This window comes from Salvelinus fontinalis, chromosome 2 (assembly GCF_029448725.1).
Source record: "Salvelinus fontinalis isolate EN_2023a chromosome 2, ASM2944872v1, whole genome shotgun sequence".
Classification (NCBI taxonomy): Eukaryota; Metazoa; Chordata; class Actinopteri; order Salmoniformes; family Salmonidae; genus Salvelinus; species Salvelinus fontinalis.
Window position 1 is genome coordinate 45,923,638 of NC_074666.1, and position 119,194 is coordinate 46,042,831.

The following is a 119,194-nucleotide window of genomic DNA, read 5'->3' on the forward strand; positions in this document are numbered from 1 at the left end:
CAAAATTCCTCCAACCAAGGTTTTGGGAAAGTTACTGTAATTGGGTAACTCTACAGTTGTTTATACCTTAGGTTACTGATTACTGTGTCTTGTAATGTGCAGTGATCACTCAAGTGCCCTCCCTCAAATCTACCAAAGACACAGGATGGGAATATGTCTGTATGTCATATTGTATGTGGACAAGTATTATGTTAATAAGGAGGGTGGCAACAGCAGCCGGAACGTTGCTGGTTCTAGCCAAGGGCCGGTTTAAAAAAAAAGGGAATTGAACTGATAGCGGTAGGGGTGCTGACGTCCAGCCTGACCACGTTAAACAAACATAGGATATGTTGTGTAAATTTGTACCCCTCCATTTAGTATGATATGTTATGTTAAATTACAAATGCATTAATGGTCTGGTTTCTAAAAAGGGATGCTCCAGTGATTTTGTATAATTACAGCCAGTAGTTTTGAAAGTAGTGCTCACGAGTCAAAACGGGTCATAGAAAATTGTGCACAATTATGTACCACGTTATCCATTTCGTATGTTACCTCCTGCACATTTTTTTTGCAATTTTTATGATATGTTACTAATTCCAATTCATACAAGAATTGATAAGTGCTTAAAATCCCGGACTGCATCTTTACTTAATACAGAAACAAAAGTATGATATTGTACGATGGATCGGCTAACAAGTATTTGTATAATATTTTACCACCACTATTCCATTCATAACGTAAGGTAACATATTATACTAAATGAAGGGATACAAATGTACATCCCAAATCCTACGAATTGCCTTGAGGCCAGGTTGTGGTATCTGATCCCAGGTACAAACCAATGCCATTGTGCCCTTGAGCAAGGCACTTATACCTAAATTGCTGTCCAACCAGCGGTGCTGCACCGTGGCTGACCCTATGCCAGGCTCTAGTCAAAAGTAGTGAACTATAGGGAATATGGTACCATTTGGGAAGTAAACCATGTCAAAATGCAGCATGGTCTATCAGCACATGGTCTGTCAGAATATACTAACCCATACGTTTGGTGATATTGGTGCTAGAGCAACCAATAGGAAGATTGGGATCCTTTCCTATTCAGGTATGGGCCTTGTTCAAATACTCATAACATGCATCCTTCCTTCCTCCCTTTCTCCCTTGAGCTTATGTGAATTGGTGGAATTAATGTAGTGGAAATCTTGATGTTAGATTGGTGATAAGCCACTTATGTCAGATCAGTGATTACTTCAAGGAAGGGCGAAAGATGGAAGGAATGATGTATTCCAACAGGGCCTTCCTCTAACCAGCAGGTGCCCAAGCCTGTAGTTCTTCACAGCTACCAGCAGATGGTAGCAGTGTGTTGCTTTTACTTTCTACTGCCAGAGAACCAAGTACCCTCTGACTGGCTGTCCCATCATATCTGGGCCTGTATTCACAAAGCTTCTTAGAGTATGAGTGCTGATCTAGGATACATTTCCCCTTTTAGATCCAAATTAATAAGATTGTATGGGCATGGTGGACCTTCATATTGTGATGTCAGATCTATAGCATGTGGTGTAAATGGCTCTATCTGTTGTGTGACCTGTCATCTGTGTCATGTTGTCTGAAAATGTTGATTGTAGATAGAGAGAACTGAACTACTTGGCTACTCTTGACTGACTCTGAGATAGGCCTAACTTGTACTAATTTAATGAGACATTTACAATGTTTATTCTTTAAAAAATCCATCTATGTGGGCCTCCCGAGAGGTGTAGCAGTCTGAGGCACTGCATTGCAGTGCTAAGGCGCCACTACTCAGCCGGCTTTGTAGCCCCATAGGGCGGCGCACAATTGGCCCAGCACCATCTGGGATTAGGGGAGGGATGACCAGGAGGCTTTCCTTGGATCATCACCCTCTAGCAACTCCTTGTGGCGGGCCGGGCACCTTGAAGCTGACTTCGGGCATAAGTCGAACAATGTTTCCTCCGACACATTGGTGCGGCTGGCTTCCGGGTTAAGCGAGCAGTGTGTTAAGAAGCAGTACGGATTGGCGGGTCATGATTTGGAGGATGCATGTCTCGATCTTCACCTCTCCCGAGCCCGTTGGGCAGTTGCAGCGATGAGACAAGATCGTAACTACCAATTGGTATCATGAAATTGGGGAGAAAAATGGGGTAAAATCCATTTACATGTAACAGTGTTGCTTCTGTCCTGGGCTTGAACCAGGGACCCTCTGAACACATGGACATCTGCCTCCCATGAAGCATTATTACCTATGGCTCCACAAAAGCAAAGGCACTTGCAGAGCAAGGGAAACAACTACTTCAAGGTGTCAGAGTGAGTGACGTCACCAATTGAAACGCTGCTAGCTCGCACCGGTAACTAGCTAGCCATTTCACACCAGTTACATTTAGGCTATCGTAATTGATCAGCAGGAAATCCTGTGGATTTGTGGCTTTAAGTGACAAGAAAAGAGAAACATAATTCTGTTCATTTGGAGGGTCATAAAAAGGATTTTAAAAATAGATTTGAGGTGTATCACACTGCAAACAACTTTGGAAATAATTGATTTAGCATCCTAGCCTTCAATGCTGTACTCTGCCTCTTCTAGCCTCTGGGTAGCGACAATGAGCTGTGTTTGTAATATCAATACAAGCCAGACTGGTGTAAGCATTCAGCAATGCATGCAGTCCCTCGCTGGATTAACAAATATTCTCATCAATACATTTTAGCATTCTTAGTTAAGAGGGACATGGAGGAAGACAGAGAGGAAAAAAGGAACGAGGGAAAGAGGGGAAAAAAACACAGAAAGGGGAATACCTTCCAGTTTCGGAGACAAAAGAAGAAGATGAGTAGGCACCCGTCTCAAGGTCTTGTGGTATCATTGTAAACTGTGGAAGAGCTTTGAGGTTGTGTGGAATCAGAGTATGCGTACCCAAATGGCTGTTCCGGTGCCATTTGGGACGAGGTCCCAGAGGGACGAGGCGTCAGGGCCGTGTGGGGACTGGGGCGGATGTCATGTTAACAAGGTCAAACCACAACTCCCTAATGATGAAAGATGGAAGGGGGTTCACACAGAGGTGACAGGCATCACAGAGAAATCATGTTTGTCTTTTGTCCCAAGGCATGATTGTCCATATCTCTCCAGGGATTGCATGATGTCCCTTCCACATGTTTGGGACTCATTTAGCAACGAATGTTATTCCCTAAAAACACCCTTCCACAGTTAATTATCCAAATGTTCATGTTGTACGATGTACCCTCTTCTGCCTGTTAGCAACCTGGACACCTGTGCTGCTGTATTTGTTTGTTTACAGCAGTAGGCCTACTGTGAGTCCAAGACAATTTCCCCCTCAGGGACAATAAAAATGTTTTACTCTTCTACGCTGTCCTTTCCTATACTATCCTAAACCCTATCATATCCTTTCTTTTCTTATCCCATCCTATCCTTTCCTATACTATCCTAAACCCTATCATATCCTTTCTTTTCTTATCCCATCCTATCCTTTCCTATACTATCCTAAACCCTATCATATCCTTTCTTTTCTTATCCCATCCTATCCTTTCCTATACTATCCTAAACCCTATCATATCCTTTCTTTTCTTATCCCATCCTATCCTTTCCTATACTATACTAAACCCTATCATATCCTTTCTTTTCTTATCCCATCCTATCCTTTCCTATACTATCCTAAACCCTATCATATCCTTTCTTTTCTTATCCCATCCTATCCTTTCCTATACTATCCTAAACCCTATCATATCCTTTCTTTTCTTATCCCATCCTATCCTTTCATATCCTATTCTACACCCTATACTTTCCTTGCTTATCCTATCCATTCGTGTCCTATCCTATCCTATGATTAGGGACTGTCTTGATGTACTGAATGTTCAACAATAATCATGTTGACTCACAATAGTGGGCTTTATCGATAAACCACAACAATACATGTAGCCTACATTTTGACAACAACAATAAAATCTGATAATGAGTCCCGACGGTATTCAATAAGCACCAAACTGAAGACAGCAAACTGAAACAAGGAGGGGACTATATCTGACTGTCAATTACAGATTAAAAGGGAATACCCAGCCATGATCTGTCCAACGATGCCTCTCTACCAGACAAACTCAATGCGTGCTTCGACAAAAATAACAATGAGCCGTGCATGAGGGCCCTTGGCGACCCAGGGGACTCCGAGGCCGACCCGAGTAAAGATTTTAATCAGGTCAATACTCTCAAGGCCGCGGGACCGGACGTTATTCCAGGGCGCATTCTCAAAGCCTCCCCTCCGGTACTCCCTGTTCACCCATGACTGCGTGGCAGCGCATGACTCCAACACCATCATCAAGTTTGCTGACGACATGGAGGTGATAGGCCTGATCGCCAGTAACCATGAGACAGCGAACAGGGAGGAAGTCAGTGACCTGGCAGTATGGTGTCAGGAAAACAACCTCTCCCTCAGCGTCAGTAAGACCAAGGAGCTGATCGTCGGGCTGCAGTGGAGTGGGTCGAGCTGTCAAGTTCCTTGTGACCAAATCACTAAGGACTTAAAATGGTCCACACACACAGTTCTACAGCTGCACCATTGAGAGCATCTTTACTGGCCGCATCACTGCTTTGTATGGCTACAGAGGGTGGTGTGGACAGCCCAGTACATCACTGGGCCCAGCTCCCTGCCATCCAGGACCTCTATATCAGGCAGTGTGAAAGAAAGGCCCAGAAAATTGTTTGACTCCAGCCACCCACACCATTGACTGTACTCTGCTTCCGTACAGAAAGCAACAAGTATGACACCAGCAGGCTCCTGAACAGCTTCTATCCCCAAGCCATACGACTGATAAATAGCTACTAAAATGGCTACACAGACTATCTGCATTGACCCTTCTATTGTATTTTTTACTTTTGCACTGACTCTATGCACACTCACAGGACTACACTCTCACACTGACACTCCAACACACACACACACACACACACTTAATTTGCTCACACACATATAACACGCACACACATTCATACTGACTCTACACACAAGAACACACACTCACATTCAATCGTCATATACATTGCTGCTACTCTGTTTATCATATATCTCCCGACGCCTAGTTACTTTACCCCTATACTGTACATATCTACCGCTCCAGCACCCCTGCACATTGTAAATATGGTATTGGCACTGACCCTGGAACTGACCCTGCATATAGCTTACATTTCTTGTGTTCTTCTTCTTTCTGTTTCTCATGTGTCTTTGTTCTACTTCACTTTTTTTTACAGTACTACTGATATTGATTTCTGCATTGTTGGGAAATAGCTTGCAAGAAAGACGTGTACATGTGACAATAAAACATGAAACTAAGAAACAATCAATTTTGTTTTCCGTTGTAAAATATTTTGTTACGGTGTGCCCTAATGAATACAACCAAGTAGTAGTTCCACGTTGGCTGACTTCAGTGAGGATGCCAAAGAGTTCCATAGGTCAGCATGTCTCCACAGGAGGGGGAAGTGGCAAGCTGAGTGCATGGTGCTCTCAGCTCGGGGATCTCCGATAAGGATCACACTGGGGGTCTAATGCTGTGTGTTTACCCTTGATTCTACCTCAGGTTTGGGCTTCCTGCAACGCCTCGAGAGAGCAGGGAGCACAACCTTGCTTACGTAAATAAGGCAGGGGGAGAAAAGCACAGAGAGCCAAAGGTGAGACCCTGTTGCCATATTTCAAGACAGCCACCATTGTTTGTGTTCCAGACTTCTTTCTTGTCATGTAAAGTAGTTTCCGTTCCTGGGATCGGATCGCGCCAATAAATGTGTTGTTCCGCAGAAACAGACACATTTTTTGGAGGGAGGTGAACGATAAAAAACAAAACACCGTGGGGGAGGCCCCTTAGAGAACAACTGTCTTTATTGTACTCTTTGTCTAGCTATTAGCTCCATTTGTTCACAACTCTGACACTTCGCCTAAAGCACCTTTAAAGGAAAGGTCACATTTAGGAGGGGTGAAAAGAGGACTTCTTTCACAATACAGAATTATTTGTACAGTAAATGTACAGACCTGATCTACAAAAAGGATCTTCAGAGACTGTACTTTCTCAAAAAGCTGGGATCTTTTAATGTTGACTGTAGCACAATGACTCTGTTTTACAATTTTTTCATTGAGAGTATTTCAAGTTTTTGTATTGTTTGTTGGTTTGGCAATGCCACTGTCAGACAGAGAAATATGCAAGCAAAGTACTTGGAGTCAAACAGACAGGCCTAGATGAGATCTTTAAGGTCAGGGCCCTCTTCAAGGCTCACAAAATCATTTTAGACCCAAGCCACCCCCTGTACCTGGACTTTAAACTACTCCCCTCTGGGTGCATTTATAGGGCACCACCTCGGCAGGAAAAACAGAACTAGACAATCATTTGTGCCAGGTCTAATATCCCTCCTAAATAGCTCAGGCTAATGTTCCTATCAACCCAGTAAGGCCAGTAGTCTAGTCTCTTTTTATTGCTATGTAACTGTTATGAAAGTTGTATTGTCAATTTGTTTTGTATTTAAAATGTGACTTAAAACGTGTACATGACACTGTAACAAAAGTTCCCCATGGAGACAATAAAGTCAGTAAAGTATAGCTACCTCAATCACTATTTCAAATAATTTCAGTGACTTCACAGCAATTGCTAGTTAGCTAACGAAATGTAGCTAGCAGGCTCAGCTAAATAAAAATTCCCCTAGAAACAGCCACGTCTCAAAGTCATGTCCACCTCCAAATTGATCCCGCTCCAGAGTATAGGCCTCGGTGTAACTCTCATTCCTTCAACGATAAACGCGGATCCGACCATCACCCCTGGTGAGACAAAACCACGACTCGTCAGTGAAGAGCACTTTTTGCCAGTCCTGTCTGGTCCAGTGATGGTGGGTTTGTGTGCATAGGCGACGTTGTTGCCGGTGATGTCTGGTGAGGACCTGCCTTACAACAGGCCTACAAGCCCTCTGTCCAGCCTACAAGCCCTCTGTCCAACCTCTCTCAGCCTATTGTGGACACTCTGAGCACTGATGGAGGGATTGTGCATTCCTAGTGTAACTCAGGCAGTTGTTGTTGCCATCCTGTACCTGTCCCGCAGGTGTGATGTTCGGATGTACTGATCCTGTGCAGGTGTTGTTACACGTGGTCTGCCACTGCGAGGACGATCAGCTGTCTGTCCTGTCTCCCAGTAGCGCTGTCTTAGGCGTCTCATAGTACGGACATTGCAATTTATTGCCCTGACCACATCTGCAGTCCTCATGCCTCCTTGCAGCATGCCTAAGGCATGTTCACGCAGATGAGCAGGCATCTTTCTTTTGGTGTTTTTCAGAGTTAGTAGAAAGGCCTCGTTAGTGTCCTAAGTTTTCATAACTGTGACCTTAATTGCCTACCGTGTTTAAGCTGTTAGTGTCTTAACGACCGTTCCACAGGTGCATGTTCATGAATTGTTTATGGTTCGTTGAACAAGCATGGGAAACAGTGTTTAAACCATTTACAATGAAGATCTGTGAAGTTTTGGGATTTTTAAGAATTATCTTTGAAAGACAGGGTCTTGAAAAAGGGACGTTTCTTTTTTTGCTGAGTTTATTACTCAAATGTAAACTCAAATGTAAACAGTTTCCCAACAGTTGCCCCTTGCACTAGCGTAACTCAGTTTCTCTGGACCCCCCTCCCCCCACCATCAAAACACTAGCTTACTAGGGATTGTTTAATTATGCAGTGTTGCCCACTATCTATAGTTATACAGCCTACCGTATTTAATTACTATTTAGCTGCTATTTATAAACTTTTATGAAAAATTGCACATCAAGTTTCCTAACAATGAAGACAAAAGTAGTCGGATTGAAGATAAATTCAGCGACTACTTATTGTTGAACTCAGTGGGTTTTGTCTGGCTAACAGCCTACACAAATGGGCTGTAATATGCTGTACAAGGTAAATCAAATCAAATTCAATCCAACTTGAGAGACTCCCCTGGTCTCCTGAAGTCCTCCTTGCTGCTACTCTCTCTGTGTCTGTGTCTCTGTTTATCTTTCTTCAAAAAAAGTATCTCTGTCTATTATTGTCTCTTTTTCTTTCTTCTACACAACAGCCTGCAAGTCCAACTGTTTTCTATACTGAGTATTGCCAACCCAGACAGTTTTTCCTGAGACATTGTGTATTATATGTCCATTGCGCTGCACACAATTTTTAAACTTAGTCTTCATAGATGCATGCCAAGATATACCATAGATAAGGGACTGTTGATATTGCAACCATACAACTCAAATGCCAGTTCACCAGTATGAACGATGTTGCAAACTGCTTTTTTTTTTTTTGTTCAAGCCTTTAAGAACTGTTGTAAATATAATAATCTGTTTGCATCTGCCAATTTATTGGCTGTCCAGTATCCAGACGACCTGTCCCCAGAGCTTCCAATACAGTTAATCTCTTTCTGTAATGTGTTGAGGAGAGCGAATAAGGAGAATGAGAGGCTCAGTTAATTATTGATTAACATGCACCTGTTAAAGAACACCCTCTGTTCTGTTAGACAAGTACCTCTTTATCCACATTATAGCAGGGGGTGTAAAGCCATGACACATACGTTTTTCAAGCAGCAGACTATGATCGATAATGTCAAAAGCTGCACTGAAGTCTAACAAGACAGCCCCACAATCATTTTTTTCATCAATTTCTCTCAGCCAATCATCAGTCATTTGTTTAAGTGCTGTGCTTGTTGAGTGTCCTTCCCTATAAGCCTGCTGAAAGTCTGTTGTCAATTTGTTTATCGTGAAATAGCATTGTATCTGGTTAAACACCAATTTTTCCAGAAGTTTACTAAAGGTTGGTAACAGGCTAATTGGTCAGCTATTTGAGCCAGTAAAGGGGACTTTACTAGTCTTAGGTAGCGGAAGGATTTTAGCTTCCCTCCAGGCCTGAGGGCACACCCTTACTAGTAGGCTAAAATTGAAGGAGTGGCTAATAGGAGTGGCAGTATAATCTGCTATTGTCCTCAGTCATTTTCCATCCAGATTGTCAGACCCCGGTGGCTTGTCATTGTTGATAGACAACAACAAAAAATGCACCTCTTCCACACGGACTTTACGGAATTCAAAAGTACAATTCTTGTCTTTCATAATTTGGTCCAATATACTTGGATGTGTAGTGTCAGCATTTGTTGCTGGAATGTCATCCCTAAGTTTGCTTATAATGCCAATGAAAAGTAATTAAAGTAGTTGGCAATATCAGTGGGCTTTGTGATGAATGAGCCATCTGATTCAATGAATGATGGAGCCGAGTTGTTTTTTAAATTTAATTTAAGGTGCCCCAAAGCTTTTTACTATCATTCTTTATATAATTTATCTTTTTCATAGTATAGTTTATTTTAATTTAGTTTTGTCACATGATTTCTTAATTTGCAGTACGTTTGCCAATCAGCTGCCAGTATAACGATGTGCGCTGGGAGTCGGGAAGCAAGTTCAGGGAGTGCATCATTTAATAAACAAATGAACAAAATAAGAAACACGAACAACACACAGACAGGAAAATGAAACAGAAACAATGTTTCCTGAGGAAGGAACCAAAGGGAGTGACATATAAGCGCAGGTAATCAAGGAGTTGATGAGTCCAGTTGAGTCTGATGATGCACAGGTGTGTGTTACGATGGTGACCGGTGTGCGCCATAGCGAGCAGCCTGGTGACCTAGAGGCCATAGAGGGAGCACACGTGACAGTACCCCCTCCCCAATACTCGGCTCCTGCCGCAGGACACCGACCAAAATGATGATCCCAGGGATCAGGAGTGGACCGGTCACCTCTACTGAGGTGCGGGAAACCTGTCAGTCCTGCTGAGACGCGGGAGCATGACCACCTAGAGCGCTGGAGAGAGAGCATACGTGACAGTACCCCCTCCGCGGCGCGTTCGGCTCCAGCCGCAGGACACCAACCAAAGGGACGATCCCGGGGATCCGGAGCGGACAAGTCACCTCCGCTGAGGTGCTGAAACCTGATGAGCCCGCTGGGGCGTGGGAGCCCGCTGAGGCGTGGCAGCCCGTCGAGGCCGCAGAGGCGTGGCAGCCCGTCAAGGCCGCAGAGGCAGGGGAACCCCACAACCTGCCTGAGGCCTCCCAGGTAGCTCCGGTTCAGACACCCGGGCCCGACATCACCTACAACACAATAAAAAATATAAAAAATAAACAGCCCCTGATGCTTTCCTTTGGTGAGGCGTCATTCTATAACAATGTGCGCTGGGAGTCGGGATGCAAGTTTAGGGAGTGCATAATTTAATAACAAATAACAAAATAATAATAAAACAAGAAATACGAACAACGCACAGAAAGGAAACTGAAACAGAAACAATGACGCCTGGGGAAGGAACCAAAGGGAGTGACATACAAAGGGCAGGTAATCAAGGAGGTGATGAGTCCAGGTGAGTCTGGACGTGCAGGTACGCGTAACGATGGTGACAGGTGTGCGCCATAACGAACAGCCTGGTAACATAGAGGCCAGAAATGGAGCACACGTGACAGCCAGACTTATTTCCCATACCTTTTGCCTTGTGATGTCCTGTACCCGTGCTCCTGGGTAGCACAGGGTTTTTGCCTTGGAAACCGAGATGTTTCTCACCATAGAGCTGCCTATGATGACAGCTGGTGATGTTGAATGGGCCCGTCTCTCAGGCAGCCACACAGTCTGAGCTCTGAGGACCTGAACCCGAGGTAGAAGCCACCAGAGAGGGACACAGAACTGAGGACGAAGACACTGGTACTTCCGGGTCTGATCTTGAATGGGAAGCCCCCAAGGAAGAAGGCACCGGAACCTCTGGATACAGAGTGGCAAAGCTGTTTCTGGTATGTGCGGGCGCGGTTCCCAAGGCAAAAACCCTGTGCTATCCAGGAGCATGGGTACAGGACATCACAAGGCTGCTTCCGACTGTTCTATGACAGATGCCTGGAGCTGACACTGCGGTAGTCCATGTGGTGTCAAACGACTTCAGGATGGCTAGCTTGGAATATTTGAAAATGGATTTTAAAGAACTGATTTTAGCATTAATAGGCAAAAAAAAAACAGCCAATCATTTCAGGTCCAGTACCATCGTTGGGCCACGGGTGCGAAGGATTCAGCAGACGCTGGCATTACACATCTGGATAAAAGACTACTGCAGCTCTGCTAGAGTCACTTTAATAGATAACTTTGACACCTTATAGGAAACAGAAGATACTCTACAGCAGTGGTTCCCAAACTTTTTATAGTCCCGTACCCTTTCAAACATTTAACCTCCAGCTAGCTGCGTACCCCCTCTAGCACCAGGGCCAGCGCCCCCTCAAATGTTGTTTTTTTGCCATCATTGTAAGCATGCCACACACACACTATACATTTATTAAACATAAGAATGAGTGTGAGTTTTTGTAACAACCCGGCTCATGGGAAGTGACAAAGAGCTCTTATAGGACCAGGGAACAAATAATAATTATCAATAATTTTGCTCATTATTTAACCATCTTACATATAAAACCTTATTTGAAAATGGTGAATAACTCACCACAGGTTAATGAGAAGGGTGTGCTTGAAAGGATGCACATAAATCTGAAATGTTGTATTGTAGAGAGTCTCAGTCTTAAATAATTTCCCACACACAGTCTGTGCCTGTATTTAGTTTCCATGCTAGTGAGTACCGAGAATCCACTCTCATATAGGTACGTGGTTGCAAAGGGCATCAGTATCTTATCAGCACGATTTGCCAAGGCAGGATACTCTGAACGCAGCCCAATCCAGAAATCTGACAGTGGCTTCTGATTAAATAAAAATGTGAATTTCCTTTTCACTTGTTGCAATTTCGATGAGGCTCTCTTGTTCAGATATCGGTAAGTGGACTGGAGGCAGGGCATGAAAGGGGTAAGGAATACAGTTGCTTGTGTCATCCGTTTCGGTAAAGTACCTGCGTAATTGCGCACCCAACTCACTCAGGTGCTTCGCTTTATCACATTTGACATTGTCCGTAAGCTTGAGTTTATTTGCACACAAACAAATCATACAATGATGGAAAGACCTGTGTGTTGTCCTTGTTAATTAATACAGACAAAGAAGAGAGCCAACTTCTTAATCATAGCCTCAATTTTGTCCCGCACATTGAATATAGTTACGGAGAGTCCCTGTAATCCTAGATTCAGATCATTGAGGTGAAAAAACATCCCCCAGATAGGCCAGTCGTGTGAGAAACTCGTCATCATGCAAGCGGTCAGACAAGTGAAAAAGATGGTCAGTAAAGAAAACTTTAAGCTCGTCTCTTAATTAAAAAATACTTGTTGTCATGACTTCTACCGAAGATAGCCCCTCTCCCGATTCGGGCGGCGCTCGGAGTTGCCGGTTTACTAGCCGCCACCGATCCCTTTTTCCTTTTCTGTTTTTTTTTGTCTGTGTTCATTTTCACACCTGGTTTCAATTGCGTTTATTTCTGTGTGTATATAGGGTACTTGTTTCCTGCCTTATTTCGTGCGGGATTAAGCTTGTGGGGGTTTTGCGCTCATTGATCGTTGATATTTCTTGTTCTCGTATTTACGCACGTGTAGTTTATTTTTCGGAACTGAGTTTGTTCCTCCATGCGTTTGGCACGAGTTTCGGTTTTGTTTTCACTGATCTGCTCTATGAACTGTGAGACCTTATATAGAGGGATCTGTGCCATTTTTGTATTGGTGGACTATATATATATTAAACACTCTTCTCAGTATCCCTGCTCTCCTGCGCCTGACTCCTACACCTCTCACCAAGACGCACCTTATCACACTTGTCAATACCTTGCCCCTTGATAACCAGTGCACTTCTGTATGTTGTAAAAGCGTTACATGGTCGCTGCCCATATCATTGCATACACGAGAGTTCAGGGGCCTTGCTTTAACAAAGTTAACAATTTTCACTGTAGCGTCCAAAACGTATTTCAAGCTGTCAGGCATTCCCTTGGCAGCAAGAGCCTCTCTGTGGATGCTGCAGTGTACCCAACTGGCATCTGGAGCAACTGCTTGCATGCACGTTACCATTCCACTATGTTCCCTGTCATGGCTTTTGTGCCATCAGTACAGATACCAACATGGGCAGCAGCTACATTTGGCTACATATGGACCGTTAGTGGAATTCCCGCGAGAGAGTAAAGGTTCATATGATTGGATTTTAATTATTTGACTAGGCTACCTGTATTTGAAACTGTTGATATTTCACTGAACACTAGATGGTTTAAGCGAGGCTGTTCAGGCGAGAAAAAAACCTCATCCAAATGTATAGCTCCGTTGGAAAATATAAATGGACTGTTTGAAAATTTGAAAAAAAAAAAAGATAAAAAATGTGATTCATATTTTAAAAATATGTGAATCACATTTTTATTTGGTGTACCCTGGACAGCATTGTGCATACCCCTGGTTGGGAATACCTGTTTTAGGGTATCTGTACTTTACTATTTATATTTTTGACCATTTTTACTTTTACTTCACTGCATTCCTAATCTGGCGGACTCACTAAACACAAATGCTTTGTTTGTAAATTATGTTTGAGTGTACCCCTGACTATCCTTAAATAAAAAACAAGAAAATTATGCTATCTGGTTTGCTTAATATAAAGAATTTGAAATTACAATATTAAAAACTTACAATATTCAAACTTTGACTTTTGATACTTAAGTATATTTTAGCAGTTACATTTAAAACCAAATACTTTTCGACTTTTACTTAAGTAGTGTTTTATTGGGTGACTTTCACATTCACTTGAATAATTTTCTTTTAAAGATGACAATTGGGCACTTTTTCCACCACTGCAGCATTCAACCTGCATAGTGCATTTAATATATTTTTTTTATTACCGAAATTGAAAATCGTGATTCTTTTTTATAATCAAACCCGAAACTGAACCAAACTCAAGAAGAACTAATCGCTCAGAACTAGTTGCCGTACCATCACATAAAATAAAATGTTAAAACCGATCTCTATATATTTATAAAAGAGAGTCATCAAGGTCCTGTCTACATGGAACTTTGCCAGTTTCCTGAGACAAAACTGCGCTTTGTCATATATTATCTCAGAATGTACTGTACTCTGAACATGTGGGAAACATAGTAGAAGAACCTGGATAATTTGAAATGTAAGAATATACACCAACGGAAAACACATTCATGAGTTTTATAGCGAGTGTGCACTCAGCACTCAGGGCGCAGACTATATATACACTAAACAAAAATATAAACGCAACATGCAACAATTTCTACGATTTTACTAAATTAGAGTACATATAAGAAAATCCATCAATTGAAATAAAGTCATTAGCCCCTAATCTATGGGAATGCAGATATGCATCTGTTGGTAGGGGTGTGTATTAGAAAAACAGTCAGTATCTGGTGTAATCACCATTTGCCTCATGCAGCGCGACACATATCCTGTGGAATGTTGTCCCACACTTCTTCAATGGCTATGCGAAGTTGCGGGATATAGGCGGGAACTGCAACACGCTGTCGTACACGTCGATCCAGAGCATCCCAAACAAACTCAATGGGTGACATGTCTGGTGAGTATGCAGGCCACGGAAGACCTGGGACATTTTCAGCTTCAAGGAATTGTGTACAGATCCTTGCAACATGCTGAAACATGAGGTGATGGCGGTGGATGAATGGCATGACAATGGGCCTCAGGATCTCGTCACGGTATCGCTGTGCATTCAAATTGCCATCGATAAAATGCAATTGTGTTCACTGTCCGTGCCAGCCCATGCAATAAAACCACCACCGGCTTCTGACAGTTTGTCTGCAAAAATGATTTGGTTGTACAAACTCAGTGTCATCAGCTGGGTGGCTGGTCTCAGACAATCCTGCAGGTGAAGAAGCCGGATGTGGAAGTCCTGGGTTGGTGTGGTTACACGTGGTCTGCGGTTGTGAGGCCGGTTGGACGTACTGCCAAATGTTCGAAAACGACGTTGGAGGTCGGCTTATGGTAAATAAATGTACATTCAATTCTCTAGGAACAGCTCTGGTGGACATTCCTGCAGTCAGCATGTCAATTGCTTGCTCCCTCAAACCTTGAGACATCTGTGGCATTGTGGTGTGTGACAAAACTGCACATTTTAGAATGGCCTTTTATTTTCCCCAGTACAAGGTGCACCTGTGTAATGATCAAGCCGTTTAATCAGCTTCTTGATAAGCCACACCTGTTAGGTGGATTATTTTGGAAAAGGAGAAATGCTCACTAACAGGGATGTAACCAAATTTAAATAAGTTTTTTGTGCGTATGGAAAATGTCTTGAATCTATTATTTCAGCTTATGAAACATGGGACCAACACTTTACATAATGTGTTTTTATTTTTGTTCATCATGTGAAGTTCATCATGATTTATTTTATCTGTAGCCTAATAAACCGCATGCTTTCCTGATGAGTTGAAGGGGGAGGACCTCACAACATGTCATCGTGGGACTCCAAATTTACCTAGATATGATTCTTATAATATCAATATTTGTGCATAAAAGCATTTCCATCAGCATTTCTCGCATAATGTGAATTTTCTCACAATTGATGAGTTTCAACCAAACTGACTTGTTGCAGATAAAAATCAGTGCATGATGATGTAGTGCACACACCATTTTTTTTGCTTAAGTTTTCATGTACCAAGTAGAAATCTAAAGTTCAATGTGTTTCCATCACATTTTCAACTCTACCGATAGTTTTGTCACAAAAACTGTTGCATTAAATAGCAAATGTGCCTACTATGGTCTTGGCAGATGTGCTCTAGCCAACAGTTTGCAGATTCAGTGCGGGTAGGCTGTGTGGATAAGCTAGTCTACGTGATGAGCTTTGAGCATCGGCATTCCAGCATCGATCATCATGTCACCAGAATTAGACCCTCAATATTTATTGGAAAGGAGCATCAAGATCACTGCACTTTCCCCACCCTGTGAAGTTTATTGTAAGTTATTTCATCTGTAGCCAAAAAACTGCCATGGTTTCCGTAGTCGTAGTGGGACTCCAAGTTAACTTCGATATGGTGGTTGTTATATCAATATTTCTGCATAAAGGCGTTTCCACCACCATTTCTCGCATAATACTGTACATTTTACCGACACAAAAACATCCTACCATGTCGAACGAACTAATTATCTGTCGGCATTTATAAAACTGTACCAAAACTTTCTGTTTCAATCACAACTGACCTGATTTTTTTTATTAGGTATGACTCACATAAAAACTGTGAATGGAAATGTGGTTAGTGTAATTTAATATTTATGTTGAACATACAAAATTACCATAATTGACATCAGTCCTCATTTAAGTATGCTTACATATAAAAGCCATTGAAGCAGACCTAAAGCCATTTTTTGTAATATCATTGAAATGAGTAAAATTGCTATGCAAATGTCCCTTCTAATATGGCATTGCTGGTATGACTCTGTTTTGACTTCACAACCGCCTGGAAGAGCTCTGTTATTTCCATAATAAACATCAAGTAACATTTTTCAAGAAGAGACAGTTAAAGGGTAAAGCTAAAAGTAAAGTGAATTTCTTGGCCAAATTATCCCAAAAGCTATATCATTTGATTGTGTAGCTTAATTAAGTTACTTTAAGATGATTTGTGCAGGTAATTTAAAACCTGCTAATTTTGACTTTGTAGTGACGTGCATTGGTGTTTGAACAGAAACGCTGAAGTTAGCATTTGGTGACAGCAGCCAGGTAAACTGAACCAAAGCATGGATTGCTGTCTCTCCTTGTCCAAAGACTGCTTACAGGGTAAGGACACATATGTCACTGTGTAATCTGGGTGAACTATCCCTTTAAGTTTGTCCAATTGAGATACAATATTTTTCTCAAAAGAGACATGGAAAAGGGATGACCTTTATAGTGTTAAGGTTTGGACAGTCTGATGACCTAAAGAAATAGTTTAACTTTCTTACTCATCATTATTCATGATACATAAAGTGCATTCATTTCTAAACGGTATAACAGATATGAATGAAAATACCCTCAAATTAAAGGTGGCATTCTGTACTGTCACCTCATATAAAACATTTGACCTCAAATCCAAAATATTGGTGTATAGAGCCAAATTAAACGTTTTAGCTTCATTGTCCAAATAAGTACATAGAGTGTATCTCTCCTACCTCTCCTGTCACTGCCATGTCTGTTCAATAAAATATATATTCAGAGTTAAACACAACAACAAAAAATATACACAGTGATGGACCCCAACAGAGTATTTTGGGCATATAAATAATATGATTGTGCAATAGATTGTATTTCTATACATTCGAGCTCCTGTTTGCATTATGAAAACGAGGTGAGGTGATCTGTCCTGTGTGTGATGAGTGTAGACAGTGCTCCTGTATCACAACCAGGTCTCTAAGGACAGGGGATGTGGTCGCGTAAATAAAGACCGCTGCATACGCACGCAGGATGAATAAAGCATCCCTCTGTGTTTTTCTCACTATTATTCAAATGTCAAAACAGTTTACTCAAAGGAAAACAAATATCCCAGCCACTTTGGATGTTTACAGTGTCAGTGACATCATGCAACTCAGGCCCAACAAAATATTTATAGGGACATACTTTGGCCAATTCGGTTTTGTGTTTCGTGGCATTGTATTCTTATTTTTGAAATATGGGCGATCTCTCTCACTTTGTCAGAATTATGAATTGCCATCAAGCCAGAATTAATCTTGTGTAGAAAAAAATGTTAACACAATTAACAAAGTAAAGCAATGAATAACTTATTATTAAACCCTGAGCTTATTTTTGATACGGTTGTTTATAGTTCTCCTTATCCTTCTGTACGTTCTCATATTGAGTTTGATCCGTTTTCACAATGAATATGTATTTTTGTGCATGACATGACACACATTTTAAAAACACAAGCATGGAACGTTAAATTTGACTTTGTGGCTTACATGATTTCGTCTTAGAGAGAACACTTGTCTAAGACATCTAAGTCAGATTAGATTTTATCAAGGTTATTTTACGATGCCCTCTGAAGAAAAGTGGACATCTGCTTCTCATATTCTGGTCAAGGGTAATAATTTAAAGTGGACATGGATACTGACACAAACAGGGTGGGTGGTCCACCAGCCAAGAATCCAGGGAAAAATACTGAGGCTGCAGCATCCCAAATGGCACCCTATTCCACTTATAGTGCACTACTTTTGACTAGGGAGCCCTATAGGGCCTGGTCAAAAGTGGTGCACTGTATAGGGAATAGGGAGCCATTTGGGATGCACATTGAGTTTTATTCTCAGTTCACAGGTTACGGAACCATATGTCTCCTACAGGGCTAAATAAAGAGTAACCTGATGGATACACTGTGATAACATAAATCAGGATATCCCATCGGGTTTGACGAAGTGCCCTATTGTTTTGATTCAAGTGGGTAGTCATCCTGACAGACGCAGAGCAGACGTATACAGTAGTGGAAGAGGACATGGGGTTCTATTGAGTCTTCCTCTGTCGGCCTGTGGCGTGTTACGGCGGGCTGCATTGTGATGTGTTGTTTATAGGAACGTTGTTAAGCAATCTATAGGCAGTTGATGCCACAACCCTGCCCTGCTGGGTCGTCACCCACTAGGAGAGAAAGAGTGCCCACTGGGCACACACTGGTTGAATCAACGTTGTTTCAACGTAATGTGACGTGGAATCAACGTGACAAATACATTGGATTTGAAAACATAATCAACCAGTACTGTTTTCATCTCGTTTCAATCAGCGTTGTAAACAATGTTGTGAACAGGATGAAAAGTATTTTTTTACGTTTCTATGTGGAATTGTTGATGCAATTTCAACTTATACATAGTTCTGATGATTATGTTGAAATTAGATTGATGTAACAACCAGTTAGTCAGGTTAAGTCAATGTATTTACGGGGATGTTTTACCCTAATTTCAATGTTGACAATGCTGGTTGAAAATAGTACTGGTTGATTACTTTTTCAAATCCAATGTATTTTCCAAGTTGATTCCACATCACAATACTTTGACAAATAATGTTGAAACAATGTTGATTCAACCAGTGTGTGCCCACGTGGGTGGACACAACTCAACCTTTAGGCACACTCAGACCAGAAGCTTGTATTTATAATCAAAGGGAATAGAGGGTTGCTGTGCTCCAGACTGGGCCGACCCCTTCTCTCCCTCCCTCCTCAACACAGCCAGGCAAATCGAGAGCAAACAACAACAAAAAATGTAGGAACCAAACCATGAAAATTTGTATTCATTGAGCGGAAAAAGAGAGGGGGAGGCAGTTGAGGCTTTGTTCCCAAAACAAACAGTGGATTGTTGGTGATTAAGTCAGATGTGTTTTCCAGTGCTGGCCCGTATTAATTAGGAGGAAGCTGGGTGGTTCTTCCCAGGGACTTCATTGTGATGTTCTGTTGCTGTTGCGCCATTAAAGGACCTGATCAGTGGGAACCTCCATGTACATGAGCTCATTTGGTTCCTGCCCCTACCTGCCTACCTCTGCCAAAAAGGTTGGTCCTTGCCTGGAATACTCACCGGTGGCATCTGTGTCCGTAGTGTTCTAGGTATATGAAAGGATGTCTGATGATGCCATTAGATATCCATATAAATTAGAGTCAGCCAAGCTCAACATTCAAAGCAATGCCAAACTTAAATTGACTTACTTCCTGTCCTTTACAAGACTTGCCTAAATGGACAATACATTGTACTTTTCTAGGTCAAATAGCCTAGTCTCACAGTGTTCTGTACACTTTGGATGTTTCAACAGGGTTAGCATTGGAGCTAACATGGCTACAGCTAAAGGGTTAGCTCCAATCAACCGGTGGTGTAAAGTACTTGAGTAAAAATACTTGAAAGTACTACTTAAGGTTTTTTTGTTGGTATCTGTACTTTACTTTACTATTTATATTTTTGACAACTTTTACTTTCACTCCGCTACATTCCTATAGAAATAATGTACTTTTTACTCCTTATATTTTCACTGACACCAAAAAGTAGTCATTACATTTGGAATGCTTAGCAGGGCAGGAGATTTGTCTAATTCACGCACTTATCAAGAGAACTTCCCTAGTCATCCCTACTGCCTCTGATCTGGCAGACTCACTAAACACACATGCATTTTTTGTAAATTATGTCTGAGCACAACTGTGTCCCTGGCTATCCGTAAATGTAAAGAAACAAGAACATCTGGTTTGCTTAATATAAGGAATGAAAAATTATTCATACTTTTACTTTTGATACTTAAGAAAATTTACAACCAAATACTTTTACTCAAGTAGTATTTTACTGGGTGACTTTCAGTTTTACTTGAGTCATTTTCTTTTGAGGTATCTTTACACTTACTCAAGTATGAAAATTGTGTACTTTTTCCACCACTGCAATCAACAGGGACTGGCTTTGATCAATGCTTAAAATTGTTTAATTGTGAGCGAAAGTCGCACCTATTATTTATCTTAGGTCAATATAATAAGACATTTCTTGTTCTAAACGTACCCTCGCAGTGATGCTGCAAGTGCAAGCGAAGTATTAGTAACTTGTTTTGATTATTTTCCGCGTCCTGTCTGTTTCAAAAGTTTAGGTTACTTTGCACACTTTTTTGTGCGTTTGTGCGTTTACAAGAGGAAATGTCAACCATAGTGTTTACTTAGCATAATGACAGGAGGCAAGACGCAATAACCATTGGCAGGAAGAAACTGTGAAAGTTTGGCAAAAATCATATCGTAGTGCATTTTAAGTTTTTCAACCAAGTATTTCTCCCAAATTGTTTAGGCCTGTATTGCAGATATATTCCACGTTATGGCCGACTCATCTCAGAATCGGCTTCCTATCGCATCACTGGCCTGGGGAGACGACAACATGTGGCAAACCTGATACACTAACATAGAGAGTACCTCGAAACTGTTAAAGGGGGAGAGAGAGAGGAAAAGAGAAGAGGGAGGATTAGGAAAGGATTGATGACAACCCCAGTCAGAGGAAGAGCGAGGAGAGACATGGCACACATGACAGACAAAGTGAGCTGACAGGGGAGATAAGAATGCTATGGACGGAAACGTTCATGTCTGGTATTCTCACCGTGGGGAATGAAGTCTGTAGACTAACCTTCCCTCTTTGTTTCAGATGACAGCGCAGCCTGGCACCAGGGACAGTTGACCATGCTGTCAACTTTGGTTGTCTGACAACTGAGTACTTCCTAACTCTATTGTTTACCCATAGGGTTGCAAAATTCCAGTAACTTTCCCAGAATTCCAACCTTTTTCAGAATGACATGTTGGAGGATTCCTGCTTATTCCCTCTTGATTCCAGGAAACTTCCAGACAGGACTTTGGGGAAGTTAACAGAATTTTGCAAACCTACCTTGGTAGTTCAGTGGCCTTGTGGTTAGTATACGCCCTGAGATTGGAAGGTTGGGAATCCAATCACCGTCATACCAATGATGCATCCCCGCTTGGCAGAGGAGAAACAGTGCCTTTCAAAAGTATTCATCCCCCTTGGCATTTTTCCTATTTTGTTGCATTACAACCTGTAATTTAAATAGATTTGTATTTTTATTTGATGTAATGGACATACACAAAATAGTGAACTGAAAAAAATTACTAGTTTCAAAAAATTAAAAAAACTAAGAAAAAAGATAAGTGATGCGTACATATGTATTCATCCCCTTTGCTATGAAGCCCCTAAATAAAATATGGTGCAGCCAATTACCTTCAGAAGTCACATAATTAGTTAAATAAAGTCCACCTGTGTGCAATCTAAGTGTCAAATGATCTGTCACATGATCTCAGTATATATACAACTGTTCTGAAAGGCCCCAGAGTTTGCAACACCACTAAGCAAGGGGCACCATCAAGCAAACGACACAATGAAGACCAAGGAGCTCTCCAAACAGGTCAGGGACAAAGTGGTGGAGAAGTACAGATCAGAGTTGGGTTATAAAAAAATATTAGAAACATTGAAAATCCCACGGAGCAACATTAAATCCATTATTAAAAATGGAAAGAATATGGCACCACAACAAACCTGCCAAGAGAGGGCCGCCCACCACAACTCACGGACCAGGCAAGGAGGGCATTAATCAGAGAGGCAACAAAGACACCAAAGATAAGGAGGAGGGAGCAGTGAAGCTCCACAGCAGAGATTGGAGTACCTGTCCATAGGACCACTTTAAGCCGCACACACCACAGAGCTGGGCTTTAGAGAAGAGTGGCCAGAAAAAAGCCATTGCTTAAAGAAAAAAATAAGCAATTACGTTTGGTGTTCGACCAAAAGTCATGTGGGAGACTCCCCAAACATATTGGAAGAAGGTACTCTGGTCAGATGAGACTAAAATTTAGCTTTTTGGCCATCAAGGAAAACGGTATGTCTGGCGCAAACCCAACACCTCTCATCACCCCGAGATTACTATCCCCACAGTGAAGCATGGTGGTGGCATTATCATGCTGTGGGGATGTTTTTCATCGACATGGACTGGGAGACTGGTGAGAATTGAAGGAATGATGGATGGCTCTAAATACAGGAAAATTCTTGAGGGAAACCTCTTTGTCTTCCAGATATTTGAGACTAGGACGGAGGTTCCCTTTCCAGCAGAACAATGACCCTAAGAATACTGCTAAATCAACACTTGAGTGGTTTAAGGGGAAACATTTAAATGTCTTGGAATGGCCTAGTCAAAACCCAGACCTCAATCTAATTGAGAATCTGTGGTATGACTTAAAGATTGCTATACACCAGCAGACCCCATCCAACTCGAAGGAGCTGGAGCGGTTTTGCCTTGAAGAATGGGCAAAAATCCCAGTGGCTAGATGTGCCAAGCTTATAGAAATATACCCCATGAGATTTGCAGCTGCAAAAGTTGGCTCTACAAAGTATTGACTTTGAGGGGGGTGAATAGTTATGCACGCTCAAGTTTTCTGTTATTTTGTCTTATTTCTTGTTTGTTTCACAGTAATAAAGTATTTGTATCTTCAAAGTGGTAGGCATGTTGTGTAAATCAAATGATACAAACCACCAAAAAATCTACTTAAATCCATCTATTTCAATTTTATTCTAAAATATATTTCTTTCTTCATCAATAGTGACAAAGCAAAAACAGGTTTAGACATTTTTGCTAATTAATTAAACTGAAAAAAATGAAAAATCACATTTAGATAAGTATTCAGACCCTTTACTCAGTACTTTGTTGAAGCACTTTTGCCAGCGATTACAGCATCAAGTCTTCTTGAGTATGACTCTGCGAGCTTGGCACAGCTGTTTTTGGGAGTTTCTCCCATTCTTCTCTGCAGATCCTCTCAAGCTCTGTCAGGATGGATGGGGAGCATTGCTGCACAGCTATTTTCAGGTCTTTCCAGAGATGTTTGATCAGGTTCAAGTCCGGTCTTTGGCTGGGCCACTCAGGAACATTCAAAGAGTTGTCCCGAAGCCAATCCTGCGTTGTCTTGATTGTGTGCTTAGTGTCGTTGTCCAGTTGGAAGGTGAACCTTCAACCCAGTCTGAGGTCCTGAGCTCTCTGGAACAGGTTTTCATCAAGGATCTCTCTGTACTTTGCTCCGTTCATCTTTCCCTCGATCCTGACTAGTCTCCCAGTCCCTGCTGCTGAAAAACATCCCCACAGCATGATGCGGACAACAACATGCTTCACTGTAGGGATGGTGCCAGGTTTCATCCAGCCGTGATGCTTGGCATTCAGGCCAACGAGTTCAATCTTGGTTTCATCAGACCAGAGAAACTTGTTTCTCATGATCTGAGAGTCTTTAGGTGCCTTTAGTCAAACTCCAACTAGGCTGTCAAGTGCCTTTTACTGAGGAGTGGCTTCCGTCTGGCCACTCTACCATAAAGGCATGATTGGTGGAGTGCTGCAGAGATGGCTGTCCTTCTGGAAGGTTCTCCCATCTACACAAAGGAACTATAGAGCTCTGTCAGAGTGATCATCGAGTTCTTGGCCAAGGCCCTTCTCCCCCAGTTTGATCGGGCGGCCAGCCATAGGAAGAGCCTTTGAGCGGGTTGAGAGTTTCAAGTTACTTGGTGTCCACATAACCAATGAATGATCATGGTCCAAACACACCAAGACATTTGTGAAGATGGCACGACAACACCTTTCCCCCTCAAGAGACTGAATGGATTTGGCATGGGTCCCCAGATCCTGAAAAAGTTCAACAACTGCACCATCGAGAGCATCCTGACTGGCTGCATCACCGCCTGGTATGGTAACTGCTTGGAACCTGACGTAAGGCGCTACAGAGGGTAGTGCGTACGGCCCAGTACATCACCGGGGCCAAGATTCCTGTCATCCAGGACCTATATACTAGGCGGTGTTAGAGGAAGGCCCCAAAAACTGTCAAAGACTCCAGTCACCCAAGTCATAGACTGTTCTCTCTGCTACCGCACGGCAAGCAGTACTGGAGTACCAAGTTTCAAACCAAAAGGCTTCTTAACAGCTTCTATCCCAAGTCATAAGACTGCTGAACAATTAATCCCCCTGTATATAGCCTCGTTATTGTTATGTCATTTAAAAAAAAAACTTTAGTTAATTTAGTAAATATTTTCTTAACTCTATTTCTTGAACTGCGTTGTTGGTAAAGAGCTTTAAGTAAGCATTTCACGGTAAGATCTACACCTGTTGTATTCGGCACATGTGACAAATAACATTTAATTTGATTTGATTTGGTGGTTCCAAACTTCTTCCATTTAAGAATGATGGAGGCCAATGTGTTCTTGGTGACCTTCCATGATGCAGACATTTTTTGGTACCCTTCCCCAGATCTATGGCTCGGCACAATCCTGTCTTGGAGCTCTACGGACAGTTCCTCAGACCTCATGGCTTGGTTTTTGCTCTGACATGCACTGTCAACTGCGGGACCTTATATAGACAGGTGTGTGCCTTTCCAAATCATGTCCAATAAACTGAATTTACCACAGGTGGACTCCAATTAAGTTGTAGAAACATCTCAAGGATGTTCAATGGGAGCAGGATGCAACTCAATGTCAAGTCTCACAGCAAAGGGTCTGAATATTATGTAAATAAGGTATTTCTGTTTTTTATTTTTAATACGTTTGAAAAAATGTCTCAACCTGTTTTAGCTTTGTCATTATGGGGTATTGTGTTTAGATTGCTGAATTTTTTTTTGTATTTTTTGTATCCATTTTAGAATAAGGCTGAAATGTAACAAAATGTGGAAAATGTCATGGGTCTGAATCATTTCCAAAGGTGCTGTATATAGAAAAGTATGAGGACACCTCTTCAAATCAGTGGATTTGGCTATTTCAGCCACACCCGTTGCTGACAGGTGTATAAATATGAGTACGCAGCCATGCAATCTCCATATTGAGACATTGTCAGTAGAAACGCCTTACTGAAGAGCTCCGTGACTTTCAACGTGGCACCGTCATAGGATGCCACCTTTCTAACAGGTCAGTTCGTCAAATTTCTGCCCTGCTAGAGCTGCCCCAGTCAACTGTAAGTGCTGTTGTTGTGAAGTTGAAACGTATAGGAGCGACAACGTCTCAGCCGCGAAGTGGTAGGCCACACAAGCTTACAGAACACGACCGCCGAGTGCTGAAGCGCATAGGGTGTAGAAATCGTCTGTCTTCGGTTGCAGCACTCACTACCAAGTTCCAAACTGCCTCTGGAAGCAACGTCAGCACAATAACTGTTCGTCGGGAGTTTCATGAAATGGCTTTCCATGGCCAAGCAGCCGCACACAGGTCTACGATCACCATGAGCAATGCCAAGCGTTGGCTAGAGTGGTGAAAAGCTCACCGCCATTGGACTCTGAAGCAGTGGAAACGCATTCTCTTGAGTGATGAATCACGCTTCACCATCTGGCAGTCTGACAGACGAATCTGTGTTTGGTGAATGCCAGGAGAATGCTACCTGCCCCAATGCACAGTGCCAACGGTAAAGTTTGTTGAAGAAGGATAAATGTTCTGAGGCTGTTTTTCATGGTTCGGACTATCCCCTTAGTTCCAGTGAAGGGAAATCTTAACGCTACAACATACAATGACATTCTAGACGATTCTGTTCTTCCAACTTTGCGGCAACAGTTTGGGGAAGCCCCTTTCCTGTTTCAGCACGACAATGCCCCCATGCATAAAGCGAGGTCCATACAGAAATGGTTTCGTGTGGAAGATTTTGACTGGCCTGCACAGAGCACTGACCTCAATCCCATCGAACATCTTTGGGATGAATTGGAACGTCGACTGCGAGCCAGGCCTAATTGCCCAACATCAGTGCCCGACCTCACTAATGCTCTTGTAGCTGAATGGAAGCAAATCCCCGCAGTAATGGTCCAACATCTAGTGGAAAGCCTTCGCAGAACAGTGGAGGCTGTTATAGCAGCAAAGGGGGCACAAACTCCATATTAATGCCCATGATTTTGGAATGAGATGTTTGATGAGCAGGTGTCCACACACTTTTGACCATGTAGTGTAGATTGGGGGTAAGTCCCTGTGATAGACTAGCATCCTGTCCAGAAACAGACTCCTGCTCCTACTGTATGCACCGTTCAGACTCATGCAAGGCTTTTTTTACTTATCCTGGTTGGTCTGCTGCAACCCTCCAGGACCAGGCGGTCTGGTGCAGGTGAGTCATGAACACTCACAGTAGGGAAGTGGGACTCTGTGTGCTATTGGTCGCCATTGAAAAACAAGGATGTTCAAGTGGTCAATGTGAACCATCTGCTCTGAGTACAGAATTTTCTGCCATGTGTTGTAATTTTTCATGGAAAAGGGTAAGAAAGCTACACATAGACATGTAGTGAAATAGGCTTTTAGAGATACAGCCCAATTTAGGAAGTGTGTGAAGAGAAAACACAGCACATAACCCATACTGAGGTTGTCTGACTTGTTTTGAACAGCCTATGAGTGTTTATAAAGCATGAAAAAGATCCAGCATGGCTGAACCCACACTCCGACCAGCAAAAAGGAAGTTCCCTCCTAGTGCGTGGCGTAAACTTGGCTCCAATAAAAGCATCCGTTTGCCACCTCGGCGGTAGACAACACGTAGCCTTTGTTTACCACAAAACATCCCCTTGGATGAGTCTGGAGGTACGACCCTTCAGTTTCCCTTTGCAACCAAGCACCATATAGGAGCCACGGTGGAACCCAAATGGACATACAGTAGCTGCCATAACACATGGTGGAGTATTCAGCCAGCAGCATACCACCCTGCATACCACTACTGGCTTGCTTCTGAAGCTAAGCAGGGTTGGTCCTGGTCAGGCCCTGGATGGGAGACCAGATGCTGCTGGAAGTGGTGTTGGAGGGCCAGTAGGAGGCACTCTTTCCTCTGGTCTAAAAAATATCCCAATGCCCCAGGGCAGTGATTGGGGACACTGCCCTGTGTAGCGTGCCGTCTTTCGGATGGGACGTTAAACGGGTGTCCTGACTCTCTGAGGTCATTAAAGATCCCATGGCACTTATCGTAAGAGTAGGGGTGTTAACCCCGGTGTCCTGGCTAAATTCCCAATCTGGCCCTCAAACCATCATGGTCACCTAATAATCCCCAGTTTACAATTGGCTCATTCATCCCCCTCCTCTCCCCTGTAACTATTCCCCAGGTCGTTGCTGCAAATGAGAACGTGTTCTCAGTCAACTTACCTGGTAAAATAACAGTAAAATAAATAAAATAAAAAATTCTTGATACACACAGAAAACTGCTTAGTGTGAAAAACCAAGTAGCGTTGCAGTTCTTGACACAAGCTTATGCGCCTGGCACCTACTAGGCACTTAAATATTTTGTCTTGCCAATACACCCTCTGAATGGCACACATACACAATCCATGTCTCAATTGTCTCAAGGCTTAAAAATCCTTCTTTAACCTGTCTCCTCCCCTTCATCTACACCAATTGAAGTGAATTTAACAAGTGACATCAATAAGGGATCATAGCTTTCAACTGGATTCACCTGGTCAGTCTGTCATGGAAAGAGCATGTGTCCTTCATGTTTTGTACACTCAGTGTATACCCTTCATCATACACTATATCAGTTTGTCAGACTGCCCTTTGGTTTGTTTGTTCACCACTGCTGTTTTCAAGATGTGCAGCATTCCTCCCTTGGGCAGGAAACCACCTTTCTGTCATCAAACATATGCTTCTCAGCACATGACATTTTGTATTTTAAAGATTAGTTTGCTCCCAAACGTGACCAAATATACAGTATGTACTTCTATATATGGTAAAATATATGCCCCTATCAAATGAGAAGTTAGTTCAATCCACCCAATCAATGGGGGTTTATTTACTCATATTCATTCACAGTTGAGTGTTCAAAACATTTACAAACCATGTCATATATATATATATATATATATATATATATATATATATATATATATATATATATATTTCTCATATATTTCCATACATACGTGTATCAAACAACAATACAAAGTTAGAGAAAGAGCAGAGAAAAGCTGTGCAGTATCCAAGACAAGGTTAGGATTAGGTTAAATTACCCATAGAATAAAGAGATATTGAACAACATATATATCCATAGGTCATACATTGCATTGGAATCTACAAAGCATTCAACTGGACAATAATTAGTTGGAATATGATGACAACAGTTTGAATAGTTTTGGTAACACTTTAACTTAACCGGTAAAACTTTACATTGCAAAGCATTCAACTGGACAATAATTAGTTGGAATATGATGACAACAGTTTGAATAGTTTTGGTAACACTTTACCTTAGCTGGTAAAACTTTACATTAAGGTGTACTTAAAATTATTCTTAAGTTCAGAGTTCTCTGATACAGAGGGGTTGGGTTAAATGCGGAAAACACATTTTGGTGGAATCCATTCAGGTGTGTTGACTAGGTACGCCCTTTCCCTAAGTAGTTTATAAACAATGCATTGTTAGTTATAAAAGTTAACAGTTATAACACATTAGTTAGCTCTAAGTTATCGTTAAATGAATAATTAACAGTTTATTAACTACTTATTTATGTATAAATGTATACCTTAATACAGTATTTCTCAATCCTGGTCCTGGGGACCCAAAGGGGTGAACATGTTGTTTTTGCCCCAGCACTGACACACCTGATTCACATCGAAAAGCTTGATGATGAGTTGATTAGATGAATCAAGTGCCAGGGCAAGAACAAAAATGAACACCCTTTTGTGTCCCCACGACCATCATTAAGAAACACTGCCTTAATGTAAAGTGTTACCCAATAAGGTTTACAAAACCATTGAAGTGATACATTCATAGATGATACGAAATCTGTGTTTCAAGTATACCTTAAAATCAATCCAAGCAATGCAACTGTGTACTGGTTCTCACTCCAAACAGGAAGAAATATCTGAGCTCGAGGTGAAGTAGATGAGCTTGTATGTGCTGTACCAGAGGTCAAGTCATTTTTTAACACATTCCTTTGAAATGTCTGTAAATGAGTGAGAAGTCAATTTACAGATGAATTAAACGCGGATTTGATAGTTTCACGTTTCTTTGGAGACTTGAATTTCCTATCAGTAGTATGTTTCACAGTATTCCGCCCCATAGTAGTAGTCGCAGCACATAATATGACAGATATTAGGATTGAGTGCTCGTCAAATTGTTGTCAACAACAAACCTCTACCTATGTTATTTACAGCAGAAAGTCAAACAATTATATTACGCACCATCAGTATTAATTAGTCATGCAAATGAACACATTGATACAGAATTATGAGTGTTATGGGTGAGCCTCTATTCTACCAATGTGCTCCATATAATTTTCCTTGAAGTCAATCATCATCCATATCCTTCTCCTCGGTCAGGGGTTCCAGTGGCAGCGTGGTTCTGTTCCTGGGGGTTTTCTTGCGGTGTCGTCGAGGCCGGGCCTCTGAGAACCAGTTGGCGAGGGTCATGGCGACGCGGATGAGGCCCAGGTTGATGCAGTGCACCTCGGAGGTGACAGGGATGTCTGAGAAGAGGGCGTGATCCCGGCTTAGAAGGGCAGAGCTGCCACTGCTCTCGAAGTCTCGGACTATGTTCAGGATCTCCTCACGCTCCGCCTGACGCATCATGCCCCGCACGTTCAGCAGGGTGGAGACGTGCTTCTTCCTGCAGGGATGATGGAGGGAGAGAAGGGGAGGAAAGGGAGGGAGATAGAGACTGGTGTTAATGCGTTTCAGTGGTTTTGATGCTGATTCATGATTCAATTATGCAGAGCAAAAGGCCATAACTTATTATGTTCAGTTGATCTATTGATAAAAAATTATGTATATTTCACGCCAATTAGACACGATTCAACAAAGATGTGACAAGACCTTATTTTTTTTACATTTCTTCACCCGGTACATCTACCAGAGTTTCCAAGTAAATTGAATTTAAAGTGTGTTGCGATTTTAAATTCACTTTAATTTGAGTTGCTGATTTGTTTCAATATGAACAAGAGGAAGCGTTTGTTCACAAAGCAATCAAGGGTGGGGTGAAACTGACTGAGCCTGTAAACAAAGGTGTTAAACAGTGGTTGGGGGGGATGAGGGGCTGATGAAGGAACTATTGGGACATATGGGGGAGTCCCAGTGGTGGACTGCAGACTTTGATCTCTGAAAATACCAACGGTGATTTGCGAGCAAGCAAACAAAAGGCACTCCTTGTGCCTGAATGAGTTAACATCGTATCGACCTGCTTTAGTTCCATCCTTTGATTCCAGAGCGTGGCACCAGACTGTCTCCCGTGGGGTGGCAGGAAAAGGAAATACTCTGCAGCAGCTTCCTGTCTGCCGGGCCACGGGTCATGCGTCACATACTGGGTACGCTGCCAGCTAGCCGTCCAGTGACTGACCCCATGAAACACACAAACAACGAGGGGCCAGGGACAGTACCTTAAGGGGCTAACCAGCCTCTGCCACTCAAAACAGCCCCTCGGTCCTCTCCAAGAATAGCAGGGTTAATATAAGTATGTTTCCGTGCTTCTTTTCCTTGTGTTGACCCATTGTGTCAACAGAAAGTCTACAATGAGTGCACAAAACATTAGGAACACCTGCTCTTTCCATGACATAGACTGACCAGGTGAAAGCTGTGATCCCTTATTGATGTCACTTGTTAAATCCACTTCAATCAGTGTAGATGAACAGGAGGAGACAGGTTAAAGAAGGATTTTAAGCCTTGAGACAATTGAGACATAGATTGTGTGCCATTCAGAGGGTGAATTGGCAAGAGAAAAGATTTAAGTGCCTTTGAACGGGGTTTGGTAGTATGCCAGGCGCATCGGCTTGAGTGTGTCAAGAACTGTAACGCTGCTGCGGTTTTCACGCTCAACATTTTCTCGTGTGTATTAAGAATGATCCACCAACCAAAGGACATCCAGCCAACTTGACACAACAGTGGGAAGCACTGAAGTCAACATGGGCCAGCATCCCTGTGGAACGCTTTCAACACCTTGTAGAGTCCATGTGTATTTCACTGGTCACCCCCAGGGCCAATTCCTCCTTTGGCCGCCTCTCCTTCCAGTTCTCTGCTGCCAGTGACTGGAACGAACTACAAAAATCTCTGAAACTGGAAACACTTATCAGCTTTAAGCACCAGCTGTCAGAGCAGCTCACAGATCACTGTACCTGTACATAGCCCATCTATAAATAGCCCAAACAATCACCTCATCCCCTACTGTATTTATTTATTTATTTATTTTGCTCCCTTGTGCCCCAGTATTTCTACTTTGCACATTCATCTACTGCAAATCTACAATTCCAGTGTTTTTAATTGCTATATTGTACTTACTTCGCCACCATGGCCTTTTTTATTGCCTTTACCTCCCTTATCTCACCTCATTTGCTCACATTGTATATAGACTTGTTTTTGTACTGTATTATTGACTCTATATTTGTTTTACTCCATGTGTAACTCTGTGTTGTTGTATGTGTCTAACTGCTTTGCTTTATCTTGGCCAGGTCGCAGTTGTAAATGAGAACTTGTTCTCAACTTGCCTACCTGGTTAAACAAAGGTAAAATAAATAAAATAAAATAAAAATGCCCAACAAATTGAATCTGTTCCGAGGGGAAAAGGTGGTGCAATTCAATAGTAGGAAGGTGTTCCTAATGTTTTATACACTCAGTGTATATGTGGACTTAAATTGTGCTACCTTTGTGCACATGCCAAAAACAGCACTTATGAAACTGCACTGTGGAATGTAGGTTCTGTGTACTGTTGCATTGCGTATATAGGAAATGGTGACCAATGAATGACACTTGGCAAATTAGTTCACTGTGCAACGTTTCTAAAACAGTGCTCTATACTGCATTCCCCAAATGATTGAAACCTTTACCTTATGTCTGGAAACTCCTTCACCAGAACAGCAACCTCCATCTGGATGGACGGAGTGTCCTCCAGTAGAATGATGTCAGCTAGATGAGCGAGGACACTGTCCAGCCAAGAGGATCCTGACTCCTGAGAGAAGAGATATAAGATAAGTCATCATAAAAATGTGTAACATGAATGACCACCCAGAGACATATAAAAGCATTCGAAAACGCATATGCATTCTTCATTGTCCGTTTTTGTCCTTAAAAGGTTTAGCTAATTTCATTGTTCTGGATGAGTTGCGTACTGTAAGTACAATCGCCAATCATCACCGTTGTCCATCAGCCATCAACGGATGACTCCTATTGAAAAACCATTGTCTCAATCCATGATTGTCAGACAAAGAATCCACCAAAACCACTCATCCCTTTAATGTACAGTGTTAAATATCACTAATATGTGACAATAATGATTTTTGTGAACAAATGTTTCATTTTGGCGTTATAATAAGATTGGTAGCAGCATGGACAATCATTGTGGAAATCTGTTGCAACTCAAGTCGACTACAAAATCCACTAATCCTCTATCTATGGGCTGACTGGCTAGCTAGCTAGGTAGTTAGCTAACGTTAGCAAACGTAGCTACACACAATAATACCAAAGACAATATTAGCATGTAACATACTGTAGCTAGTTAGCTGTAAAATCGCCTAAACAAACTGCACTATCAATTTAGGAGTCTACAATCTTTGGCGAACACCAGACGTGATTGCTTATTTTTTTCTTTAAGCAATGGCTTTTTTCTGGCCACTCTTCTATGTTCAACCTGCAGATGATTGTGCCTCATAGTGGAGTCTAACATGCTGACCAAACCGCTCGCGTCACATGCGCGAGCGTTGCAAAATACATTTAGAAATCTATGTTATTAAATGATTGCACCCACACTGCTCGTGCGCGCCAACGAGCGTCTGCGTTGCCAAGAGCTAAAATAGAAATCAGTTCTATTTCTGACGCAGATTGCGCTGCAAGTCCTGCCTCTCCCATCTCCTCATTGGTTTATAGAAGCAGGTACCCACGTGTCATCTCCTCATTGGTTATACCCACGTGGGTGACTGAAAGACGAATGAGGTCAGTGGCGGTAATGCACCTAATTTATGAAAGTTGCCAAATGCAATATAAAGTCAAGAGAAGAAAAAGTTTGTTGGTGATGTGGACACCAAGGAACTTGAAACTCTCGACTCGCTAGACTACAGCCACGTCAATGTTAATGGGGGCCTGTTTGGCCCTCCTTTTCCTGTAGTCCACGATAATCTCCTTTGTCTTGCTCACATTGAGGGAGAGATTGTTGTCCTGGCACCACACTGCCAGGTCTCTGACCTCCTCCCTATAGTCTGTATCATCGTTGTTGGTGATCAGGCCTCCCACTGTTGTGTCGTCAGCAAACCTAATGATGGTGTTGGAGTCGTGCTTGGCTACGCAGTTGTGGGTGAACAGGGAGTACAGTAGGGGACTAAGAAAGCACCCCTGAGGGGCCCCCGTGTTGAGGATCAGCGTGGTGGATGTGTTGTCACCGTCAGGAAATCCAGGATCCAGTTGAAGAAGGAGGTTTTTCGTCCCAGGGTCCTTAGGTTAGTGATGAGCTTTGAGGGCACTATGGTGTTGAACGCTGAGCTGTAGTCAATGAATAGCATTCTCACATAGGTGTTCATTTTGTCCAGGTGGGAAAGGGCAGTGTGGAGTGCAATAGAGATTGCATCATCTTTGGATCTGTTTGTGCGGTATGCAAATTGGAGTGGGTCTAGGGTTTCTGGGATAATGGTGTTGATTTGAGAATTTCATGACTACAGACATGAGTGCTACGGGTTGGTAGTCATTTAGGCAGGTTACCTTAGTGTTCTTAGGCACAGGGACTATGGTGGTCTGCTTGAAACATGTTGGTATTACAGACTCAGACAGGGAGAGGTTGAAAATGTCAGTGAAGACAATTGCCAGTTGGCCAGCACGTCTTGGTAATCCGTCTGGCCCAGCGGCCTTGTGAATGTTGACCTGTTTAAAGGTCTTACTCACATTGGATGCGGAGAGCGTGATCACACAGACGTCCAGAACAGCTGATGCTCTCATGCATGTTTCAGTGTTACTTGCCTCGAAGCGAGCATAGAAGTTATTTAGCTCATCTGGTAGGCTTGTGTCACTGGGCAACTCTCGTCTGTGCTTCTCTTTGTAGTCTGTAATAGTTTGCAAGCCCTGCCACATAAGACTAGCGCGGCGCCGGTGTAGTACGATTCGATCTTAGTCCTGTATTGAAGCTTTGCCTGTTTGATGGTTCATCGGAGGGCATAGCGGGATTTCTTATAAGCTTCCGGGTTAGAGTCCCGCTCCCTGAAAGCGGTACCTCTACCCTTTAGCTCAGTGCTTCTGGTTGGGGTATGTACGTACAGTTACTGTGGGGACGATGTCCTTGATGATCAGTCACTTGCTTATTGATAAAGCAAGTGACTGATGTGGTATACTCCTCAATGCCATCGGAATAATCCCGGAGCATATTCCAGTCTGTGCTAGCAAAACAGTCCTGTAGTTTAGCATCTGCTTCATTTGATCACTTTTATATAGACTGTGTCACTAGTGCTTCCTGCTTTAATTTTAGCTTGTAAGCAGGAATCAGGAGGATAGAGTTATGGTCAGATTTGCCAAATGGAGGCAGAGGGAGAGCTTTCTAGGCATCTCTGTGTGTGGAGTAAAGGTGGTCCAGATTTTTTCCCCCTCTGGTTGTACATTTAACAAGCGGATAGAAAATAGGTAAAACTGATTTAAGTTTCCCTGCATTAATCTCCCCGGCCTATAGGAGCGCCACCTCTGGATGAACGTTTTTCTGTTTGCTTATTGCGGAATACAGGTCATTGAGTGCGGTTTTAGTGCCAGCCTCGGTCTGTGGTGCTATGAAAAATACAGATGATAACTCTCTAGGTAGATAGGGTGGTCTGTAGCTTATCATGAGATACTCTACCTCAGGGAGGCAAAACCTTGAGACTTCCTTAGATATCGTGCACCAGCTATGTTTACAAATATGCATGGGTCCCCGCCCCGTGTCTTACCAGAGGCTGCTGTTCTGTCCTGCCAATGGAATGTATAACCCGTCAGCTGTTTGTTCTTAATGTCGTCGTTCAGCCACGACTCGGTGAAACATAAGATATTATAGCTTTTAATGTCCCGTTGGTAGCATATACGTGCTTTCAGTTCATCCCATTTATTTCCAGCGATTGAACGTTAGCTAGCAGAACGAAAGGCAAGGACAGATTAGTCACTCGTCGCCTGATCCTCACAAGGCATCCTGATATCTTCCCGCGAAACCTAGGTTTCCTCTTCCAGCGAATCACAGGGATCTGGGCCTGGTCGGGTGTCTGTATCCCTCGCGTCCGACTCCTTGAAGAACTCCTCGTCCAATTTGAGGTGAGTAATCCCAGTTCTGATGTCCTGAAGCTCTTTTCGGTCATAAGAGACGGTAGCAGCAACATTATGTACAAAACAAATTACGAACAACGTGAAAAAGCAAACGAAATAGAATGGTTGTTTAAGAGCCGATAAGACAGCAGCCCTCCCCTCCGGCGCCATCTTGATCCACAGAGTGATAACGCTGGCACGCGGGACCAAGGACCTGACTTTGACTGGAATACAAATAATACATAAAAGATGATAAGGCTGCACTGAGACACAGGGCTTCTGCTTTGGGTCATTCAGTGTGTGTGTGTGTGTGTGTGTGTGTGTGTGTGTGTGTGTGTGTGTGTGTGTGTGTGTGTGTGTGTGTGTGTGTGTGTGTGTGTGTGTGTGTAGTTTGTGTGTGTGTGTGTGTGTGTGTAGTTTGTGTGTGTGTGCATGTGTAGTTTGTGTATGTGTGCATGTGTAGTTTGTGTGTGTGTGCTGAGACACAGATTTGTGTTTGATTTTGGCCATGTGTCTTGTTTACGTCACACTTTACTTGAATGAGAGAAACAGATCATGCTCTACTGACTTCCTGGTTTAAGTCATGTTATAACAGATCTGTTCAATAGCCAAATGTTTATTTATAAGCCACTTTTTTTATAACCACCGAAGGAAGACTTTGCTCTTGCTTGTCAACCTATGGCTCTGATTTCTTGTACATTCAAGCCTTTTAAATACCCTTCAGTTAACAAACCATCTCTAGCTCTTTATTGAAGCACAACTTCAACTAGTATTTATTCATTAATTAGACAAATAAATCAGAGGTAGACTCCTGTTCTGGATCTAAGGCCGTCTACAGATGGGATACGCACATCACTATCTGGAGTCAGTCGGTGTGGTGATTGTCTCACTGAACTGTAGCGGAGCTTTCATCCCGTTGATATTCACAAGCATCACAACGATTGACTTAAATGGGAAAGAAGGCTGGAGCTTCTCGCACCCTTTGTAAATATGCTCTAAAGTGGCAAGAGCATCAAAGGAACTGTCAGGGACTGTATTGGGTAAATGGTTCTAGTGTTAAAGGTTCTTTGTTGAAAGGGTTCTCCCTGGAACCAATAAATGTGTCTCCTACAGGGACAGCCTGTTTGTCAGACATACTTTCTCAGAAAGAAAGACAACAATGTGCAGTGTGCTAACACAGCTTAACCTCTCCATCCACTAAAAATATCCTCTTCCCTTTTAGACAGTGATTAAAAATGTATTCAATCCCCAGTTTCCACAGATGTCTCGTTCTGCTTCTCAAGCTAAAGGCAATCAAGGCTACCTAGAAACACATCAAAGTTGTCCAGCTGACAGGAACAGGAAGTTCCTCAAAACACAGAGACTTCCTGTTGTCAGCCCGAGGTGACAGACATTTCTTTCAACTGGTTCATGGAGAGGGGCAAATGCCATGCTGGCAGACCCAGTTCCTCACAATCTCCCACCCCCTGACTAACACTAACGTAGGCTTGCACTCATTCATCTCCATCTCGCTGACAGCGGCCATTCTTCAGCCTTCTACCCCGTATCAACACTGTCTAAGTTATGCCTGACCTGGCATCCCCCAGGGTCACGGGACCATTCGTAACAGACAGGCCTCTGCATTCCACAGCCGAAGTCCTTTTGTTTCGTCTTAAAAAAAAATATTATAATAATCTGCTTCAAAGTGATTTTTCAGAACCAGGTCAATGAAGAGTATAGGGAAGTCAGTTTCTCAGTGGAAAGACTGACAGGGTCTGCCCTATGTTCCCTCAGCCTTATCTTTTCTGAGCCTTATGTTCCCTCAGCCCTATCTTTTCTGAGCCCTATGTTCCCTCAGCATGTCAGCCCTATGTTCTCTCAGCACCTCAGCATTCACTTACCCAATGTCAAACTAAATTGGCACATGTGTATCATATTTTATTAGAGGTCTGTTATAAATGCACGCCTAGGGTTTACTAAACAATTGTTGCGAGTGTTAAGATTAATCGTCTTATTTCATTCAGATAGTTGTTCCCTTTCAGTCGGTCACTTGGTATAACATACTACGGCGAGTCAAGGACAAATCCTATTCACCTGAAGAACTGAAAATGAAACGGGCCAATGGATGCCGGGGCTCGAGATTCAGCTCCGACTTAGATGTCTGTTAGTGGAGGGAGCGTACTTGGAGTTTTTTTCTGTTTGCTGAAAGCTAAGCACTTTCTGCTCTGCTTGTGTAGCTAATGCTTCCTTGCTTGGGTAAGAGGGCCAGTTGTAAGAGTTCAAAAACGCTAACCAGACATTTGAACCTCCAACCTCATGCATGGGGTTTCACAATGAAAAGTAAGTGCAGTCCTGTTTGCCTGGAGTGGAACCACACTCAGGAGGCCTGTCGGGAGAGAGCAGCAGTGGTGGTTAGAGTTGATAGGTTGTCATCCCATCTGAGTGAGGCTTATTCTGGTTTCTCTGGCAGTGTTCAGAGTCTGGATTCCATGGATGATATACTATCCCTGGTTGGCTCTGGACGGTTTTCAGATTGTGAATCGGATGGCATCTGTACAGGGAGCCTAAAGCCCCGGTTGTGGATTCGATGGGGGAGAGTGAACCATTGGTGGTTAATGCACCTTTGATGGAGCTGTGTCGTAGGCTGGCAGATCACCTGGGGTGGATTGGCCGTCTTCTCCTCCACAGCGGAGTTCCTCCAGTTTTGGGTGAAGTTATTTACCTCCTGTCCATGCAGCGCTTACCCGTGTTTAAAGATTTCGCTGATGACCTGGGAATTCCCTCATTCAACCAGGCTAGTGCTACCAGGTTATGGCGAGCTCAATAATGTAGAGGGTACGGAGAAGGCGGGGCTCATTTACACACTGCCGATGGATGGAAAGCTGGCAGGTTACTTAGCTCCAGAGGCTAACAAGGGGGCTTATTCTAGCATTGTGCTTCCAAATACACAGTGCCAGTTCTCGGCGGATCAGTTGGACAAAATGTATCAGGCTGAGGGTGTGGCGGCCCTTTCGTTGAATGTGGTCCAGTGCTGCAGATGTATCATATCGATTTGCTGCAGAAGCTAAATAAGACCGTGGAGACGGGGAAGCCGGTTTCAGAGCTTCACGACGAAATCCGTGCTATGGCTGATTTTGTGCTGCGTCTGTCACGCTGTACTATCCTGGCCGTGGGGGAAAGTATGGGGGCAATGGTGGTGGCTTAGTGGGGCCTTCCTCCCCAAGAATTTGCTGTGGCAACAGTGCTTTTAAGTGGCTCAGTCAATGGGGCAAAGTTACTGGTTGCCGAAGTCCCTGAACCCGGTGTGGGCCGGGTATCAGAACAGAGGTTATACGAAAGCACATTGTTTCTACCCAAGGATCCTTGGTGAGGGGTATCAAGACTGTGTTATTGTCCAGGTGTGGGCATAACAAAAACGAGTTCCTTCCCCACATTCAGACACACGGTTGTCAAGAGTGGTGGATATGAAAACAAGCACGATAAAATAATTTTTTATCCCAGTCCTCAGGGGGGCGCTTTACCTTTTCAGGAGATAAGGTATGGAAGACTGGCAGCATTCTCCAGTCCAGTGGTGGGCAAGCAGTTTCACCATGGGTGATGAGGGCGGTGACAGGGGCTCTGCAGTTCGCCTCTGTAGTGCCTCTGGGACTTCTGTTGATGCTTTTGTTTTAGTGTTGGGGGATTGCTACGTGTCTGGACGAATTTCACCACTGCCATCAGCTGCTCATGGTATCCCAGTCATGCCTAAGGGCGTTAATTCCTTGGAGGAACCCGCAACTGTTGTTGCAGGGGGTTCTCATGGACCGGGTACTGTCCCGCAGGGTGATCACGACATATGCATCCTTACTGGGATGGGGAGCTCTGTGTGAGGGATTTGGTCAACAGCGCAAAGGGCACTCATATCAATTACCTAGAGCTACTGACTGTTTTCTATGACTGAGCTGTTTACTTCCAATGTTGGAGGGCCAGTATGTGTTGGTAAGGTCTGACAACAGGACGGTGGTGGCATACATCAACGGGCAGGAGGGGATGTGGTCTCTCTCGCTCATAAACCTGTCCCGTTATCTGCTCGTATGGAGCAGTGCACATTTCCTGTCGCTTATGGGGAAGTATCTTCCCGGATCTTTCAACGTAGGTTTGGATCTGCTTTCCAGGGGGTGGTCCTATCTCTACGGAGTGGAGACTGCACCCCTCGATGGTTGTCCAGAATGGGACCGGTGTGCAGGGCTGGCGTAGATCTTATGCATCGTGAGAGAACACGTATTCTAGTCTTTTCTTGTTGATGATGGATCTGGATGCTCCATTGGGAACTGATTCTGTGGAGTGTCAGTGGCCTTGGATCCTGCTCTATGTGATGGTTGGGGATCTCTAACTGCTATCAGTACACCCTTCTGGGCTTTCGAGCAGTTCCCTTTCTCACCTTCTCTGTTTGCTTCTAATGAACAATGGAGGATGCATGGCCTGTGTCTGGTGCACACTTTACACACGTGCTGTATATGAATAGGACCAAGGATATCTGTGTTTGTGACCAGCTTTTTGTATTTTTCGCTAATCCAGCTCGGGGTAGGGCACTTTCTCCCCGGCATATGACAACAAAGGACAAGGATTGCCTAGCGGTGTGCGTGCTCACGCCACTAAGGGTGAGGCGGCTGCTTGGGCATTGTTCAGGGGCATGACAAGGTTTTATCGCTTGGATGTAACTGCTGCCGGTGTGGCTCATAGTGTTCTTATGGCTGGGACCAGGAGTGGGTGTTAGGCAGCGCGCAGGTTGCACATTTATCCAGGTTACAGCAAGTTTCCAGAGGGATGGAGCCTTGGGCTGCCGTGGTTCATCAACTCTGGTCGATGCTATACCAAGTCACAACAAGTGGTCTGATATTTTGGACTTTCGGTTCCTTGTACCAGTTCTGACATTTCAGGATCGCAAGGTAAGTATTGTTTTTGGAACCATGGGATCTATGGACTTGGGCTGCAGTGGCAGCATGTCAGTGCGCATAGCCAAGTTGCAGAAGGTTCTGGTTACCTATATGGGGCTCTGACAGTTCAGGCCTCATGAGGTATTAGTATTAGTATTCCCTAAGTATTAGGGACAAAGGTGGGTTCTATACCCCCTTTTAGAGGTGGTGGAACCTGTCTGTGCTTGAGCTGCCTTGAGAACCCTAATTTGGTACCCTCTGAGATGGCTTGAGTCGTTGCTGCTCCTAGACATTTCCACTTCACAATAACAGCACTTACAGTTGACCGGGGCAGCTCTAGCAAAAAAATAAAAAACTTGATTCAAAAAATTCAAACCGTAAAAGTGGATATGTATTCATGCTATGAAGCTCCTAAATAAGATCTGGTGCAACCAATTACCTTCAGAAGTCACATAATTTGTTAAATAAAGTCCACCTGTGTGCAATCTAAGTGTGACATGATCTGTCACATGATCTCAGTATGTATACACCTATTCTGAAAGGCCCCAGAGTCTGCAACACCACTAAGCAAGCGGCACCATCAAGCAAGCAGCCCCATGAAGACCAAGGAGCTCTCCAAACAGGTCAGGGACAAAGTTGTGGAGAAGTACTAATCAGGGTTGGGTTATAAAAAAATATCCCAAACTTTTAACATCCCACAGAGCACCATTAAATCCATTATTAAAAAATGGAAAGAATATGGCACCACAACAAACCTGCCAAGAGAGGGCCGCCCTCCAAAACTCACGGACCAGGCAAGGAGGGCATTAATCAGAGAGGCAACAAAGACACCAAAGATAACCCTGAAGGAGCTGCAAAGCTGAGACTAAAATGTAGCTTTTTGGCCATTAAGGAAAACGCTATGTCTGGAGCAAACCCAACACCTCTCATCACCCCGAAAACACCATCCCCACAGTGAAGCATGGTGGTGGCAGCATCATGCTGTGGGGATGTTTTTCATTGGCAGGGACTGGGAAACTGGTCACAATTGAAGGAATGATGGATGGCGCCAAATACAGGGACATTTTTTAGGGAAACCTGTTTCAGTCTCCAGAGATTTGAGACTGGGACAGAGGTTCCCCTTCCAGCAGGACAATGACCCTAAGAATACTGCTAAAGCAACACTCAAGTGGTTTATGGGGAACATTTAAATGTCTTGGAATGGCCTAGTCAAAGCCCAGACCTCAATCCAATTGAGAATCTGTGGTATGACTTAAAGATTGCTGTACACCAGCGGAACCCATCCAATGTGAAGGAGCTGGAGCAGTTTTGCCTTGAAGAATGGGCAAAAATCCCAGTGGCTAGATGTGCCAAGCTTATAGAGACATACCCCAAGAGACAAAGTGGTAGGCATGTTGTATAAATCAAATTATACAAACCCCCCCCAAAAATCTATTTTAATTCCAGGTTGTAAGGCAACAATATACGAAAAATGCCAAGGGGGGTGAATACTTTCGCAAGCCACTGTATAGTGTATGTTATACCAAGTGACTGACTGAATGGGAACATAAAGTTATGAATATAGCTATTGTTCACTGAAGGAGGGAACGAAGTATAACATATTATCGCCCTGCGCCGTCAGGGGATTTGGGCTCGATGAAGAGAGGCACTGAATTGAGGAAATGAATGCGAGCCCGGGTATTATAGCCAGAAAGGCAGGGCTTCCAAGGGCGGGCTTGGCATCCATTGGCCCGTTGGGTAGGATTTCAGTTTTCAGGTGAATAGGATTGGTCGTTGACTCCCCATAGTATGTTGTACCTTGTTCCCTCCCGTTGGGGACAGTAGTTATACTAATAACTGTACATTTGTGGTCATTATGACCATAAGTCAGAGGGATGACTGACCAGGTCTTTGAAGAGTCCTTTGAGCTGTTTGGCCTCGTCCTGAAGTCGGAACGCCATCCTCTTTCTCATCTTCGATGATGTGCAGATGACCCGTCCTCGCATGATCGCACGCACATACTCCACCAGGATCCGCCTGTGTACCTCCCCCACCAGTTTCTGTCAATCAAATAATCAACCAGTCAATCATTCCGTCCGTCAATTGCAATATAAGTGTTGATAAACAAAAAATATTGGGATAGAAAGGCCAAATATTTATAATTTTATGTATTTCGCGCAACATGTTATCGTGTCAGGTATGTGGTCATTGGTGGATACCTGATAAGGTGGGCAGTCCAGTCTTCTGAACTTCTTAAAGTGTTGCTTGATGCTTGCTTCGATGGCCTCAAATGCCTCCGTGTTGTTTAGCCACTTTCTCTTCACCAGCTTGTCACAGAACGGCTGGAATAGAAATACACAGCTTTCATTCACATGAAGTCGATGAACAGCTTCTCCTATATCAAAACATTTGTGCTAACGTTAGAGCATGTTTGTTTGTATTTGATCAGTCATGAATACGTGTGGAATTGGTGAGTTGTGTATTGAGGACGTTTTACAGCCCTAACAAAAGAAAAAAGCACATTGCCTCACCCTGATGTGCTCAAACAGTTTTTCCGTCAGAACCCTCACTGATTGGTTAATGATCCTATCGAGGGAGGAGTTAGCTCTCTGTGTGGACTCCTCACTGCCCTGTGGGTCACACTGCCTGCAGCGCTGTACGAAGGACCTACACAAAAATTGGAATGCAAACACTGTTGGTCTCGGAATGATCGTATTTCTGACATGGAAAAACCATTTGAACCATTTACAACCTTAATCATGTGGATAACCTAGTTTGATCATGTTGTTAACTTCAGCAAGATAGTTAACTTATTATCCGCAATGTTAGCAAGCTTATCTATCGGGCTGGATTATCGAGCTAACTCATTGGTCTATGCACTTGAATGCTCTCTTGTCGCATTTACGACTTCACCAACTTGAAAATATACATTTTCGATGAGCATTTGAATGGAGCATCAGTCAACACAGTTGCCACAAGAGATGACCTCTCTGTCTGGGTATCTACCTTAGAGGAGGACAACAGTTGACCAGAGCGATGGTCCTGGAGATGTATCCATCACCCCGGTCCCCAAACTCAGCCTGGGTCTCATGGAACATCTCCACTTTTCTCTGGAAACTGGACACAGAGTAAAATTATGAAATGAAATGTATATCCATGTATATCGATTTACATACAGGTTATTGATTGAATATACTCATTGTCCATGTCTCTATGAGTACATCTTCTCCTCACCTGTACAGGAAGTCAGACAGCCCATTAAGACTGCAGCGGGCCACCCTGGCCCCCAGAAACGAACTTACAGCTGTGGATCTGTCGAGGTCCACCGTCAGTCTCTGTTACAGTCACACACATACACACTAATAAGGGTAGGAACTTCAAAATCCAACCAGCCAAAATAGGTCATTCCTGAATATTCATAAAAGAGTTACAAATGTCTTAGAGTTCTTTGCCACAATGTCACCAGACTGCCATAGTAATAGTGACCTACATATATACTGTACAGTAGTGTCTCTGAGTGACAGTGTGACAGACCTGGATGATGGAGCGGGCCAGATTGGATTGGTACTCTTCTATGTGCAGCATTTGGGCCCACCGCCTCTCCTCCTCGTCCAGAACCTGAGTGAGCTCTGTGGTCACCTTCTCCTGAGATTAACAACAGAACCCACACAACCATGAAGTCCATTGTCTATCCAAGCATGGGCAGTTCCACTACCGTTAGATTAGTGCCAGAAACATTACTTCTGTCAGTGGGCAAGTTTTCACCTGACATTGTTCACTATTAAAGGAAGTGTGATTTTACCCTGACAGTGTTCAGGCAGTCCTGTTCCAGTCGGTCCACTGTATCTTGGTGCAGTAGGGGTTCCAGTGGGGAGTAGTTAATAGGGGTTTTCATGCCAACGGTGCCCAGGACATCCCTTAAAAAGACCAGAGGAAAAGGGGAGGAAGTGCTACTGTCTGTCACCATTCATTCAAGTCTCACAGCTTGAATACCTGTAAAGATCTATATGTTCATATACACGTACATGAACTTACTAACTCTCATAAAATAAAAAGGGTTCTTTGTTTGTTCCCATAGGAGAATACATTTTAGTTCCAAGTAGAACCCTTTGTTTGTGAAAAAGGTTATACAAAGAACCTTTTGGTGGTGAAACGGTTTCATGTAGAGCCTTGAGTTAGTAAAAAGGGTTCCACTTGGAACCAAAAACAGTTACTTTCAAAGGGTTTTCCTATGGGGACAATTGAATAACCTTTTATGGTTCTAGGTAGTACCTTGTTTTCTAAAAGTGTATACGTCTAACCTGTTGTACATGTCATAGATTTTCTTAATGTTGTTATGTTATGAGTTCTGACACTGACCTGTTGTAGATGTTATAGAACCAGTCCAGCAGGGCGTAGACATCAGTGATCTGCAGCTGGGAGCTGGTGATGATGTTCAGGCGTCGGGCCACTGCCCGGTGGTAGCTCTGCACGTACACCTGGAAGGCCTGGAACTCCTCCGGGTAGACCGACACAACGTTCCTCCGCACCGCGTCCAGGTCGTCCACCATGCGGCCCCTCAGCCGCTCCAGGTACGAGGCTAGCTGCCCTGCCGGAGTTTTCACCTGCTCGGGCAGGCTCCAGTCAGACGCCTCCCCCACTGCCTGCCGCCATTTCAGCTTGAGCTGACGGGGCCGCTGGCTAGGATGGGGCTGGATGCCCTCCCTCAGGGGCTGGGTCTCCTCTTTCTGTGCCTGGGCGGTGTCGGCCTGCTCCTCCTGCTGGATGACCAGCACCACCAGCCCCAGGTTGGGCCCAGCCGTTGGCTGTCGGAGTGACTCCCTCACCACGTCCCACATCTCCTTCTGCAGGGCCTCGTACAGCAACTCCACATCCTTGGCCTTGCGACGGCTGGCATCTCTTGACACATTGGGGCTGGAGGGGTCGTCGAAGGACCCGAGAGGGGTCAGTCCGGGAGGCGTGAATGAGGGTGTGGGGGGGTGGGGCAGGAGGGCCATCAGCTCGCACTCACGCTCCAGCTCCTGGATGTGTGTGTCTGCCAGGAGGAGGTCCCTCTGGTTGACCAGCTGTAGGATCTCCAGTACTGAGGGAAGGAGAGAGAGAGGAATCAATGTCATACTGTTTAGTCTATTGGTTTGTACAGAGTATGTAATGTATGGGTAGGAACGGGTGGGGTAAGTGAAGAGAAAAAGTACATGTTTTCATCAGGCTATATTCTGTGTGAAATATCAACATTGGCATATTGAAGGGTGCTAATATGTGTGATATTGAGTATATCAATGATCCAAGCACAGCAAATGTACATTATACCGTGGTGTTGGTAGACACAATGTAAGTAACCTAATTTATGTCCCTCTAACTTCCCTGAATGCCTCTGCTGATCCTACAGCTATTGTATGCAGTAATCATGTGCCTATGAACCAGAGTTATACTGTTAGCACTGAGGCGGTGTGCCCTAGTAGGAAGTCCACTGTGTGCAGCTCACCCTGCACTGACCTAAATAACATGAGCATATCTACTTCTTCTAAGCTTCCCAGTAAAGCAATGAAAACAAGTAAGCATCCCAAAAGAAAAGTGCTCAAAATAGACCACGTTAACATATGTAGCTTAAGAAACAAGATTCATGAAATCAATAATTTGCTAGTAACAGATAACATTCATATTCTGACTATCTATGAAACTCACTTAGATAATACAGTGGTAGCAATACAAGGTTATAACATTTACAGAAAAGACAGAAATGTCAATGGTGGCGGTGTATCTGGATAGCACGTTTGAAATGCTTGATAATGTATGTGATATCAAAAGAGAGGTATATTTTCTGGGTGATTTAAATATTGACTGGCTTTCACCAAGCTGCCCACTCATGAAAAATCTTCAAAACTGTAATCAGTCCCCGCAACCTGGTTCAGGTTATCAGTCAATCTACCAGGGTAGTTACAAACAGCACATGAATGAAATCATCAACATGTATTGATCACATCTTTACTAATGCTGCAGAAATTAGCTTGAAAGCAGTATCTAGATCCATCGGATATAGTGATCACAATATAGTAGCCATATCTAGGAAAACCAAAGTTCCAAAGACTGGGCCTAATATAGTATATAAGAGGTCATACAATAAGTTTTGTAGGTGTCCCTATGTTGTTGATTTAAAGAATATTTGGTGGTCCGTGGTGTGTAATGAGGAGCAAACAGACGCTGTACTTGACACATTTATGAAATAGCTTATTCCAGTTACTAATAAGCATGCCCCCATTAAGACAATTACTGTAAAAATGGATATATCCCAGTGGATTGAGGAGGAATTTTAAATTGTATGGATAAGAGGGATGAGGCTGTCACGGCAGCCTTCCCTCTCTTCACTATAAGAGAGGGTGAAACAGGGATCGGATCAACACGCAGCGTAGCCAGTGCTCAACATGTTTAATTAAACAAAAAACAGTGACCACTTACAACGAACAAAATAACAAAATGTGGCAAACCGAAACAGTCCTATCTGGTGCAGAATACAAACACAGAGACAGGAAACAACCACCCACAATCCCCAACACAAAACAAGCCACTTATATATGATTCTCAATCAGGGACAACGATTGACAGCTATCTCTGATTGAGAACCATATTAGGCTGGACACAGAAACAGACAAACTAGACACACAACATAGAATTCCCACCCAGCTCACGTCCTGACCAACACTAAACAAGCAAAACACATAAGAACTATGGTCAGGACGTGACAGAGGCAAAATGAATGGTAAATAAGTCTGGCTGCACAACCGATTGGCAAAAATATTGCAAATTGAGAAATCATGTGACCTAAACTGACTTTAAAAAAGAAGAAACTACACTATGAAACAAAGACAACATAAAGAGTGATAGTAAAAAGCAATGGAGCACCTTAAATTACATTTTAGCTAAAAAGGCAAACTCAGCTCCATCATTCATTGAATCAGATGGCTCATTCATCACAAAACCGACTGACAATGCCAACTACTTGAATAATTTTTTATTGGCAAGATTAGCAAACTTAGGCATGACATGCCAGCAACAAATGCTGACACTACACATCCAAATATAGCTGACCAAATTCTGAAAGACAAGCATTATAATTTTGAGTTCCGTAAAGTGAGTGTGGAAGAGGTGAAAAAAATTATTGTTGTCTATCAACAATGGCAAGCCTCCGGGGTCTGACAACTTGGATGGAAAATGACTGAGGATAATAGCGGACGATATTGCGACTCCTATTTGCCATATGGAACATCAGGGACTGTGAAGCAACATAAACATAGGCACAGACACATGCATACACACACATGATAACATACGCATTATACATACACGTACACATGGATTTTGTATTGTAGATATGTCGTGGAGTAGAGGCCTGAGGGTACACAGTGTGTTATGAAATCTGTGAATGTATTGTAATGTTTTTAAAGCTGTATAACTGCCTTAATTTTGCTGTACCCCAGGAAGAGTAATGGGGATCCATAAAAAATACAATACAAATCTCTTGACCTGGCGTTTTGGATTGTTGTGAACACGCAATGTACTACACTGTCCTATGATTGTACCTTGTCTGTTTTGGTCCCTATTGAGCTCTGCGAACAGTAGCTCTGGATGAAGTTCTATCTAAAGGGATCTGCAGTGGGAGGATGTCAGTCATTTCCGGCTTTCATAGCCTGGTGCTGATTGAACCTGATGACTCGGGGGTCCGGGGACCGCACACAGCTCATCAGAAACCAGCATGGGATTGGAGGAGGAAATACTGCAGGACCTGACCAGGAAGTTCCTGACTCGTAAAGTAAACACTGAAACTTACAAACACTGACTGTGGGAGGTCTAAGGTGCTCATGTCAGAGACAGAAGTAACCTGCACTGACCCTTCCATGATTCAGATGTTTTGATTAGGTGATCTGTGATTGGTTGGACCTGCAGGAAACATACCATATCTCCCCTCCTGATTGGTTTGTTTTGGAGTGCCTTGTATACCTGAGAGAGGTTCCCTGGGTTTGACCACTAGTGGCTCCTCCTCCAGCTCCTCCTCAGCCTCCTGGGAGTTGTGGTCCGACAGGGACTCCCTTTTCAGCTTGCCAAGGCTGACCATCCTGAGGAAGGAGGGCCGGCGGCAGGACTCAGCCTCGCTGTCGGCGCTCAGGTCATCACAGGGCAGGCTCTCTCTGCGTTGCGTCTGCTTCCTCCTCCCTGCAAATCTACAAGCAGAAGAGAACCATTAGGAGAGGGCCGGAACTATATTATGTCAGAGTATAACTTTGAAAGGCAAGAATGGCTATGTGTGGATTTCCAGAGTCTGAAATATTGTGTGGAAATAAAGGTACCATCTAAAATATAAATGGAATGGGATACATAATTGTTACCAAATACTGTAGTGTTCAATGTTAACGTGTGACCACCATATCCTGACTAGGCTTCATATGCTATAAATAAGCAGGTATTTAAATGCTTGAGAGGTGATTGTGACTTTCCCTGACTGGAGCACTCAAAGTGAAACTGTTTATAAATAGTGCTTAGGTACACAACATGGTATTAGCAAACAAAGCAGTTCTATTCATAAACATAGTAACTCATGGAACATTTAAATATTACATAACCAAATAGGAAATGATTATGCTATATGCTGTGAACATTTCCGTCATTTTGTTACAGCTTGATAGGGGGTCTCAGTCCTACCCGGTAACAGGAAAATCAGTTTGGATAGACAAGAAAATCAGTAAATAATGGAACTCAACGAAAGCTCTTTGGTCGAGACATTACGAATGAAAATAGTTATTGAGTTATATTATATATAGACATTACATGTATGTTAATCTGTGGCTCTGAGCCCGTATTTATAAAGCATCTCAGAGTGGGAATGCTGATCTAGGATCAGGTCCTCCCTGTCCTTGCAATCTTCATTGTGATCTAAAAGGCATAACTGATCCTAGATCAGCAACCCTCCCTCCCAGTTACCGGAGCAGGGTCATGATCTCCTCTGAGCTCCTGCGGAGGCCCTTCCTCTTCTCTTTCTCAGGCTGGGGTGAGTGGGGGTCTGTGGGGCATCGCTGGGACGGGAATGTCCCCCACACACTGCACCCCGACATACGCAGCCCCTTCCCCAGCTTCCCCAGGGTCTTCAGGGGTGAAGAGCCGCATAGCCGCTCAAGGGTTCCCCTCAGGGGCCTCCCCCCTCCTCCTTTAGGGGCCTCAGGGCCATGCCTCTCCGCGTTCACCTCATTCTCCTCCTCTTCCCCGTCACGTGACGACCTGCGCTGGAAGATTTTTCCCCCACATACCCCCAAATTGGGGGGCTCACCCTCGTTCCTCTCCTCCTCAAGGTCCACCTCATTGAAGGGGTTCAGGTCCAAGTTTAACCTGGGCAGGATGAGCTCACCATTCCCATGGTTACTCTTGATCCTCCCCGGGAGGTTCTTAAGGATGGGCATTAAAATGTTGTGCTCAAGAATCAAATACTGCAAAGACACAAGGCAAGTTAGTTAGAAGAGAGAATGAGATCACAGATCATTTGAACAAGCTAGTTAGGCTACCAATACCAAGAGCTCAGTAGGAGTGTGCTGGAAAAGGTTGAAGAGATAATGAAAGCTAAAACCAGAATGAATGGTAGAGTAATGTTGTACTCGGGGATCTACAGAATATTCTAATAGCATAGGAACTGTTGTAATTATACTATTCATTATGGACTTTACTCAGAGCTAAAATACCAACACAGATGATTAGCCAACAGCTCTTTCAAGTTACGACAGTACAACGTGCTATAGTAATGTACAGGTAACTGCCAAAATAAAGGAAACACCAACATAAAGTGTCGTAAAAGGTCATTGGACCACCATGAGTCAGAATAGCTTCAATGCACCTTGTCTGGAACCCTATTGGAGTGATGCGACACCAATCTTCCACAAGAAATGTTATAATTTGGTGTTTTGTTAATGTTGGTGGAAAGCGCTGTCTCCGGCATCGCTCCAGAATCTCCCACAAGCGTTCAATTGGGTTAAGATCTGGTGATAAGATGACCACGGCTTAGGGTTTCCATTGTTTTCATGCTCAACAAACCATTCAGTGACCACTCATACCCTGTGGATGGGGGCATTGTTATCGTATGGGGGCATAGCCATGGTAGCCAATATAATATCCAAAATAATGGCCTGCCCAGCATTTTTATACATGATGGGATGTTAATTGCTTAATTCAATATACTTTGTTTCCCTAATTTTCTCAAGTGTTTCCATTATTTTGGCAGTTACCTGTAGATAATCCATACAGTACATAATGACTTTCACCTGTACAGTACATTTACAACCACCTGTTTATCCCATGTACATTATGTAGGACCTAATGCTCTAAGATCTTCAATTGTTTTAGGTTCCTGTATGTCTTCAGAGAGCAGTGGTTCAAAGTTACATACAGGGCATTGGGAAAGTATTCAGACCCCTTGACTTTTTCCAGATCTTGTTACGTTACAGCTTTATTCTCATCAATCTACACACAATATCCCATAATGACAGAGCAAAAACAGGTTTTTAGAAATGTTTGCGAATGTACTCAAAATAAAAAACAGAAGTATCACATTTACATAAGTATTCAGACCCTTTACTCAGTACTTTGTTGAAGAACCTTTGATAGTGATTACAGCCTTGAGTCTTGAGTATGGCGCTACAAGCTTGGCACACCCGTATTTGGGGAGTTTCTCCCATTCTTCTCTGCAGATCCTCTCAAACTCTGTCAGGTTAGACGGGGAGTGTCGCCGCACAGCTAGTTTTAGGTCTCTCCAGAGATGATTGATCAGGTTCAAGTCCGGGCTCTGGCTGGGCCACTCAAGGACATTCAGAGACTTGTCCTGAAGCCACTCCTGCATTGTCTTGACTGTTTGCTTAGTGTCGTTGGCCTGTTCGAAGGTGAATCTTCGCCCCCAGTCTGAGCTGATCGCTCTGGAGCAGGTTTTCATCAAGGATCTCTCTGTACTTTGCTCCGTTCATCTTTCCCTCGATCTTGACTAGTCTCCCAGTCTCTACCTCTGAAAAACATCCCCACAGCCTGATCTTGCCACCACCATGCTTCACCATAGGGATGGTGCCAGGTTTCTTCCAGATTTGACGCTTTGCATTGAGCCCAAAGAGTTCAATATTGGTTTCATCAGACCAGACAATCTTGTTTCTCTTGGTCTGAGAGTCCTTAAGGTGCCTTTTGGCAAACTCCAAGCGGGCTGTCAAGTGCCTTTTACTGAGGAGTGGCTTCCATCTGGCCACTCTACCATAATGGCCTGATTCGTCGAGTGCTGCAGAGATGGATGTCCTTCTGGAAGGTTCTCCCATCTCAACAGAGGAACTTTGGAGCTCTGTCAGTGTCACCTCTCTGACCAAGGCCCTTCTCCCCCGATTCCTCACTTTGGCCGGGCAGCCAGCTCTAAGAAGTGTCTTGGTGGTTCCAAACTTCTTCCATTTCAGATTGATGGAGGCCACTGTGGTCTTGTGGACCTTCAACATTGCACACATTCTTTGGTACCCTTCCCCAGATTTGTGCCTCGACACAATCTTGTCTCGGAGCTCTACGGACATTCCTTCGACCTCAAGGCTCTGTTTTTGCTCTGACATGCACGGTCAACTATGGGACTTGATATAGGCAAGTGTGCGCCTTTCAAAATCACATCCAATCAATATAATTTACCAAAGGTGGACTCCAATCAAGTTGTAGAAACATCTCAAGGATTATCAATGGAAACATGATGCACCTGTGCTCAATTTAGAGTCTCATAGCAAAGGGTCTGATTACTTATGTAAATAAGGTCTGTTAATTTTTACACTTTTTGGGCTGTAGATCAGCTTTAAATTCCAGAAAGATTTAGGCTTCTATCAATGTAATTGTCTCCATCATTTCCAGTCCCCCATATCTTTTCCTTGTAAATATATACAGTACCAGTCAAAAGTTTAGACACACCGACTCATTCCATGGTTTTTCTTAATTTTTTCTATTTTCTACATTGTAGAATAATAGTGAAGACATCAAAACTATGAAATAACACATATGGAATCATGAAGTAATCAAAAAAAGAGTTAAACAAATCAAAATACACTGCTCAAAAAAATAAAGGGAACACTTAAACAACACAATGTAACTCCAAGTCAATCACACTTCTGTGAAATCAAACTGTCCACTTAGGAAGCAACACTGATTGACAATAAATTTCACATGCTGTTGTGCAAATGGAATAGACAAAAGGTGGAAATTATAGGCAATTAGTAAGACACCCCCAATAAAGGAATGGTTCTGCAGGTGGTGACCACACACCACTTCTCAGTTCCTATGCTTCCTGGCTGATGTTTTGGTCACTTCTGAATGCTGGCGATGCTTTCACTCTAGTGGTAGCATGAGACGGAGTCTACAACCCACACAAGTGGCTCAGGTAGTGCAGCTCATCCAGGATGGCACATCAATGCGAGCTGTGGCAAAAAGGTCTGCTGTGTCTGTCAGCGTAGCGTCCAGAGCATGGAGGCGCTACCAGGAGACAGGCCAGTACATCAAGAGACGTGGAGGAGGCCGTAGGAGGGCAACAACCCAGCAGCAGGACCGCTACCTCTGGCTTTGTGCAAGGAGGTGCACTGCCAGAGCCCTGCAAAATGACCTCCAGCAGGCCACAAATGTGCATGTGTCAGCATATGGTCTCACAAGGGCTCTGAGGATCTCATCTCGGTACCTAATGGCAGCCAGGCTACCTCTGGCGAGCACATGGAGGGCTGTGCGGCCCCACAAAGAAATGCCACCCCACACCATGACTGACCCACTGCCAAACCGGTCATGCTGGAGGATGTTGCAGGCAGTAGAATGTTCTCCACGGCGTCTCCAGACTCTGTCACGTCTGTCACATGTGCTCATGTGCTCAGTGTGAACCTGCTTTCATCTGTGAAGAGCACAGGGCGCCAGTGGCAAATTTGCCAATCTTGGTGTTCTCTGGCAAATGCCAAACGTCCTGCACGGTGTTGGGCTGTAAGCACAACCCCCACCTGTGGACGTCGGGCCCTCATACCACCCTCATGGAGTCTGTTTCTGACCGTTTGAGCAGACACATGCACATTTGTGGCCTGCTGGAGGTCATTTTGCAGGGCTCTGGCAGTGCCCCTCCTTGCAAAAAGGCAGAGGTAGCGGTCCTGCTGCTGGGTTGTTGCCCTCCTACGGCCTCCTCCACGTCTCCTGATGTACTGGCCTGTCTCCTGGTAGCGCCTCCATGCTCTGGACACTACGCTGACAGACACAGCAAACCTTCTTGCCACAGCTCGCCTTGATGTTCCATCCTGGATGAGCTGCACTACCTGAGCCACTTGTGTGGGTTGTAGACTCCGTCTCATGCTACCACTAGAGTGAAAGCACCGCCAGCATTCAAAAGTGACCAAAACATCAGCCAGGAAGCATAGGAACTGAGAAGTGGTGTGTGGTCACCACCTGCAGAATCACTCCTTTATTGGGGGTGTCTTGCTAATTGCCTATAATTTCCACCTTTTGTCTATTCCATTTGCACAACAGCATGTGAAATTTATTGTCAATCAGTGTTGCTTCCTAAGTGAACAGTTTGATTTCACAGAAGTGTGATTGACTTGGAGTTACATTGTGTTGTTTAAGTGTTCCCTTTATTTTTTTGAGCAGTGCATATATATTTTCCTTTATTAATTCCCCCTAACCCTGCTACCCTTCCCCTATTTGGAGTACACTAATGGACAACAACACTTAGGCTTCTACTTCCAGCTTATGTGTACTATATACATTTTATGGACACAGTATGTTTTTCATGAGGTATCTTGTTTTTTTGTTTTTGTTTCCCTCCCCTCAACCCCTCCCATCTATTTCTGAACACCATCCAGTTTTGATTTCTATTCGCCATATTTTTTTCAACAATGATGTGATGTTTCACAAAAGTTCTGAACCTTTCTATTCTCAAACTTTCTACAGATTGTAAAGGAAAGCTTTTTGCTAAGAGTATTATTATATTGTTGATCGATTGACAATGACTTTTCAAATACTCCAGCAGTGCTATTTAGAGAGTTAGCTCCAAGTAAATGTTGCAATTCTTCAGCCATTCCTGAACCTGCGACCAACAACAAGCTAAACACTGAATGGACAGTACCAAAACAAATGATCTAATGATTTGGTCTCTTCGCAGCAAAATCTGCAGAGCTGGGTTGGTTGTATCCTCCATATATATATATATATATATATATTTTAGTTGTTTTTGGTATCTTTTAGTTGTCACTGTATTAGACTAAGCACAGGCGATTAGATGATGTTGAAGTTGAAATGGAGCTGGAAGAGCGGAGGCAGCACCTCTTTACTTTGCGACTTGCGGTAACTCTGCGGTTCTAAATTGATAGTTGTTTAGTAATATGAAAATGTCAGAAACATTACCTTGCTTGACCATGCTGTAGGTCATGTAACAGTTTGTTACATGCGATATGTTTTGTGGACTTCACCGGATAGATGTTGCTCTTCGGTTTCGTAATGAAACAAATGTGTGGTTGAATATATTCTGCCACTGTGTCTTCTCATTGTCTCTGCCTTAGGCCTATATATCACGGTGTCAAGGCATATGAACTAACAGGTTATAGAGTAAGCAACGCAATTATCACAACACAAAGGTTGTAATATGGATTTTTGCTCACAGTTTAGAGATAATTGGGATTGATCCCATTTTGAATTAGTTAAAACTACAGTTTGTGAACATTAGGAACAAATGCTGTGAAATATTTCAGCTTTTTTTTAACAATAAGTGAGTTTGGATTGAACTATTTGCACATTTTTATTTGGCGGATTCCAAAATGTTATTTTCCCTTTTATTTTAAAATGCTCAGCTCAAATCTTAACAGTGATTGTTTCCTTAACTATTCATGTGTTTCAGAGGGACACTGTGAATCCATGTGTTAAACCACTGATTAACATCTCAGTTCAGAATCCCAAAAATATGTACAGTGTATGAATGTTGGATTGTGTTGAGGCCAATGTTCAGCTGGTGCAGACACATTGAACAGCAACACTGGGAGCAGTAGGTTAGTTTCTAAACCAACACTGGACATTCTGCTCCCTAATAGTTTAGAAAATACCAGGAAATATAAGTAGTGTCTGTCTGTAGCTGGCTACATTATTTTATTTTACTAAAACACTTAACTATTTTAACAACTTGGTATAACATCCAACTGTGTCTATGATTTAATCACTTAAAATTCCTCGCTAAGTTCAGAGTGAAAGAATTGATTGGGTCAAGTGGTTTTAGTGCTTGGTTGCCTGGTACACTAGCTTGCTGACACTGCATGTAATTACATTTAGTACTGCAGCGTACTATATAACCATGTTTAACCATACACTACTGTATAATGCACAGGTATAGGTAATGTGTACTTATTATAAAGTGGGACACAGAGGTTTTGTCCAAAAATAACATATAATAATGAAAATATACACTGTGTACAAAACATTATGAACACCTAATCTTTCCATGACATAGACTGACCAGGTGAATCCAGGTGAAAGCTATGATCCCTTACTGATGTCACTTGTTAAATTCACTTCAACCAGTGTAGATTAAAGGTTAAAGAAGGATGGTTAAGCCTTGAGACACAATATTGAAGTGCCTTTGAACAGGGTATGGTAGTAGGTGCCAGGCACACCGGTTTGTGTCAAGAACTGCAACAATGCTGGGTTTTTCACACTCAAACATTTCCCGTGTGTATCAAGAATGGTCCACCACCCAAAGGACATCCAGCCAACTAGACACAACTGTGGGAAGCATTGGAGTCAACATAGGCCAGCATCCCTGTGGAACGCTTTCAACACCTTGTAGAGTCCGTGCCCCAACGAACTGAGGTTGTTCTGAGGTTGCAACTCAATATTAGGAAGGTGTTCTTAATATTTTGTACACTCAATGTATAAATGCCGTATAGCAGATGCTTTTATCCAAAGCTTGCGTACATTTTACGTAACATGGTAAGTAAAATATAAAGTAGTTCTTAAAGTCTTGGGAGATGGAAACATGAAAGTTATATGGAAATAATTGAATTATCAGGCCAGTCTAGAAATATGTCATATTGATAAAAAAACATATGTTTTTAGTTTTTTTCAGAGAAAATCAGAACATGCGCACAGACCATCACACTATGGTACAACAAAGCTAACCTGAACATATGATGATTGTATAGCCATTTAGAGAATTTGAGAAAGGACGGCAAGAGGTTCAGAAATCAGAAGTACAACGTACATCCCGCTTTTTCATAACATGAGAAATATCTGGATTCCTCTTACCTTGTGTAGTTAATGCACAGTGTCTCAGTGGAATGTCATCCCGATGTGTGTTGTACGTAAGTGTGGCAGAGTGTGTGTGTGTGTGTATGTGTGTGAGAGATTGTGTGTGTATCTCCTCTGTGGCTCAGCAGAGCACTGTGCTCACCCAGCTTCCTGACTCTGGCTGTATTGTAGCTGTAGATGATGCGTTTTCCTGAGGAAATCCCCCCCCCCCCCCCCCCCACACACACACACACACACACACATACACACACATGCATGCATGTTCTGGGAGATTGCAAATTATACTAATTGCATGACCACTGGCAGCACATTCTTTTACAATGGCGCCTTCTTTTTAAATTCAGCACATGTTTCTTTGTGTGTGTCTGCGTGCGTGTGTGTGCGTGTGTGTGCAGATTCATCTCTGTCTGAGGGTCAGTTGATAAGTCGGTGTTGTGCTTCTACATTCTGAGTTGACCTGAGTAACAGAGAATATTTCCAAGGGGCTTCAAAGCTAATTTCCCATGTGAAGCTTTTCAACAATCGCCTTCACTACTCTGACATGAGGTCAGTCTAACAAACAATACACCTTTTTTTTTTTTTTACTGTTTGTAATCTAGACCTTGAAGAGAGCATGTGAACAGATTAAGGGCTGGTGTGTTTAATATCTTACATGACCAATCAAAAGTGGTTTGAGGCCCACAGTATGTCATGAATCAGACATCTAGAACTGACATTTAGTTCATATTCAAAGATGCTAGGTACATTTCATAAGATGGTTGCTTTGCTTAGAAACCTTTACAGTGGAAAGAAGTTAACTTTAGTGCGTACTTACAATTTAGCATGACAAGACTATTAGGTTGATTCCATGCCAACTTGAACAGCAGTAAGCTTCAAACTCTTGCACCTCCAGTGATCAATTTTGTCCTCCTGTGCCCACTAGTGGTAGAATTGTGGACCATCTGGATCATTTCCTATAACCAACACAAGGGGGATGTCTTGAGGAAGGTGATGTCTGTTAGTTGAGGATGATGATACACTACATGAACAAAAGTATGTGGACACCAGCTCGTCGAAGATCTCCTTTCAAAATCATGGGTGTTAATATGGAGTTGGTCTATGGAGCCAGATACCTGCCAAAAGGTTGAGCGTACAACAGTGAATTTTCAGTCCGCTAGGTGTATCTCTACAGCATGGGCATATCTTTAGGTGACGTGGACATCCCTATGGACATCCCTATCCCTACCTTATCAAAATATGACTAATTCAATATTGCACATCCCATTCTCTGGGCTCTCTCAGTAGTACATACCAGGAATAATGAAACATTGAATAATAATAGATGTTTGGTGAATCTATGAATTATGCATGAATCTATGAATTATGCATGAATCTATGAATTACTCCATACATTTTCCCTGACACTCAAAGGTACTCGTTACATTCTGAATGTTTAGCAGGACAGGAAAATTGTCTAATTCACACACTTATCAAGAGAACATACCTGGTCATCCCTACTGCCTCTGATCTGGCAGACTCACAAAACACATGCTACGTTTGTAAATGATGTCTGAGTGTTGGAGCATGCCCCTTGTTAGCTGTAAATAAAAAACAAGAAAATGGTGCAATATGGTTTGCTTTATATAAGGATTTTTTTGTTTATTATTTATACTTTTACTTTTGATACTTAAGTATATTTGAGCAATTACATTTACTTTTGATACTTTAGTATATTTTAAACCAAATACTTTTAGAATTCTACTCAAGTAGTATTTTACTGGGTGACTTTCACTTTTACTTCAGTCATTTTCTATTAAGGTATCTTTACTTTTACTCAAGTATGACAATTGAGTACTTTTCCCACCACTGAGGAGGGGTTAATATGAATTTAAAATAATTTGACATGATTTGCATGAATCGGGTCATGAACATATGGACTTTGAAAAGAACACGGGAGAGGGCTCCCGAGTGGCGCAGTGGTCTAAGGCACTGCATTTCAGTGCTAGAGGTGTCCCTACAGACTCTGGTTAAATTCCAGGCTGTATCACAACCGGCCGTGATTGGGAGTCCCATAGGTCAGCGCACAATTGGCCCAGTGTCGACCGGGTCAGGGTTTGGCCGGGGAAGGCCGTCATTGTAAATAAGAATTTGTTCTTAACTGACTTGCCTAGTTAAATAAAGGTTTAATGTAGGCTAAGTCTGGCATAAGCTTATTCCCACAATTTATAATAACTCTGTTGCAGTGGTCTTGGGTAGTCTCCGTATAGGCTATTCCCTCCATCATGACACTGCTGCCCAGTTGAAGAGCTTGTGATCTCCATGCAGCACCATGCGTCTTCAGAAAAGCACCACTCAGACTCAGAAGATGTCCTTCTGGAGGCATGCAGTCATAGAGGTATATACCCTATTTGCTTACTAGCCAAATAAAGTGCAGAACATGCGTGATGTGTGCAACTTGTCATTCCAACATATTTGAACATTTAATTAATCTTTCATTCAGTATGTCATCCATTCAGTTGTTTGTCTGAGTTTAAATCAAATCTTATTGGTCACACACACATTTTTATTTTTCTTAACTAGGCAAGTCAGTCAAGAACAAATTCTTATTTACAATGACAGCCTAGGAACAGTGTGTTAACTGCCTTGTTCAGGGGCAGAACGACAGATTTGTACCTTGTCAGCTCTGGGATTTGAACTAGCACCCTTTCAGTTCCTGGTCCAATGCTCTAAGCACTAGGCTACCTGCTGCCCAGATCTTTTTGCAGGTGTAGCGAAATGTTTGTGTTTCCATCTCCAACAGTGCAGAATAGAACAGTCTTATCCATTTGTTTATTGAAATTCATGTGTATTCAAAATTATCTAAAATGTAATAATTCAATGTTTAATTTAGGCCTATCCAAAAAAAAATAGGCATTCAACTTGTAGGCATTGAAATCATTTTGGCTACTGGTGTCTTGTGGAATAATTTTAGAACTCTATTTGTGTTTTATAAATGTTTCTATTATACGGCTCCAGTTAAAAAGAGACCCTGGCTCACAGGCCTCTAAATATAGTCTCTAAATAAATGTTAAACTAAATAGTTGAAGAAGCACGTGCAGTGGCTGACAGGGAAAACAGTACTAGCAATAAGAATAGGCTATAGATATTCTTGACCATTTGGGACCCCTTGGCTATTTCACTCAGGACAGGTTACAGCCAACACTTAATAAATATTTAGTTCTGTCTTATTTATTGAAATTAATTTAGCCTCTGTGTGATGAGATTGTGCAACACAAATGACTATAACAAGCCTACATACAGAGTGGAATTCGCAAACACAACAGTCAAAAAGGCCTAATATAAGGCCTACAGTCCATGCTCCCAAATACTGGAAAAAGTGTGATTCATTAGGTTACATTAGGTATAATGACTCCATGGATGCATACCTCCAGAAGGGCATCTTCTGAGGCTGAGGGGTGCTTTTCCAAAGGCGCATGTTGCTGCATGGAGATCACAAGCTCTTCAACTGGGCAGCAGTGTCGCGATGGAGGGAATAGCCTATACGGAGACTACCCAAGACCACTGCAACATAATTATTATTAATTATTAAAGTGTGGGAATAAGCTCATGCCAGACTTAGCCTACATTTAACCTCTCCCTACATTAAGTCCATATGTTCATGACTCGAGTCATAGAAATCATGTCAAATTATGTTTCCTACAGAATACGTTTTGACAAGATTTTGAGTGATGAAATACATTTCAAAATATTATATAAAAGATATTTTGAGTGTCAAAGACTCCAGTGGTCATACATAATTCATAGATTTACCAAACATTATTCTATGTTTCATTATTCCTGGTATATACTACTGGTTATGATTGCAGACAGGGCCCAGAGAATGGATGGTGCAATATTGAATTAGTCATATTTTGATTAAATGCATGCATGGGGATGTCCACGTCACTCAGAGATATGCACATGCTGTAGAGATACACCTAACAGACTGAAACTTCACTGTTGTAGGTATAATACAGCTAGTGCTATCTAGACCTGCGCTGGCAAACAAATCCATTGCATTAGCTACTTAAATGTGAAGTAAACTCAACTGAGGAGTAATAGAGAATGGAGACTTTTAACTTGAATACGTGCAGAATACCTCTTTCCGGTTTCCCTGACTTCTGTTTTTTTTATATACTGTGTTATGCTTGTTGAGTAGCATTCCTCACAGACCGTTCCGTGTACGTTATTTTTTGTTGGTGAGATTAAACTGATGAAACTCTGAAAAGGTATTAAGGTACGTCAGAATTGCAACACAAGATTTGCTCAAGCCTAAAATGTTAGTCCGTAATCGTAACATGGTGATTATCTGTTCAAAGATTTTTTTAAATCATGTTTACGTTTAATGTTTCACACATGGCTTTTCTTACGATCCTGACAATAAGTACGTTCAACCTTTTGGCGGCTATCTCCATAGATATTCCCCCTTAAAAGATGACATGCCTGACCCAGCCCTGGCATGTCATGCAGACAAGCATGTACAAAAGAAGGACGGACGTACTGTAGGCTACGTCACATGCAAGCCCAGAGTAGTAACACTGTCGCCTCTTTTTGAACTAGAGCCAAAGATAAACTGCCTAGAACAGTGCATGTGAAGCATGACAACCATAGAGGGAGTTGCCTACAGCACATACAGATCTCCAGGCCCATATTCATAAAGCGTCCCCGAGTAAGAGTGCTGATCTAGGATTAAGTCCCTCTCTCTATTTAATCTTCTTCATTATGATCTAAATGGCAAAACAATATCCAAGATCAGCAATGCTACTGAATTCAGGACCTGGGACCAGGCCAGACATGCTGTTCTTTTAAAACCTTGTCTAAGCAGCCTATCTACAACATCTTTGTGAATGACAACAACGACAATACAGGCCCTATAGTGATTGACATATGTTTTATTTACCTCCATTTTAATATGATGAATTCATTTAATTAATTTCAATTCACTCAAAAATAAAGTTGGCAGTACAAACAAGAGGGCAAACTGGTAGGGGGCCATGACTGCCAAGATGACTGGGATGAAATGGGGTGACTGGGAAACACATTTACAGAAACATTCCCAAAATTCCCAGGTTTTCTTGAAATCCCGATTGTAGGATTCCCGGGAATACTTGGTTACTTGGTCCCTGCTTATTCCCTCCTGATTCCAGAAATTCTCCAACCGGAATTTATGGAAAACGTGGGAATTTTGGGAACATTTTCAGAGTTTTAGTAAGACTCTAGTCAGAGGTCATATGTCAGTGGTTTGGTGAGCTCAGGGGGTCTGGTGGGTGTGGGTTCGGGGCCAGTTGGGTCTGTTAAAGTGGTAGGGCTCATGGCGGTGCTGGGCGTGGTTGTAGTGGGAGGGGTGTTCGATGCCCTCGGTAGCCAGCTCCTCCTGCTTGTGAAGGCCCTCCAGCTTGACCAACAGCTCTCGGATGAAGGCCTGGCACGGAGGGACATATAGTAGCATCATGTACAGTACTAGTCAAAAGTTTGGACACACCTACTCATTCAAGGGTTTTTCTTTATTTTTACTATTTTCTACATTGTAGAATAATAGTAAAGACATCAAAACTATGAAAGAATCCATATGGAATTGTGTAGTAACGAAAAAAGTGTTAAACAAATCAAACATATTTGCCTTGATGACAGCTTTGCACACTCTTGGCATTCTTTCAACCAGCTTTATTTTTTTTTGTTTTTTTTATTTAACCTTTATTTAACCAGGTAGGCAAATTGAGAACACGTTCTCATTTACAATTGCGACCTGGCCAAGATAAAGCAAAGCAGTTCGACACATACAACAACACATAGTTACACATGGAGTAAAACAAACATACAGTCAATAAAACAGTGAAAAATAAGTCTATATACAATGTGAGCAAGTGAGGTGAGATAAGGGAGGTGAAGGCAAACAAAATATATAAAATATATATATAAATAAATAAAAATATAAAAAAGGCCATGGTGGCGAAGTAAATACAATATAGCAAGTAAAAAAACACAAGAATGGTTGGTTTGCAGTGGAAGAAAGTGTAAAGTAGAGATAGAAATAATGGGGTGCAAAGGAGCAAAATAAATAAATAAATACAGTAGGTAAAGAGGTAGTTGTTTGGGCTAAATTATAGATGGGCTATGTACAGGTGCAGTAATCTATGAGCTGCTCTGACAGCTGGTGCTTAAAGCTAGTGAGGGAGATAAGTGTTTCCAGTTTCAGAGATTTTTGTAGTTCATTCCAGTCATTGGCAGCAGAGAACTGGAAGGAGAGGCGGCCAAAGGAAGAATTGGTTTTGGGGGTGACCAGAGAGATATACCTGCTGGAGCGCGTGCTACAGGTAGTTGCTGCTATGGTGACCAGCGAGCTGAGATAAGGGGGGACTTTACCTAGCAGGGTCTTGTAGATGACCTTGAGCCAGTGGGTTTGGCGACGAGTATGAAGCGAGGGCCAGCCAACGAGAGTGTACAGGTCGCAGTGGTGGGTAGTATATGGGGCTTTGGTGACAAAAAGGATGGCACTGTGATAGACTGCATCCAATTTATTGAGTAAGGTTTTGGAGGCTATTTTGTAAATGACATCACCGAAGTCGAGGTTTATGAGGTAATCACCTGAAATGCATTTCAATTAACGGGTGTGCCTCGTTAAAAGTTAATTTGTGGGCCTCCCGGGTGGGGCAGTGGGCTAGGGCACTGCATCGCAGCGCTAGCTGTGCCACTAGAGATTCTGGGTTCGCGCCCAGGCTCTGTCGCAGCCGGCAGCGACCGGGAGGTCCGTGGGGCGACGCACAATTGCCCTAGCGTCGTCTGGGTTAGGGAGGGTTTGGCCGGTAGGGATATCCTTGTCCCATCGCGCACCAGCGACTCCTGTGGCGGGCCGGGCGCAGTGCACGCTAACCAAGGTCGCCAGGTGCACGGTGTTTCCTTTTACACATTGGTGCAGCTGGCTTACGGGGTGGATGCGCGCTGTGTTAAAAAGCAGTGCGGCTTGGTTGGGTTGTGTTTCAGAGGACGCATGGCTTTCGACCTTCGTCTCTCCCGAGCCCGTACGGGAGTTGTAGCGATGAGACAAGATAGTAATTACTAACAATTGGATACCACGAATTTGGGGAGAAAAAGGGGGTAAAAATAAAATAAAATAAAGAGTTAATTTGTGGAATTTCTTTCCTTCTTAATGCGTTTGAGCCAATCAGTTGTGTTGTGTAGGGGTGGTATACAGAAGATAGCCCTATTTGGTAAAAGTCCATATTATGGCAAGAACAGCTCAAATAAGCAAACAGAAACAACAGTCATTACTTTAAGACATAAAGGTCAGCCAATCAGCCAAATTTGAAGAGCTTTAAATGTTTCTCTAAGTGCAGTCACAAAAATCATCAAGCGCTGTGATGAAACTGGCACTCATGAGGACTGCCACAGGAAAGGAAGACCCAGAGTTACCTCTGCTGCAGAGGATACGTTCATTAGAGTTAACTGCACCTCAGATTGCAGCCCAAATAAATGGTATTTGATACCATTCCACCTATTCCACTCCAGCCATTACCACGAGCCTGTCCTGCCCAATTAAGGTGCCACCAACCTCCTGTGATAAGTAATGTTTTGTATTTTTCCCTTTCACATTAGATACATACACTCTGTCACACCTTGATCTGTTTCACCTGTCTTTGTGCTTGTCTCCACCCCCCTCCAGGTGTCGCCCATCTTCCTCATTATCCCCAGTGTATTTATATATGTGTTCTCTGTTTGTCTGTTGCCAGTTCGTCTTGTCAGGTCTTGCCAGTGTGTTTCCCATCTCCCTGCTTTCTCAAGTTCTGTTTCCCCGGTTCTGGCCATTCTGCCTGCCTGCCGTTCTGTACCTGTGTGACGTTGACCCGTTTACAAACCTCTGCCTGTCATAAACCCCGAGTCTGCTTACTGTTCTGTACCTTATTGAATCTGCCCTGGATTACGGACCTCTGCCTGCCTTTGACCTGTCTTTTGCCTGCCCCCTGTTTGGGTCAATAAACATCTGTGACTCCAGCTGTCTTCATCTGGGTATTATCCTGAGTTCTGATACACTGAACAAAAATACAAATGCAACTTGTAAAATTGTGGTCCCATTTTCATGAGATGAAATAAAAGATCCCAGAAATTATCCATATGCACAAAAAGCTTATTTCTCTCAAATACTGTGCACAAATTTGTTTACATCCCTGTTAGTGAGCATTTCTCCTTTGCCAAGATAATCCATCCACCTGACAGGTGTGGCATATCAAGCAGCATTACCATTACACAGGTGCACCTTGTGCTGGGGACAATAAAAGGCCACAGATGTCTCAAGTTTTGATGAAGTGTGCAATTGGCATGCTGACTGCAGGAATGTCCACCAGAGCTGTTGCCAGAAATAGTCATGTTAATTTCTCTGCCATAAGCCACTTCCAACGTTGTTTTAGGGAATTTGGCAGTATGTCCAACTGGCCTCACAACCGCAGATCACGTGTATGGCGTTGTGTGGGCAAGCGGTTTTCTGATGTCAACGTTGTGAACAGAGTGCCCCATGGTGGCGTTGGTGTTATGGTATGGGCAGGCATAAGCTACGGACAATGAAGACAATTGCATTTTATTGATGGCAATTTGAATGCACAGAAATACTGTGACGTTTTCTTTGCCCAGATGCTGTATTCCTGATATCTGTATTCCAGGTTATGTGCAATCCATAGATTAGGGCTGTAACGCTCGTCCTCCTCCTCGTCTGAGGATGAGCAAGGATCGGACCAATATGCAGCGTGGTATGTATCCATAGTATATTTATTTGTGAAAGACGAACACGAAGAACACTTGACAAAATACAAAATAACAAAACGACGTGAACAGACCTGTACTTGAGAACATAAAACAAGAACGCACGAACAGGAAGGAACACACTAACACACTAACGAACGAACAAACGAAACAGTCCCGTGTGGCACAAACACTGACACAGGAACAATCACCCACAAACAAACAGTGAGAACAGCCTACCTTAATATGGTTCTCAATCAGAGGAAACATAAAACACCTTCCCCTGATTGAGAACCATATCAGGCTAATTGAAAATGAACCCAACATATAAACACATAACATAGAATGCCCACCCAGCTCACGTCCTGACCAACTAAACAAAGACAAAACAAAGGAAATAAGGTCAGGAACGTGACATGGGCATAATAAATGTATTTCAATTGACTGATTTCCTCATATGAACTGTAACTCAGTAAAATCTTTGAAATTGTTGCACGTTGCGTTTATATTTTTGTTCAGTATAGATAATACATAGATAGGAATTAGAGTGGGAGACGGAAAATAGAGAAGTCTCAACCCCAGCCGCTCTAATTTGGTCTCTAGAACACCTGGAATCACCTGGTGTGTGTGTGTGTGTGTGTGTGTGTGTGTGTGTGTGTGTGTGTGTGTGTGTGTGTGTGTGTGTGTGTGTGTGTGTGTGTGTGTGTGTGTGTGTGTGTGTGTGTGTGTGTGTGTGTGTGTGTGTGTGTTTGGAAGCGCGTGTGTGGAAGCATGCCAGAGTATGAGATCGGAGCGAAGTTGGAGCGAGCCCAATTTGACTGGGGTGGGGAGCGAGATTCCCAAAAGCTGGAGCATCGGCCTTCTCGCCTGCTCCAATTTTGCTCCATTAGCACTCACTTCATGAGCTCAGGGCATGCCCGCCACAGCATGTATTTGTAGTCTGCTTGTCGTAGACTACAAATGCATGTGCTAAATCAAGGTGACTTACAAAAAGGAGGACCAAGAGCAAGAGAGGGAGTACAGTGATGTAGTGTCCACAGCTAAAGAATCATTGTGGAATCTAAAAAGACACGTATCCCAAAAGCATGATTGTGTACTTACTATGAACTTACATGCTAAAAGAAAGGAATGAGGTGGATAGATAACTAGGTGTGTGATTGTAGCAAAGTATTTATAAACAAAACTCTGATCTCTTAAACGTTTAATTCATTTTTGTTCTATTATCTATATAATTGGCCATAATTGATTTTGGCCCATTAGGCCTGGTATACCCTAACCCTTACCCTACTTTCAAGGAGCTTTCAGTTTTGATTGGGTTATCTTGCCTAAAAACTTTTAGGCCTACCTATAGAAAAACAACAAAAAAACAACTCTGCCTCTCTGCCCAACCTGGCAAGAGTGGCCAAAGGAGTGTTTAGCATCCCCAGTGGTTCTGCAAGTGTGGAGAGGATATTCTCTGCTGCTGGCCGGCTCTCCAGTCACCATCGCATGAGCCTGAAGCCACAGACTGGCCTAACTCGTGTCTCTAAAAACTAATTTTAAAAAAATTCTAAGGCACTAATAAGGCATTTTTTCATTTAATTTGTATTTAAGTCACAGCCTATAAACATCATTTAAAGACTATAATGATTTAATACAACAAAATGCTGAGGGTTTTATGTCCTTACCAGCCTATTGTGTCGCACTTGCAAATGCTTTACAATGTATTTCTTTGTAGGCTATAGCCTTGAAAAAATTTAAATAATATAGCCTAAATAATTAATCTTCGTTCCTTCTTAGGCTCGCTGTCTGGCTCCTGACCTATTTAGTGTTTATATGCTGTTTAATATGACATGTAGCCTATTTGAAACTACGTTCGCTTCTTACATTCAGTTATCATGTTTATTCACATACTTTTCATTCAAATCCATATGGTTTGGTTTCAATACTTTAAAAACCAATTGGTAGGTCCAGGTAGTCACACAAATAGATGGGTGTTGGTTCAATTGTGATTTTAATGAACGTAGTAATTTTGGAGCGGGAGTTTTTTTTCCTGTGAGTGTGGAGCGGTTTTTAGCTGAGCGGTAGGAAAGGACAAGGAGCGCCAGAAGCACCAGTCCATGAGTGATGAGCGCGATTTCCGCCAGCTCTACTGTGCTCACATGCTCTGGTGCATGCGCAGGCGTGCTTGGGCCTGAGCAGGCCAGTGTGGGCCCTGTTCTTTGTCAAAATAGGTCCTTTGTTACAGCAGGGAACAGGGGGGAAAAGAGAAGAGAAGAAATAGGGAAGAGAGAGAGAGAAGGCTAGGACAGACGGTCATTGTAAGGCATGTGGAGTGACAGTGGAAGGAGGTGTCAGACACTGCTGCCTCCTATCTGAGGCCTATACAGTGTGTGTGTGTGTGTGTGTGTGTGTGTGTGTGTGTGTGTGTGTGTGTGTGTGTGTGTGTGTGTGTGTGTGTGTGTGTGTGTGTGTGTGTGTGTGTGTGTGTGTGTGTGTGTGTGTGTGTGTGTGTGTGTGTGTGTGTGTGTGTGTGTGTGTGTGTGTAAAGACTAAATAAAAAGGTATGACTTAATATGCATGATTATTCCATATCATAAAACATTAGGGTAAAACATACCTCTGTGTTGTTGCTGCATGTCTGAAGGATCTCCTGATGGTGAACAGAGTTTAAATAAGTGATATTCTTTCATTTCTGTTCATTCCTTGTATCACAATTCCAGCAGTAAAATTATCTGTCAACATCTGGTTGGTCTGAGTCCATGATCAGAACAACTTTGGGTGGGCGGGGCCTACCTTTAACTTTTTCACTCGCTCCTCATCGCTAGCCAGGTCTAACAGATGATCAATGTTTACCTCATCTGGCATGTCATCCTCCTGCAAAACACAAGTCGGAAGTTTACATACATTTAAGTTGGAGTCATTAAAACTCGTTTTTCAACCACTCCACAAATTTCTTGTTAACAAACTATCGTTTTGACAAGTCGGTTAGGACATCTACTTGAGCATGACACGAGTAATTCTTCCAACAATTGTTTAAGGACAGATTATTTCACTTATAATTCATTGTATCACAATTCCAGTGGGTCAGAAGTTTACATACACTAAGTTGACTGTGCCTTTAAACAGCTTGGAAAATTCCAGAAAATGATGTCATGGCTTTAGAAGCTTCTGATAGGCTCATTGACATCATTTGAGTCAATTGGAGGTGTACCTGTGGACGTATTTCAAGGCCTGCCTTCAAACTCAGTGTTTCTTTGCTTGACATCATGGGGAAATCAAAAGAAATCAGCCAAGACCTCAGAAAACAAATTGTAGACCTCCACAAGTCTGCTTCATCCTTGCGAGAAATTTCCAAACGCCGGAAGGTACCACGTTCATCTGTACAAACAATAGTACGCAAGTACAAACATCGTGGGACCACGCAGCCGTCATACCGCTCAGGAAGGAGACGTATTCTGTCTCCTAGAGATGAACGTACTTTGGTGCGAAAAGTGCGAATCAATCCCAGAACAACAGCAAAGGACCTTGTGAAGATGCTGGAGGAAATAGGTACAAAAGTATCTATATCCACAGTAAAACGAGTCCTATATCGACTTAACCTGAAAGGCCGCTCAGCAAGGAAGAACCACTGCTCCAAAACCGCCATAAAAAAGCCAGACTACGGTTTGCAACTGCACATGGGGACAAAGATTGTACTTTTTTGAGAAATGTCCTCTGGTCTGAGGAAACTAAAATAGAACTGTTTGGCCATAATGACCATCATTATGTTCGGAGGAAAAAGGGGGAGGCTTGCAAGCCAAAGAACACCATCCCAACCGTGAAGCACGGGGGTGCCAGCATCATGTTGTGGGGGTGGTTTGCTGCAGGAGGGACTGGTGCACTTCACAAAATAGATGGCATCATGAGGCAGGAAAATTATGTGGATATATTGAAGCAACATCTCAAGACATCAGTCAGGAAGTTAAAGCTTGGTCACAAATGGGTCTTCCAAATGGACAATGACCCCAAGCATACTTCCAAAGTTATGGCAAAATGGCTTAAGGACAACAAAGTCAAGGTATTGGAGTGGCCATCACAAAGCCCTGACCTCAATCCTATAGAAAATTTGTGGGCAGAACTGAAAAGTCGTGTACGAGCAAGGAGGCCTACCAACCTGACTCAGTTACACCAGCTCTGTCAGGAGGAATGGGCCAAAATTCACACAACTTATTGTGGGAAGCTTGTGGAAGGCTATCTGAAACGTTTGACTCAAGTTAAACAATTTAAAGGCAGTGCTATCAAATAATAATTGCGTGTATGTAAACTTCTGACCCACTGGGAATGTGATGAAAGATATAAAAGTTTAAATAAATCATTCTCTCTACTATTATTCTGACATTTCACATTCTTAAAATAAAGTGGTGATCCTAACTGACCTAAAACAGGGAATTTCTACTTGGATTAAATGTCAGGAATTGTTAAAATCTGAGTTTTAATGTATTTGGCTAAGGTGTATGTAAACTTCTGACTTCAACTGTATATTAAAAACGCACACACATGTATACTGTATATTATCAGAGTAGAAATGTAATAGTAGCAATGTCCATGTATCCAACTCTCCAAACTGTATCAGTGGCCTAGCCAGACAGAACAGAGCTCTGTTGTTCCAGACCAGTTGAAGATCAGCCTCCTCTCCACACAACTCCTCTGAACTGCCGGCCTGATACCTGTTCAACTTCTGGGTGGCTGGATTTCACAGTCATAAAATCCATAAAAATTCTCTGTTAAGGGCATATCCTAAAATGATATTTGCTGACATTATTGTTTATCTGATCTAATGCTTAGCTGAGATCAGGGATGGGCCAACAAGGTGCACTATAGGGTTGAATGTCCTGCTTTACACTAGTAGTGTACTAAAATCAAATCAAATCAAAGTTTATTTGTCAAATGCGCCGAATACAACAGAGGGTGGCTACTTAGAAGGGTGGCTACTTAGAAGAATCTAACATCTAAAATATATTTTGATTTGTTTAACACTTTTTGGATTACTACATGATTCCATATGTGTTATTTCACAGTTTTGATGTCTTCACTTTTATTCTACAATGTAGAAAATAGTAAAAATAAAGAAAAACCTGTCACGTGTGCTCCCTCTCCGGCCTCTAGGTCACCAGGCTGCTCGTTATGGCGCACACCTGTCACCATCGTTACGTGTACCTGCGCGTCATCAGACTCACCTGGACTCCATCACCTCATTGATTACCTGCCCTACATATGTCACTCCCTTTGGTTCCTTCCCCAGATGTGATTGTTTCTGTTCCTGTGTAGTTTCTGTGCGTTGTTCCTGGTTCTTTTTTGATATTATGGTGTGTTTATTTATTAAAGCACCTGAACTTGCTTCCTGACTCTCAGTGCACATCGTTACAAAACCCTTGAATGAGTAGGTGTGTTCCAAACTTTTGACTGGTACTGTAGGTCCTGGATGGCAGAAGGCTTGCAGTATTGTTACAAGGTTACAAGGTTATTGTTACAAGGTGCAGTATTGTTACAAGGTGTGTGTCCAAAATTGCAGCCTATTCCCTATATAGTGCATAACTTTGACCATAGAGCTCTGGTCAAAAGTAGTGCACTACATAAGGAATAGGGTGACATTTCAGATGCAGACAAGAACACGGAGCAGAATGTTATATTTTGACATTTTAATAATTTATCAGACACTTTTACCCAGAGCGACTTACAGGAGCAATTAGGGTTAAGTGCCTTCCTCAAGGGCACATTGACAGATGCTTCACCTAGTTGGCTTAGGAATTTGAACCAGCAACTTTTTGGTTACTGGCCCAACGCTCTTTACTGCTAGGCTCCCTGCCACTAGGACACCTGTATCCCCAAACCCAAAACATCAGAGCAGAACATCTGGCTAGTGATGTCACATGGCCAGCTGCAGTATGTTTACCCTACCTCAAGGAGTATTAACCCCATCCTCTGTATGTTGTCTTCCTGTTTCTCATCCTTCATCCCTCATTCCCTCACTGTAAGGGAGGGAATGAAGTTCCATTTTTGTTCCTTTCCCTTTTTCCAAGTGGCCATGTAAGGCAGTGAGTTAGCATCCCCCAGCCACCATGTATACATGTGTCTCTGTCAGGAGGCGGCTGCTACAGTGGTGGCTCAAGACTTAGGCTACATCTGACATGGCACGTTATTCCCTAGTGCACTACCCATAGATCCCTGGTCAAAAGTAGTGAACTATAGGGAATAGGGTGCCATTTTGGACAGAGCCTTAGTCCACAGTGCACCTTGCATCTTCTCCAGTCCTTTTATGGACACGGTGCCCTCTCATAACATACATATTGTATACACCTTGTATATACATCTCATATACCACGCCCACAACAATGTGCATGTCTGCTGAGTCCTGTTAAGGACTACGCAGAACAGCTGGTTTAGAAATGCCTCTGTAATTTCAAGTGCAAGTTATTGTGTTGGAATATACTACAGTAGTTATTCTACATTGTTTGTGTCTCGGAGGAGTGTTCATTTGTCTGCCTGCTAGACATGGGTTATAAAGCCCTGTAATACCCTCAGTGCTACGAAAAGTACAAGTTTAATGTTGAGATCCATGTGTTATGTACAGTGTGTCTTTACAGAGCACAAACCCAGCCCTTTTTATATGAATATCCAACTCAAAGCCTTGTTTTTAAACATAAAGTGAACTTTTTTTTTTAATCAAATTCTATTGATTTAGGCAAAGGTGCAAGAGCAAAGTTCTCATTCTTAAAGGATGGGAAACTTTCAGATAATATTGCCTGATTAGAAAGTTAACTTGCCATGATACCCAAAATCTCTTAACAGTCTGAAACCTATTGCCTGAGCACTTACATGACACTTTGTGTGGTGACCATTATTATGATCCATAGGCTATGACGGCACTCACTTTGCTCAAGTACAGCTCATCCAAGCAGTCATCGATCCATTTCTCCACGTCTAGTCGTCTCTGTAGCTCTTTTCTGTTGTATTTCACAGTCACTCGAGCTTGTCTCTTCTGAAGGTTGACTCCGTGTTCTCGACACGTTTCCAAATCTGATGAGTGGACTTCATCTGCTCGCATCCGTCCGACCCTGTCGGCTGCCATGTCTGGTCTGAATGGTTCCCAAGCAAATGGGAGCTTGAAACACTGTGTGGGTTGAAGCGAGAACGTCATTGTGGATTCGACAACATTCAATGTAGCAAACCTAAAACAGTCTTCGGGTTCTAGTTTCACTTTTGTCCTGCGGAAGAGCACCGGGAAAAAAGCGCATAGTAAAAAGTAACCGAAACATTGTAGGTTGGTAAACCAACACAGACAGAAATTGGGACAGATTCTGGTAAAACAATATATATATTATAGAAACATTTTTTTGAGCAAGCGTTCGAATAATTTTGCTAATTGGGTAGGCCTACCTTGCGTACATTATGCAATGGCAGGTTACTTCTCACATTTTATACCAATCGTTTTACATAAACCCCTCATTATAGGCTTATTTTCAAACCCAGCCAAATATGCATATGTAAACATTTGAATTGAATGACATGTATGCCTTTGTCTATCATAGGGCCAACATGCTGTATGTTGATACTCAATCGATAGGTGACAAAAGCTGAAGATTTTGTAGTTTTTATTCAACACAAACAGCAACAAAAAACGTAAAACATTTTTTTTTTTAGCAAATGTCTGACAAACTAACTTTGGCATGAACATTACACTGGCTGTTCTTCAGAAACAGCAATACTCATGATCCGTGTATCAAAGTCACATGTTCATTGATTTCAGGTCATAAATAATTTCCCCGGAATATTCCTGGTGTATTTTGAATACACAGAATAACAAAGATGTAGAACAAGTTGTTTATTTAGGAGCACATAAATATATCTCTGAATTTGTGACAAAAGGAAAACATTTTACATATAAACTCAGCAAAAAAAAGAAACGTCCTCTCACTGTCAACTGTGTTTATTGTCAGCAAACTTAACGTGTAAATATTTGTATGAACATAAGATTCAGCAACTGAGACAAACTGAACAAGTTCCACAGACATGTGACTAACAGAAATGGAACAATGTGTCCCTGAACAAAGGGGGGGGGGGGTCAAAATCAAAAGTAACAGTTAGTATCTGGTGTGGCCACCAGCTGCATTTAGTACTGCAGTGCATCTCCTCCTCATGGACTGCACCAGATTTGCCCGTTCTTGCTGTGAGATGTTACCCCATTCTTCCAAGGCACCTGCAAGTTCCCGGACATTTCTAGGGGGAATCGCCCTAGCCCTCACCCTCCGAACCAACAGGTCCCAGACGTGCCCAAGGTGGGTTTGTGCCTACAGGCGACATTGTTGCCGGTGATGTCTGGTGAGGACCTGCCTTACAACAGGTCTACAAGCCCTCATACCTGCCTCTCTGTCTATTGCACAGTCTGAGCACTGATGGAGGGATTGTGCATTCCTGGTGTAATTCTGGCAGTTGTTGTTGCCATCCTGTAACCGTCCAGCAGGTGTGATGTTCGGATGTACCAATCCTGCGCAGGTGTTGTTACACGTGGTATGCCACTGCGAGGACGATCAGCTGGCCGTCCTGTCTCCCTGTAGCGCTGTCTTAGGCGTCTCACAGTAAGGACATTGCAATTTATTGCCCTGGCCACATCTGCAGTCCTCATGCCTCCTTGCAGCACGTCTAAGGCACGTTCACGCAGATGAGCAGGGACCCTGGGCATCTTTCTTTTGGTGTTTTTCCAGAGTCAGTAGAAAGGCCTCTTTAGTGTCCTAAGTTTTCATAACTCTGACTTTAAATGCCTACCTTCTGTAAGCTGTTAGTGTCGTAACGACCGTTCCACAGGTGTATGTTCATTAATTGTTTATGGTTCATTGAACAGGCATGGGAAACAGTGTTTAAACCCTTTACAATGAAGAGCTGTGAAGTTATTTGGATTTTTACTAATTGTCTTTGAAAGACAGAGTCCTGAAAAAGGGACATTTCTTTTTTTGCTGAGTTTAATAAATAACATAAATAAAATGATGGTATAACGACTGATAGTTTCTTCTTAGGAAATGGTATGTTGACAAAATAATAGTTAATTTTAAAATGAAAAATATATATGTTTTATCTTTTGGAATTGCTAATATCAGTTCTGGTGAAATGAGCTTACAAACAAAACAGTGGGAAAAGTCAATACAGCAAATATATTCATCTCCTTGAAGGTCATTGATAACAGTCTATTGTCTTCCAAGAAGGTACAGGTCAGAGAATCAGGTCTGCCTGTATTTGGTTTAAATGGTTCTTCCAGAGTCATTTGGTCAATATCACTGTGTTGGAGCAAGTGCAATGATAGGACAGTGTCCATCGTATGTAGTTATGTGGTATTGGTAGTCATCTCTTTGGGTTATTTGACATGGAAGACCTTTCTCTGAGGAGATTTCCTGAAGTTCCCATACTTCAAGAGGTCATTTACTGTTCTTCATGACACAAGGTTGTTTTCCAACAGATTTTTTCTTTGTTGTCAAAATGTGTAACAAACACATTTCCAACCATTCAAGCAGTTTGTGTTTTTCTTCATTCACTTAACATTTCAAAAAGAGAGAAAAATAAGTGCTAACGATCCCTTGTTCTTCCTCCCAGTTTTTGTCTCTCCCTCCCCAGGTGTTTGGCTGTTCAGTCTCCTTTTTCTGTCCATCTTGGGTCCAGGCCAGTGGCTCATCTCCGCCCAGCCCCGCTGTCCCCCCTCCAGAGGTAGTCCTGTCCAGGGGAGAATGAGTGGCGCTCCCCCCCAAGTCCTCGGCCCGTCCTGTCGTCTGTGGGTCTAAGCGATGCAAGTGATGCCATGCTGAGGCGCGGATCGCTGTTGCTGATCTTGAACAGGCCACTAGCCGCCATGAAAGCCTCTCTCTCGCTGGGGAAGCGGTTGATCCCCGTCTTCAGGTCGTTGAACACCGCCGTGTCGTTCAGCTGCTTCCTGCCACTCAGCCGGCGCCGCCGCAGCATCACAATGCCCGTCGCCAGGCCAAGGGCGAGTAACGCAAGGACGCAGGAGGCTGTGAGGGCGGTGGAGGAAGGTTTATAGGTCAGTCGGGGGGCAGGATGGAAGCTGGGCTGCAGCGTGAACTCGCAGCTGGGTCCCATGAAACCAGGCGGGCACTGGCACACGGGCCCCGTGAAGTGGGTGAAGCAGGTGCCGCCATTCTGGCAGGGCTGGGCGCTGGCACCACGGCCACAGGCATCTGAGCGCAGGCTACAGTTCTTGCCGGCGTAGCCCAGTGTGCATGAGCAGGTGTAGTCGTCCACACCGTCCTGGCAGGTGCCAGCGTTCTGGCAAGGCGCTGAAGCACAGTCGTCGATGTTGAACTGGCAGTTGGCGCCGGTAAAGCCAGAGTGGCAGCGGCACAGCACGCTTTGACCCAGGTCTAGACACTCACCACCTAGAAGACAACATTTCACACGGCGCCAATTAGTACACTGCAGCCTACCACATTCTGAAGTAGCGTAAGATGTGATACATGGGATCACACACTGTTGGCACTTCATGACATCATGAATTGATATACCCTGAAAACATGTATTAATTCATTGTTCTATCAGCCAAGTGAAGTACTTCATTATCAAGTACTTCAAGCAAGTGCAGGTGCGTACTTCAACCACTAGGTGTTGCCAGAACTAAGGCAAGATCCTCTCCATCCACTTTCACCTGTTTCCACTTTTTTGGGGAGCTGGTGGACCGTTTCAAATGCCTTGGCATAACCATCTCATTCGATCTGATATGGCCAGCCAACAAACGCTGTGATCAGAATGGTACAGCAGCGGCTCTATTTCCTGAGGCTACTGAAGAAGTTTGGCATGAGTACAGGCACTCAGTAGAGAGCATCCTGACTGAATCCATCAATGTGTGGTATGGTAACACCAATGCACAAGACTGCAAACGTTTTCAGAGGGTAGCACACACTGTAGAAAGAATCATTGGCACTACCCTCAGCGAGTACATCTATGCAGACAGATCCCTTATGAGGGCCCAAAAGACCCCAGCTACCATCTGGGCGGGTTACAGGAGCATCAAGACCTCCACTACCAGGTTCAAGAATAGCTTTAACCAGAGTACAATCCTCTTTATAACCAAGATACCTTGCTGCTGTTTTTCTCCTACTTTTGGAAGTTTACATAAACAAGTTAATGACTCCAACCTAAGTGTTTCAACCACTCCACAAATTTCTTGTTAACAAACTATAGTTTTGACAAGTCGGTTAGGACATCTACTTTGTGCATGACAAGTAATTTTTTCAACAATTGTTTAGACTTGTTTAGATTATTTCACAATTCGTTGGTCAGGAGTTTACATATACTAAGTTGACTGTGCCTTTAAACAGCTTTGAAAATTCCAGAAAATTATGTCATGGCTTTAGAAGCTTCCGGTATGCTCATTGACATCATTTGAGTCAATTGGAGGGGTACCTGTGGATGTATTTCAAGGCCTACCTTCAAACTCAGTGTTTCTTTGCTTGACATCATGGGAAAATCAAAAGAAATCAGCCAAGACCTCAAAAAAGAAATTGTAGACCTCCACAAGTCTGCTTCATCTTTGCGAGAAATTTCCAAATGCCTGAAGGTACCACGTTCATCTGTACAAACAATAGTGTGCAAGTATAAACACCATGGGACCACGCAGTCATCAAACCGCTCAAGAAGGAGACGTGTTCTGTCTCCTAGAGATGAACGTACTGTGGTGCGAAAAGTTCAAATCAATCCCAGAACAGCCGCAAAGGACCTTGTGAAGATGCTGGAGGAAACAGGTACAAAAGTATCTATATCCACAGTAAAACGAGTCCTATATCAGCATAACTTGAAAGGCTGCTCAGCAAGGAAGAAGCCACTGCTCCAAAACCGCCATACTACGGTTTGCATTTGCACATGGGGACAAAGATTGTACTTTTGAGAAATGTCCTCTGGTCTGATGAAACAAAAATAGAACCGTTTGGCCATAATGACCATCGCTATGTTCGGAGGAAAAAGGGGGAGGCTTGCAAGCCAAAGAACACCATCCCAACCGTGAAGCATGGGGGTGGCAGCATCATGTTGTGGGGGTGCTTTGCTGCAGGAGGGACTGGTGCACTTCAAAATAGATGGCATCATGAGGCAGGAAAATTACCCATGGAAATCGGTCTTCCAAATGGACAATGACACCAAGCATACTTCCAAAGTTGGGGCAAAATGGCTTAAGGACATCAAAGTCAAGGTATTGGAGTGGCCATCACAAAGCCCTGACCTCAGTCTTATAGAAAATGTGTGGGCAGAACTGAAAAAGCGTGTGCGAGCAAGGAGGCCTACAAACCTGACTCAGTTACACCAGCTCTGTCAGAAGGAATAGGCCAAAATTCACCCAACTTATTGTGGGAAGCTTGTGGAAGGCTGCCCAAAACATTTGACCTAAGTTAAAAAATGTAAAAGGCAATGCTACCAAATACTAATTGAGTGTATGTAAACTTCTGACCCACTAGGAATGTGATGAAATAAATAATTCTCTATTATTATTCTGACATTTACATTCTTAAAATAAAAGTGGTGCTCCTAACTGACCTAAGACAGGAATTTTTACTCAGATTAAATGTCAGGAATGTAAAAAACTGAGATTATTGTAATTGGCTAAGGTGCATGTAAACATCCGACTTCAACATACTGTATGACTGAAAACATATTTTTTTTATCTTTTTACTGTACATGTCTATGTACTGTACTATATGTGAGAGTGCTCCAACAAAGAATTCTAACTACTTGGAAATAAACTAGAAACTTCAATTTGAGCTTGCAGTCACTCACCATTCAGACAGGGGCTGTTGCTGCAGCGGTCCAGTTTCTTCTCACAGTTGGAGCCAGTGTAGGTGGGAGGGCAACGGCAAGTATAGCCCCCCGTCAGCATCTCCATGCAGGTGCCTCCATTGAAACAGGGCCCATCGGCACATGTCATGGCGATGATCTCACAGTTCTTCCCATAGAAGCCCTGGGGGCAGGTGCACGAGTAGTCGTTCTCCAGGTCCTAAAGAGAGAGATGATTGTCATTGGAGTATTTTTGATAATGTCAAGAGAATTGTCGTTAGACAGACACCTTGACTAAGCTTTGGCTTTTTACAATCCATAGATGAACCATGATTACTGATCATGTTTCTGACATTGTGTCTAATTTAAACATGTTTTACTGTGTTATGTTACACTGCGTTTATACCTTGGACACATTAACATTTTACCTTCAAATGGACAATTAAGAAAAAAAACAATAACATGGAATGCCAAAATAACTCAAAAAATATTGTTTAATTAACACCCAAAAATCTGAGCCAATATTTAACTACCCCCTACTACCCCTGTAAGCTGTAATATTACTCACATTGCAGCTGCCTCCATTCTTGCAGGGGTTGCTGTCGCACTCGTTGGTCTCCAGCTCACAGTTGGTGCCACCGTAGCCCGGGCGGCAGATACAGGTGTAGCTGCCCTGGCCTGTGTTGGTACAGGTGGCACCGTTGGCACATGGCCGATGGTTGGTGCAGTAGTTGAGGTCCTGGTCGCAGAAGAGGCCGCCCCAGCCCTCCTTGCAGTCACACTGCCATGGCTGGACGCAGGTGCCATGGAGGCAGCCCGGGTAGCGCACACACTCGTTGCACGAGGGCCCCTGCCAACCCATTCTGCACTTGCAGTCCCCAGGGGCCTCGCAGTAGCCATGCCTCGCGCTGCAGTCTGCCGAACAGATGGCTGGTGGGAGGAGGGGGGAGAGGGTGTGATTACAATGAATGGGCAGATTGGGCGGGCACGCATGCCCCCACCCAACTCTGTCTGAGCCCCCCCACTGCCGGCCCTCCCAACTGTTTGTTAAGTATTAAACCAAGCAGCTGGTGAGCACTCCACCGTAGGAACAGAAGCCAGGACCTTCTTTTCGCCCTCTGCCACACACACAGCATCTCCAACATGTGTCCCTGGTGAGTCATGTTTCTTTCTCCCTTTGTTATAGGGGAACAAAGGGCAGATCGAACTCCACCATCCTTCCTTACTATAAAGTCTATAAAGCAACACAACAGGAGGCTTTCTGAGATAAAAGTAGATACTTAACGCTCATGCAATTATGCCTGTCTAAAATAGTAGAGTGGCTGGTTATGGGATTAAGTTGAAATCCTTGAGGCAGAAGAGTAATCTTACTTTAGAATTAACTTGGCACAAACATTTTCATAAAATTGACAATTAAAATGTGTTGCACATGCTTAATTGTTGGTGTAATTATGTGTAGGCCTGTATGTACAAATTATTGCCACCAATCATTCAGGTCTATATACTGCCCTTGTGACACCTTCAAAGAGCATTAATTGTTTTCACTAAGGAGAATGCAAAAAATAGCATTTGCCTCATTTATCAATGAATCCTTGTGTGGACTGTGTAGTCTATTTACAATAGGGCTATACAGTGCAGACTGAGGCAACCTGGTTGACAGAATCTGAGTCTGGACAGTAATGTAGCCTAAAGTCATTGACTTTAACCAAGTAAATTGAATTTACGATCAGAACAGTAGTTGCCCTTCCAGCCCTCCAGACATTGCTTGTTCCCCTCCACGTCACAGGTGTAGTGGCCCAGAGTGTCGTCGCGGGGTCTGCAGTATTCGGCGCAGCTGTCGCCAAAGTAGTACTCGTCACAGAATGCGTGATAGGAGTAGCGCAGCTCGCTCTGCTCTCCGAAGTGGACGTCTTGAGACCAGTCCTCGCCTATGGCCAGTCTTCTTCTGGTAGCCAAGCGACTGACCAGGTTGTTTTGGTTGTCTGAAAAAATATAAGGAACAAAATAGCATTGTAGTAGCATATTGGCATACAGAATTTGTTTAAAGTAACAGGTAGGCTGTTAAAAAAAAATGCTATAAGAAGCCTACTGCAACAACCTTACCTGTGTATTCTGTAGGGATTTCTGCGTTCCATGCTTCAATGATCAGCGAAAATGTTCCCTGTAAGAGGTAAATCCTGGATTAAAACGTTTATGCAATAATGATAGAGTAACATAACATTTATATTTCCTTGTCTAACATTAGTATTTATGAATATAATATTATTTACCGGCCACTTAAAATGGAACGGTATTCTAATAGGAGCGCTGCTGGAAATTGAGGTCTGATCTGCGCGGATGACGTTGGTGTGTCCTGTTCCAAAAGTGCATGGTGGCTCCGCATGGATGACATCCTCTGAGTGTTTGAGACAAATTCTGAAAAAGATGTGACAGTCCCTATGCCTTCTGCATATGCGCTGAGCAGTGTTGAACGAATGGACTTTCAACTCGAACACACCAGAAGATGATACCTGCCAAGAGAAGAGCGAATTGGACATTAGAGATATGCTGTGCATAAAGCACGGCAATATTGAATGGTTCCTTATTGTTAGGTTACACTTCGTACTTACCACTTGCACTACAGCCAAAGCAAAGACACATCTAAGAGGTAGCGAGGCCATTTCCGCCAGGTGTTTGGTTGGTAGCTATACAACAATCCCCAGGTGTTTGCATTCGTTGTGTCCAATAAAAATGTGACAGGCGCCTATTCCCAAAAACCCGGATAGAAAAAAATCCTTGCAGTCACACCATAAAATTAGTATGAAAAGGTATAGCAGTCCTCGCTCTTCCCTATGTGCTGGTCTTCACTTGTTTTGGTTCTGGTGGTTAATGAGAGTGAATGAATTTTATACCCCTGAAGCGCGCCCCTGTCACGCGTCAGGAGGCGGGGCACGGTAAGACCCAAGGGACAACCACGAAGCGTCGGATCATGTGTGTGGATGTGGTGCTGATTAAATTTATCAGCAAAAATAACATAAGGCCTATACTTAGAGCAAAATCATATTTGAAGTGTGATTGGCACAATACACATTTTATACAGTTATACAGCTGCAACAAACACTCAAACGGGACAGTTTTATTTCAATCTCTTCGTTCAAAGACTCAATCATGGACACTCTTACTGACAGTTGTGGCTGCTTTGTGTGATGTATTGTTGTCTCTACCTTCTTGCTCGTTGTGCTGTTGTCTGTGCCCAATAATGTTTGTACCATGTTTTGTGCTGCTACCATGTTGTGTTGCTACCATGCTGTGTTGTCATTTGTTTCTGCCTTCCTATGTTGTTGTCTTAGGTGTCTCTTTATGTAGTGTTGTGTTGTGTCTCTTGTCGTGATGTGTGTTTTGTCATATATTTATATTATTGTTTTTCTTTTTTAATCCCAGCCCGGTCCCCACAGGAGGCCTTTTGCCTTTTGATAGGCGATCATTGTAAATAAGAATGTAGAATGTGAGTTGCCTAGTTAAATAAAGGTTAAATAAATAAATAAAACATAAATACAACTAACTAGCCAAATGTCCACGATTTTGGAGTCGAGCTAGGAAATGTGTGACACAAGCATCGAAAACTGAATTTTTAGGCCTACATATTTAATTATTCAACTTCAATCAGACAAATAATAATATAGGCCTACAAAAGCATACGATTTTCAACCAGTATAATGAATAGGCTTCACAGCCTAACAGCTCTACAGTATCTATACCTACTGGAAACATGTAACAGAAAAAAAGTTGTTAATTTAAGCACTTTAGCCTACCGGCACAATGATGGTAAATTAAGTGTTAGACAGCATCACATGATAATAAACATTTGGGTTATGAGTGGCTATAACCTAGGCTACTATTCGATATCACCTAATCTTAGTCCTTTAAATTCTGTTCCAAATAAGTTGTTTTCACAAAAGTTTGTCATAAGAACATGTATTGTTCAGTATCAATTCATTGTTCAGTATTAATTAATGTGTGGTAAATATCGATCTGAAGGAAATAGGGAAGAATAGCATGATCCGCCCTTTCTTCAGTCACAAAATTGTAATTGCTCAGACGCGTGCGGGCAGGTTATGGATGAGACCTTCCATTGCGCGCTTCGGGGATATTCGGGGGTCTATTGTTGAGGTTGAGACGGGGGAGGGGCACTCTCTCTGGACCCTGCAGCAGGCTAGAGTTTTTGCCTTTGTGTGAACAGCTGTATGGTAATCAATGGCACATGATCTACCGTGCGGTGTCCCCACACACTATTGTTTTCTCAAACTGTCCTTCCCAACTGCACACAACTTTCTTAATGCATATTGATTTAGGGGGCATCAACAGGGGTGTTTCCAGCATCTGTCGTGCTTATTGCCATTATAGCCTATACACTTTTTGGGGAAAAAGGTGCTATCTAGAAGTAGTTGAGTTATAGGACTAGGCTACTTTACACCATGCACTTTAAGATCTTTGACCACTTTCAGATCATATGTCTTTCCTGTATTATTAAAATTAACTCTAATAACCCAAACAATTACTATTGGATATTGGACTACAGTCAATTTAAAATATTACTATAAAATATCCAACCAATCAAGTCTTAACCATATGGGTAGCCTGCTGAGTGCATTGCCGTTTTACGCAGAGTAGACTCATTATTCATGGTTTTAAAGTGCGAAGAGATGTTGAAGTCTCCTGATTATTGAGAACAAAACTTTCTATCAAGCAGCACCACTTGAAAAAAAAGTGCTTCACGCGAAAGTGTGTGTGTGAGCTGGTGTGAGAGAGAGATTTAGAGGGGAAGGGCCACCATTGCTTGTCGTTCGTGCATTGATATTCTAATGAGTGAGGGGCGCGTGCCGTCACTGACCCACACATCATTCCTGGCACACTTCTCTGCTACAACAGTAAATCAAGTAATTCCATGAAGTTGCGCACAAATAAGTTACAAGTAGAGCATAATGAAGTCCTCGATGACAAAGAAATATAGAGAAATGTTCAACTGAAATATGTAAAATGTAAAGGAGACCAAGTAAACTTGACACAACTGTTCGGAAGCATTGGAGTCAACATTGTGCAACTCAATAGTAGGAAGGTTTTCCTAATGTTTGATTTACTGAGTGTATATCTATTTATTATGCATGGGAATAGTTTGGAACAGATTTCCAAAATTAAAATCACTTGGAGCTGATTTGCATGGTGTATTTTTTTTTTTTTTTTAAATGTAACCTTTATTTAACTAGGCAAGTCAGTTAAGAACAAATTCTTATTTTCAATGACGGCCTAGGAACAGTGGGTAACTGCCTTGTTCAGGGGCAGAACGATAGATTTTTACCTTGTCAGCTCGGGTATTCGATCGTGCAACTTTTCGTCCAATGTTCTAACCCCTAGGCTACCTGCCACCCCATTTTATGTCAAACAATTTTTTAAAAATACACAAAAATATATATACACTACCGTTCAAAAGTTTGGGGTCACATAGAAATGTCCTTGTTTTTGAAAGAAAAGCATTTATTTTGTCCATTAAAATGACATCAAATTGATCAGAAATACAGTGTAGACATTGTTGATGTTGTAAATGACTATCGTAGCTGGAAACGGCAGATTTTTTATTTAATATCTACATAGGCGTACAGAGGCCCATTATCAGCAACCATCACTCCTGTGTTCCAATGGCACATTGTGTTAGCTAATCCAAGATTAGAATTTTAAAAGGCTAATTGATCATTAGAAAACACTTTTGCAATTGTTAAACTTCCGACTTCAACTGTACATGTGTAGGGGGGTGCACAGTGTGTTATTTTACATGTTCTTCACAGAAAATGAGCTAAGGCCAATGAGTCTCAGGATGAAAAAATAATTAATTGTATAATTTCTCTTTTAGTAGACATTGAAAATAGGTCCCACAACCCAGACATCACACAAGGGTTAATCTAACAGTGCATTTAATGTAAAAATAAATTGGCAGTTGTAGCCTACCATATAATGAGGCCTATGCACTCACAATGGCCAATGTGCAGATTGGCTCGCTCAACACAGCAGCAGGCCCCAGAGAAACAGGCAGGAAGACACTGCAGGCGGGAAGACACTTCCATTACAGGAATCATAAGGATAATGTACTTTACTGTTTGACCAAATCATGGTTTTAGCCTTATAAAAATAGGATGTTTTTAGTGAGGTGAATAAATGTGCAGACCGCACCGATGCAACCAATATTTTTTTTCTAGGTGTCAAAGGGTCGCAATGTAACGGCTTTCCTCTTCCTCTTCATCAGAAGAGGAGGAGCAGGGATTGAACCAATATGCAGCGGAGTTTGAAGACATATTTATTAAAGAAAACACGAACTCGACTATACACTAACAAAACAACAAACGACGTAGACGCACCTGAACATAAGAACTTACATATAACGAAGAACGCATGAAACAGGAACAGACTACATAAACCGAAAAACAAACAAACCGAAAACAGTCCCGTGTGGCGCAACGACATACACAGACACAGGAGACAACCACCCACAACGAACACTGTGAAAACACCTACCTAAATATGACTCTTAATTAGAGGAACGCCAAACACCTGCCTCTAATTAAGAGCCATACCAGGCAACCCATAAACCAACATAGAAACAGAAAACATAGAATGCTCACCCAAACTCACGTCCTGACCAACTAACACATACAACAAACTAACAGAAATAGGTCAGGAACGTGACATAACCCCCCCCCCCCATAAGGTGCGAACTCCGGGCGCACCAGCACAAAGTCTAGGGGAGGGTCTGGGTGGGCATCTGACCACGGTGGTGGCTCAGGCTCCGGGCGAGGTCCCCACCCCACCATAGTCAATCCCAGCTTCCATTTCCCCCTATAAATGTCCACCCTCATCTTACCAAATCCTTTTTGTAACATCGACAACAGGGGCAGCACCGGGACAGAGGGATAGCTCAGGACAGAGGGATAGCTCAAGACAGAGGGATAGATCAGGATAGAGAGGTAGCTCAGGATAGAGAGGTAGCTCAGGATAGAGGGGCAACTCCGGACTGAAAGGCAGCTCCGGACAGAGAGACAGCTCTGGACTGAGGGGCAGTTCTGGGTAAATAGCCGCTCTGGGCTAAGGGACAGCTCATGACTGGCTGACGGCTCTGGACGCTCATGGCTGGCTGACGGCTCTCGACGCTCATGGCTGGCTGACGGCTCTGGCCGCTCATGGCTCGCTGACGGCTCTGGACGCTCATGGCTCGCTGACGGCTCTGGACGCTCATGGCTGGCTGACGGCTCTGGACGCTCATGGCTCACTGACGACTCTGGCAGATCCTGTCTGGTTGGCGGCTCTGGCAGATCCTGTCTGGTTGGCGGCTCTGGCAGATCCTGTCTGGTTGGCGGCTCTGGCAGATCCTGTCTGGTTGGCGGCTCTGGCAGATCCTGTCTGGTTGGCGGCTCTGGCAGATCCTGACTGACGACTGGCTGTAGCGGCTCCTGACTGACTATCGGCTCTGACGGCTCGGAACAGACGGGCGGCTCTAATGGCTCGGGACAGACGGATGGCTCAGACGGCGCTGGGGAGACGGATGGCTCAGACGGCGCTGGGGAGACGGATGGCTCAGACGGCGCTGGGGAGACGGATGGCTCAGATGGCGCTGGGGAGACGGATGGCTCAGATGGCGCTGGGGAGACGGATGGCTCAGACTGCTCCTGTCTGGCGGAAGGCTCTGGCTGCTCCTGTCTGGCGGAAGGCTCTGTAGGCTCATGGCAGACGGGCAGCTTTGCAGGCTCATGGCAGACAGGCAGTTCATGCGCCGTTGGGCAGACGGCAGACTCTGGCCGGCTGAGACGCACTGTAGGCTTGGTGCGTGGTGCCGTAACTGGAGGCACCTGACTGAGGACACGCACTTCAAGCCTAGTGCGGGGAGCAGGGACAGGGCACACTGACCTCTCGAAGCGCACTATATGCCTGGTGCGTGGTACCGGACTGAGGGCACGCACCTCAGGACGAGTGCGGGGAGAAACAACAGTGTGCACAGGACTTAGGAGACGCACAGGTGGCTTAGTGCGCGGTGCCGGAACTGGAGGCACTGGGCTGGAGACACGCACCATAGGGAGAGTGCGTGGAGGAGGAACAGGGCTCTGAAAACGCACTGGAAGCCTGGTGCGTAGTGTAGGCACTGGGGTTACTGGGCTGGGGCGGGGAGGTAGTGCCGGAAATACCGGACCGTGAAGGCGTACTGGCTCCCTTGAGCACCGAGCCTGCCCAACCTTACCTGGTTGAATGCTCCCCGTCGCCCGACCAGTGCGGGGAGGTGGAAAAACCCGCACCGGGCTATGTAGGCGAACCGGGGACACCATGCGTAAGGCTGGTGCCATGTAAGCCGGCCCGAGGAGACGCACTGGAGACCAGACGCGTTGAGCCGGCCTCATGACACCTGGCTCAATGCCCAATCTAGCCCTACCAGTGCGGGGAGGTGGACTAACCCGCACTGGGCTATGCACTCGTACAGGAGACACCGTGCGCTCTACTGCGTAACACGGCGCCTGCCCGTACTCCCGCTCTCCACGGTAAGCCTGGGAAGTGGGCGCAGGTCTCCTACCTGCCCTCGGCCCACTACCTCTTAGCCCCCCCCCCAAGAAATTTTTGGGGTCTCCTCTCGGACTTCCAGCCACGTCTCCTTGCTGCCTCCTCATACCACCGCTCTTGGGCTCTCGCTGCCTCCATCTCCTCACGAGCGCGGCGATATTCCCCAATGTGAGCCCAGTGTCCTTTACCTTCCAATACTTCCTCCCAAGTCCATGATTCCTGTGTAGTATCCTGCTCGAACTCACGCCGCTTGGTTCTGGATCGGTGGGTGGTTCTGTAACGGCTTTCCTCTTCCTCTTCATCAGAAGAGGAGGAGCAGGGATTGAACCAATATGCGGCGGAGTTTGAAGACATATTTATTAAAGAAAACACAAACTCGACTATACACTAACAAAACAACAAACGACGTAGACGCACCTGAACATAAGAACTTACCTATAACGAAGAACGCATGAAACAGGAACAGACTACATAAACCGAAAAACAAACAAACCGAAAACAGTCCCGTGTGGCGCAACGACATACACAGACACAGGAGACAACCACCCACAACGAACACTGTGAAAACACCTACCTAAATATGACTCTTAATTAGAGGAACGCCAAACACCTGCCTCTAATTAAGAGCCATACCAGGCAACCCATAAACCAACATAGAAACAGAAAACATAGAATGCCCACCCAAACTCACGTCCTGACCAACTAACACATACAACAAACTAACAGAAATAGGTCAGGAACGTGACACGCAAAATGTAACTAAATGTGACCCTTTTGAGGAAAATAGGCGTATGTTGCTCGTCACTACTTTACTGGAGAGGCATTTGAATATATATATATTTTTTTTTAATCAAAATGCATTTTTTGTCAGAAATGCATTCTGGAACATGTGAATTATCATGTGCCTTAATAACAAACTTGTATGCCATCTGTAAATACAGATACAAATATTAAATTACGAGCATAGTTGTTTTAGCCACGGAAAAGGTTAGGAGCCTTCCCACTAGCCATGATTGACTGAGTTAATGGATGGGCTGGATGGGCTGGTCACGCTTATGTCTATAACATGAGCTGATCAGTATGTGTAGGTAATCTTTTCTTACACGGACATTTTGAAACATATCAAAAAGAACTGCATAAGTGTTGCTAAGGCTCTCCACTTTCTGGAGGACCGTGTTTTGAAATCAGTGGATAGCTAAGGAGATGGAAAAAATTCTGCTGTTTGATTGCAAATAATGCAGAGGGAGTTGAAAAGAGAACACACAGAAGAAGGCTGTTGTAGGGGGCAGTATTTGGAAGTTTGGATGAATGAGGTGCCCAAGGTAAACTGCCTGTTACTCAGGCCCAGAAGCTAAGATATGCATAGAATTGGTAGTATTGGATAGAAAACACTCTAAAGTTTCCAAAATTGTTAAAATAATGTCTGTGAGTATAACGGAACTGATATAACAGGCAAAAACCTGAGGAGAATCCATCCGGATTCATTTTTTGGAGGTGACACCATTTAAAATGCCTGTCTATGGGGAAATCAATGGAATACCTCCCAGATTGCAGTTCCTAGAGCTTCCAGTAGATGTCAACAGTCTTTAGAAAGAGTTTCAGGCTTGTTTTTTGAAAAAATGAGCTTGAATTTATAGTTTTTCTAAGTGGCTCCCATTTTGGCTGTAGTGTTGTGGCGCACGTCGGTCAGGGCGGGCACTTCGTTATTTATCTCCGGTAATGAACATACTATTCTCCGTCTTAAATTTTATCATTTATTTACATATTAGGGTTACCTGAGGATTGATTAAAAACATTGTTTGACTTGTTTGGACGAAGTTTATTGGTAACTTTCGGGATTCATTTGTATGCATTTTGAACGAGGGAAACTAGTGGATTACTGAGTCAAGTGTGCCAACTAACTGACTTTTTTGGGATATAAAGAAGGACTTTATCGAACAAAAGGACCATTTGTTATGTAGCTGGGACCCTTATCATTGCAAACAGAGGAAGATCTTCAAAGGTAAGTGATTTATTTTATCGCTATTTCTGACTTTCGTGACCCCTCTGCTTGTTTGGAAAATGTTTGTAATGCTTTTGTACGCGGTGCGCTGTCCTCAGATAATCACATGGTATGCTTTCGCCGTAAAGCCTTTTTGAAATCTGACAAAGCGGCTGGATTAACAAGAAGTTAAGCTTTTAAACGATGTAAAACACTTATATTTTCATGAATGTTTAATATTAAGAATGTTGTATTTTGAATTTCGCGCTCTGCAATTTCACAGGATGTTGGCCAGGTGGGACGCTAGCACCCAAATTGCAGTTCCTATGGCTTCCACTAGATGTCAACAGTCTTTAGAAATTGTTCAATGTTTTTCTCTTGAGAAATTAAGAAGTAGTCCTATTCTTTCCATGTGTCACTCAGAAGGACTCTAGTCTTTTGGTGTGCGTGAACAGGAGCGCGCTCTGTGTTGTTTTTATCCGATATTGGAAACAGATTGTTCCGTCTTAAATTTTATCGATTATTTACATTTTACGGTACCTAAGGTTGGATTAGAAACGTTGTTTGAAATGTTTGGACCAAGTTTACAGGTAACGTATTAGATACTTTGTAGGCATTTTGGGCGAGTTGGAACCGGTGTATTTCTGAATCAAACGCGCCAAATAAATGGACATTTTTGGGACATAAAGAAGGACTTTATCGAACAAAACAACCATTCATTGTGTAACTGAGACATTTGGGATTGCAAAAAGATGAAGATCTTCAAAGGTAAGTGCTTTATTTAATTGCTATTTTTTGACTTTCGTTATGCATCTGTTTGGTTGGAAAATGTTTTTCATGGTTTTGTATGTGGGGCGCTGTCCTCAGATAATCGTATGGTATGCATTCGCCGTAAAGCCTTTTTGAAATCTGACAAAGCGGCTGGATTAACAAGAAGTTTATCTTTTAAATGATGTAAGACACTTGTATCGTCATGAATGTTTAATATTACTTAGTATTTTTGAATTTCGCGGTCTGCAATTTACCGGATGTTGTCAAATCTATCCCGTTAATGGGATTCGAGCATTAAGGGGTCCCTAAGAGGTTTAAACCATGCTGTTACGGCAAAATACAATTTGCTCTTAACAACTTTCCCATACAGATTGAATCACTGACCCACTCTACAGCAAGCTGATCTATCCGCACTGATTAGTGAAGTAATTTTAATGTCGCTCTAAATGTAAAACATACGTATATTTCAGAGGTTTAAAAAGGAAAAGAAAGGAACGATAAAACAGTACCTTCTTTTGGTTAGAACCGGTTCAGAACTTAATTTTGCTGGTTGGAACAGTGGAACGGAATGAAAAAAATAAAGGTTCTGTTCAGAACGAAACAATTGGAAAATATTTTGGCTCCTTCCCCTGCTTCAATTAAAAAGGTCTCCATCTTCACAATCAATATCAAGCCTAGGCTCCTATCTCGCTTTCTCTCTCTCCTCAGCAGCAGGGCAGCCCCGGCTCCAGTTTTATTTATCGGCTTTTCATTAATTTTATCGGCCAAAAGCTGTCAATTACCGGTAAACAGAAACCCTGTGCCCCAGTGGCTTTCCATCGCCCCCCTACACACACCACAACGTGCTCTGTCCATTATGATGACATAGCGCAGCGGAGATAGACATTTTGCAAAAACCTGTCACTCAATCATTTGAACTTTTTTTTTTTTGTTGCTATTTTTATGTAGGGACATAAAACTCAAACTGAGGGGGGACAAGTTTCAACTGAGGGGGCTAAGCCTATTGCAACCATTGATGGCACTAGATTATCACCAGCTGATGTCTAAAACCATCAATATGTGCTAAATTCCCCCACACAGCTGATCTCAATTGCAACCATTATTGGTCACTTCATTACCGCTCCCTAAAAGATGTCGGTGCTACCGACAAGATGTCGGTGTTACCGTTAGTCTTTGTATCTCAAAATCGTTGTAATGTGGTTAACCTTCAAAATCGAAATGAAAATTATGAAAAACTAAAAGATAAAACTCAACCAGAGAGCGACTTTAGATCATGGGAAAAGGCCACACTTGATTTCTGCACTTGAATCATTCCCACTGTGATTGGCTAGGCCCGCTACGCTATGAAAACTCACACAATTGCAGACACTGTGATATTACCAGCCACAATTGATATTGTGAAAGCTGGCTTTTTATAAAGGAGGGGGACACTAACAACAATAATTTGGGCAAAACTGAAAGAACTGACCAGACGTAATGGCTTCAAGCTAGCTAGCTAATATTGTTTATTACTGGATAACATACTACTGTGATACAGTGGCGGGGAATACAATTATTTTATGTTTTCTAACTTAGCTAGCTTGTAGCTAGCTAGGTAGGTAAATTAGCTAGCTAAAAAACTACCAGTAGCCACATCCATGACGAAAGATAGAAGAGGTTTTACAATCTGAGATCTTTTGGATGCTTTCAGTTTAGCTACTAAACAGAAAGCTACAACAATATAACCAGCCACCTAAAGCTAGGTTTATCAGCAAACGTTAGCACATGACTGGAGTTGGCTAGCTAGTTAGGCTGGCGCCTGCTAACTTATGCACCATGCCTCACATATGTAACTTGTTAGAAAACTTGTAAGATCAGCAACTGTATATAATTTTACTAGCTAGTTACTGTTGAAGTCGAAAGATTACATACACCTTAACCAAATACATTTAAACTCAGTTTTTCACAATTCCTGACATTTAATCCTAGTAAAAATTCCTGTCTTAGGTCAGTTAGGATCACCACTTTATTTTAAGAATGTGAAATGTCAGAATAATAGTAGAGAGAATGATTTATTTCAGCTTTTATTTATTTCATCACATTCCCAGTGGGTCAGAAGTTTACATACACTCAATTAGTAATTTGATAGCATTACCTTTCAATTGTTTAACTTGGGTCTAACGCTTTCGGTAGCCTTCCACAAACTTCCCACGATAAGTTGGGTGAATTTTGACCCATTCCTCCTGACAAAGCTGGTGTAACGTAGTCAGGTTTGTAGGCCTCCTTGCTCGCACACGCTTTTTCAGTTCTGCTCACAAATTTTCTATAGGATTGAGGTCAGGGCTTTGTGATGGCCACTCCAGTACCTTGACTTTGTTATCCTTAAGCAATTTGGCCACAGCTTTGGAAGTATACTTGGGGTCATTGTCCATTTGGAAGACCCATTTGCGACAAAGCTTTAACTTCCTGACTGATGTCTTGAAATGTTGCTTCAATATATCCACATAATTTTCCTCCCTCATGATGCCATCTATTTTGTGAAGTGCACCAGTCCCTCCTGCAGCAAAGCACCCCCACAACATGATGGACCACCCCCATGCTTCACGGTTGGGATGGTGTTCTTCGACTTGCAAGCCTCCTCCTTTTTCCTCCAAACATTATGATGGTCATTATGGCCAAATTGTTCTATTTTTGTTTCATCAGACCAGAGGACATTACGCACTCCTGCCTTCCCCCGTCACGCGCATCAGCGATTATTGGACTCACCTGGATTCAATCACCTCTGACATTACCTCCCCTATATCTGTCTGTTCCCCTGCTGTTCCCCACTTCAGCATTAATTGTCATATGTCCTTGTATACTCGTGTGCTGATGCTGTTCCTGTCTTGTTCCATGCCTGTTCCGATTAAATGTTTGACTCCCTGTACCTGCTTCTCTACCTCAGCGCCGGTCCTTACACAAACAATATGTGCCCCGCCATCGTGTCTATTTCAAGTCTTCTCACTCATTGATCGAGACAGGTCTCTGTCATCATGACATGCTGCACTTTGGTGTGAACACCCACCTGTCTCGATTAATGAGGGAAGACTTGAAATAGACAAGATGTCGGCAAAAATCTTTGGGTAAATCACATTATCTGGTGTAACAATCTGTAACTACAGTTCTCTGCACTTATGAGTCTCTACACATCTGAGACATACTGTACTACACTGTTCATAAAATTTGTTTTGGTATGTATATTTTACCATATACATTTGTTGAATACCCAGTTATTTTGTGTTAGCATTAAATAGTGTACACTATTTAAGATTTTGACAAATTAACAAACATTCTTTGGATATCTGAATGTCTAGCATCTGTTTGACCCATGATTATTTTATGGTGGTTCTACATCATGGCTCTCCAACTGTAACGGTCCTGACCTGTTTTATGTTGTTTTTGTATGTGTTTTTGGTCAGGGCGTGTGTTTTGGGTGGGCAGTCTATGTTTTGTATTTCTAGGTTGGTTTTTGTGTTCGGCCTGGTATGATTCTCAATTAGAGACAGGTGTGTATCGTTTGTCTCTAATTGAGAGTCATACTAAGGCAGCCAGGGTTTCACTGGGGTTTTGTGGGTGTTTGTTCCTGTGTCCACACATGGACGGTTGAAGGTTAGTCACGTTTGTTGTTTTGTAGTTTTGTAGTGTCTTGTTTGCTGTTTTCATTAAAAGATGGCTTATTTCCCTCAATCCGCATCTTGGTCCTATCCATGCTCCTCCTCGTCTAAGGGGGAGAACAACAATGACTGCCTTTACAGAAACACCCACCACAACAGGACCAAGCGGATTGAGGAGAGAGAAAAGGAACTACAGCAATGGGGAAAAGAGGAATGGACATGGGAGGAGATTCTGGACGGAGAAGGACCCTGGGCAGAACCAGAGGAGTGTCGCCGCCCCAAAGCGGAGCTGGAGGCAGCAAAGGCGGAGAGGAGGTTTTATGAGGCAAAAGCAAGGCAGAGCGGCTGGAAGCCTGAGAGGCTCACCCAAAAATTTCTTGGGGGGGGGTTAAAGGGGAGTGTGGTGAAGCCGGGTTGGATACCTGAGCCAACTCCCCGGGCTTGCCGTGGAGTAAGAGGGCGTCGTACTGGTCAGACACCGTGTTATGCGGTAAAGCGCACGGTGCCCCCAGTACGCGTGCTTAGCCCAGTGCGGGCTATTCCACCTTGCCGCACTGGGAGGGCTAGGTTGGGCATCGAGCCGAGTGCCATGAAGCCGGCCCAACGTATCTGGTCTCCAGTACGTCTCCTCGGGCCGGCGTACATGGCACCAGCCTTACAGGTGGTGTCCCCGGTTCGCCTGCATAGCCCAGTGCGGGCTATTCCACCTCGCCGCACTGGCAGGGCTACGGGGACCATTCAACCTGGTAGGGTTGGGGAGGCTCGGTGCTCAAGAGCACGTGTCCTCCTTCACGGTCCGGTATATCCGGCGCCACCTTCCCACCCCAGCTCAGTACCACCAGCGCCTACACCACGCACCAGGCTTCCAGTGCATCTCCAGAGCCCTGTTCCTCTTCCACGCACTCTCCCTATGGTTCGTGTCTCCAGCCCGGTACCTCCAGTTCCGGTACCACGCACCAGGCCTAGAGTGCGCCACGAGAGTCCAGTGTGCCCAGTTCCTGTTCCCCGCACTCGCCCTGAGGTGCGTGCCCTCAGCCCGGTACCTCCAGTTCCGGTACCACGCACCAGGCCTATAGTGCGTCTCAGTCAGCCAGAGCCGTCCTGCCATGACCAGCCAGAGCCGTCCTGCCATGACCAGCCAGAGCCGTCCTGCCATGACCAGCCAGAGCCGTCCTGCCATGACCAGCCAGAGCCGTCCTGCCATGACCAGCCAGAGCCGTCCTGCCATGACCTGCCAGAGCCGTCCTGCCATGACCTGCCAGAGCCGTCCTGCCAGGACCTGCCAGAGCCGTCCAGCCAGGACCTGCCAGAGCCGTCCAGCCAGGACCTGCCAGAGCCGTCCAGCCAGGACCTGCCAGAGCCGTCCAGCCAGGACCTGCCAGAGCCGTCCAGCCAGGACCTGCCAGAGCCGTCCAGCCAGGACCTGCCAGAGCCGTCCAGCCAGGACCTGCCGGAGTCCCTACGCCCGGACCGGTCGGAGTCCCTCAGCCCGGACCTGCCGGAGTCCCTCAGCCCGGACCTGCCGGAGTCCCTCAGCCCGGACCTGCCGGAGTCCCTCAGCCCGGACCTGCCGGAGTCCCTACGCCCGGACCTGCCGGAGTCCCTACGCCCGGACCTGCCGGAGTCCCTACGCCCGGACCTGCCGGAGTCCCTCAGCCAGGACCTGCCGGAGTCCCTCAGCCAGGACCTGCCGGAGTCCCTCAGCCAGGACCTGCCGGAGTCCCTCAGCCAGGACCTGCCGGAGTCCCTCAGCCAGGACCTGCCGCCCCTTATCCCGGTGCTGCCCCTTATCCCGGTGCTGCCCCTTATCCCGGTGCGGCCCCTTATCCCGGTGCTGCCCCTTCATTTAGGTGGTGTTAGTGGGAGGGTGGTCATTGGGAGGGGGATAAAGAAGCGGGGATTGATTATGGTGGGGTGGGGACCTCGCCCTCAGCCTGAGCCACCACCGTGGTCAACTGCCCACCCAGACCCTCCCCTGGACTTTGTGCTGGTGCGCCCGGCGTTCGCACCTTGAGGGGGGGGTTCTGTAACGGTCCTGACCTGTTTTATGTTGTTTTTGTATGTGTTTTTGGTCAGGGCGTGTGTTTTGGGTGGGCAGTCTATGTTTTGTATTTCTAGGTTGGTTTTTGTGTTCGGCCTGGTATGATTCTCAATTAGAGACAGGTGTGTATCGTTTGTCTCTAATTGAGAGTCATACTAAGGCAGCCAGGGTTTCACTGGGGTTTTGTGGGTGTTTGTTCCTGTGTCCACACATGGACGGTTGAAGGTTAGTCACGTTTGTTGTTTTGTAGTTTTGTAGTGTCTTGTTTGCTGTTTTCATTAAAAGATGGCTTATTTCCCTCAATCCGCATCTTGGTCCTATCCATGCTCCTCCTCGTCTAAGGGGGAGAACAACAATGACTGCCTTTACAGAAACACCCACCACAACAGGACCAAGCGGATTGAGGAGAGAGAAAAGGAACTACAGCAATGGGGAAAAGAGGAATGGACATGGGAGGAGATTCTGGACGGAGAAGGACCCTGGGCAGAACCAGAGGAGTGTCGCCGCCCCAAAGCGGAGCTGGAGGCAGCAAAGGCGGAGAGGAGGTTTTATGAGGCAAAAGCAAGGCAGAGCGGCTGGAAGCCTGAGAGGCTCACCCAAAAATTTCTTGGGGGGGGGTTAAAGGGGAGTGTGGTGAAGCCGGGTTGGATACCTGAGCCAACTCCCCGGGCTTGCCGTGGAGTAAGAGGGCGTCGTACTGGTCAGACACCGTGTTATGCGGTAAAGCGCACGGTGCCCCCAGTACGCGTGCTTAGCCCAGTGCGGGCTATTCCACCTTGCCGCACTGGGAGGGCTAGGTTGGGCATCGAGCCGAGTGCCATGAAGCCGGCCCAACGTATCTGGTCTCCAGTACGTCTCCTCGGGCCGGCGTACATGGCACCAGCCTTACAGGTGGTGTCCCCGGTTCGCCTGCATAGCCCAGTGCGGGCTATTCCACCTCGCCGCACTGGCAGGGCTACGGGGACCATTCAACCTGGTAGGGTTGGGGAGGCTCGGTGCTCAAGAGCACGTGTCCTCCTTCACGGTCCGGTATATCCGGCGCCACCTTCCCACCCCAGCTCAGTACCACCAGCGCCTACACCACGCACCAGGCTTCCAGTGCATCTCCAGAGCCCTGTTCCTCTTCCACGCACTCTCCCTATGGTTCGTGTCTCCAGCCCGGTACCTCCAGTTCCGGTACCACGCACCAGGCCTAGAGTGCGCCACGAGAGTCCAGTGTGCCCAGTTCCTGTTCCCCGCACTCGCCCTGAGGTGCGTGCCCTCAGCCCGGTACCTCCAGTTCCGGTACCACGCACCAGGCCTATAGTGCGTCTCAGTCAGCCAGAGCCGTCCTGCCATGACCAGCCAGAGCCGTCCTGCCATGACCAGCCAGAGCCGTCCTGCCATGACCAGCCAGAGCCGTCCTGCCATGACCAGCCAGAGCCGTCCTGCCATGACCAGCCAGAGCCGTCCTGCCATGACCTGCCAGAGCCGTCCTGCCATGACCTGCCAGAGCCGTCCTGCCAGGACCTGCCAGAGCCGTCCAGCCAGGACCTGCCAGAGCCGTCCAGCCAGGACCTGCCAGAGCCGTCCAGCCAGGACCTGCCAGAGCCGTCCAGCCAGGACCTGCCAGAGCCGTCCAGCCAGGACCTGCCAGAGCCGTCCAGCCAGGACCTGCCAGAGCCGTCCAGCCAGGACCTGCCAGAGCCGTCCAGCCAGGACCTGCCGGAGTCCCTACGCCCGGACCGGTCGGAGTCCCTCAGCCCGGACCTGCCGGAGTCCCTCAGCCCGGACCTGCCGGAGTCCCTCAGCCCGGACCTGCCGGAGTCCCTCAGCCCGGACCTGCCGGAGTCCCTACGCCCGGACCTGCCGGAGTCCCTACGCCCGGACCTGCCGGAGTCCCTACGCCCGGACCTGCCGGAGTCCCTCAGCCAGGACCTGCCGGAGTCCCTCAGCCAGGACCTGCCGGAGTCCCTCAGCCAGGACCTGCCGGAGTCCCTCAGCCAGGACCTGCCGGAGTCCCTCAGCCAGGACCTGCCGCCCCTTATCCCGGTGCTGCCCCTTATCCCGGTGCTGCCCCTTATCCCGGTGCGGCCCCTTATCCCGGTGCTGCCCCTTCATTTAGGTGGTGTTAGTGGGAGGGTGGTCATTGGGAGGGGGATAAAGAAGCGGGGATTGATTATGGTGGGGTGGGGACCTCGCCCTCAGCCTGAGCCACCACCGTGGTCAACTGCCCACCCAGACCCTCCCCTGGACTTTGTGCTGGTGCGCCCGGCGTTCGCACCTTGAGGGGGGGGTTCTGTAACGGTCCTGACCTGTTTTATGTTGTTTTTGTATGTGTTTTTGGTCAGGGCGTGTGTTTTGGGTGGGCAGTCTATGTTTTGTATTTCTAGGTTGGTTTTTGTGTTCGGCCTGGTATGATTCTCAATTAGAGACAGGTGTGTATCGTTTGTCTCTAATTGAGAGTCATACTAAGGCAGCCAGGGTTTCACTGGGGTTTTGTGGGTGTTTGTTCCTGTGTCCACACATGGACGGTTGAAGGTTAGTCACGTTTGTTGTTTTGTAGTTTTGTAGTGTCTTGTTTGCTGTTTTCATTAAAAGATGGCTTATTTCCCTCAATCCGCATCTTGGTCCTATCCATGCTCCTCCTCGTCTAAGGGGGAGAACAACAATGACTGCCTTTACAGAAACACCCACCACAACAGGACCAAGCGGATTGAGGAGAGAGAAAAGGAACTACAGCAATGGGGAAAAGAGGAATGGACATGGGAGGAGATTCTGGACGGAGAAGGACCCTGGGCAGAACCAGAGGAGTGTCGCCGCCCCAAAGCGGAGCTGGAGGCAGCAAAGGCGGAGAGGAGGTTTTATGAGGCAAAAGCAAGGCAGAGCGGCTGGAAGCCTGAGAGGCTCACCCAAAAATTTCTTGGGGGGGGGTTAAAGGGGAGTGTGGTGAAGCCGGGTTGGATACCTGAGCCAACTCCCCGGGCTTGCCGTGGAGTAAGAGGGCGTCGTACTGGTCAGACACCGTGTTATGCGGTAAAGCGCACGGTGCCCCCAGTACGCGTGCTTAGCCCAGTGCGGGCTATTCCACCTTGCCGCACTGGGAGGGCTAGGTTGGGCATCGAGCCGAGTGCCATGAAGCCGGCCCAACGTATCTGGTCTCCAGTACGTCTCCTCGGGCCGGCGTACATGGCACCAGCCTTACAGGTGGTGTCCCCGGTTCGCCTGCATAGCCCAGTGCGGGCTATTCCACCTCGCCGCACTGGCAGGGCTACGGGGACCATTCAACCTGGTAGGGTTGGGGAGGCTCGGTGCTCAAGAGCACGTGTCCTCCTTCACGGTCCGGTATATCCGGCGCCACCTTCCCACCCCAGCTCAGTACCACCAGCGCCTACACCACGCACCAGGCTTCCAGTGCATCTCCAGAGCCCTGTTCCTCTTCCACGCACTCTCCCTATGGTTCGTGTCTCCAGCCCGGTACCTCCAGTTCCGGTACCACGCACCAGGCCTAGAGTGCGCCACGAGAGTCCAGTGTGCCCAGTTCCTGTTCCCCGCACTCGCCCTGAGGTGCGTGCCCTCAGCCCGGTACCTCCAGTTCCGGTACCACGCACCAGGCCTATAGTGCGTCTCAGTCAGCCAGAGCCGTCCTGCCATGACCAGCCAGAGCCGTCCTGCCATGACCAGCCAGAGCCGTCCTGCCATGACCAGCCAGAGCCGTCCTGCCATGACCAGCCAGAGCCGTCCTGCCATGACCAGCCAGAGCCGTCCTGCCATGACCTGCCAGAGCCGTCCTGCCATGACCTGCCAGAGCCGTCCTGCCAGGACCTGCCAGAGCCGTCCAGCCAGGACCTGCCAGAGCCGTCCAGCCAGGACCTGCCAGAGCCGTCCAGCCAGGACCTGCCAGAGCCGTCCAGCCAGGACCTGCCAGAGCCGTCCAGCCAGGACCTGCCAGAGCCGTCCAGCCAGGACCTGCCAGAGCCGTCCAGCCAGGACCTGCCGGAGTCCCTACGCCCGGACCGGTCGGAGTCCCTCAGCCCGGACCTGCCGGAGTCCCTCAGCCCGGACCTGCCGGAGTCCCTCAGCCCGGACCTGCCGGAGTCCCTCAGCCCGGACCTGCCGGAGTCCCTACGCCCGGACCTGCCGGAGTCCCTACGCCCGGACCTGCCGGAGTCCCTACGCCCGGACCTGCCGGAGTCCCTCAGCCAGGACCTGCCGGAGTCCCTCAGCCAGGACCTGCCGGAGTCCCTCAGCCAGGACCTGCCGGAGTCCCTCAGCCAGGACCTGCCGGAGTCCCTCAGCCAGGACCTGCCGGAGTCCCTCAGCCAGGACCTGCCGGAGTCCCTCAGCCAGGACCTGCCGCCCCTTATCCCGGTGCTGCCCCTTATCCCGGTGCTGCCCCTTATCCCGGTGCGGCCCCTTATCCCGGTGCTGCCCCTTCATTTAGGTGGTGTTAGTGGGAGGGTGGTCATTGGGAGGGGGATAAAGAAGCGGGGATTGATTATGGTGGGGTGGGGACCTCGCCCTCAGCCTGAGCCACCACCGTGGTCAACTGCCCACCCAGACCCTCCCCTGGACTTTGTGCTGGTGCGCCCGGCGTTCGCACCTTGAGGGGGGGGTTCTGTAACGGTCCTGACCTGTTTTATGTTGTTTTTGTATGTGTTTTTGGTCAGGGCGTGTGTTTTGGGTGGGCAGTCTATGTTTTGTATTTCTAGGTTGGTTTTTGTGTTCGGCCTGGTATGATTCTCAATTAGAGACAGGTGTGTATCGTTTGTCTCTAATTGAGAGTCATACTAAGGCAGCCAGGGTTTCACTGGGGTTTTGTGGGTGTTTGTTCCTGTGTCCACACATGGACGGTTGAAGGTTAGTCACGTTTGTTGTTTTGTAGTTTTGTAGTGTCTTGTTTGCTGTTTTCATTAAAAGATGGCTTATTTCCCTCAATCCGCATCTTGGTCCTATCCATGCTCCTCCTCGTCTAAGGGGGAGAACAACAATGACTGCCTTTACAGAAACACCCACCACAACAGGACCAAGCGGATTGAGGAGAGAGAAAAGGAACTACAGCAATGGGGAAAAGAGGAATGGACATGGGAGGAGATTCTGGACGGAGAAGGACCCTGGGCAGAACCAGAGGAGTGTCGCCGCCCCAAAGCGGAGCTGGAGGCAGCAAAGGCGGAGAGGAGGTTTTATGAGGCAAAAGCAAGGCAGAGCGGCTGGAAGCCTGAGAGGCTCACCCAAAAATTTCTTGGGGGGGGGTTAAAGGGGAGTGTGGTGAAGCCGGGTTGGATACCTGAGCCAACTCCCCGGGCTTGCCGTGGAGTAAGAGGGCGTCGTACTGGTCAGACACCGTGTTATGCGGTAAAGCGCACGGTGCCCCCAGTACGCGTGCTTAGCCCAGTGCGGGCTATTCCACCTTGCCGCACTGGGAGGGCTAGGTTGGGCATCGAGCCGAGTGCCATGAAGCCGGCCCAACGTATCTGGTCTCCAGTACGTCTCCTCGGGCCGGCGTACATGGCACCAGCCTTACAGGTGGTGTCCCCGGTTCGCCTGCATAGCCCAGTGCGGGCTATTCCACCTCGCCGCACTGGCAGGGCTACGGGGACCATTCAACCTGGTAGGGTTGGGGAGGCTCGGTGCTCAAGAGCACGTGTCCTCCTTCACGGTCCGGTATATCCGGCGCCACCTTCCCACCCCAGCTCAGTACCACCAGCGCCTACACCACGCACCAGGCTTCCAGTGCATCTCCAGAGCCCTGTTCCTCTTCCACGCACTCTCCCTATGGTTCGTGTCTCCAGCCCGGTACCTCCAGTTCCGGTACCACGCACCAGGCCTAGAGTGCGCCACGAGAGTCCAGTGTGCCCAGTTCCTGTTCCCCGCACTCGCCCTGAGGTGCGTGCCCTCAGCCCGGTACCTCCAGTTCCGGTACCACGCACCAGGCCTATAGTGCGTCTCAGTCAGCCAGAGCCGTCCTGCCATGACCAGCCAGAGCCGTCCTGCCATGACCAGCCAGAGCCGTCCTGCCATGACCAGCCAGAGCCGTCCTGCCATGACCAGCCAGAGCCGTCCTGCCATGACCAGCCAGAGCCGTCCTGCCATGACCTGCCAGAGCCGTCCTGCCATGACCTGCCAGAGCCGTCCTGCCAGGACCTGCCAGAGCCGTCCAGCCAGGACCTGCCAGAGCCGTCCAGCCAGGACCTGCCAGAGCCGTCCAGCCAGGACCTGCCAGAGCCGTCCAGCCAGGACCTGCCAGAGCCGTCCAGCCAGGACCTGCCAGAGCCGTCCAGCCAGGACCTGCCAGAGCCGTCCAGCCAGGACCTGCCGGAGTCCCTACGCCCGGACCGGTCGGAGTCCCTCAGCCCGGACCTGCCGGAGTCCCTCAGCCCGGACCTGCCGGAGTCCCTCAGCCCGGACCTGCCGGAGTCCCTCAGCCCGGACCTGCCGGAGTCCCTACGCCCGGACCTGCCGGAGTCCCTACGCCCGGACCTGCCGGAGTCCCTACGCCCGGACCTGCCGGAGTCCCTCAGCCAGGACCTGCCGGAGTCCCTCAGCCAGGACCTGCCGGAGTCCCTCAGCCAGGACCTGCCGGAGTCCCTCAGCCAGGACCTGCCGCCCCTTATCCCGGTGCTGCCCCTTATCCCGGTGCTGCCCCTTATCCCGGTGCGGCCCCTTATCCCGGTGCTGCCCCTTCATTTAGGTGGTGTTAGTGGGAGGGTGGTCATTGGGAGGGGGATAAAGAAGCGGGGATTGATTATGGTGGGGTGGGGACCTCGCCCTCAGCCTGAGCCACCACCGTGGTCAACTGCCCACCCAGACCCTCCCCTGGACTTTGTGCTGGTGCGCCCGGCGTTCGCACCTTGAGGGGGGGGTTCTGTAACGGTCCTGACCTGTTTTATGTTGTTTTTGTATGTGTTTTTGGTCAGGGCGTGTGTTTTGGGTGGGCAGTCTATGTTTTGTATTTCTAGGTTGGTTTTTGTGTTCGGCCTGGTATGATTCTCAATTAGAGACAGGTGTGTATCGTTTGTCTCTAATTGAGAGTCATACTAAGGCAGCCAGGGTTTCACTGGGGTTTTGTGGGTGTTTGTTCCTGTGTCCACACATGGACGGTTGAAGGTTAGTCACGTTTGTTGTTTTGTAGTTTTGTAGTGTCTTGTTTGCTGTTTTCATTAAAAGATGGCTTATTTCCCTCAATCCGCATCTTGGTCCTATCCATGCTCCTCCTCGTCTAAGGGGGAGAACAACAATGACTGCCTTTACAGAAACACCCACCACAACAGGACCAAGCGGATTGAGGAGAGAGAAAAGGAACTACAGCAATGGGGAAAAGAGGAATGGACTTGGGAGGAGATTCTGGACGGAGAAGGACCCTGGGCAGAACCAGAGGAGTGTCGCCGCCCCAAAGCGGAGCTGGAGGCAGCAAAGGCGGAGAGGAGGTTTTATGAGGCAAAAGCAAGGCAGAGCGGCTGGAAGCCTGAGAGGCTCACCCAAAAATTTCTTGGGGGGGGGGCTAAAGGGGAGTGTGGTGAAGCCGGGTTGGATACTTGAGCCAACTCCCCGGGCTTGCCGTGGAGTAAGAGGGCGTCGTACTGGTCAGACACCGTGTTATGCGGTAAAGCGCACGGTGCCCCCAGTACGCGTGCTTAGCCCAGTGCGGGCTATTCCACCTTGCCGCACTGGGAGGGCTAGGTTGGGCATCGAGCCGAGTGCCATGAAGCCGGCCCAACGTATCTGGTCTCCAGTACGTCTCCTCGGGCCGGCGTACATGGCACCAGCCTTACAGGTGGTGTCCCCGGTTCGCCTGCATAGCCCAGTGCGGGCTATTCCACCTCGCCGCACTGGCAGGGCTACGGGGACCATTCAACCTGGTAGGGTTGGGGAGGCTCGGTGCTCAAGAGCACGTGTCCTCCTTCACGGTCCGGTATATCCGGCGCCACCTTCCCACCCCAGCTCAGTACCACCAGTGCCTACACCACGCACCAGGCTTCCAGTGCATCTCCAGAGCCCTGTTCCTCTTCCACGCACTCTCCCTATGGTGCGTGTCTCCAGCCCGGTACCTCCAGTTCCGGTACCACGCACCAGGCCTAGAGTGCGCCACGAGAGTCCAGTGTGCCCAGTTCCTGTTCCCCGCACTCGCCCTGAGGTGCGTGCCCTCAGCCCGGTACCTCCAGTTCCGGTACCACGCACCAGGCCTATAGTGCGTCTCAGTCAGCCAGAGCCGTCCTGCCATGACCAGCCAGAGCCGTCCTGCCATGACCAGCCAGAGCCGTCCTGCCATGACCAGCCAGAGCCGTCCTGCCATGACCAGCCAGAGCCGTCCTGCCATGACCTGCCAGAGCCGTCCTGCCATGACCTGCCAGAGCCGTCCTGCCAGGACCTGCCAGAGCCGTCCAGCCAGGACCTGCCAGAGCCGTCCAGCCAGGACCTGCCAGAGCCGTCCAGCCAGGACCTGCCAGAGCCGTCCAGCCAGGACCTGCCAGAGCCGTCCAGCCAGGACCTGCCAGAGCCGTCCAGCCAGGACCTGCCAGAGCCGTCCAGCCAGGACCTGCCAGAGCCGTCCAGCCAGGACCTGCCGGAGTCCCTACGCCCGGACCGGTCGGAGTCCCTCAGCCCGGACCTGCCGGAGTCCCTCAGCCCGGACCTGCCGGAGTCCCTCAGCCCGGACCTGCCGGAGTCCCTCAGCCCGGACCTGCCGGAGTCCCTCAGCCCGGACCTGCCGGAGTCCCTCAGCCCGGACCTGCCGGAGTCCCTCAGCCCGGACCTGCCGGAGTCCCTACGCCCGGACCTGCCGGAGTCCCTCAGCCAGGACCTGCCGGAGTCCCTCAGCCAGGACCTGCCGGAGTCCCTCAGCCAGGACCTGCCGGAGTCCCTCAGCCAGGACCTGCCGCCCCTTATCCCGGTGCTGCCCCTTATCCCGGTGCTGCCCCTTATCCCGGTGCTGCCCCTTATCCCGGTGCTGCCCCTTCATTTAGGTGGTGTTAGTGGGAGGGTGGTCATTGGGAGGGGGATAAAGAAGCGGGGATTGATTATGGTGGGGTGGGGACCTCGCCCTCAGCCTGAGCCACCACCGTGGTCAACTGCCCACCCAGACCCTCCCCTGGACTTTGTGCTGGTGCGCCCGGCGTTCGCACCTTGAGGGGGGGGTTCTGTAACGGTCCTGACCTGTTTTATGTTGTTTTTGTATGTGTTTTTGGTCAGGGCGTGTGTTTTGGGTGGGCAGTCTATGTTTTGTATTTCTAGGTTGGTTTTTGTGTTCGGCCTGGTATGATTCTCAATTAGAGACAGGTGTGTATCGTTTGTCTCTAATTGAGAGTCATACTAAGGCAGCCAGGGTTTCACTGGGGTTTTGTGGGTGTTTGTTCCTGTGTCCACACATGGACGGTTGAAGGTTAGTCACGTTTGTTGTTTTGTAGTTTTGTAGTGTCTTGTTTGCTGTTTTCATTAAAAGATGGCTTATTTCCCTCAATCCGCATCTTGGTCCTATCCATGCTCCTCCTCGTCTAAGGGGGAGAACAACAATGACTGCCTTTACACCAACCCTGTTCCTGGAGAGCTACCATCCTGTAGGTTTTGACTCCAACCCTAATCTAGCACTGTAACATGTGCGCTGGGAGTCGGGAAGCAAGTTCAGGGAGTGCATAAATAAGTTGTGAAAAGTCTTAGGAATGCAGTTCTTACAGTATGAATTGTTCTGTATTGGACATTGAGGAGAAATTGCACCTCAATCGCTCTAATACACAACAATACTTTTACTGTCTAAGCACAACCCTGCACAACCAAAAACCCCTTCCTCATCTCAAAATACTGCCTGTTAACCTCCCCAGCTTGTAGACTTTGACAGATCATTCTTGTCAATAGTAGCCCCTTGTAGGGGAATTTTCTAGACATTTCTTTGTGTTGTGTTTTGAGAATCTGCAGAGAGAATGAGGTGGTTGTGTCATTACTGTTGTAGTCTTGATTTTATAGTTTTCAGTGTCCCACACAATCTTGTTGTGCTCCATAACTGGAAGGTGTGTCTGCTCCCTCATGCTTGTGTACCTAAAATGCCCCTGCTTTGGGGTATTTTTCAGCAGGGCACTGTGGAATGACTGCAGATAACCTGAGTTTTACAAAAAGAAAAGGTAAAAAGAAAAGAGGGGTAGAATAAATTGATAACATGGTCTAGAAGGTACTCTGTGGTCCTCAGGCTACCTCTAACCACCTGCTACCCCATAACACAAACCATACAAACACTACCCAATTCATGTTTATACCATAGTTACTGTCAATTGAGCTAACTTAGCCATCAGCTTGTGAATATTTTGTCCAACCTTCACCTTGTGCAGAACTAGGGGTTGGAAGCGGTGGAATCAGATTATGTACCACCTACAATTTAACACACAACAATACACAATTTAATCACCCCTAATTGTATTGTTTGATTGATTTTATTAAACAATTGTTTTAATACATACATAAGTGCGCTCCAGCCGGTGACGCCTCCACGTAAAATTTAAGAAAATCACCCAGGATAACACAATAAAGCTTAAAAGCGTATTTCCATTGTGTTCCTTTTGAAGAGGGAAGAGGTAAGAGGGAATGCGGCAATTGGCGGCAATTGTAGTGGCAACAGGCAATGACAGACAATGACAGACAAAATTGTTGTTTGTTTCATAACATGAGACATTTAGTACAATTCCCTTTCCTAATAAACAACTATGGACAGGTACATCTCCCTTGTCTCACATACCCTTAATATATAAAGCAATCAATCCCCATTCAGACCCCTTTACTTTTTCCACATTTTGTTATGTTACAGCCTTTGTCTAAAATTGATACAATAATTTTTTCCGTCAACAATCTGCATACAATACCCCATATTGACAAAGCAAAAACAGGTTTTTAGAATTTTTTGTAAACGTATAATAAAAAAAAAAGAAACACCTTATTTACATAAGTATTCAGACCCTTTGCTATGAGACTCAAAATTGAGCTCAGGAGCATCCTGTTTCCACAACTTGATTGAAGTCCACCTGTGGTAAATTTCAATTGATTGGACATGATTTGGAAAGGCACACACCTGTCTATATAAGGTCCCACAGTTGACAGTACATGTCAGAGCAAAAACCAAGCCATGAGGTAGAAGGAATTCTCCGTAGAGCTCTGAGATAGGATTGTGTCGAGGCACAGATCTGGAGAAGGGTACCAAAAAATGTCTGCAGCATTGAAGGTCCCTGTCACGTTCTGACCATAGTTCTTTTGTGTTTTCTTTGTTTTAGTGTTGGTCAGGACGTGAGCTGAGTGGGCATTCTATGTTGTGTGTCTAGTTTTCCGTTTCTATATTTGGCCTGATATGGTTCTCAATCAGAGGCAGGTGTTAGTCATTGTCTCTGATTGGGAACCATATTTAGGTAGCCTGTTTTGTGTTGGGTTTTGTGGGTGGTTGTCTTCTGTCTTTGTGTCTATGCACCAGATAGGACTGTTTCGGTTTTTCACATTTGTTGTTTTTGTATTTTGTAGTGTTCACGTTTATTGTCGTTATTAAACACGATGAACACTAACCACGCTGCGCTTTGGTCCTCTCCTTCGTCCACAGAAGAAAGCCGTTACAGTCCCCAAGAACACAGTGGCCTCCATCATTCTTAAATGGGAGAAGTTTGGAACCACCAAGACTCTTCCTAGAGCTGGCCGCCCGGCCAAACTGAGTAATCTGGGGAGAAGGGGATTGGCTAGGGAGGTGACCAAAAACCCGATGGTCACTCTGACAGAGCTCTAGAGTTTTTCTGTGGGGATGGGAGAAACTTCCAGAAGGACAACCATCTCTGCAGCACTCCACCAATCAAGCATTTATTGTAGAGTGGCCCGATGGACGCCACTCCTCAGTAAAAGGCACATGATAGCCCGCTTGGAGTTTGCTAAAAGGCAAGGCAAAAGGCAGGACTCTCAGACCATGAGAAACAAAATACTCTTGTCTGATGAAACCAAGATTGAATTCTTTGGCATGAATGCCATGGGTCACGTCTGGAGGAAACCTGGCACCATCCCTATGATGAAGCATGGTGATGGCAGCATCGTGCTGTGGGGAAGTTCTTCAGTGGCAGGTACTGGAAGACTATCATTTGAGTGGCCCGCCAGAGCCCGGACTTGAACGATATCGAACATCTCTGGAAAGATCTGAAAATAGCTGTGGAGCAACGCTCCCCATCCAACCTGACAGAGCTTGAGAGGATCTGCAGAGAGAATGGGAGAAACTCCCCAAATACAGGTGTGCCAAGATTGTCGTGTCATACCCAACAAGGCTCGAGGCTGTAATCGCTGCCAAAGGTGCGTCAACAGAGTACTAAGTAAAGGGTCTGAATACTTGTGTAAATGTGATATTTCAGTTTTTTAATTGTTTAAAATGAGCAAAAAATTCTAAACCAATTTTTGCTTTGTCATCATGGGGTATTGTGTGTATAGTAGATTGATGGGGGGGGGGGGAATTTAATCAATTTTAAAACAAGGCTGTAACGTAACAAAATGTGTAAAAAGTCAAGGGGTCTGAATACTTTCCGTATGCACTGTATACAAGACAATTACAATATGATAAACAACAGGCACCAAAAGGCCATGTGCTATCCCGGGCATTTCCTTCTCAGCCACGTACTATAATCTTACGACTCACTTTTGAGACATGCTACTATTTAGCCATTTTCTCAGTGAGAACCTGAAACGACCTATGGAGGTTATACGTTTCAAATCATTCGGAAGGCTATTCCAAAGAATGGCAGCTGAGAATAAAAAATATTCTTTCCCCATACCACTTTTATATCTAAAAGGAACAACGTCAGTTTCACTACTTCCAGTGGAATAGTTATGGTTATCCCATACCAAGTTAAAGTTACATAGGTACCTGGGGACCATACTGTTGACATTCTTATGTACAAGACACAATTTAATCTGAGAGACGCTCACCTCCACTTTGAGCCATCATGCGTAAATGCTGTAAATTAAAGAATTATCCTGAATAATTTGTTCAGAGAATTTTTTTGATTATCTTGGGGGCACTATCTTACCAGGAAGAGCACGCATAGTCAAAGTGGCACTGAACAAGAGTCCCTGCCAATGCCCCTGTTGCATTCTTATCCAGATATTTGCAGGTTCTTGCCAGAAACCTAATTTTATGGTTCACTTTGGAGATAATGTTTTGTGCCATACTCTCCCCTGTCAGATTATCTAGCACACATCCAGTATAAGGAACATAGTATTTTGCTGTGAGTACTATGTCACCTACTACCACCTTAAAATCAGCGGATTTCCTCAGTTTCCCTTTGGACCGGAAAAAGATGGACAAGATGTTTTTCCAAGGTGAAGTGACAGTTTATTGTCATATAGCCATTTACTGACATTCAGACGTTCAGCACTTAAGGCTTTCTCAACCACATTTTTGTCTATGTGGGAAACCAACTGTGCAGAATTATCTGCATAGAGGAACATTTCACATGTACAAGCAGATTTCAGATACAATTTATAAACAATAGAAAAAAAATGGACCCAGCACACTCCCTTGGGGTACCCTGCAGTTCAAGATTTTGGGTTTAGACAGGATCCCATCCACATCCACTATCTGTTTTCTTCCTTGCAGATAAGAACTAACCCATTTTATTGCTAACTTGTTAAAGCCCATGTCTCTTAGTTTGATTAACATAATCTCATGATCCACTGTATCAAACGTCTTTTGGAGATCTAACATAACTATACCACAAAATGTCCTTCCATCTACTTCCTTGCTTATATGTGGTCAGTTAGATATACCTAACATAATCTTTTCCAAGACCTTCGATAAAACACACAGGATTGAGACAGGCCGATAGTTTCCATGATCTAATTTATTCCCTTTTTTAAATAAAGGAATGATCCTTGCAAGTTTTAGTTCAATGGGAAAACACCCTAGTTCAATAGACAGATTTACATTGTGAGTTACACAGGGGGTGATAATTACCGGAGTATCCCTTCGTAATCTGGTAGGAATGTTGTCAAGGCCAGTTTCTTTGGAATGGTCAAGTTCTTCTTTAGCACAGTTGACTCAGACACTTGAATCCCCTGCTGCGAGTAAAACTGCTGGACATGACTTTCCCAATAGCAACCTGATTGACAAGGTAACTTGCTAACTAATGTATTAGCTATAGTTGTAAATTAGCTATTCAGACTGTCTGCAACCATGGTCTTGTCTGATGTAACCTTTCCTCTAATGTCCAAGCTAAGATTTCAAGTTTTGGTATTTAATCTGTTACTGTAACCTAACAGCTTCAGACACTTCCATAATTTACTTGGATTGTTCCTATTTTCAATTATTTTGTCATTAAAATAATCTTTCTTGGCCTTCTGTATCATCCTGTTGACCCCATTTCTTAAAGTCTATAAATATATAATCTGCCCTGGATTTCCTGAACTCCAGAAAGCATTAATTTCTACGCTTAATTGCCTTTAAAATGTTAGCGTTTATCCATGGTTCTGTTCTTTGATTAATACAAATAAATAAATCTAGAGCTTGCTTGTCTACAGCATCAAAAAACAATGATTTAAAATTGCCCCAGGCATTTCCCACCTCATTGCATTTCAATACAGCAGACCAGTCCAATTTGCTCAAACAATTAACACAAATATTTGACTATAATTCTTCACATACCACATTTTTATTGAGTTATGACAATTAAAAACTGTTTTCTGAACCTTCCTACGACAGACAATTATGGAATGATCACATTGAACTCTATTAGACTTGCTAGCTAAGCATACCTAACATGGACATTTCAATATTGCCATCCTGCTGTTAGCTAACTAGCATTACTAAATTGGCAGCAAGATTGCTAGCCAGCTGAGACTGGCTGAGTACAAACTAACCATCCATAGATGATTTATACACATTCATCATTGCTACCAACACACAGTGAGTTAGCTATATTGACAATTCTATTTTTAGTAATGGAGTGTTTTCCAATCAATTGAGATACTCTTTATTTGGAAACATTAGCTAGCTAACATTAGTCAAAGAACAGACAAACATGTTTACTCTGAAGGTAGACCACCAGTCTAGCAGTGACTAAAATGGCATAGGCGGAATTGATTGACAGTGTGTATACCAAAATATAGCTATATATGATATAGCTAATGGCTTTCAGAGTTAAATACAGGACTAAAGTTAGTTAGTTAGCTAGCTAGCTAACTTACCCAACTAGGCTAGCAAGCTAGCTAAAGTTAGGTTACCTCTAATTGAGAATCGTCAGTTTTGTTGTGAAGGAAAACAATTGCTGATATAGCATCACTTCTCAGCTGTCGTCAAAATGGATTCTCCAACATCCTAAAAATCTGTCTGAAAATCTTTGGTCATCGTATCATTCTTGATAGCCACAAACCACTGGAATAATAGGGGTGAATCTCAGGTTGGAGGAAGAGTGAAAGATTGTCACACCAGCCTTCGCTCTGGCTCCCCCTCCTGTCCAGCTCAGGCGTTCAGCGCCACCGGCCTAGCTGCTGCTGAACCTGCTGCTGGCAAACGCCCTTCACTCATCAACCCCGAACTTGCCTCGTCATCATTACACACACCTAGTTCCAATCCCCACTCTATCAGGGAGGGTAGGTAGCAACACATCTGCCACACTGATCCTCAACACTGGAGATCCCCAGGGGTGTGTGCTCAGTCCCCTCCTGTACTCCCTGTTCACCCACGACTGCAGGGCCAGGCGCAACTCCAACACCATCATTAAGTTTGCTGACGACACAACAGTGGTAGGCCTGATCACCGACAACGACGAGACAGCCTATAGGGAGGAGGTCAGAGACCTGGCCGGGTGGTGCCAGAATAACAACCTATCCCTCAACGTAACCAAGACTAAGGAGATGATTATGGACTACAGGAAAAAGAGCACCGAGCACATCCCCATTCTCATCGACAGGGCTGTAGTGGAGCAGATTGAGAGCTTCAAATTCCTTGGTGTCCACATCAACAACAAACTAGAATGGTCCAAACACACCAAGACAGTCGTGAAGAGGGCACGACAAAGCCTATTCCCCCTCAGGAAACTAAAAAGATTTGGCATGGGTCCTGAGATCCTCAAAAGGTTCTACAGCTGCAACATCGAGAGCATCCTGACCGATTGCATCACTGTCTGGTACGGCAATTGCTCGGCCTCCGACCGCAAGGCACTTCAGAGGGTAGTGCGTACGGCCCAGTACATCACTGGGGCAAAGCTGCCTGCCATCCAGGACCTCTACAGCAGGTGGTGTCAGAGGAAGACCCTGAAAATTGTTAAAGATCCCAGCCATCCCAGTCATAGACTGTTCTCTCTACTACAGCATGGCAAGCGGTACCGGAGTGCCAAGTCTAGGACAAAAAGGCTTCTCAACAGTTTTTACCCCCAAGCCATAAGACTCCTGAACAGGTAACCAAATGGTTACCTGGACTATTTGCATTGTGTTCCCCCCAACCCCTCTTTTACACTGCTGCTACTCTCTGTTTATCTTATATGCATAGCCACTTTAACTATACATTCATGTACATACTACCTCAATTGGCCCGACCAACCAGTGCTCCTGCACATTGCCTAACCGGGCTATCTGCATTGTGTCCCACCACCCGCCAACCCCTCTTTTTACACTACTGCTACTCTCTGTTCATCATATATGCATAGTCACTTTAACCATACCCACATGTACATACTACCTCAATAAGCCTGACTAACCGGTGTGTGTATACTAACCGGTGTGACATTATTTTCAAATGTCTTTTTACTGTTGTTTTATTTCTTTACTTACCTACGCACACCTACACACACACTTACTTTTTTCCCCTCCGCACTATTGGTTAGAGCCTGTAAGTAAGCATTTCTCTCTATTCGGCGCACGTGACAAATACACTTTGATTTGATTTGATATCAATGTATATATACTCCCTCTGTCATTTGTCTTTGTCGGTCATTGTAAATGTTGCTTGTTTTCCTGAGAGGAAGATCTCCTAGTATTTCCTGAGTACTTTATTTTGCACTTTGGGTTTCGTCCCGCTTTTTTTATATTTGGTGCTTGAATAAATTCAGTAATTCTAAACATTCGACTGCCTCCTGCCTACTCCTCTCTATACTTGTAACAAAGATTTTTGCAAACGACTTCAAAAAAATCTTGTCTAGAGAAGTTCTGAGGTTACTGTGTGTTTGTTGGTATTTCGAAGTAAACTACGCCATTATTCAAGTTTGTGGGCAATACCTGGCAGGCTGTTTCAGCATTCACTGAATGCCAAACTTGGTGGTTCACTATGAGCAGACCAACACAGAGTGAAATGTGCTAGTTCTAGCTCTTGGTTTGGATAATTGTGATGTTTATGATAAAAACGTAATGTTGATAATATAGCAATGGCCATATGCCGTGGCAGAGCCAGGGTGAAATTCCCCTTTTACCTCAAGGTTTTAATATATAACCATTACTTTTGAATGTTCTATATTTTCTCTGGTTATTATTCTCATCGTCCTATGGTCTTTAAATACAGTATTGATGTTTTTATTTTACTCTCCGTCTCATACTGTGTATTATACCTTTTCATACTATAATAGGTCAAATCATCTTATCTCAATATCTCACTCTGTTCCCCAGTTATTAGCATACCCGTTGTCTTTGTATGCCAACCAATGCGGTGCATATCAATAGGTATATCTGAGAGATCTTTGTGTCAAGGAGCAGATGGACTCTGTGCCTGGTCTCTCTCCCTCTCTGATGTTGTGTCATCTGTATCCCCTTGAGTGGTGTGACAGAAGCCTGCCACGGGGCATGGGAACCTGGGAAGAGGAGTCACGCAGTCACCCAGGCCCTCCCGTCACTTCCATTAAAATGACCAGCATCTGTTTGGTTCACAATACAGCCGTCCAGAGACCATTACCACCGCGAGGGAGAGGGGAGAGCTGGGGGAGAATCAGGCCCAGAGCCCCAGACCCTCAGGGGAAAAGCCAGGCTGCTTCGGCCACCGCTTCTAGCCCCTCCTACCCCCCAGCCTGCAGTCTGACTGTGGTACAGGACAAAAGGAGGAGTGGGGATTGTACTGGAGCATGTGGCTGGGTGTGTTCGGTTGTGCAATTGATATGCTGCTCATGTGTCAACGTGTGGATTAAGTGTGTGTGCGTGTCTGTTATAGCTATTTTTGTATGTGTGTGTGTGTAAGGACATGGTACATGTCTTATCAAACTGTAATTAAACGAGTGAGAAGTACAAGGTCGCTAGCTGGCCACAAACTCTGGTCGCCTGGTCCTAAGACAACTGCCTTAACCACAATCCCAAAAAGGATATCTCTTTTGTCAAAGTTTGTAAGTCGTGTATCAACTAGGGTTATTACAATACGTGTGTGGATGTGTTTAAGTCCCCACAATAATCGTAAACGAACAAAAATTTGACCAACTGGGGACATTTTGTTAGTTCCCACAAGGTTAAATGCTATTTCTAGGGGGTTTAGGGTTAAGGTTAGAATTAGTGTTGGTTAGAATTACATTAAGGTTAGGAGCTAGGGTTAGGGTTAGGAGCTAGGGTTAGGGTTAGGGTTAAGGTTAAGGTAAGAGTACGGTTTAGGGTTAGGGTTAGGGGAAAGTGTATTTTCAATGGGACTGAATTGTGTGTCCCCACAAGGTTAGCTGTACAAGACTGTGTGTGTGCAATGCTTAATTTGTAAATGAGCCCGAGAGAGAGGTGACCTGGGTTGCTCTGAGGTACCAGAACGCTTGAAAAAAAATCACCTTTTATTATAAAGCATTAAATGCTTAATCATGCTTTTGCGTACTAGCATAGATCAGTAGAGTAGAGGCGCTTGCAAAAGTTGCGCACACACATGGGGAACATGTTTTGTAGACTAGGGTTCGGGAAAAATGTGGCCTTTATAAACACATTTCATGCAATTCTATTATACCTCACAAAGGCCTGTTTTTGCTGTATGATATTCACGGACAGATTTGCTACGCGTTCCCGACTGTAGGCATGCCTCCTGATTGGGCTACACACAATCCACAGCTAGGCAATAAAAAATAAATAAACTATTGATAATCTGTGGCTAAATTATAGGCCTATTCCTGGTGTAGTAATAAGAATGATTTAATTTATTTCTGAACAGACAGCAGTAATTCTATAACTTTGGCAAATGTAGGCTATTTCAATTTATATGGGGTGCTGCAGCACCTCCAGAACCATTCGCTCGGATATGATTCTATAAGGAAATAAATGAAGTGCAACGCTGGAGAGGTGAGAGTTGCAGTCGGATGTCAATGAGTGAGTGAGAGGCTAATCTCTTACCACAGCAATGGCCACACGTTGGTCTATATACCCTCTAAAAAATAAGGGGTTCTACAAGGGTTCTTCTAAGATCCTCGAAGTTCATCGAAGAAGCTTAGGGTTCTTGGCACTGAAAATTACCCCCAAAAGGTTCTTCCAAGAACCCCATAGGAGGTGGGGTTCATCGTGGGGGTTCTTGCAGGAACCTAACTGCCCAACTGAAACATTTACATTTTAATTTGAAAGGACAGCAGGTGCAGTCACTTAACTGAACATTTTTAAGATCTCCTCAATTTAAAGTAAGGTTTGTCCCTTGTATGATCTTTTCATATTTGTGCAAATCTTTCTAAAATAGAAAATGGACACAATTCAATGAATATCAACCAACCGAGGTAAAAATATGTAGGCTATAATAATATGTTGAAGGCTAGCTGTATTGGGTGCAGATGACTGAACTGCTCACTTTGTGTCTGTCTGCAGGTATACATACCAGAAGGCATACAAAGGTATGTTAAGCAGATCACATTTACCATCCTCCTCCCTTACCTCTTCAATGAATATCCCGTAGGCCTCTACATTATGGACAATGTATGTGTATGAAAACTATTATCAAAACCGTTTTTTTAATTCACATTTACCACAGCTATGAATGTTGTCGTGTGCATGTTTTGTTAAACATCTGTATAATTACTATTTTTGGATTCACAGACTTCACCCTCCCTACACCTCTGAATATAACAGGAAACCTGTTTGATCACCATGCACTGCAAAATCATTCTGGCTATGGAGAACATCAACACTAACAACACGCCAGAGGATATACCCATTATACTTGGGGCTTATACAAAATGTAAAAAATAGTATTTTCTTTTTATAGTGCATATTTAGATTTTTTAAGTCTGCTTTGCCACTAAAATCGTAATAAACACTGACAACTAAAATATTGTGTTATTTTTATGCTGATTAATAATAAATAATAATATTGAGGCCCCCATAAATGTACCCCAAAAGTTTGAGAAACTATTAAAGGGGGTTCTTTGAAGAACATATAGAGGTTCTCCCACAGATTCAATTTGAAGAACCCCTAAAAGATCTTCCAGGAACCTTTTCTTTTTACAGTGTAGGCTACAATGTTGCACAAATCATAAACCCGGGTCAGCCCAACACAAATTAATTATCAGCACGTTTTCACATTATGTTTTTTAGGAGGCAGCCAGGAGAATTACAGATGAGTCAACTTGAATTAGCCTAACTTATAATTTGCATATTGCAAAAAGTGAAAATTATTTTGCATGCCACAAGAGATACCAGATCCTAGAAAATGGGTCCTGGAAGGTGCTGGATCCTGTTCCGGCACAAATTAAGCACTGTTACGTTTGTGTGTGTGTGTCATGGATGTGGCAGTCTCTACTAATTTCATTTTGTATCTGCCATGTCCAAGAAAACAATGGCTAAATACATTGATACCCCTCCCTGTCTTGATACCCCTCCCACATCTACCTCTATCCACGTCCCTCCCTCTATCCGCCTGTCCCTTACTCCCCATATCCCTCTCTCTCCTCCTGGAGCTACTCTGGCAGATGGGAGATGAAAGGGGGAGCAGGGGGATGGGAGAACAAGAACAGGTGGGCATGAAGAAAGAAAAGGGCTGAATGGTCAACGAGGGCTAAAAGAAAGGGGGAGGAAACTCCAACTTGTACTTGCAGAGAAGGAAGTCAGCCTCCATTTGAGCTCATTTTTCAAAGTAAATAAGTATTGAACATATTTTCCCAATCCAGTTTAGCAGAACAAGTCATAAATCTTCCTTTCCCCAATCTGAACCAATGTCTAAACCAAAGGAAACGCGGAGAGGTAAAAATAAAACCCAATAAAATTGTATTTTTGGTCGCGGACACATATTTTGTAGATGTTATCGCAGGTGTAGCGAAATGCTTATGTTCCTAGCTCCAACAGTGCAGTAATACCTAATAATACAATACGATACACGCAAATCCCAAAAATAAAAAGAATGGAATTAAGAAATATAGTAATATTGGAACGAGCAATGTCCGGAATATAAATATACAGTGCCTTCAGAAAGTATTCAAACCCCTTGACTTATTCCACATTTTGTTGTGTTACAGCCTGAATTCAAAAAGGGAATTTAAAAAAAAATTATCTTCACCCATCTCCACACAATACCCCATAATGACAAAATGGAAACATGTTTTAAGAAATGTTTGCACATTTTGTGAACATGAAATAGAGAAATGTCTCAGTTACATAAGTATTCACAACCCTGAGTCAATACTTTGTAGAAGCACCTTTGGCAGCGATTACAGCCGTGAGTCTTTCTGGGTAAGTTGCTAAGAGCTTTCCACACCTGGGTTGTGCAACATTTGCACATTTTTCTTTTCAAAATTCTTCAAGTTCTGTCAAATTGGTTATTGATCATTGCTAGACACCCATTTTCAGGTCTTGCCATAGACTTTCAAGTAGATTTAAGTCAAAACTGTAACTCGGCCACTCATTCACGGTCTTCTTGGTAAGCAACTTTAGTGTAGAATTGGCTTTGTGTTTTAGGTTATTGTTCTGCTGAAAGGTGAATTAATCTCCCAGTGTCTGGTGGAAAACAGACTGAACAAGGTATTCCTCTAGGATTTTGCCTGTGTTTAGCTCCATTCTGTTTCTTTTTTATCCTGAGAAACTCCCCAGTCCTTAACGATTACAAGCATACCCATAACATGATGCCGCCACCGCTATGCTTGAAAATATGGAGATTGGTGATCAGTAATCAAATCAAACTTTATTTGTCACATGCGCTGAATACAACAAGTGTAGCCTTTACCGTGAAATGCTTACTTACAAGCCCTTAACCAACAGTGCAGTTCAAGAAGAGTTAGGAAAATATTTACCAAGTAGACTAAAATAAAAAGTTATCATAAAAAGTAACACAATAAGAATAACAATAATGAGGCTATATACAGGGGGCACTGGTATCGAGTCAGTGTACGGGGGTACAGGCTAGATGAAGGTAATCTGTACATATAGGTGGGGACGAAATGACTATGCATAGGAAACAAACAGCGAGTAGCAGCAGTGTACAAGGGAGGGTCAATGTAAATTGTCCGGTGGCGATTTTATGAATTGTTCAGCAGTCTAATGGCTTGGGGTAGAATCTGTTGAGGTGCCCTTTGGTCCTAGACTTGGTGCTCTGGTACCTCTTGCTGTGCAGTAGCAGAGAGAAGTCTATAACTTGGGTGACTGGAGTATCTGACAATTTTATGGGCTTTCTTCTGACACCGCCTATTATATAGGTCCTGGATGCTTGGCCCCAGTGATGTACTGGGCCGTTCGCACTATCCTCTGTAGCGCCTTACGGTCAGATGCCGAGCAGTTGCCATACCAGGCGTTGATGCAACCGGTCAGGTCGCTCTTGATGGTGCAGCTGTAGAACCTTTTGAGGATCTGTCTTTTCAGTCTCCTGAAGGGAAAAAGGTTTTGTCGTGCCCTCTTCACGACTGTCTTGGCATGTTTGGACCATGATAGTTTGTTGATGACGTGGACACCAAGGAACTTGAAACTCTCGACCTGCTCCACTACAGCCCCGTCGATGTTAAAGGGGGCCTGTTTGTCTCGCCTTTTCCTGTAGTACACGATCAGCTCCTTTGTCTTTCTCATACTGGCACCACTCTGCCAGTTCTCTGACCTCCTCCCTATAGGCCGTCTCGTTGGTGATCAGGCCTACCACTGTTGTATCGTCAGCAAACTTAAGGATTTTCTTGTCGTGTTTGGCCACGCAGTTGTGGGTGAACAGGGAATACAGGAGGGGCCTAAGTACACACCTCTGAGGGGCCCCAGTGTTGAGGATCAGCATGGCAGACATGTTGTTGCCTACTCATACCACCTGGGGGTGGCCCGTCAGGAAGTCCAGGATCCAGTTGCAGAGTCCTCAGCTTAGTGATGAGCTTCGTGGGCACTATGGTGTTGAACGCTGAGCTGTAGTCAATGAACAGCATTCTCACATAGGTGTTCCTTTTGTCCAGGTGAGAGAGGGCAGTGTGGAGTGCGATTGAGAGGAAGTCACCTGTGGATCTGTTGGGGCGGTATGCGAATTGGAGTGGGTCTAGTGTGTCCGGGAGGATGCTGTTGATGTGAGCCATGATCAGCCTTTCAAAGCAATTCATGGCTACCAACTTGAGTGCCACGGGGCGGTAATCATTTAGGCAGGTTACTTTCGCTTCCTTGGGCACAGGGACAATGGTGGTCTGCTTGAAGCACGTAGGTATTACACACTCGGTTAGATAGAGATTGAAAAATGTCAGGGAAGACACTTGACAGTTGTTCCACGCATGCTTTGAGTACACATCCTGGTAATCCATCTGGCCCAGCGGCTTTGTGAATGTTGACCTGTTTAAAGGGTTTGTTCACATCGGCTACCGAGAGCGTTATCACACAGTCATCCAGAACAGCTGGTGCTCTCATGCATGCTTCAGTGTTACTTGCCTTGAAGCAATAATAAAAGGCTTCTAGCTCATCTGGTAGGCTTGCGTTACTGGGCAGCCCGCATCTGGGTTTCCCTTTGTAGTCCGTAATAGTTTTCAAGCCCTGCCACATCCGACGAGCGTCATTGCCGGTGTAGTAGGATTCAATCTTAATCCTGTATTGACACTTTGCTTGTTTGATGGTTCGTCTGAGGGCATAGCGGGATTTCTTATAAGCGTCCGGA

General features: G+C 44.7%; 3 protein-coding genes across 4 annotated transcripts; all 3 read right to left on the reverse strand.

Moving 5' to 3' along the window:
• Nucleotides 1-28,244: 28,244 nt before the first annotated feature.
• LOC129819739 (exocyst complex component 3-like) lies at nucleotides 28,245-56,910 on the reverse strand. Of its 2 annotated transcripts, XM_055876286.1 has the most exons (13): nucleotides 56,730-56,910; nucleotides 49,407-49,906; nucleotides 48,429-48,649; nucleotides 44,793-45,516; nucleotides 44,236-44,350; nucleotides 43,968-44,078; nucleotides 43,668-43,768; nucleotides 43,440-43,550; nucleotides 42,965-43,100; nucleotides 42,653-42,775; nucleotides 42,338-42,493; nucleotides 32,148-32,269; nucleotides 28,245-29,941 (listed from the first exon to the last, which is right to left on the reverse strand). In XM_055876286.1, the coding sequence occupies exons 2-13, from the start codon at nucleotides 49,877-49,879 to the stop codon at nucleotides 29,623-29,625; spliced, it is 2,712 nt and encodes a 903-aa protein (XP_055732261.1). In that variant the 5' UTR covers nucleotides 49,880-49,906; nucleotides 56,730-56,910; the 3' UTR covers nucleotides 28,245-29,622. The 2 variants fall into 2 exon arrangements, with proteins under 2 accessions (XP_055732261.1, XP_055732269.1); XM_055876294.1 differs by lacking the exon at nucleotides 56,730-56,910 and having other exon boundaries at nucleotides 49,407-50,214.
• A 4,714-nt stretch (nucleotides 56,911-61,624) lies between these two features.
• LOC129819751 (protein phosphatase 1 regulatory subunit 14A-like) lies at nucleotides 61,625-72,658 on the reverse strand. Its single transcript, XM_055876308.1, has 4 exons — nucleotides 72,373-72,658; nucleotides 68,256-68,336; nucleotides 68,080-68,112; nucleotides 61,625-62,172 (listed from the first exon to the last, which is right to left on the reverse strand). The coding sequence occupies exons 1-4, from the start codon at nucleotides 72,637-72,639 to the stop codon at nucleotides 62,002-62,004; spliced, it is 552 nt and encodes a 183-aa protein (XP_055732283.1). The 5' UTR covers nucleotides 72,640-72,658; the 3' UTR covers nucleotides 61,625-62,001.
• Nucleotides 72,659-74,628: 1,970 nt separating this feature from the next.
• Nucleotides 74,629-84,231, reverse strand: LOC129819752 (delta-like protein B). The gene is made up of 7 exons (XM_055876320.1): nucleotides 80,873-84,231; nucleotides 80,534-80,773; nucleotides 80,367-80,424; nucleotides 79,988-80,245; nucleotides 78,832-79,193; nucleotides 78,267-78,483; nucleotides 74,629-75,880 (listed from the first exon to the last, which is right to left on the reverse strand). Exons 1-7 carry the CDS (start codon nucleotides 80,921-80,923, stop codon nucleotides 75,159-75,161), a joined length of 1,908 nt encoding a protein of 635 aa, XP_055732295.1. The 5' UTR covers nucleotides 80,924-84,231; the 3' UTR covers nucleotides 74,629-75,158.
• Nucleotides 84,232-119,194: the final 34,963 nt, after the last annotated feature.

Coding starts and splice junctions, on each gene's coding strand:
- LOC129819739 (XM_055876286.1), bottom strand. CDS start 49,879: ATGCCCATCCTTAAGAACCTCCCGGGGAGGATCAAGAGTAACCATGGG. Junction 45,517..48,428: donor ACCCAGGGAACCTCTCTCAG/GTATACAAGGCA, acceptor TCCTTCCCTCAG/TACTGGAGATCCTACAGCTG. Junction 42,776..42,964: donor AACTGTTTGAGCACATCAGG/GTGAGGCAATGT, acceptor TTTCTATTCCAG/CCGTTCTGTGACAAGCTGGT.
- LOC129819751 (XM_055876308.1), bottom strand. CDS start 72,639: ATGACGTTCTCGCTTCAACCCACACAGTGTTTCAAGCTCCCATTTGCT. Junction 68,113..68,255: donor AGCGAGTGAAAAAGTTAAAG/GTAGGCCCCGCC, acceptor GTTCACCATCAG/GAGATCCTTCAGACATGCAG. Junction 62,173..68,079: donor CATGCAGCAACAACACAGAG/GTATGTTTTACC, acceptor CCTCCGTGCCAG/GCCTTCATCCGAGAGCTGTT.
- LOC129819752 (XM_055876320.1), bottom strand. CDS start 80,923: ATGGCCTCGCTACCTCTTAGATGTGTCTTTGCTTTGGCTGTAGTGCAA. Junction 80,425..80,533: donor CGTTCCATTTTAAGTGGCCG/GTAAATAATATT, acceptor TACCTCTTACAG/GGAACATTTTCGCTGATCAT. Junction 80,246..80,366: donor AATCCCTACAGAATACACAG/GTAAGGTTGTTG, acceptor ATATTTTTTCAG/ACAACCAAAACAACCTGGTC.